Here is a 125,901-nt window from a genome sequence, read left to right on the forward strand (position 1 = left end):
CCCTTGCCCATGTCCTCTGAGCCTTCTTCCATTGTAGGGGTTTATTGGTCAGGCAGAGCTTTCCACAGGCTGCAGCTTCCTTCAGGGTATCCGCTCCAAAGTGCTCCTCTCCATGGACTGCAGGCACTACCTGCTTCAGTGTGGTCCTCTCCATGGGCTGCAGTGGATCACCTTCTCTCCCTCCATCTTCTCTGACCTTGATGTCTGCAGGATTGTTTCTCATACATTTTTTTCTCACTCCTCCCTGTTGCAACCCGAGTCCTAAAGCCCTGGGTTAAAGGACAAGTTGTGTTTAGGTTTTGTGATCCCCTGCAGACAAATAAAGGCGAGACTCACACCAAACAACCAGGAAATTCAACACAAAATCCTTTACTGGTTTCAGGTAGAAGTTATAAAATATCCCTAACTACCTGTATAGTTATATAATACTCAAACGAGAGGTAAAAGGAAAAAGAAGGAAGAGTAAGAATAGACAAGAGAAAATGAGAAATAGAAAAGAAAGGTATCACCACCCTAGGTTCCAGAAATGTCTTATCCTGTGTAGTGTCTAGTTCGTGGTTCCTGGACGGTGGGGCACCATCGCCCAGTCTGTCCTGGCATCTTTTATAGCCTCTTTCTTCCCGGATCCTCCCTTCAGGTGGAGTCTTGACAAGCAGGCACACTATTTACTTGGAGTACTTGGAACATTCTCAAAATTAGTACCTTTTGAGTACTTGGAATGTTCTCAAAATTAGTCTGGGGGTGCGGGGGGTCCTGGTGGTTAATATACGCCTCCTCCAGTTGTGACTGCGATGTGACCTTTTCCTTGCACATGCATCTCAAGTCAAAATGGGAGAGTTAAGGTAGGAGATGACATTGCCCTGCCTCTGCAAAGCTCACCGCTTCCCTTTTTCCCAGTGACTTGCAGAAATGGCTTGTTTAAGGCATATCTAATAGGCCACACATCCTGTTTGTTACAGCCACATACCCTGTTTGTTACACTCCCTTTCACAGCTGTTTACTTTTTCTTAAATATGTTTTCACAGAGGCACCACCAGCTTTGCTAATGGGCTCAGCAGTTGGTCCATTTTCGAGCTGGCTGGAACTGGCTGTGTCTGACATGGGGGCAGCTCCTGGTTTCTTCTCATAGAGGCCACCCCTGTGGCCCTCCCACTACCAAAATCTTGACATACAAACACAGTACAGAGATGAAAGGTAAGTAGTAGCATTGGACTGATAGAGACATGAAAAATAAGTGTTTCCAGGCTTAAAGGTTGGAAAACTCAAGCTCAAACATCAGTTGAGTGAGTTGTGCAAGCCTGCAAGTTCAAAAGACTTCGGCAGGTTCTTAGTAAGCAACCTAGTTGGGAAGGCAATCCAGGCCTCAGGAGCTATAGCCCTGAACTCTTTTTACAGTACAATGTAAGGGCGAGGCATCTTGCTAAGAACAACCAAACAGGAGTACATGCTAATGTTTTGAAACAGTATGTTTCCTCTTTTCAGTGCAGGGCGGCTCCGATTAGGCCAAGCTCTGGTCCTGACCCCATGTGTTAAACATAAGAGCGGCAATGTATTTCTCCAGCAAGACCTTATGTACTTGTAAATGATTTACTGTATTATGGAGGCAAAAAGAAAGAAATCTAAAGTGTCTTCTTTACTTGGAGAAAACAAATGTACAAATAAACCCCATTTTGCCTATGGAAGATGGGGACACACAGAATAGTCCCCTAACATGTTTGAAGAGTATCTTCTTCCAAAAAAATAAACCAGAAGAAAGCCCTCAAAATCAGGAAGTCACAGAATCACAGAATCACTAAGATTGGAAAAGACCTGTAAGATCATCAACTCCAACCCTCAACCAACAAACACCACCATGCCCATTAAACCATGTCACACAATGCCTCGTCCACATGTTCCTTGAACACCTCCAGGGATGGTGACTCCACCACTTCCCTGGGCAGCTTATTCCAGTGTCTCACCACTCTCTCAGGAAAGACATTTTTTTCTAATATCCAGCCTAAACTTCCCCTGGCGCAACTTGAGCCCATTTCCTCTTGTTCTGTCACTAGTCACTTGGGAGAAGAGGCCAACACCCACCTCTCTGCAACCTCCTTTCAGGTAATTGTAGAGAGCAATGAGGTCTCCCCTCATCCTCCTCTTCTCCAGGCTGAACAACCCCAGTTCCCTCAGCCGCTCCTCATCAGACTTGTGCTCCAGACCCCTCACCAGCTTCGTCGCCCTTCTCTGGACACGTTCCAGCACCTCAATGTCCTTCTTGTAGTGAGGGGCCCAAAATGGAACACAGTATTCGAGGTGCGGCTTCACCAGCGCGGAGTACAGGGGCAGCACCGAGTACAGGGGCAGTCCATATTGATCAGCTGGCTGATCTGGAACCAAATCTGTTCTTTCCATGTTCTGGTTTATGATGTTCAGCATAGTATTAACTCATGCTTTAATGACTCATAACTGATTTCTGCTGCTTCTGTTTTCCAAGGCTAGCTCAGAGGAAACTGCTGCAATTGCAGTTGGTGATCTGCACTGGCAGGGGGTTGGGGTGAGGGTGAGGTGAGAAAGAGAAACAGTGAGATCCTCACCACTCATTCTGGATCTCAATAAGAAAGGCTTGACAACAAATGTCTTCATAAAATATTTCTTCTAATAAGACAGAATAAGAAGAATAATATAGATAATGAGTAAATTTTACATCCCGTCAGATGCTGTAAACGCTGAGTTCATGCAGCATTGGATGGTCCCCAGGTGGATTTTCCCTCCATGGGCAGAATCTACACAGAGTGCTGTGGGAACATGCTAGCTTGCTGTACATACAGGTCCTTTCAGCATTGTCATGATGCACTGACAGTGGTGCATGGTGATTGTTGTAAGACTTTGCACCAAGTAACATTGAGCTACTGGTGGCCTATGGTGCATGCTGATGTCATGAGCTATGTTCGGTCTTGCTATGTCCATGCCCAGGTCAAGAGAGAGACGCTGAGGCTACAGGACACTTACCAGCTCCTGAGTGGTCATGCAAAATTATTGCAGTGTATTTTATTGTGGACTTGCTTGCATCTCAGAGGTGTACAGTGGTGCTCATGGTGGTGGACCTGTTTACCAAGGTGGCTATTCTTATTCCACTGAAGAACCTGCCCACAGCCCCTCAGATGGCACGTTTGTTGCTGCAGCATGTATTTCATTACCATGGCCTCCAGGACAGTGTGGTGACAGATCTGGGGTCCAGTTTTCTGCCCAGCTCTGGAGGGACAACTCTTTGTTTCCACCCTGTATCAACCACAGTCTGATGGTCAGAGGGAGCAGGTAAAACACATCCTGGAACAGTGTATCTATTGTATTAGTTACCATCAGGATGACTGGGTCTCTGTTCCTTTTGACAGAATTTGCCTGCAACAGTAGTGTCCACTCTTCCATGCAGCAGACCTTTTTGAATGTGCAGTGTGGTTTTCATCCCTGTGACCACCCAGATACTCCAGCGTTTGTCCAGGGTCTTTCCCCTGCAGACTCCCTTGAGTGGTTGTTGCATGTACATTTGTTTCTTCAAAAGTAGATGGGAAAAGCAAGGGTTGCTTACTAAGATGATGCTGACAGATGTTGTCACCTGGCACCAAACTTTGCAGCTGGAGACTATGGTTGTGCAGTCAACATGTTCATTCAGTGTGTCCATCTTCTAAGTTGGGCCACCATTACCTGGGCCCACATAAAATCATAGCCCCAGTGAGTCAGGTCGTGTCTCATCTGCAGCTTCCGCACGCTCTCAAGATTCACCCAGTTCTTTACTTCTCCCTGTTAAAATTTATTCAGACACCTTACAGTGAGTCCAGGGCCAGAGGTATATTGTGTCCAGCTATCTTGAATTGCCAGATATCCCACGGTACCCTGCATTATTTGACTGATTGGGCAGGGTAAAACCTGGAGGACTTCTGGGGGGCGGTGTTGGAGGTTCATGACCTGGCTAAGGTTTGGGCTTCATGCCTCTCATCCTGGTAAACTGGTTGCAATGCAGAGTGGAGGGGGGCAAACCCAGGGTGGATGGTGTCAGGGTTACATTGCTATTTCCTCAAAGGAGACAGTGTTTTGTAATTATTGTGCATTGGGCTGCCCTTGTGTTATCATGAAAGCTAATAAAACTGGCTAGCAGGCAGACCTCTGCCTCTTGTCTGCTAAAGACTTTGAAATTTATGCCTTTGTCTCTCATTTTCTCCCATTACCCTGACAGATAATGGGGAAATGCATGGATCCTGGGGTTCCATGTCTTGGGGGGAGTGGCAGGAATTGTGGGTGTATTGTGAAAGTGCTTACAACTGGGTGTCCTAGCCAGGATGAATTCAAGAGTATTAATGTGATGAAAGGGTTACAATAACAGTATTTATATTTGATGAAGTTATTCACTTTATGGTCAGAGAGCACTAGAGTGAGCTTGGAAGACATGGCTAATTAAGCACTCCACGTTCTCTGTGCAGTGGTGCATTCTGCAGTAGATTAAACCACCAATTGATAGGCGGTAAGCAAGACCAGGAGTAAGAAAAGTCCATTTCCAGCAGAATGCTTCCTTGTGAACTCTTAATGCTCATTTGTGACTTGCAATACCTTCCTGTGTCCAGGATGAAAATCAGCTTTTCAGCAAGTGGATTGGAAATGGTGCAAAATAAAGTCTTTTGACAATATGGTTTACTTTTCAAGCAGTTTTAAAGGTGTGTTAGTAGGAAACTAAAGAACAATATTTTTGTGTGTGTGTGAATTAAAATTAGATCAAAACATCACTTGTTATTATCAAAGGCTTTTTAGCCTTTTCTCCTTTTCCATTTATAATGCTTTTTCTCCTGCTTTTCCAGTGTGCTGGAAAAATTTTCCAGATTATTTGGAGGACCTGACTTGTAAGAGACTGTATATACAGACATTACACATGACTCTTTAGGACTGAACCATCATGTGCTACGTCACCCCTATATCTGTAAACTGCAGTTGCATCTCGGGAGTCATGTGCCCTTGTATTTTTCCTCCTAAATATTCTTTCTATGATCTGTGTTTTTCTCTTTTAAGGTAAAGTACATAGATTTTAATAATGCTATTACTCTGCTGATGAATACATTACTAACAGTGTAATAAATGCCTGGCAAAATGGTCACAAAAGTTCCAAAACCAAGCAAGTAGAAAATTACTTTCTTGCATCTCTCTATCTTATGTTAGTAAGAAATGAAAAAGCGAACATTTAACATCATCTGCTCAGCTAGGGAAGGAAATTACTGTCCTTCTCTTAGAGGATAAACAGAACTTTGCCAGAGTGTTTATGGTATGATAAGCTGATATTTTGGTTAATATTTAATATCAGCATGTCCTTAGGGATAGTCTTATTTTGTCGCAACTGCTGTTTGTCAGCTGTAATAATGTCATGCAAGGCCAATTTTGATGTAATACTGCTCTCTGATTCACAGTGCTTAACATTTGCCTTTCTTACTCCCTGATTCTGCCAGTTGGTGCATTTAAATAGTACAGTATAGCAGTTCTGCTCCTTGTTGAGTGACAAAAGCTCCTCAGATGTTTACTTCTGTTCTCCACTCTGTTTACGAACCAGAATACTGTTCCTTGCCTCTGTGATCTAATGTACTCAGAAGCTTTAGCCTGAGTTTTAATATAAGCTACCCCAGCTCAGCAGTGAGTGCCATAGTTGGCTAACAATTGGCTTGCCCAGGAAAGATAGATTGCCAAAAAGGCAGAGTAATAAGTAGCTGATGAAATAATCTCTGACTTGAATATTGCACAGGTTTCCATCTGCATGTATCCACATGCATACTGCATGTGGATTCAGCCGATAACTTGAACTGAAATCTTTAGCTTCTAAAATGAAAAGTAGACTTCTGTATTGGTTGAATGTAAATTCACAGGAGGATTAAAATTGAGTGAAAATATGATCTGGCTAGATAGATGTGAAATATTTACATTGCAGATTTAAAATTATGAATATTTTCTTAACTTTTTATAAAACCCGTATTATTTTCATGGAAAAATTCCACAAAATCATAGAAAGTCAACTCATTCCATGCTATTTTCAGAATGCAAACATGAAGTTTTGTGATACTTTACCTCAAGTCAATATGAGAGAGAGAAGTATCAAGTACATTAAAATGCATTAAGCAAAATTGGAGGAAATATTATATAAAAGTTAAGCATTGATCTTGTGATTGTCATGGATACACTTGACCCCTAGCCATACTTTGGTTCAGGCTGAGTAAGGAGCAACAGGCCTTATGGCCTGTGGTGAAACTGTGAGCTGGAAAGCTCCTTGCTCACATACAAGGGAGTGAAGGTGACTAGGAAAAATATTTCAAAAGGTGGTTTCAAAACCCAAAAATGCACGGTAACTAAAGTACAGAACGAGATACCATAGCTAATATGAAGACATCTGTCTTGTCTGTACTATTGACTAGCAGCCAACAATGTCACTCTATGAATATTACAACCAGATTGAGCCCAATGTGAGCTCTTCCTGAACTACAGCTGGACTGCACTCCAGGTCACTCTCCTCTTCAGCAGGGACACTTCTCAAGGTTTGAGATTTCTTACCTGAGACTAAGAGATCCTTCCCTACACACGGCAGAGAGATCCCTTACCCATGACAGATCCTTGGTAAAAGTGACTGATAACATGCTGAATTATACTAATGAAACATTACTAATCCATGTAGCTTTTCAATATTATTATAAACATCACGTAGATAATTCCATTAGGCATAAACCATTGTCCAAGTTTGAGACGAAGATTGGACCTAGCCACACCTAGGCTCCATAAGGAGTTCAGAAAGCAAGGGGGTCCACTCTGAACCTCATGACTCATCAGGAGGATCTTCCTTGCTCTTTGTGTCTCTGTGTGAATCATTCTAACTCAGTTTGGTTTTATTTTAGTAAAAACATTTTTTGCTTCCTGACAGATGTTCTCCTGTAGTACTGTATGCTTCTTGTTCCTTCAGCCCATGAGAGTTAAAAATGCTGGAGATGACTAGTACCAGCAAGCAGCCTCTGCCTTGAACTGCTCAGTAAATTGTCTTCAGTGGCATGTATTCTCATCTGATTTAAGTGATTTGCAGTTCTTACAGTATGCCATGAACTTTCAAAGGAAAAATAAAAACACTTGCAAAGATAAGATTGTAAAGTGATGTCAGATCTCTAAAATCCTACCGACATGTAAATGGCCTGATTACAACAGAGGGTATTTATCTCTCCCACTAAACTCTGAGGAAGCTGTAAGCGCTACAGCTAGCTGTAGGTAATTGAGTAACATTTCCTTTTTTAGATAAACATTGTAAGCTCTGGGGAACCATGGATCATGACTGGAAACCAATGGGATTGTGTTGGATAACATCACTGGGAGCATCAGATGGCTGGAGAAGAATCTCAACAGAATCTCCTCAGAAACTGGCTGCTGAATCCAGGCTGACGAGAGCGGTATGATGTCCGATAGATATCATCTAAATGAAAAAGGATGCAACTAAATGTTTCTTTTATCTGCTGGTGGTGGTGATTTGGGTATAGTGTTCATTCAGAAAGAAAAACTCAGGACAAACAGCCAAATCTGGTGAAGTTGGCAAGAGCAAATGTACATGTGCAAACCTGAAGGAAACTTGAGAAGTTCTCCCTGGTTCAAAACTGGCAGGTATGTTTGGAAAGAGGATCTGGGCAAAAAAAGGGCCATGAACACATTAAAGTTTTGTCACAATACAATGCTGTAAATATTGGCCTGGGGATATACTTTGTTTACAGCCTAGCTATAGGAAATTGATTACATATTTTTTCCTATTTCCTTTTGTTCTATTGTTCAAATTAATTATTATTTTTGGTTTTTATGATTTTGGTAACACAAGAAAATGAATGTGATATTGCTAAAAGTTTTTGGGTGCAGGCTGAATTGCCTCAACTGGAAGGATGAAGAGCACAGAAAATAGATTAAAAAGAGCTGCTTCCATAGACAAGTGAATTGCTACAGAGAAGCAGTCCAATAGAAAACACATGACCATGGGTCAACAAATTTTAGTTCTGCTTTTGGTTCTGTCATTGACCTACTACACAACTTTAGGTCAACCAATTTCTTTGTTTGTCTGTTCCCAAGCCCTCCCATCTCCTTCTGTTGAGAAGATTTTACAATCTGTTTAAACTTTCTCTTGAAAGCTTTCTCTGCAATAATGGTCTAAAATGGACTCTCCTCTCAGCAGTAGCCTGAAAAATTCACTAGAATTAATAATGTCAGAAACATGGCACAAGAGTATACTGTTTTTAACACTTTTCCTACATGGCATGTTCTTAATTCAGCTTCTCTCCTAGCTGAAAGTACAGTATGTTTCCTCACTTTGTTAATTTAGAATTTTCAAAATAGTTAAAGCACTAATAGGTGAGATAAACAGTGTAAAATATCACAGCCAGTTTCCCCCCACTCCCATGTCTCCTAGGTCAGTGAGCAATATGTAAAAGCACAAAAAGACAACTGGCTCATTCAAGAACCCATAGCACAGCATTCCAGAGGGCTTTCACTGATATGTTGCCTTAAAAGCACTTAGCCAATAAAATACCCTTTGTAATCCATTCAAGTTAGTCAGGAGTTACAATGCTTTGACTCTTATTTTTAAGATTCCTAGAAATTAATATACTGGGGCTTTTAACAGAAAGTTTATTTACTCCTGTGAAAGCACACTCTCATGAAGCATACAGCTGCCTCACTCAGTGCAATGCTAAGACTCTGCAGCTAGGTTTTCAAAAAAGTCTAAGGATTTTACATGCTTCAGTCTGGATGCCCAACTTTAAACAACCTTTTGCCCAAGTCATGAGCACTACAGCTCACTCTGGGGTTTCTGGGAGCTGTGAGATGTTGTATCTGTTACCTGATCACACTGTTATCTCTAGCTGGTTTTTACATCATTATGTATGGTTCATCTTCCACATAAGCTTTGGCTGAATGCTTTCCTTCTTTAAGATCTTTTTTTTGCCACATCCAACAGAGAAACAGTGTTCTTTAGATGTTTTTGCAAGTTCATCTGCTTTTAGCTTATCTATCATTTCCAGCATTGGCTGTAAAGAGGTGAGAATCAGCTATTGTTCAGTGGCTGCATGTGATCACAGTCACTCTCCTCTGCTGGAGAAGTGCTCTGCCACTAGCAAGTAAAGGTAGGCAGCTAGTGTAGAAACTTACAGCCAGTCATTATAGCCAGTTCTCATTTGTATGCCCTGGAGAAAGTAAATTGCTAACAAATACGGAGAAGTGGGGAGCTGCTTCCTGACAGTATCTGATACCTTGCACTTCCTATGAAGTTCAGAGTCCCAGAGTTTAAGAAATACTACTGTATACAGCAATATTTTTCTTTACATTTAACATGATGAAAATTTTACAATCAATTAAACCTCCTAATAGCCCTAATAGTCCTCTCTGGGAGGACTAGAAAATATATTACTCAATGTCTGTACAAATATGCCTATTGACAGCTGTTCTTTCCTCTTGGCCAATGCCAATTTGGTCTGCCAATTATGAATGAATACTATTGTTCAAGTTCTTAATGCAGCTCAGGTGCCACATTACTGCCATAGAACTGACTGTCTTGAGGAGGCAGTATGCTCCCACTGCTTCCCAGCCCCAGCCTGACTTGTTTATGATAAGCTCAGATTTCTCTGCACGTAAATGCTTTGCTCTTTGTGGGTGTGCCCAGAAGCCTTTGCCATAGAAAGAGCCTGTGTGAGAAAATGCTGTTATTAAATACCAGTGTCCTTTGGGCACACACTCATCTCACACAATTCTTTGTTAAAATATGGAAGCGAGACCTTGTCTGCTGCCTATGGAGATGTTTTTTCTTTTAGTAGCCTTCTCATATTCATGTGACTGTTTTTGTTTGTAGTTTGTCTTCTCATTTGGCAGTCTTAAAGCATTAGCTATGCTTGAAACATACTGCTGTGTATCAGTACTAAGTGATCCGAGGCAGTTGTTGAATGTGCAGTTGACTACCCCGACATTGTTATGTGGTGATTATATTAAATATTCCTAGTATTATATCACCTTACAGCACACTGATATTTCAAAATACATATTCTGCATTCCAGCCAGACACCCTAATAAGCATTGCTCTGTTCCAATACTGTGTGCATCTGGTGGTATTCATTAAGTGTTTTGTAAGATTCCCTCCAGACATGAAGAGTACCTCGAAAGTTTCAGCTACAGCGTAGTCTTATCAGCCTTCTTTTAACCTATACTTTGTTCTTTTCCTTCGAGACCATACCATTTTTTAATGCCCAGACAAGGTGGCACTGGTGAGTGCTAAAATTATCATAACAGTGAGTACAAACAGGCTGCTGCACAAACAACCAAAGCCATGTGAATTCACCAGAAATAGGATGATAAGACTCTTAGATGTTATTCACAACCTTACATGTTATTTTCAATAGATATGCACTTCCTAAGACTGTTGAAGTGACTATAACGTTCCTGGCATCATGCTATTCGGTCATTGTTGTTGCTGATGTGTCACTGAAGAGGACTAGAGGTTAGTGTGGGAAGTTCAAAGCTGTATGCTTCAGGTGAGCTGTTTTCCATTCCCCATTCGCAGGAGCTTGGTCCAAGGTAAATAAGTGCCGGACATGTTGTGGGTGTTGTGGGAAGCCAGCTAGGTTGTTGCAACAGCAGGCTAGTAATTGCATATGCATATTTGCAGTTGGTTGTTCCAGAGAATGATATATTTTTTTCCTTTTGTTTTGCTTTCTGGAAACTGACTTGGAAATGTACTGTTTCAGTGGGGTATCTAGTTCACCAGATCATGACAATTAAAATTACTGTGAAACACAGAGGTCTGTTTCTCCTCTACCTAGCTGACATCTGTTATATGTGCTGGAGAGATTTTATTGCATTGTAATGGTGATGATTCTACACTTGGATAGAAAACACCAGTGTGAAAATGGAACGTATTCTTGCAATCAGTGTGCAGGTATGTGTGTACTTTTCCATGGTTTCATTTCCAGGGAAGACAGCAATTTTTTTGTTTCTCCATACCAGTCTATGGGAAAACTAGTCTTTGGTCTAGAAACTACGGAGTTAAATCTTTAGCTTTTGTAATTCATTATAAAACTACTAAAGTCCTATAGAGATATGTCAGTCTACCCATTCATATCAGCAGTGTGGCCCATTAACACAGTATACAGTATACAGAGAGTCTTGAAAATTGGGAGCTATCTGTAAAATTTTCAAAAATTGGTGCATTTAAAACATTGCAATAAAGTAATAAGAATAGACAGGACTGGTTAACTCTGAGCATTTGGGGCCAACATATTATATTATTTGATTCTCAAATAAGTTATACTTTATTTCTTTCTCTTTGAGTCCTGTGACAATATCTTGTTTCACTGTATGACCCAGTCTTGAATGAACTACTACAGTGAAAGGTGCCAAGACAAAAAAGGGAGCACCAGCCATTTCATAGGAGCATGAGATCTTGGGATAAATCCCCTCAGGAAAGTTGAACGACAAAATGACTTGTTTTTTACTGGAAGGGCTAGTCAATGCTTGAAAGCTGTTGCAGATTAAATTTCGTTATTCTGTGCTATGTCTTATTATGTCCACAAACATTTTTTGTGCACTATTGGTGCTTTAATAACTAGTAATTATTCCCTGCCTTTGGAGCCAGTGGTGTGGGGATGATGAATTTCTAATCCATACCAACTTTTGCTATCTGACAGTGGTAACTCTTTGGTAAGCCATGCTGCTTTTTAGCTATTTGGATTGTTTGTCTGTTCACATCTATACCACCTACTGGTCCAAAGTTATCCTGATCAAGTGGCATGCTCATTTTTAAATCAATGTTTTTGTACACCACCCAGAACTATCTTTTCCAGCTGCCACCAGCTGCAAAGTTTACATACTTGTGTGTGTGAACACGTATCTTATCCATGACTGTTTACTGCACTATATTGTGACTTAAACTGAATTTACTTTCTCTGCAGAGATCTTGTAATGAATACTGCTACTTTAATAACAAGAATCACATGAAATCAGTGTTTCTTATGAATGTGGTTGTGGGACAAATGTATGGACAAAGACTTTCCAATGGACAGCATGTAGACTATAATTTTAATACCAGTAACAATTCTATAACTAGTTTCTTACAATACAAGCATAACTAGCATCAAGCAGCAGCACACAAGCCCCATTAAGTCCAATCTATTGCTTAGAATGAATAACAGGAATAAAAAGGGGCTAAAAGTATTAAGTATTACTTAAAATAGAGAAACTAAGAGGGGTTATATTAACCTCTGAAATTGCTTTCACTTTTTATTTGAAAATAGCAGAGTAATTGTAGTGTTTGATTAGAAACAATTATATGTCTCTTCAACATACTGTTATCAGGTTGTTACCTGCCTCTATGATTTGTTTTTAGAGGAACACTGCGAACATGTGATGGATGGACTTTCAGTGAAATAAAACACCAGAAAATTCACCACAGACAAGTGGAAAGAACTCTGACTGCTCAACATATACTTAAATCAGAGCTCAAAAACATTGAGAAGACTTTATGCTATCTTGATGCCTTGAGATGCTGTAAGTTAAATTATCGTGGTTTAAAAGCTGCCAGTGACATATGCATCTTGTTTACCATATGCTGTGATTGCTATCCTGTTACATAGGTTATCTAACCAAAGGCTACATTTTCATAGCAAGTGCAAACTCCACAGCCTTCTACATAATTCAAGACTATGACAGAGCATCACCAAAGAACATTATTTTGCTACAGAATTATTACTCCCACTGTTTTCTTACAATTTTCTTTTATAATGCTCTTCAGATGATCGCAAGGGTTTTTGCACTCATGAAAGCCTTGTGCAACTGGAATCACATTAGGGATGTCAACACTGAACATTTCAGAGAAGTATGTGCAATAATATGCATGTGTTCTGTAGCAGCACCCTGACCATTCTACTATGCCTTGTGCTTGTTCCCGCTGTATGGATGATGAAGAACACACCAATCAGTATAGTGCCCTATGGTATTCTGTGGTCTGTGAACATGCCTATTAGAAGCCAAGTTACCTACTTTGGATCATTCAGAAGTCTCATACTTCCTAATTCAATACTTCCATGATTCACATCACTTAACTTTGTGATACTAGCACAAAAATAAATAAACACATGACATTAAGAGCCCTGGTGCTAGCTTTGCACTGCTTCTGATAAGTGGATGATAATTTCAGTTCATAGTTCTTTTGCAGTTTTCCAGTTTGCAAAAGGAGAAAATAATACTAATCAGTTGCCTAGTGGGGTACCTCAGACATGAGCTGTGAGCATGGATGACTTCTTAAATTCCGCAGTGTTATTATGGCTATAAAAAATAGGATACTTATGCATCTTTTTTATAACTTATTCATTAAGCACAGTAGTTGAAGTTCTCAAAATTCATGACCTTTGCTGTGGCTTTACTGCTGTTGATGTCATTTAATGTCGACTTCAATAAGAAAGAAGTCCTGCCAAAACTGGGTGCTTTTAAAATGCTCAGTGTGGATTTATTGTGACCAGATTTCCTACTTCATAAAACTTCTGCTTTAGTGAATCAGTTTACTACCATTTTTCCCAATACAAGAATAACAATAGTTATTTTCAATCCTATAGTTTCAATTAGCGGTAGATAAGAGGAACTGGCTACTTCCTGAACTGAGGAGAGAATCACTGGAAAGAGAGGATGAAATCCATATACATAGAAAGCTGAAGAACTGAACCCTGAAGGGGAGATTGCTGTAGACAGCTCACCACTGGAAACAGAGGAGAATCTTACTTCTTTTCTTTGCCTCTCACTCTGAGCTGAGATTGCTTAGCTGCATGTTCATGAATCCTCCTGTTACTGATGTTATCCAGATCCTTTGCAGATTCTGATAAAACTTGGTAACCCAGAATTAAATTATCTACTATTTTGCTGAATTAGTTTTCTGCCGCATTAGGCAGTTGAAGAGTTGAATCAGCCTGCAGAGGAATATAACAAGCATCAGAGTTGGTGCAAGGTAAGTAGTGAGAGCGTGAGACAAATGTAGACAGACTAGAAGAGCTGAGCAGGGAAAAGGACATTGCCATTTTGGCAAGTGGCAAGCTGTTAGATCTGCCTAAATCATCATGCTTAACTGTATTCTAATTTCACCTAAGGAAAAATCAAGTTTTGAATTATGCCCTGTAGCATTCTGACTACAGAAGCTGGCAAGTTACTTCTGTGCTTCCTGCGGGATACATTAATTGTACATGATAATTTCTAGATAGTACATGTTTTTTTTTTAAAAAAAAAAAAGAAAGAAAAATTAGATGTGAGTCTTTACAGTCTAGAGGTGAGATACAAACATACTAGAAATATTCCAAGGAAAAGAGAAAAATATATTGATTTAATTTCAGGACTTGAAAGTTTTTACAGTAGTTAATTTATTTTTATGACTTACACAAAAACAGCAAAGCAGGAAGAGCATTTATAGGCAAAGTGTCTATACTACAATAACATGTTCTGATGTTCTAACTCTGTCATGACTTTTCCTCCTTAGAATACATCTGAGCTTGGTGTTTTTACTTGTAATATAGCACTGTAATCCATCTAGAGGCTGATGTGCCACTGTTGTTTATGTCTATGTGGCTATTGAGAATCGGAGTGCAATTGGCATCCTGCCAAATCCTTGTTCTAGGCCATAGAAAATCAAAAATTTGCTGGACTGTAATAAAATACACAGTTAAACAACAAAAGTAAATAATTTTGAGAGCAATGGAGCTAAATGAGACATGGTTGTCTTTGCATATCTTAACTCACTGCAAATTCTTAATAGAAACTTTTCTTGCATTAGCATCCTTAATTGCTCCCTCTTTTATGTACCTCTACATGCAGAATTATAAGTGTTCCTATGCAAGGATTATCTGGTGTATAGTTCACATTGGAAAACTTTTTCATATTGAGGCACTTATGGTACCCATCCTTTCAGATCTATTTTCATCTAACTCATAGAAATTTTATTGCCCTTGAGATGTTTTCCCTAAGATAAATGTAAGTGGTCTTGAAGTCTTCTGAAAGAAACACAGAGAGAGGCAAGGTAACAGTGTAAACTTAACTACAATCTATTCAAAAAGGAATGTAGATCTAGGAAGTATTGCTGAAAGATATGTTGTGTGACAACATAAAATACATAGCAATGACTCTTCTGAGGAAGCAGCTGCTTCTCCTAGGTGTGGATACACCTATAGAAAGATAGATAGATAGACAGACAGACAGATAGATAGATAGATAGATATTTTGTAAACACAGTTCTGTGGATTCCTTGGGATAATACTCTGAACAGACAGTGTTTGCCAACAGCTGTAGTTCCTGCTGGCAGGGGATGAGTGTGTCAGATTTATGCAGAGTAGTGTGCACAGCAATGAAACAATTTTAGCTTTAAATACAAAACCTTACATTAAGGAGGAAACTAACTCATTAATCAGTAGTATTAAGTACTTCAGTCAAGAAATAAAGAGAACCTCCCCAATCCTTATCTCTGCTCAAGCTTTAAGCACAAGTATTTGTTGGGGCAATTTTTTAATCTCCTTTTAAGGCCATCGGCCAAATGGTTCGCCAGTCCCACACCTGATTCTGAGCTACCTCTGACAGGTTTTATCAAAACTGGTGAAGTAAATCCCTTGTCTTTAAACCCCTGGATTCCTGGCAACTTCTCAACTACAAAGCTGTACATCTTATTACAGTGTAGCTTCTTCTCATGTGCAGATCTGGCTGAAAACAATTGGAGATTTTCCACTGTGTCAAAGGCACCCGAGTGTCTACCTGACACTTGTAATGTTCATGTGGTCAAATCTCTGTTCCTCTCACCAGAAAAATGAAGCAGAACAAAGAAGGTCTGAGTCATGTTTCCTCCTGTTTAAAAGCTGAAATATCTCAAGCATTCTTTAGGGAAAGCAGGTCTTCAAAGACAAGAAAGGGGTAGGCTTGATAGCAATCATATTTTACCCCATGGAAAAGACTCAGTTAAGACATTGCTGAATGGAGGCTACCAAACAAAGGTGAAGTATAAGTCATTGCAGGTGCTTTAAGGATATATTTAGGACTTTGAGCAATTAAAGAAATGTTTTATTCTGCATCTTAAAAAAAAAAAAAAAAGACGACATTGTGGTAATAATTGACTTAAGGACTGAAAAAAGAACCAATTTAACATTCTTCACTTTTATGAATCACTCATACCACTAAACTATAACAAAAAACTGTATTTTACAGTTAAAAGGATCTGTAACTTTTGAACACAGATTTTTTTTATCGTATTATAGAAATTCTAGCTTTTTGACAACTCCAGCAATGCTGGGCCTTCAATTCTGTTCAATTCTATTCTAGATGATGTTATACAAAATTACACCGAAACCCTTATTCTTCTAATACTGGCCAGATGCAAATAGGTACTACTGTGAAATGACCCATGTACCTAACTTCATCTATATGAATAGTTTCCATTGTATTCTCTTAAAACTTGATTTTAATAGGAAAATCCAGACAAGGAAATTTCTGCACATGTAGTGGAGCGTGATCTTATTTTAGCTTTTCTGCTACACAGAGATGTAACATGCTAATTAAGGATTTTGGATTGGTGAAAACGAAGATTGGTGAAAGCAAGTGACGAGGAGCTCAAAAGAAGTTATTCAGGTCTCTCTGCACTCTCTGCATGATACTGCGTAGGATCCCAGCACTGCAGAGTCAGCTGAATGGTTATTAACATTTCTTTAATATATTTAAATATAGTCCATGCATGGTCAGTGCTTAGGAAAGAAAGCTCTCAGGACGCCTCGTGCAATTAAAAGGAATGCTTTGTTGATTTAGTAATTTAATAAGTTTTTTCTTTTGAGAACGGGCTGTTGTCATATGTTAAGGATTGTCTGAGAACATATTGGTGAGCAAATGGTCATCAAAACTCATATAGCTCTGTGCCCAACATTAAGGCTAGTATTAAACTCCAAGGACTTAGTGTGAGACATAACTGCGACCTAGTTTATGCTAGAGGGTTGTCAATGTTTCACACACTTAGTTACATTTCACACAGTAAGGTGTGAAAAAATGCATTTCTGTGTTTATGAAACAGTGAGAACAGGTACAGGTCTGGGAATAGGGCCTCAGCTCTTGTGGACCTCTGGCCCTCCTCCCCTCCCTCCCCCCCAAAATAGTTAAACTTAGATTTCTTTTTTTTGGCAAAACAAATATAGGGCCTGTAGATTTTGAGTTCTTGGGGATTAATCAACTCCCATTTTCTTCTTTTCCAACAATCAGCAGTTAAAAATTTCCCATATTAAAGAAAAACCCCTATATTTAGCCAGTCACCTGATAGCAGAAGGGTAGTGGTCAGGGAGGAGGGGGCAGGTAAGGCAGTATTAAGGCTAAAAATAAAAACTACGGGTAAATCGTGACGAACGGCGCACGGCGGTGAGATGCAGGCAAAGCTGGCCTGGCCCGACCCAGCGGTGTTGCCACGGCCGCCAAGGGCCTGCGGGGCCTCTGTGCAGCGGACCGGGGCGCCCCAGAGTCACACGGAGGCCCGCGGAGCAGCGCCGGCATCCCGCTGCGGCCGCCTCATTCCGCCTCTGCAGCGGCAGGGCGGTGGCCGGCATTCGGCTGAGACGCCCGAAGTCGCCCAGACGAGCAGAGGGCAAGGGCACCCACAACCCGACACTCGTTCCCCCGCGGTTCGGAGAGCCACGCAGGACGGTGCGGCTGGTCGAGCGCCGGCCGCGGCCTCCCCGGGCGTGAGGCGGACGGGGAGGCGGGTCTGTGTGAGGAGTGGGCGGTGCAGCGTGGCCCAGCCCCGAGGTGAGGGGGAAGGAGGCGCTGAGGCCCGCGCAGTAGATATTTGGTGCGGGCTCGCTCCCATGAAAAAGCTGCTGACCGGCGGATTGAGCCTGTTGTGCTCTCGGCCGCTGGAGGGACGGTATAGGGTCGGTGGGGAGTGACTGCGGCGTGAGGGGCCGCAGCAGCCCGGCGGAGCCCGAGGCAGCGCCCGTCCTGGGAGCATGCGGCTGCAGGAGGAGGAGTGAAGAGTCGTGGCTGCGCCTCCGCGTCGTCTTCTGCCCCTCTCGCCAGGGCTTCACTCTCGCGGGCTGAGGGCGGACTCCGGGAAGAAAATGGAGCCGTTTCCCAGCGGTGAGTACCGCGGCAGCGCCGCGCTGCCAGCGGGCGCACCCCGAGCCGGCGGCGGAGCCTGGGACGGGGCCGCGCGGCCTCCCCGCGGCAGGCCTGCCTTCCCTCCTGGCAGAGGCGCTCCCGGGCGGGCCCCCGGGGCCCGGGCGCAGCTGGGGCTCCCGGCGGGAGCTGCTTGCCCAGAGGAATAGGGAAGCTTCACAGTCGTGCAGCCCCCATGGTCCACGGCTTGGAAATTACCTCATATCTTGTTTTATTTGGGTTAATTAGGCACACACGTCTTTAATTAGGAAGGTGAGAGAAGGCTCCCTCTCTTTTTTGATACTGTTGCGCTTTTTATTGCCCGGCCATAGTCTCACGGTGGCAGCTAACGGACACTACGAAGCCCGCGCAACTTCTACACCAAGGTGTGCTCTCGCTATGTATTGCTCAGAGGAAAGAGCCTTATATGCATCCGGAGTGCCAAAGCCAGCATGACTCTCTGATGGGTAGGAGGAACCAGAACCCCTATTTATGCCGTTTTCCTGATCGAGGCATTCGAAACAGTGTCTCCTCGCAGCGAGGGCAAGGAGAAATAAAATATAGGAGGATCTAGGGGGTTTGAAACAATGTTTCAGGGTGTTCCTGGGAGCCAGAAAGCTTTCAGAATTATCGCTGCATTGACAGAAGTGCTTGAAATAACGATGTGGTTGCAGCTTTGAGATAAGCATACAGGAGCGCTTGTTGACATCGTGATACAACAATGCGTGTGCATCCTGTGCTTCTGACGGAAATGAAGCCATGTGAAGTCCACGTTCCTACTGCCTCTGTATTAGTAACACATTCTACCCATCCAGGACAGAGGAGGAAATGAAGCTCTCAGATCAAACTGAAACTGAAGCATGTTTGGTTAGACACAAACCATAGCCAAATATGGAAGTAGGACAAGACACTGGATAAAACAGCCTTCCTGTTGAAAATGCAGGGCTTTTATTACAGGTGGGATTTGGTCTGTTAAATGACAAGCATGCTGGGTAGCCATAGCTAAGGCATGAGGTAGAGTTTGCTCAGTGACATGCCAATTCAGACTAAAAAGTTTCTGCCAAATTCAGAAAAACCCCATGCCGTAAATGTTCTGTTTCACTTGAGAAATATTTTGTCATTGCCTTGTGCTTCCCTTTTCTCAAATACACTAAAAATTTCCTATCCTTCTTATGCTGCTGTTTTAAGAATCCAAAAGTTATGAGCTCTGGACGTATTTTGTTGGTTTAACTAGCAAGATGGACCTTTTCCTCCTTTTTTTTTTTTTTTTTTAATTTTTTTAAATTACACTTCTACGGAGGGGGTCTTTTGTCATGTTAAGAATACCGTTTGTACAAGTAGTTGATGTTTTGGTTTTGTACTTAATCCTGGCCTTAGAGGAAGGTCTTTCAACTACAGCTCATTACAATCACAGGGTTATAATATGCATTCCTGTGTGCATGGTAAAAAGACCTTGTCTTGTAATGCAGTTAAGGGGAGAATTTTTTTGAAGTCATCTTGCTAAGTCCATTCCCCTTGAGAGAGACAGCCATCATGTTGCTATCACTTTAAAAGTCTGTTTGACATAATGCTATTACTGCATTGTGGAACAAAACATAAAAAAAATTCTGCTCTTTATCCGTGCAACTGGAAGAAATGGTGGCGTGGGCCTGAGCATTCAGCTCAAAGGTGCTTCGTGCTACTACTGAGAAGCAATGTTCGTGCACAGAGCTTCTTGATTTTGCTCCCTGAAGTGAAAAGCTTGGAGATGATGGTGAAACCGTTTGGAAGCAAATTGTAGCTGAAGCTGATCAATAAATTTCTTCCAGAAACCTGGCTGTTCTGGAAAGGACACTAAAGAGAATGTGCAAATATTATAGCAGAGATGTTGCTCATTATTTTGATCTTGAGGCATGTTTGGTGCTCAGTAGCAGCTGCTAAAATCTGAAGTGAAGAGGATGCTTATACTATTGGCTTTTTCAATAGACTTTTCATTTCCATGGCTGGTGATCTGGAAGCTTTTGTGGGCATCAAATCTTTCAAATAAATTGTGCTTCATGGTAACTGAAAGGTTTTTTTGTTTTGTCTTACACAGTAGTAATAAGTCTTATTTGTGAGTCTGTTTGTTGATTTCCTGTGCAAAGTGCTGTGTAAATTCAGAGAAAAAATGACTATCACAGGAAGCTTACGATATTGTATTTGTAGCTCTCTGAGTTCCTTGGGGCTTTTGCCCTTGTAAAACAGAGGGAACAGACTGAATCTTAAGATTTTCCAAAAGCATTTCAGTTGGATTCAGAACTCTGATGCCCGTTTGTCAAACTGACAAGAAGACAATTTCTTGTTTTACTTTACTGATGTAGAGCTGTGTCAGAACGGGTATGTGTCTTAAAATAGTCTTTAAGGCAGCAAATGCACTAAAGTGGATATGGAAGATCACTGTTTTTCTAATTGAATATTTGGTGTTTTTTTCTTTTCTTTAAATAAAATCAAAAACACAGCCATAACTCATTTCAAAAGTCAAAGAAACCCTTATCCTTTCCTTGAAATGCTAATGGGTATGCTGAACTCTTTATTGTTTGAATACTTTCTCCAGTGGAAATACTCAGATAACCTCAATAAAAATACTTAAGATTTCTTTTTTGACTTCACCCTCCCTACCCCCCACCACTGTATTGAAAACTTAGGTCCAGTCCTCTTTGGAGACATCTCTACTATACCTTCCCTCCTGCCCAGGAGTTTAGTTGGAGATAATGTGTGAGGTCTGTAGCTCTGGAAGAACAGTTAATTGCAGATCTATTTTTAGGGTCTGGAATAGCTGAGTTAATCATAGAGTCATAGATTATCTTGAGTTGGAAGGGACCCATAAGGATCATCAAGTCCAACTCCCTGTTCCTCTCAGGACTACCTAAAACTAAACCTGACACTGGGGAGCCTGTTCCAGTGACTGACCACACTCTCAATGAAGAACCTTTTCTTTGTGTCCAGCCTGAACTTCCCCTGAAATGTTATAAATGTTATAAATTAATAAATGTTTTAGAAATGGTTACTGGTAAGATTTCATTTTTTCATTCTATTTTACATGATTGTTCTTAATTTGAGACCTTTACACAAGTATGAATAATCAAAGTGTAATTAAAAGTGCATGGAAGACTTCCTTGTTGTTGCACATAATTTTTTGTTATAAGTTGTATGATCTCAAATTCCTCTGAATTGGGAACTGCAAATGAATGAGCAGAATTTATTAATTCTGACTAGTCATTTGCTACCTAAGCAGTTTCACTAAAAAAACGCAAAAAAAGTGAGATACTGACTAAAGGGGATATGTCATGTAATTTGGGGCATCTCTCTTTTGGACAATATTACAAAGTATTTTGCAAGCCTTTTCCTTTTATTTTTAGATTGCATATCTTTCTGAAAGAGCATTTCACCATTTCCTGCGTAATACATTAAACATGGAACTTCTCCATTTGAGATGAAAGGAAAAGGTAGAAGTGAGCTATTACAGTGTTTCTCACTTAAGACAGGTGGGATGCATAAACAAGTAACTGCAGAAGGGATAACTTGTGATGATCTGCTGAAATGCAAATAACACTCACTTTCAGTGACATTCTTGAATGATTTTTATCCTTCTTTTACACAGCAAATAGAAACTTTGAGATTAATTACATAACTAATGATGAACAAAATTGAAAGGCTCTCATGGGAAGAAGTAGGGTTTTTTGTAGAAGGTAGAAATAAACCAGATTAGGTAATGTCATATACAAAATGAAAAATGTCATTTGCAAAATCTAGTTATTTCAGCTAGTTCCTGTCAATTCCGAAATATTTTCTTTTTTTGTGTTAGTTTTGTTCGGTATATAAATGTATTGGAGATTGCAGGAGCATGTTCTGTATTTGTAGCCTAAGTCTATTGGGGGCAACAGGCATACCCTTAACTGTCAATATCGTACACTATTGTGTCATGGAACAGCAGGGTTCCTGTTTGTTTTAAACTGTATTATTCAGTCCTAAACAACAGACCGAGTAATCTGTTTTGGTAAGATGGTAGATAAAAAAAAAAAATCTAAGAGGTCTGTTCTCAGTGTCTTTTTTTTTCCCCCATGTTTTGCATATCCCAGCATTTTACTTTAGTCAAATATTACTGACTTTGAGATATATTTGCTTTTACTGCATTTCTGTGAACTCCCTGTCTAGCAATGGATGCTCAGAAATTAATTCAGTAATTTAGATGCAGTCTGTGTAGCTGTGAGAGCAATCATCCCTCTCTGGGCTCCATTCATGTATATACACAGACTAAGACTTACACACTTCCCTTTGCTGGCGCTTTACAGTACAAGCTGAGATCTGGGTGTATTAGCAACACATCTGGAACAGAGTACTCCAGCACCTGTTATAAAGTGAAAAGCAATGTGATCATCAGAATAATGAGGGAAGTAGATGAACATATGAAGAGAGAAGAAAGAACGAACTTAATCTGCTTGAAATGTTTTCTTTTGGCAAGACTAAACAGTGTGGGTTGTAAAAAGACTGAAAATCTCTTTCCCTGTTAAAACAATGTCTGAAGATCAGAGATCACCATGGATTGTTTGTTAGTATTTTTCCACTAAGGAGATGGTATTCCACTTGTAGAATGAATGAAGCCACTGAGTGTCTGCATGATATCTCATGAGTCAAAAATGTTGAAAGATTATGTTGACCTCAGTATCCACTTGTAAAAGTATTCCAGGACTGTCTTGTCATATTTTGGGAAGATGATGCAGAGTCCAGCAATCGTGTTTGACATTTGTGAGGCTATGTGCACATGTGCTAGGTAAAAGCCCCATAATGACTGCCATAGAAAATGTTGCAAACTAATAAAAGCTAGAATAAAATAACTTCTGTTTGTTTAACTAATCAGAATATTTTTTTCATATTTGATGGGCATTGGTATAATAATTACCAATGAAGAAGCTGAATTTACCTTTATTTAATGCATGTCTCTGCTTTCAGTAGTGATGAATTCAGCTGCATTCAGAGGATTCAAGTTTTCCTTTTCCTCCTTCACTCAGTGATTTGAGTGAAGGAAATTCAGTGACTTTCCAGCTCTGTTGGACAATATTTCTTTTCATTAAGTACAAAAGCAAAGATTGCGTAGAAGAGCAAAAAAATTAAGATTTCTTTATGAGTGAGAGCAATATTATTCCTTTGTCTATCAGATAAATTTGTATGCATGGCAATTACTGTTTAGACTTCTGTCTAACAGTACCTTAAAATAACATCAAATTAACTTTTAAAATACTCCAGCATTTTTTGTGACCTGCGTTTTAAGTGCCTGTAAATGTTTTAAAGGTACATATGTACCTTCTAATAGCTGTGTTTTCACTATTATTGATACTGCCTTAAATAATGGATGTATATTGACCTTAAATTGTAAGAATCACAAAAAGATTTTGTACCTTGTAACCAGGAGGAAAGAGAGAGAACAGATGGAGAATCGTGAAGGAAATGGGGAGGACGGAGGGGAGGGAACAGCTCTGGAAAACTCATCCAGTTGATCAAAAGGCAGGAATTTCAGGGTAATACGGTGTGTTGGGTTCTGCTCAGTTTGCCTCCTTGGGGCACAGATGATGTTTTATTCCATCATGAGGGTTGTCTCACAAAAGATGTTCAAAGAAGATCTCAGTGCCCAGTTCTTCTATTGGATTATTCAAGGTGTGTAGTAATGTACTGCAGCAGTGGTCTTTACTACAGCTAGTGAAGAGTGAGAGAGACGAGTCCTGATTCCACTGACCACTGAAATGTGAGACACTTTTGGTGTTTTGTTTGTTCATTGGAGATAAGGTGGTTTTTGATTTTTGGGATGTTTTTTTCCCACCAAAGCTCCCAGCAAGCTGTTTGGAGGAGTCTGCTTCACTGTGCTTTAGTAAGCGTAACTGAGTGCAGAGAGCTTTTCTTGGGTTGTAATCACTCTTTGACATTGAAGGAATCAATTCTGCAAACACTGGAATTCTTATGTAACAATACTTCCATCACAGTGCCATTGACTTTTATGGGGAACTGGCTGTGTTTAAAACTATGCTTCAGGGCCTAACACTGCTTTTTATTTCAGCCTTTCTTTTGTATGAAATCTGACAATTTCTTCTGCAGTAATCTGACAATTTCTTCTGCAGCATAATGAAGATCCATAGAATCACTTGTAACTGTTTTTTGTAAACCAGTCTTTCTGGAAGCAGCCAGGACTGTATTTGTGGGAGTCCAAAAAGCTTTAGAATACTTCAGAAGCCTCATTACTTCTGAGCTATAAACCATTATAAGAGAAAGACAAAGAGCAGGTGTTCAGAATATGGAACTGTGAATAAAGCATGTATAAACTGTCAGTTTTGTTATCCAAATTAGTGCTTTTTATCATTGATGGAAATATTAATGAGGCCTCAGTGTCTTTTTTGGCACAACTGAGCATTCATAAATGTGAATACTTGTATGTAAAGTACTATTCTACAAACAACTGGAAGATAATTAAGGGAGCCATTACAAAATATGCACTTTAGCAATTAAAAATACAAATGAGAAGAAAATAAGAACTAATAAAGTTTAAAAGCATGCAACCTGCTAAACTTTGAACAAAAGAAAAACAAAACCCAAGGCAATAAATTAAATCTTCCTTCATATCTATCTTCTGTGATTATAATGCTGTGATGCTACTATGACGGTGGTCTGCATTGCAGTGGTAGGAATACTGTGTTTGTCCTGCATTATGTACACTGATGAGGCTAGCAAGCTCCATCACAGCAACTGACTTGTTGGCAACTCTGTTGATTGATTTGGCAAAAGTTCAGGCTAGTACTGGGCCTGGAATAGAAGAGGCTACACTAAATTCTAAAGTGCAGGAGGGTCAATATCCTTTATACTTAAAAGTTCTTTGTGATTGTTTCACCCCCCACAATGTATACATAAAGCAGTGAAAGCCATTCGTGTGGAGTATCAAAAAGAACTATGTAGATTCTAAATCTTGCCTTTGCCAAACTTGGGTGCTTATCACAGAAAGACTAAGCCATATTGTGGTAACTTTTCATCTGTAAAAATTATGGTTGTGGGATTAAGATCAATGAAGGCAAAAAAACCTCGTGTGGAACAGAACGGAACTGTTACTACGAGGGATTTTATCATTGGCAGGGCTATGACCTACAGAAATTCTTCTCTTCTAAATAAAAATTGGTGATTAAAAATATGCGTTGTCTAGAGAGGAACCAAGGGTTGTCTTTTTTATTTCTGTTTTATCTTTTCCTCTCATTGTGCTATTTTCTTTCTTTTCCTGGTAGCAGCATATGTGTTCTGAAATGTATATACATTGTAATAACAATGATGTGGCCAAGGATATGTACATTGCTGGGCAAAGCAACCCAAAGTACCCCCAAGATCAAAATAGCTGCCTGTGTGCACAGCTTGTTGATTGGAGCTCTCTCAGGGTTGGCTCTAGAGTGACTCTGCTGGTATTTCTGCAGAAACTTTTCACAAACCCTGCGGGGCATGTCCATCTGCTGTATAGATCCGTGTGGCACTCTCTGCAGTCTGCAGCTCTCCCACCTGCTTTCTCCATGGTGAGAATGACTGAAAGAGATACTTTCTGAAAAGTGGTACCTGAGCTGCCCCTGTCCCCACGGTGGTGGTTGTAATGAAGCTGATGTCAAAGCTGACATATGATATCTGGGTAGGTTTTTGGAGCAATTTAGATCTCGGTATTTCTTGAGCTGCCATGCAGGCACGCTGCCACTTTTTTCTCTATCAAAGTGCTTTGTCTTGTTATTTATTGAGACTGACAAAAATTTAGGGAGATTTATTGTTGCCCTGTTAAGACCATATAAAATTTACTGTGTTGCAAGTCATAGGCAATAACCTTTAGATATTGCTTCTGTGAGCTGAAATACTGCTTATGAAGTAGTGACCACACAATACTTGCTTGTGACCTGCAAATGGTTTTATATAGTATTATGACTGGGGTTGTTAAGTGTGTATTAAGTATCAACAGTAATCCGAAAGGCAGATTGTGTTGTTTTTTTAGAAACTGTTCAAGATGAGAGGGTATGATAGTTTGAACTTATTGCTTTAAAAAAAAGAAAGAAGACTAAACAAGCAGGTTGTATGCAGTTTGTCAGATTGTATGCCTGACTGTCTGTTAGATGCTTTTCAAAGTTCTTTAAAAATTTTTCCTCAGACTGATACTGGCAGAGTATCTTGTAACTTCAGCTGTGATGAGCCTCATATTTATCAGCCATGAAATTGATGGACGGATATAGCGGAGAAAATACTCAGCAGTCCTGAATATGGGAGTTCAGTAGCGTGAGAAATTTGAGACACAACTTCCTGCATGTCTCCAAGACTCAGGCCCTTTTCATTAGACCCCTGTGGTTAAACATCTTCTATCATTTTAATTGCAAAATATACCCTTGATTGGATTGGAAAGAGGAGTCTAAAACCCCATTCTAAAAATAAAGTTCAGAGCCCTCTTACCCATCCTGTGTTTTGTTCAACCAGTGGCTGAGGATGGAACACGGGCTTAATGTTGTTGGGACTTGTAGAAGGTTTTCCCTCTCAGTAGCACCCAAAGAGCAAAGAATCATTTAAAACAACCTCTTCCTCTGCCCTTCCCTCCATTTCCCCCCCTTTTCACTGTGGAAACCTAACTTGTACCAGATTGAAATTTGTAAATATTTGGTAAGATGTGAACGGACATGATATTGGACTTGTGTTGGCTATCAAAATCCAGACTAAGCTTGTATTGGTTAGCCTTAAATTCTACAGCTATCTCCATTGACCTCCAGAGAAATAGTTATGAAAAAAGTAACTTACATTTTTTGCCAGTTGAATAGGTAGAGTGTTCAGTAAATTAATCACACTCTTTTTTCCCTTTCCATGATGTTTTCTTTTTGTTGGTGACACGAAAGTAAAGATTTGAAAAGATGTATCAGGAATAGTCTGGCTATCTACTTAGGAATTTAATTGGTAGATGTTGAAATGTAATTGTAATTGGTTCTCCAGCCTGAGGTCCTGCCAAAGAAAATTAAATTGTGCTTTCCTTAAAAATCAGGAAGAGACTTTCAGAAAACCTAATAAACAGTGACTTACATAAGATTACACTCTTAGCTCCTGTTTCTTATGGCAATTTAAGATAAGAGAGGGTCTTAAAACACATACTTGTGTATTGTTTTAATTTCCATGATACAGTCCAATTGGCAGAATTTTGCTCCAGTGTATGTGCAGAAGCTCACTATTGCTATATTTGATCTCACATTCATTAAAAAGAAACCCCAACAACCAAACAAACAGCAAAAGTAGAACTTCCAGTACAGGCTGAAGGAAAGGAAGTAGAGAGTGACTTTGTATGGCTTGGAACTTATGTGCCCTTGCTTATTTTGGATTGGAAAGCAGCATTTGTCCTGCTTTGCAATACAGGAAAAACTATTCATTTTCAAGTTAGGATGGTACAAAAATTGTGAAAAAAGGTTTTTTGTCCAAACCAGCATTGTTCTGTGCACTTTTTGTCCGTCCGTTGTGACTTAGTTGTGGAAGCCATGGTATGTGCTTAACTAGACAGATTCTTGTAAACCACTCCAGTTAGATTACACTTAGTTTTATGGCCTTATTTTTGTTTGTCTCCTGAAATCAAACACTTGCAAAGTGGCATTTGTCCCTAGGATGTACTTCAAATCATGGAAAGACTTCATGTAGTGCCTGCGTTTTGATAAGACCTTACAGTAAAATTGTACAGAGGGTTATCATATATATTTGCGTGTCAGTAATGACACTGCAAAAAGCAACAGAGGCTGTTTCAGTTTTTACTACCACATTGAATGGAAGTACCGTTGTCTGTATCAGTGAAGAACGTTGATGTCTTAGCTGGAACAGGAAAAACTCCCACTTTAGTTCAGTGAGGTGGTTGTTTTGTGTAAGGCTTTTTGGGGTTTGTTCTGTCTGAATCAATGTGTGCCATTACCTGTTTTTTTTGTACTTAAGTAAAATTAAAACGACTAGAAAATGCTGGTTTAGGGTCTTCATCAACACAAAGCACAAGTGGCTTTAATGTTTCTGTTTCTTTTTTAAGTGATTGCATTCAGCATATAAAAGTATATATGCATATATGTCTGTGTTTTTCATCTATTAAAAATGTGCATAGGTAATCTTGCAGCACCATGGGAATTAAGGACATGCTGTTAGCCTACCTATTGCTTCTTTTCTGTCTCTAAAAAGCAGGTAAAGCACATGGATGATACACAGATTTTTATAGCAATACTTCATATTTCCTAATATTTCTTGGTTGTGCTTTTTTCTAACGGATTGTTCCCTTCTGTCTTCTGAATTCATTAATTTAAGAGAGGAAGTGGTGACATCAGTCCTGTAGCAGCCTAACTTGGTTTTGTGCACCCCCAGCCTGCTCACTGGCAGGACAGTGTGAGAAGCAGAAAAGGCCTTGACACTGTGTAAGCGCTGCTCAGCAATAGCTAAAAAATGGGTGTGTTATCAACATTGTTTTGTTTACAAATCCAAAACATAGCACTATAGGAGCTACTAGGAAGAAAATTAACTCTCTCCCAGCCAAAACCAGTACAGTGCTGAAGGGTGAAACTTATTTCAAAACAGAGCATCAGGAAACAGTGGACTGTAAAAAGAGACAGTTACAATTTTGCAGTGAACAGCAATTGCCTTTTTGGTGTAAAAAGGACTAATTATTTTATAGAGATATATATGCTTTGTACACCTTAGCAGTGATCAATGTACTCCCTATTGACATGGGGCTCTGAATTCATGGACTCTATGTAGGTGCATACTAACGTAAGCAAAAGCTACTTAAGGTGGAAAAATATGTTCTGGATGTTGATTAAAACCTCCCTCTGTGGACCTCAAATTCAGATTTGATCTGATTGGAACAGTAAGGCCATCACTTTTAAGTCTGTCTTTTGGTGTTCCCTCTTTTTTTTTCCTAATAATTAAGATATTTGTGGTATTTATATGATGCTCAGAGTTAACACTGAAGTGTTTTATACATGTATTGCTGTTGTATATGCTTCCATCATCCCTTCATTTTTGTATAGTTTTGTATTGCACGATACTGTGTTATGATGAAAAACCAGTCACAAGCATATATAAAAAATGCAGCACTAGCTTTTCTGTAAGAGCTGTCTCACTTAGTTTGGTTTAATGCAATTGAAATGTTGTCCGTAGGACTGTACTAGCCTGCCCTTTTGCAAAATTCTTAAAATGGCAAAGGGAGCATATATTCATAACGATGGAGAGTGCATTAGGTCTGAAGCTATGTAATGCCAGTAAGGAGGGGCAGGGGGAGGGAGGAAGTGTGTGCTTCTCAGCTTTCTCATCTCTCCTGGTTACTTTCTTGAGGGGAAAAAAAAAATTTTGCTGTTCCCAACTTCTAGTTATAGTGTTCATGACTTTTTTGTTGTTTTCCTTGGTGCTAAAAGAATTATGAAGGAAATCTGAGTTTCCCACATACTGTTGCAAGGGTGTTGCTGTTAGGTCACTAGGAAGCATACTCAGGTATAATCTTCAGACAGGTGGGAATTTAGCTGCACAGCTCTCATTGGTCACCAGGAGAAGTGAACCAAAATCTGTGCACTGCTTTGGCAAGGTCTAAAACTGCAATTATTTCTTTCAAATTAAAACACTTCAAATCTCAAATGGTGAAACCAGAAAAACATCAGTTGCAATTTTGGAAGACGGAAACTGAAGTATATTGTATTTAATTTGATTTTTTTTTTCTTTTAAACTTTCAGGGCTCTTTTGCAAAATATCTTGGCATAACTACTGGATACTCACGGTCATTATTCCCAACACGAGAGACACTCATTCTAAATTGGCTTTCAGGGGACTTCATTAGATATTCACAAATCAAGGGGGACATATGCAAACTGAGTCTGCTCTTCTGATACTGGATTTCTGTGGGTCTGTCCTTTGTTACTGTTTTCAGGAGGTACTTGCATATCTGCTTTGTTATTTGAATGTTAACTTTGCACCATAATTGATCTAGTAATTTTTTTGGTTTTTTATGAGTTGCTCTATCAACAGCCCTTGATTGTAGGTATTAATTCCTGCGGAGCCACCTAAAATACTTGTAAGAGAGTATGGAATACATGTAAACCACTACTGTGAGTGAGTAAAATCTCTAAACTTTTTTGAAATCATTCAAGCCTCACTCTCTAATGTCCAATTCTGAATTATTCTTGTGTCTGCTGCTTCTCTGCACAGTGATTGAAAACCACATACAGCTTGAAAATTCAGAATAGTGCACGTAATGTTTCCATAGATGTTTCCATCCAAAATAAATATTTACAGCCATGCTTTGGTCCTATTTATAATGAAAAAGTTAGCATGTACTTTCAATAAGCCCATGCAACCTCATGTGCAGCTATAATTTTGATCATATTTCTGTCTGGGTAAAACCCATAATTCTTAGAAGATTCTGTTGGTTCATAATTTTTCTTCCACAAGTGACGCTGCATTCAGGTGAAGCAGTAATAGAACAGCCACAGAGCTGGGAAATCTGTCAGGCTTTTAATAGCCCTTTTTAAAGGAAATGTGTGTTTGTTTGTATCTGCTTGTCGGGAGAGGGGTGCTTCAGCTACAGCCACTGAAAATGTCGTAGGCACTGGGGACTTCAACCACCTTGTTGCATGTGAGTGCATTTGGAACATCTGACTGCATCTTTTTCCATGTACATCTAATAGTGCTGGGAACTGCAATTTGTTGGCAGATTGGATTTTCTAAGACGACATGTAACTTTTGGAGTGGTGGATTCCAAGTTTTTTCTCAGGTGGTCTATGCTTCACTTGATTTTTGTTATGGAGACTTTAATTCCCTCTGCCATCCCTGTGCCCGAGCTCCAAGGTGATAGGTAAATTCATGGTGAAATGAAGGCAAAATGCTTTCAAGTAGGACTTCTGATTTCCCTTGAATTCTACTGGCTAGTTGTCTCCTTGTTTCTAAGCTGAGCGAAGGTTATAAATGTATGTTTTCTTAGTGTGGATAGATGGTGATTTTAAATTACATGAATGACATTGTGTACTCTCCTTCTTTAGTAAGAGCAAATAATTTTTCTGTATAGAATTGAATTATTTTCTTGCTCAGAAGGAATTTGAAAATTAGGGAGACATAGTAGAAAAAAGAGAAACCTTTAGTCAGAACCTTAGCATAACATGGTTGCTGATAGAGGCTTTGTTTGCTGAACAAGCTTGTTAGAAAAGGTAAGATGAACTTTTTTCTTCCCCTCCCCCCCCCTTCTCCCCCTCCCCCTTCTCCCCCTCCCTTCTCCAAACACGTAATACAATTTTTTATGGATGAGTTGGAGACAGCCCAAAGCATAACAGTGCAGGCAGTATTTTGTATTATAGAATGAAGAACTAAATTGATATAAGAAAAAATGATCATAAACCAAGAAGTACCTGGTTTAGAGCAAGCTGAAAAGATTATAAAATGTAAAGCCTGCCATTTTAAAAATCACTGCGTTGTTGAATTCTGTAAATTTTTAATGTATGATGTACCTGTTGATACTTATCCACAAGAAGAAATAGTGTAATGCAATATTGTGATGATAAAGAGTGACCTTAATTACTGCTCCAGCAACATGCGATTTTGCAGCAAGAATTTTGAAAATACGGAGATTTATTTTTTACTTACACAGTGTTCCTCTAACAAAGTGTAGTATCTTTCAAATATCAGATTTCATAAGTAAATTTTTAGTTTCTTTATTTTTTCCTGTAAATGTGTGTACTCAGATTTGAGTACATCTTGAATTTAAGAAGTTACGCTTGTCTTCTACAGGAGCCATGCAGGGTATCACTGCATGGAGTTTTTCTGTAAGCTTCAGGGCTAGAAATCTCTTAAGATCAGTAATTCGCTTTCATGCAAACTCTGAATAAATATAACTTTGTTTGACGTTCCCCCTCCCATTCCTTTTCCTCTGGGGGAGAGGAACCAGAAACATTACTGCTTGCCTGAGCCACCGAAGCATGAGGTTTTGGTTAGGATTTTGCATAGGTTTCCCAATATATTCAGGGGTTTTGCACGGGATCATCAAGAGTCTGTGCCAATGCCCTTCTACTCTTTCTGAAAGTGACTTTCTGTGTCCCAGACAGCTATGTCTATGTACTGCTCATGAAAATAGCAACAGGGATTATTTACCGACTATGTTGTAAATCAATTTTCCGTGGGCAAAATTTAAGAAATCCTATGTAATTTCTGTTGGATGATATTTTAGAAGAACAACAAAGCAATTTTTAAAATTAATGTTTGTTATTTAAGTACTTTTTTTCCACTTTAAAGGTTTTTATTGCTTCCTCCAAAGTTTTGAGGCATTTATTTCCAAACTATGACAAGACAAGACATACTGTGACGGAGAGGGAGAGCTGGCAGTTAGAGAGGGAGGAATTAGAATTTTAGTGAATCCTATGTCTTTGCTTGGAAACTAAAGTAACACAAGAGCTAGTTAAGAGATTGTGACCATCCCAGACTCCAAAGTAAGGAACCACAAGTTAATTCCTGTGTTAACTGCTCTTGGATATAGGTGTACAGTCCTTGCAGTAAATCTGTGGACATAGTGCTTGGAGAAGAAGTAGGAAGAGCCTGCTGACATTCTTAATCATTTCATCCAGCAGCAGCTGCTACTCTGAAAGGAGCAGAGGAACAAAGAGGAGGATGGAAAACATAATGGTCTCTGCATTATCTTGGACACAGGTGTCTGGGAAAGGATAGTGGGATGTGATGAGAGGTGAAAGTGGTGGGTTAGGAGAGGGAATAGGCACAGTGATGTTCACTATGTGCTATTCTACCAGTTTTAATCCACCATCAGTGAATAAATTGAGAAAGTCTGTGCAAATTGAACAATTTACTTGATTAGGTCAGATTTATAAGACATAACGAATGTTAAAAATCCCTGTGGTAAGCAATTAATTTATAGAATTGTTTAGGTTGGAAAAGACCCTTAAGATCATCAGGTCCAACCATTAACCTAACACTACCAAGTCCACCACTAAACCATGTCCCTAAATGCCACGTCTACATGTGTTTTAAATAACTCCAGGGATGGTGACTCAACCACTTCCCTGGGCAGCCTGTTCCAATGCTTGATAACCCTTTCGGTAAAGAAATTTTTCTTAATATCCAATCTAAATCACCCCTGGCACAACTTGAGGCTATTTCACCTCATCCTCTCACTTTTTACTTGGGAAAAGAGACTGAAACCCACCTCATTATAATGTCCTTTCAGGTAGTTGTGGAGGGCGATAAGGTCTCCCCTCAGCCTCCTCTTCTCCAGGCTAAACAACCCCAGTTCCCTCAGCCCCTCCTCGTAGGGGTTCTTTAGGTTCTTTAGACCCTTTACCAGCTTTGTTGCTCTCCTTTGGACACGCTCCAGCACCTCAGTGTCCTTCTTGTAGTGAGGGACACAAAACTGAACACAGGATTCGAGGTGTGGCTTCACCAGGGGGACGATCACTTCCCTAGTCCTGCTAGTCACACTGTTTCTGATACAAGCCAGGTTGCTATTTGCCTTCTTGGCCATTCGGGCACACTGCTGGCTCATATTCAGCTGGCTGTTGACCAACGCCCCCAGGTCCTTTTCCACAGGGCAGCTTTCCAGCCACTCTTCCCCCAGCCTGTAGCGCTGCATGGGGTTGTTACGACCCAAGTGCAGGTCCTGGCACTTGGCCTTGTTGAACCTCATACAGTTGGCCTCGGCCCATCAATCCAGCCTGTCCAGATCCCTCTGTAGAGACTTTCTACCCTCAAGCAGATCAACACTTGGTGTCATCTGCAAGCTTATTAAGGGTGCATTTGATCCCCTCACCCAGATCATTGATGAAGGTATTAAACACGACCAGCCCCAGTACCGAGCCCTGGTGAACACCACTTGTGACTGACCGCCAACTGGATTTAACTTCATTCCTCACAACCCTTTGGGCCTGGCCATCCGGCCAGTTTTTTACCTAGCAAACAGTACACCTGTCCAAGCCACGAGCAGCCAGTTTCTCCAGGAGAATGCTGTGGGAAGCGCTCTCAAAGGCTTTACTAAAGTCCAGGTAAATATCCATAGCCTTTCCCTCATCCACTAAGCAGGTCATCTTGTCATAGAAGGAGATCAGGTTAGTCAGGCAGGACCTGCCTTTCATAAACCCATGCTGACTGGGCCTGATCACCTGGCTGTCCTTTATGTGCCATGTGATGGCACTCAGGTTGATCTGGTCCCTAACCGTCCTCAGCACCGAGGTCAGGCTGACAGGCCTGTAGTTCCCTGGATCCTTCTTCCAGCCCTTCCTGTAGGTGAGTGTCACATATGCTAACCTCCAGTCCACTGGGAACCTCCCCGGCTAACCAGGGCTGCTGGTAGATGATGGAAAGTGGCTTAGTGAGATCTTCTGCCAGGTCCCTCAGTAGCCTTGGGTGGATCCCATCTGGCCCCATAGACTTGTGTGTGTTTAAGTGGTGTAGCTGATTGCTAACCCTTTCCCCTTTGATTATGAAGCCAGCAGGAGTTATGAAGCTCAGCTGAAGCCAGACCATTACTTCTCCACAAGACCATTACTGCCCATCAGCTGTGCCAGGACACTGCCCTTGTCAAGGGAGGAGGCTTTATTACACTGTATCCTCTGAAGACACAGTGCCATGCAGTTTGCAGCTCTACATCATGGAAATAATTTAAAAGAATCAACCTGCTTGTCATCTTTGTCACCACTACCAGATCCTCGTAGCTAGCAGGACATGTTTCCAGTATCTTATATTTTCATAGTTTTCATTATCTAACAAACCAGAAGAGGGAAAATTGAAATATAATTCTGTACTTAAACTGAGATTTTGTTTTAAAACTTTCTAGCTTTTGTGACTTACTCTAGCATGAGAGCAAATTGTAATTAATTTCATTTAGTGTTATATTTATATAATTATACTTACATAATATCGAAAGATCTTTTATTTATAGAAAATCTATTTAATAATCATATCATTAGAAAATTATTAAACACAGTCTTTTGTTCAGAAGACATTGTATTGATCTCTGTCCCTCACTGAAAAAAAGTAGACTTCATTATTTCCAGGTGTCATCACCTCCAACTTCACTGTATCTCCCAGTCTTCAGTAACTAAGTAACTTGGAAAATTTCTTTCTTAATTAACTGTTGGTTTGGTTTTGTGTTTGCTTTTTTTTTCCTCCAGAATGTGTAATTAAATTTTATATAAAACTGGAAATTCTTTATCATGAATCTGAACTGTCATACAATTAAATAACTTAATTACTTAATAACTGAGTTAAATAACTCAGCATTTTGGCTCTAAATTTGTCCACATTACTTCAACTCCCTTAGATTTAGGCTAATTTACCTGTTGATAGCTCAGAAGGAAAAGAAATACCCCAAGCCAGATTTAACAAAATAAAAATTTAATTTCTGGAAAGTACAACTGGAAAGAAAACATTGAATCTATATATTTGAACTGACTTGAGTTCCTTCATCTTGAACATACAATAGTGATTTTGTGAGTTGATGAGGTAGTACTCTAACCAAAGTAACTCTTTGTTGTAATTCCTATGAAGAGAAAATGCTTACTGATAATCAAAGTTGTTCCAGAAAAATTTTTGTGACAATAACTGAACATGGAAGTTACACTTGTTTGGATGTTTTGACCCTCAGCCCGTACAGTAACTCAGACTTTCTGAGAGCTAGGTATTGGCATGCAAATGACAAAGTTACCTGTCAAGCCTCCAAATTGTGCCTTTTGTTTTTCAGGTAATTTCAGACTTCTGTTTGCTTGTTTGTTTGTGTTTTTTTTAAATAACCCACTCTTTTTCCCATATTTGATGTATTTGACCTGATAAATGCAGAAGTCTTTATGAACAAGCCCTGGGTATTTTCATGCAAGTTTTAAATTGAACAGCTACAAAAGCTGAAAAATGGAAAAGTCAGTAACAAATCGTCAAAAAAAAATGGCACTGTGGGACAGAGAAAAAGGATCAATGAACACAAGACACTGCATTACTGTTTCAGAAGAAATTTTGAGGGCATTAAAAATAATCTGCTGCATAGAGGAATGTGTGTAAATGAGATGCTGTTTTTACTTGGGCTGCTGAGATTTAAAATAATTAATCTCAGAAAAGATCATTGCTGAACTATCAAGTAACACCCTTATCTCTTTTTAAATTTTTTGTTTTACAGAAGAGGAGAGAGGCCTGTATCTTTAACAGAGCTGGTAACATAAGACAGATGTTGCTAATCACAGCCTTTGATTTTATTTTTGTGTTGTCTGCACCAGCAATTTCAGAAATCAGACTGTAGACACTTGAGTAGAGACAATTTTATAATACTTACTCTACAATTTCAAGAGCTGTTTAGCCACTAGAAACCTTTTGTGTTCGGTTAACTTTTGCTCAAACCTTAAAATGCTGCTTCTGACTCTACAGCTGTCACTGAAGGGATCTACTCTCACTGCAGCCTAACCTACAGGCCATACTAGACCTTTAGGCCAGTGGTTCCCTAGGAGTAATTTATATTTCTAAATGTAGTTAAAATAAGAGCAAGAGCAAAGGAATGATCTCATTCCTAAATAGAATAGAGAGTGTGTAAACTACATGAAATAACTTTTTTTTTTTTTAAACTGGTCAGAATTTTTTTCCAAAATTTTATGCTCTTGGACACAGATTTACAGAATGCTGCTTACCCAGCACTGCCAGGAAAAACAATGAATGAAGAAATTAAAATAATTTTCTTTCAAATATAACTACCTCTGAGATGGAATCATACAGCACTTCTCTTAACTGTTTATAAGCACAGGTCTGATCAACTGCTCTTATTACCATATTCTGCTAAATATATAAAATGGCTGTCTTTTTTTTTTTTTTTCCCAATTTCTACTTTTTTTGGTTATTTATAAAGACTCTGCAGCAACCACCCTGTACTGATTTTGACTATCCTAATGTACAGAATTCATCAAGAAAAGATAAGGCACTAGACCACAGCAATCAACAGTTTGATACGAATGGCAAATGTAATCCTTGAAGGATGGTTACTAGGTAGTGGCAGGAAACCTTCAGTTCTGGGAGTAATTCCATGGACTATTGCTAGCAAATCAACTACAGAAACTTTCCAAGAGTGTATTTTGTATTATTGATTTTAATTTCCACTGCACCAAATTTTTTTTTTTATGCTGAAGACTTTTTCATAGAGGTAGTGAGTAATCAGTGAAATAGATGGTAGTGCTAAGGTAAGGTAAAGAAGTTGTAGGACTTGGCTTCAGGTTCATATTTCTGCAGATTTTTTTTTTAGGGTGAATTGCATGTAAAGTCTGTCTGGATTGACCATCAGTTGTTTTGATTGTGACAGCAAGAACTGGACTGCTTAGCTCCACTGGCTCCAGTCAGTAGTGTATTCCTACTGTTTAGTTCTCTGATTCAGCAGAGATGGAAGGGAATTCTGCTTCACAGGTAACTTTGGAGGTGGTCTACTTCTGAGTGTGTCAAAAGGTGATGAAGCTACTATGTTATCAATGTTCAACTGGGTTGAGAAGCTCCATCCCATTCTTCTGGACTGGTCATAAACATTAGGATGACGAGCAGTTCTGCAGATGAGTGGGTCCATTTATTTGTTTGCTCTAGCTAACTGTTTAAAAGCTAGCCTCTACTTCATGTGTATGCTTCATGCTCAGAAGGCATGGCTTTCCTTTCATAGTTGCTGATGCTGCATCAACAGGGAATTACAGTTTAAATCAAAGTAAAGGTTAACCACCATTACAGTTACTTTTAGCCAGTTGATTTATGTGTCTCTTGTATAATCCTTTTTTCAGATCATGAAGTGAAAATGATTTGCCTAAGCAAGAAACCAGTTGTAAGGCTGGAGATATGTGGAGACTTAATAGAACTAATGCTGGTTTATCTAATACATTTTTTGCTACAGGCTACTATATGGTTGAGCATTTGAGGGCACTTTTTGTGCACATATTTGCTGAGATCAATAATTTTGTCTAAGGGATTTTGTTCTGTGTTTCTTATGGAACTGAGTTTGATGACTGATTGTTTTAAGTTATGTTGACATCATTTACCTTAAGACAAAATGTATCTATATAAGACACTCCAGGCAGGATTTTAGGAAGGATGAAGGGTAAAACAATTGATGTACATCCTTGAGAACTGGTGTTATTTACATACCAGATAACAAAGTCAACAGATGTCCCTAAATTGGTGCCCTGAGGATGAGCTGTCTCATTGTAATGTGAGAACCACAGCTCCTAGCTGGAAAAAGGCCCCAAACCCAAATAAGCCCCCTACTCTCTGAGCATGCATAATGAATTAAAATGTGAACAGTAGGCCTAACTAACACGGTTAACTGTTTAAATACATGCCGTGATTTCAAGCATGTGTGCTGGCTTTGTGGAGGTATCATCTAGCACCCATCTCAGTGCAGACATGAAATAAGATACCTCTGCTCTGTGTGTGTAAATTGGCGTATCGCACACCGGGTAAACGACCCCACTTGTGGGACAACAAGGTTATTTCTGATTTAACCAGCAGGTTTTCAAATTGCAGTAACACAGAAAGCAACTCTGAAGCTACATCCAAACATTCAGAAAGAGCCTAAAGAAGACTTTAGATAGGAGGAGCTTTGTTACTTCTAAGCACTTGTAGACCGAGCAGTTACTGGCATATGCAGCCAGGAATTAATCTATGGTAATTATTTGTCTTCTTTTATAACTTTGTGTGGAAAAAATTAGATATCACTTAGTGGTGAGATAATGTCATCTATGTGTTCAAATCCTGTACTAAAGATCTTAAGATACAGTGTATAAATAGAACATAATACATAGATATGGATTTGAATGATGCCTAAATAAAAAGGGAAGGGGGAATATGAAAAACAAAACCGCCGTTGCCTCCATGTCTTTCAAGGATTTTATTCTTAAAATCTTTATTTATTTATCTTTCATTAAACTATTGTTATAATATATTGTAGACTTTATAAATTGCCCTTCTGTTCCTTGACCATTTTTGTCTTATTTAATTTGCTGAAGTGGTTAAGTGGGGTGGAGTGTAATAGCATTTGAGTCACTCCCTTCTCTGCTGGATTTTTGAAACTCCTTTCTGATTTACTAGATTATGCACTTCATAAATAACAATAACTAAGGTTTCTGGCCTTATTTTATCTTTAAATTTACAAAAATATCAAGTTTCTTTCTAAAAAAATGTTAACAATTAAAGCTTTAAGTGTGTGTTTTCAAAGGCTACCAATTCAGATGTTTAGTTGTCAGTTAAACTTCTACTTCTTTGCAAGCCAAGGCCATTTTATTCCTCATCTGCTGAAAAAAATATTGGATAATAGCTTGTACTTATCTATACCAGGTACTCTTATTTCTGTTGACTTAAACTCTAATCCTTATTTGCAGTGATAAAAATTCTAACTAGTGGTGTTTGGAACTAGTGATTTTTAATTGACTGTCTCCACCAAGGAAGTGATTGCACTTCCCGAAATACTTCTCACCTTTTGGATTCCCAGTGTATTATTTAGAATCTCAGTTTTCTTCCACAAGCCTCTGTATGTCAGTTTCAGCAACTGTGAAAATGAATCTGAGTTTTGGAACTCTCCTTTGGGCTGCTTGTCTCCATGCTTTCCCCTCAGCCAAGGCAGAAACAACAACTGCAACAATAGTTTTGACTGAGAATAAGATCAAGATCTGGAGCAAGACTCAAGCAATGAGTCCAACCTGTGGTCCACAAACAAGAGGGAATGTTCCCCTCTTTCTTCTATGAAAACATCAATGTTTTGCAGTTTGAAAATGTGGAGATTGATTTGTTCCCTGTTAAGCAGAATTGGTAAACTAACGTTAGTAGGAGCAGAGCCTGGGTACATAGTTTTAATTTTTACAATTCTGTTAAAATTATGTTTTTGCTAAGTAACTCAGCATAAACTGATATATTTATGGCTTTGATTAGGTAAATGTGGAAGATGGGTCTATGCCACATTGAATTAACAAAAAAACTTAGAAAAGGGTGGTTGAAAACCGTATAATATGTTGCTTTTCCATAGTAACACTTCTGAAATTTTAGTCAGGACAATTCAGAGAGATTTGGAGTATTAAGAGAACATTTCTCTCTCCCTACCCTCCTTTTGTTTGAGGCTGAAAGCACAGATTTGGGGACAGAGAGTTCAGGAGAAAAAGTGTAACACTTTAATAGTCTTTCCAAATCCTCAGTGTCTCAAATGTCCTTATACACATTTTAGATAACTAACTAATTACATTTTTGTTTCTACAGTCAAGTCTAGCCTTTCTCTCCTGCCATGGATTAAGAATAATTTCTTCCTAATAACAGGCTTAGTGTTTTCTACATTTAAAATGTAGATTAATTTTAAATTCAAACTAAAAACTAGTATTTGTTTATATGTTGGTTTAGTTTGTTTTCCTCCTTCTTGCATTCAAACTGTACAACACAAGTTCCTCTGTTTTTTATTGGCTTTCACATTTAATGTTGTTCTTGTCTCTAGCATGGAAGGACTGATGACATGACATATGTGTGAGAAATTTCACTATGTAAACCTGAAGTAGGTATATTTTTGTTTTCCTTTCTCATAAATACCAGTGAATACTGTACTGTGAGTAACATGTTCATTCTTTTCTTAAAAGAACAGATTCTACAGCAAGTACACCTATAACTCAAAAAATTTCTAGTGCCATGTCTGCATAGGCAACTGCACAGATCATATTACCTCTTAAAGACACTGCAAGGGTAGCAGAAAAATTTTATACATTATCTTGGCTATAATAGGTTCTTTTTAAATTCTGGAGTGCTTCAATCTTTTTTTTTTTTTTCCCCCCAGATATGAGGAGAAACTCTTATTTCACTAAGCAAAATATGAATTTTAAGTTTTAATGCAAACATTTTTCTGAAATCTAATTTTCAAACTTTTTTTCTGTCTTTTCCTGGGAACATGGTTGTACTGATTATACTGCTTTTGATATAAGACAGTGCAGTGACTTCACATGTGTTGTTACTTCTGCAAAGTTTCTTCATTGGCTCTTCCATGTGACAAAATGTTACTGACAAGGATTAAATAACAAAGAGCAGTAGAATTTGTAGAGTCTTTGTATCCATGGCTATGTATCAGTGATCTGCTTTAGCCTTCACTATCACTTTCCTTTCCTTTGTTACTAGTTTCAAAGTCCAAATAGAGGAGAGAAGATCAGGTTCCGTGTGCTATAACCAGTCTTACTATTTTTATGATAGTACATCTGTCCACTTGAAGTGTGCATACCTGCCATACACAGTGTATTTGCAAGTGCTTGTAAGTGCTTCAAATCTTTTCTTGGTGTCCTGTAAACAAATAGCTTTATGCTGTTTGCTAAAACGTAAGGGTGTAAAACTAATTTTACAATGCTTAAGGAATAGTGGAGCCTTTGCTCTTTTGCCATTAGACTGTGTGGCACAGTATTTGTTCCTGCTGGCATCTTTTTCTCAAACTCACTTCACTGTTGTGGTAGCAGGTTCATTCATGTATTAGGAACCACATATTCTGAGTTTACGACCTGTGTCGAAGTCTTGCAAGTGTTTCACCACTAGTTCTAGAAAAGGTGGCATTTCAACAGATACATGAACATAAAATGGATCTTTAAAAGGAAAAAAACCACCTCAGAGTTGCTTTTCTCCCCGTTGGATGGTCTTAGCAAATGCAACAAGTCTTTAGCAGGAACAAAATCCATGTGGTTTGTCTATGGAATTTGCTGTTTGGTCATCAGCTGCTTCTGCTAAGAAAAGGCCAACACTTTCGAAGTTGGGCATAAAAGGTATGTAAAACAGTATTATGGCCCTGAATAATTAAGCCCATTGTTAAACACCTGTTGTTGTTCCTGAAATCATTGGACAGAATTATTTTTTGACATAATACCAGTGAGTTGCTTGGTAGCAAGTCAGGTAGCAAAACAAGGTTCTTTGTTCATAGTTGTTCTGTGTTCTTTCCTGATGGACCAGGCACAGAACACATCAACACATTAGTAGATGTCTATTTTTGGGCAGCAGTAACTCCACACCCTCTTTCCCATTACTTAAATGCAGCTGAAGTAGTTTACATTCTGTGGGAATCAGTTTTTACTCCAGCTAGTAGGCACACTTTATACAGGGCCATTTGGTCTGGCCTTGGGTTTTGCTACGTCTGCCGGTCTGTGACAACATGCTACCGAATAGCTGATTGGCTTCTAGGTTATTCAAGGGTAACAGAAATTTTCCTATGCTTATCTCTGCAGTAGGGGTTTGGTTGCTACAAAATGCTGGGTGTTACTGTAATTCTTTTAACATTTCTTTCATTAAAAATACTGTCTGATACCTGCTCATTATTTAAAGATGATAATGTGCTGGTCTCAGAAAGTGACAACAGTCTGTCTGACTCTACCAATAGGATTTGCTAGGTTTAAATTGTGCAGTTTTTTAATTTTAACCTCTTAATTATAATATGGAAAGTTGAAAAAAGGACAATTGCCTTTGAGCATATTCTGCATACATTTTAAAAAGGAAAGAACTTGAGGAATGGGTCACTTGGATTCATATAAGAATTTTGAATGTTGAGATTTCATTTCTGAGGTAGAATACCCAGACATGAATCCTGATAGCCAAGAGTTTACTGATTTTGTTTTGCAAGGGAAAAGTACATACTTCTAGCTTTATAAAGAGATATCGATAACATTATAGGAAAATACTGACTCTGAAAAATAAAAGAATAATGACTTTTTGTATTCTATGGAATATTTGTAATGGATTCCGAAACCAAAACATTGTAAGATATTTCATTGTTGCATGTACTGAGATTCATTACATGGTGTTGCAGTGAGGCTTTTACACTTCAGGGGAAAGCTTACGTTCTCCTTGTTAATGGGAATGGAGCTCTTCAGACAAAACAAATATTTGGAGCAAATGCTAGACAATTTTACTGCAGCCCTTGATTGTCCCTGCATGATCATGTTTTATACTGGAGTATTGTAGTAAAGTTGCTTTGTAAGTTAAAAGACTAATTTGTGAAAGGGTATAAGAGTGAAAGATGTATGTCTTGTAGGAACGAGATAGGGGACCTCCTTTGTTTAGCTTGGTCTAATTAATTACTCACTGTTGTGTCCTGAAGTCATGCCACGACTATGCTGTTCACATTATTAAAGGGTGCAGTACATACAGCAAGCTTATTGCCCTGTTGTAAACTGCATTTGAATTTCATGTCTAAGCATTCTGTCCTCTTTACAGAAAACAACAGACGGGGCTTTGTTATGATCCCTTGAATATTGTAATGAGGAGATATGTTGCAACAGGTTTTTGGGCATCTGCGTTGCAGGAGGCAGCTCTAAAGAAACATTTTCAAAACCATCGATTTTGAGAAAATATCTGCCTTCCTTCAGCTTTGCAGTATTAGGAGGACTGGCTTTCTGGATTAGTCTATCACATTTAGTTTGTACCTCACATCTCTTCTCAGGATTGTTTCTAAACTGTGAGTATTCACATCGTTCTCTGCTAGATGTGATAATAGATCACATATTGAGGAAGATGTTGAAAATGGCTAATTTTCAGATTACAAATTTGTGGAAGAATTGTGTAAAATCACTTTTATGGGTGTGTTTAAGCTTTTAGCCTCCTTAGCTTAAACTTCAAGCTTTTAGTGTCCTTTTATTAATTAATTAGGGAGCAACAAGACTGAGGCCCGTAACTTTTTTTTACCTCCTTGTTCACTTGCTCACGCGCACACGAAGCTTATGTTTAGTAAAGATTTGGATTTAAATTGCCATGCCTGATGACAGATAATTTTTGTAGTGCATTTTAGCAACTCAGATCAGTACTTCCTTAATTGTGGACTAGAGTCACCACAAATGCTTCTAGTACACGTGCAGCCTCTGGCATGGCAGTAGTAGTTCACTGGAACCATGCAGCAGCTTCTTTACAGGTTAAAGTTCCTTAGTCTTGCAGTTATACTAATTTTTCCTGTATCATATTTGGAATCTGAATTAAACTGCTTGAATATCTGAATTAATGTGCTTTTAGTTTGTTTTACAGTAGGAATGTTTGCCTCTTGGTCATACTTGGTGTGAAAGATGACAGTGAAATGTGATGGTTGCAGTCATGTTCCTCAGGCTGCTGCTTATTCCTTATGGCTTGTTTCAGTTTAAGAACACTTTTTTTTGTCCTTCCTATGGGCTTTTTAACTCATATTGTAGCAGCTCATGGCTTAAAACTGAAAGGTTATAAGAGTTCAATCCATATGATTGGTGACTCACGCTATTATGTTATAAATTCCAGTGAACCATCAGGAAGCAAACAGTCCAGAGTTTGTCTGAGTGTAAAAGCTTTAAACATGTTTGTTGTGGTTCCTCTCCAAAAAGTAGCCTGACTTCTATGCTTCTGTGAACGCATAAATAACTCCAGTAACCTTTTGATACTTCATCTATGTGCTTTCCTTGATTTTCAGTGAAGTTCTGATCTTACAGATTTTCAACACTACAGAACAACCAAGACTTTGATTGCTTCCAATTTTTGCAAATACTTCTGTAGAAATTGGTTTTATCTGTTGTTTTCCTAGAAATGAGTGTGGTTTAGGTGTTAAAACTGTGAATTACCTTGAAACTAACTTTTGTTTTAGCTTTTCTATCTTAGTTTCAGTTTAAGATTTTTTTTGTACAATTCTTTTTGGCCAAGAGAGTTATTAATGCCTGCGTGCAACTTTGAAAATATTAAGATAGTTGGCTTTAGAAGAAACTTGTTAGAGAAGAAACGCACTAGCTCTTCAAAAACCAAACTGTTCTATGAGCAGCAGAGCTTATAAAGCCTACTTTCTGTCAGATTTATGCTTTTTATCTTTCTCCTCCTTCCCTCTGCAGTGCCTTCTCTGTCTTCTACCTCTTTTTCTGGCCATGCAGCAGCACATGCCATGGCTGGGGTTGGAGCTGTGTACTGATTGGCTGCTACCTTTTGGAGTGGTTAAGATGTGAGTCTTAATACCTGCCTTTCCTACATAGCAGATATTGATTTGGGTGTCTTCTACAAGGAGCTGGTCGTTTTGGGGTGGGATTGCATTGAGACTTGAAGAAAATTTGGTCTTGAGACTGTTTTCAAATTTGATTGAAGCTAGCCAACAGATTTGAAAAGCAACCAGCTGAGGGAGTAATCAACAAGAATCTCTGCTACAAGTAGTTCAGTGGATTCTTGATAAACTATTCTTGGGTAGAAGAATTGTAAAAGAGCTTCCGTTGCACAATACTTTGTCTTTCCACTTTTTTTTCTCCACTAGTTTGTCTACATGTTTTCACTTGTAGCTTAGCTTTCTATCCTCTTTCTTTACTCTGTGAGGACTCCAGTCTGATGTATGAGTGCACATGCTCCAATGTAGAGACTATAGTGCTGGACCTCTGAACTGCAACCACAGCCTGAAGTCTGGAACATGAGCACTGTACTGGGAAATACCATAAGGACAGAAACTTTTAGAAGCTGCTTTTGCCTGGAGGTTGGAGTAGATGACCAGCTGAAGTCACTTCCAACCTCAAGTACACTGTATCCTGTGACCCTGTGATCCTATTTCTAGTCAGAGCAGCATGTTTACAATGGGACAAAGGGTGAGCAGGTAAATCTAAATTGCAGCAACCTCCCTGCTTTCATCCATCTCCATATTGCTTGTTCAGATTGACCGGTGCACCTTCCTCTTACTGACTTTTGTGGGGTAGGATTTTTTTTTTCTTTTTTCTTATTTTAAGGCTTGCAGAGAAATGTTGAGATTGATCTTTTTTAATGTAACACAGTAGTTTTTTGTTTGAGATGCAAGGTGCTGATTCATGAAGATATTATTTGTTTTGAAAGTATCTGAATAGTCTGTTAGTCTAACTCTGAAATAAGTGGCAGGCAAGTATCATTAGAGGCTTAATACACAGATACCACACAAAGAGAAAAGCACAGTAGAACGTGGGCTAGAATAAGAATTCTTGCTCCATCCTTTTCAGTGTTATGGCTACTGACACTATAGTTTTCTGAGTTTGTGGCCTTGAAACAGGAAGTGTTGGTACATTTTGGAGTAAATGTTGAGGAGTTTGGTATATCTGGTTTGAAAAGATTCTTACCATCTTTTCTTTAAGATGTTTTATTTTCACCTTTGAGAATTTCAGCCACATGGAAACCTGACTTTAAAAACAAAAAAAGGAGAAAAAAAAATAGGCTACTACCAAACCATAAATCTTCACCCTCCCAATATCTTCCATTAGTCTGTTTCAACATTTTAAGTCCTATCAAGCAGCTATATATAGTTATATTCATGAAATTATTCAAGTAATTTATTTCTGTATAATATTATCCTGAATTATTGGAGGGGAGCTTAGGAATATAAATAAAATCAGTAATGTATTATAGGAACAGTCGCATTCTATTCTCTATATAGATTGGCAAAATGTACATTCTTGTCAGAAATTAATAAAAGTCAACCTACTTTTCAGTATGTTTAGATCCAAAGAAAAAATTATCTTTCTCATTCTGAAAACATAGAATGTGGAGGATAGAGGCATGATGTGGTTATTGTTCAGTTACCAGTAAACCTTCATGTCTGAAAGAGATTAGTTTCATTTCTGAAGCCTTGCAGTTGGACAGAAGTTTTTTCTAGTCCCTTAGACAGAAGCTGTGATGGGGGACTAATTCAAATTCACTGCAATTTCAAGGCTCTAAAAAGTTGGTAATGGGATTTCTTGGGCTTTTTGGGGGAGAGAGCCATCCATATAGATGGCTTTGCCATTTGGGCTGTTTTGTTTTCTAGACAACTCTGTGGTGTCCTAGCAAAAGTTTTTTATAGTGCTTTGGATTAAATACAGTGTGGAAAAAACCCAAACCAAACCAAAACAAAAAAAACCCCAACTAACAAAAACAAACAAACAAAACAACAAAAAAAACCCCCAAAACCCCAACTTGCTAACTTGCTCCTAAGTTAGCTATTTTTGTGTATCCATGTCCTCCCATTCCCTGTATAAACTTCTTTCCCACAGTGTTTTTCAGTTTTTCCACTTTCTACTGAGCAGGTTAGCTGAAAGTTATAGACTGTTTATATATGTTATGACCAGAAGTTTGATTAAAATACAACTGCATGTAGAATATGAGAATATGCTTTTAAAATTTGGTATGAATTTGAATTCTTCTTTTATGTTCAGTGATTTGTTATCTATTAAGGACAAATTTTATGGAGACAAACAATCTGATTGGCACTGATTTAACCTCTTAACCTGTATGGATTTTTTCAAGAGTTGTATGATGAGCTAGGTCTTAAATGAAGATGTCAACTGGAACTGTAATTTTTATACTGCCATTTTTCTATGAGAAGTATTTTTTATCATTTTGGGGGTGTGTATGAAAAATGAAGTTTAAAAATGTCAAATGGATATTTTATTTGTGTAGCTGCCAGCACACTGACAGATTTTCTCCCCTATTAGAGAACTTGGTAACTAGCATATTCAGAAACACCTCTAGAACTGTATTGGCTGCCCGTGCTTTACCCTGCAACATAAAGTTTACTGGGGTAGAGGAAATGTAGCCAAGACACTGACATCAATGAACTGGGAGTGCTATGCAGTGATATATTGGATCCCCAGTTATGGTGCAAGTCATGTGATTGAGTATGCGCAACGGAAGCATCCTTTTGAAGATACTGAATGAAAAACTACAGTAGGCAGAAAAGCACAGAAATTTTTTCTGGAAACAAACCTGAGAGAGAAAATAGAAGAGCTCTTGATCGTATGTGCTGTAAAAGTGTTTCCCATTCTGTAGTTCAGTAAACTATCTTTGAGGTCTGTGTTATAATCACGCCTTTTGTTTATCGTGTAACATAGGGTCTTTTCTTTTTCAGATCAAATTCTGTTACCCAGGAATATGATTGAAAACAGTATGTTTGAAGAAGAACCCGATGTGGTTGACTTGGCAAAAGAGCCTTGTTTACAACCCCTGGAGCCTGATGAATTGGAATATGAACCAAGGAGCTCCCGGCTCTTGGTGCGTGGCCTTGGAGAGCATGAAATGGACGATGATGAAGAGGATTATGAGTCATCAGCAAAATTGCTGGGGATGTCCTTCATGAACAGAAGCTCGGGTCTCCGGAATAACATGTCTGTCTATAGACAAAATCCAAATGGATCATGTTCAGTGCCCTCTACAAAGACCATGGTGGTTTGCACAGTTGTTCTTGTGATTGCAGTTTCATTAATAATGGCAGTTTATCTTCTTCCTAAATGTAACTTTACCAAAGAAGGCTGCCATAAAAAAAATCATACAATGGAACTAATATACCCTTTGGCAACCAACGGAAAACTATTTCCATGGGCAAAAATTAGACTTCCTCCTGATGTTGTACCACTGCATTATGATCTTGTGTTGCAGCCAAACTTAACTACTCTGAAATTTGCAGGCTCTGTAAAGATAGTGGTTAACATCGTCCAGGTAACTTGGAAGATAGTACTTCACAGCTCAGGACTTAATATCACCAAGGCAACCATTACTTCTTCAGGAGGGCGTCAAGCAAAGCCAGTTGAATTCCTGGAATATCCATTGCATGACCAGATTGCAGTCATGGCTCCTGAGGCTCTCCTTGAAGGACAGAATTATACTGTCAACATAGAATATTCAGCTAATTTATCAGATACCTATTACGGCTTTTACAAAATTTCTTACAAGGATGAGAATTCTAAGCAAAGGTACGCGCACAAATGCAGCTTCTCTCTTGTGTAACTTCTAGATTGTGCTTTGATAATAGAAATAACAAAGGTTGCTTTTTCTATTGGCTGTTTCAAACAACTGATTCCTATTGAGGAAAATCAATCTTTAATCTCCTGATTAATCTACCTGAAAAATGTCTTTCATGGATGAGTTCCTTAAGTTAGGGCAGCCTCTCCATCAATTAAATGTAGTGCAGTGTAGTGGTGGTAGGTAGCTATAGTGTGGCTTTTTGTTAGTTTAATTCTTACTTTGTCTTTGGAGATTCTTCCCACATCTCTTGAGTCCCTGAGTCTCAAGGCAGGGACTGGGGGAACAAAGTCCCACCACTGTAGGAGATGATCAGATTCGAGACCATCTGAGGAACCTGAACATACACAAGACTATGGGACCCAATGAGATGCATCCTATAGTCTTAAGGGAACTGGCAGATGTAGTTGCCAAGCTGCTGTCCATCATATTTGAAAAGTCATGGCAGTCAGGTGAAGTCCCCAGTGACTGGAGAAAAAGTCACACTCATTTTTGAAAAGGGTAAATCAGTGCTTTTTACCAAGCAGATTAATGAAATCAGCACACACCACCCACTTCAAAATGGGCCTTACACTGGTCATGTACTTAAGAGTGTTCATGCCTTTGTTGGCACGTAATTTTCCATGCAGGTTTTCTAGAAACAGAGCAGAGCAATAAACAAAAGATGGAAAGAGCAGTATGGGTCAGTCCAGGAACAGCTGACAGGAAAGTAGTTTTAAAGAGCCCATAAAACAACTGCTGAATAAAGACATAAAACGCTTACCAGCTTGTGCTAAGAAATGCTAAGAGCTAAAGCTTAAAAAAAAAATAAATAAATGGAATGTAAAGGAAAAAGCAAGAAGAAACAATGTTATCAGTGTTACAAATCTTTGCAACAACGGAGAATTTGTATGGAAATTCCCAAAATATTGATAAGTCGATTTTGTTTCCTGAAAGGGGAAGGTAGAACTTACAATTAACACCACCAACCCAACCTTTTACAAATTGACAATATAGACTTGAAATTATTCTCTGGGAAGAAGATCAGGCTGAGATTTTATTTATTTTCAGTTACTTAAAAAAAGACCCTTCATTGGGCTGTTGCAAACTTTTTCAATTATACTCCTTAGAGAATAAAACAGAAGCGTGGCAAACTTGGCCATAATTTTTCTTTCTTCAGTGACATATGATAACTCCGCTGATAATCTTTAATTACTTAAGTCCCTCAATGATAACTCATTTTTAAAAAAATAAACAAAACAAGATACTCAATGTAAAGATTATGTCATAGACTGTTAGGAAGCTGCATAACATAAGAAAGATGTATTTCTATTCTATAAACAAAAACCCAGGATATTTTATTTCAGATTCAGCAGGCCTCTCTAAGCATTAACAACAGATACTTAAACCAAAGCTCATTTACTTTTGTAAAGTTTAGTCACAGTTTGCCTTTAAAATTCCCTTTATCTAGATCCTAGTGAGTCTATGACATAAAGCTGAATTGTACAAGAAAATAAATTAGCTGCAACAGTTGTTTTCAAATATGTGCAAAACCTGGTGCATTCAGATGTACTATGGAACATTAAGTGGGTTCTTGAACTGGTCAGCAACCGAGATAAGGCAGGAACTTTCTTCTCTTTATTCCCGTGTGTTCCTGTTGGTCCTCACATGATGTAGTCTAAGGGGCTTTCTTTATGAGATCAAGAATTTTAAGAAATAAATTTGGTTTAAAGGTTTGCTTATCTGTTTCAGTTTCCCTGCATCTCCAGTGGAGGTGGGTGTGTTTTACTGTGGTGCAAATGTAGATGACTGTTCAGGTCCCCCAGGTAATGTGCTGTTGATAAGCCTCTTCTGAAAGGGCGGTTCCTGAGCATATGCTAAAACGTTACAGTGTGTACGTGATCATTAGAGAGAGTCTGTTGCCACTTGGGAAATTGCTGATAGGCTTCAGAATTCCGTCATTATAACAAAAATGCCACAAGTTGTCTCTCTGTTGTGGAATGTGTTGGATAATAAAGAATCACAAAGAGTGTAGATTGCATCAGAAGAACATAACTAGAAGATGAAATTAAATAGAGCTAAGTAGCTTATCACAAACATTAAAGATGTGCCTTACCACGAAGTAAGTGGCAGTAAGAATACAATAAGTTTAGAAGGCAAAAATCACTTAAATGATTAGCCTCTTTATGAATGTCCATGTTTTTTCCTATTCTGATGTAGCTCAAGTTTTGTTTTCTTTCTACTGTAGTAGAAAGACAAAGTTTAAGTGTTCACAGAGGAAATATATGATCTGTCAGCATTGCAATCTGATTGCATTTTTGTCCCCCTTCAGTCCAGTGCTACCTGCTTTGTTCATGAACAGAATGTAGCACATGCTTTAACTTGCATGCTTTTCAGTAAATCCTTTTCAGATAACTCTTTGCTGATATCATAATTTCCTTTGCCTTGCCTACCCCTTCTATTTCCAGGGGCTTTGTCTCTGTATGCTTAATGTCAGTGGTTTTACAAATGCAGGCTACTTTGACAACCTCTGTTACTGCATTTTCTATATAAAATTCAAGCTATCAAGCTGCATTTGCAAGAAAATTTCTTTTCTTCTAGTTTAGTTTTATTGTCTTTTGAATATTTTTTACATTGCCATGAAAACATTAAAATTATTGAATGACAAAATAACTCACTGTTGCCAGACACAAATTTAAAAAAGAAAAAAGTTTGGGCCTTATTTATATTTTCATGCAGAATGGTTCTTTATTGTTTGTTATTCTTCTGTAAAATCTTGGGGTGAAGGAAAAATGAAAGAAACTTACTGCACCAACTTCAAGATTGTCAGTGAGGGGGAAGAGAAGAATAAGAATTTGAAAGCAGGCATAGAGATTAATCTTATGAATTGTCAGCAGTGTGCCTCCTCAGAAAGTTTGTAGGTCCAAAAATTTTGAAGTCATAGTGCAGAAGAAAACAAAAATCCCAAAAACTTGTGGGTAGCTTGGTAGTAGATTAAAAAAAAAAAACCCAACAAACAACAAGAGCAAAAAGCAATGTGAAGTGCTGTTCTCTCCACTGTTTAGCTCTACTAAATACAAGACTTAGATTTGCAAACTTCTTGCTGAGCTCCCAGGGTTGTCTTGCAGGAGCAGAATACAGGTCAGAGATGCTCTCTAGGAAAAGCTGTATTTTCTGCATCTAGTTAGTATCAAAATGCTGGAGAAGGAACATATCACAAGAGAACTTCTCAGAAGACTATGACTAGCTGTTGGATTAGAGACAAGACAGTGCATGAACTTACACAGAATCCATCTACTAGCCAGCAAAGAGAGCAGGCATACAGTTAGATGAACTGTCGGAGCATCTGCTGGAGAAGGCATGACAATTAGATGAAGAAGCTTCCTTGTAGTCCCATCTGCTGCTTAGGTTTCAAAACTTTCATTTAGTGGACATGCTCAGTAATTTAATTTTTCAATCTCCTTTTTGTTCCCTCTTACTGGAAACTGTCTAGCTTATATTTTGGTGATTGTTCTGTAATTGTGTTATTCCAGGTGTATTATTCTTTGTTAAGAAAGCAAAAAACAGCCAAGCAGATTAGTCCTCAAATAAATACATTTTTTGGGTTTTAAAAAACCCTTTTGTTAATGAAACATTTATTCTGACTGGACCAACCCTGTCACCTACTATTCAGAAAGCTTCTCCCATAACAAGCTGTTACAAGGTTTGGAGGGAAAATGACTGTTCTATCATAAACTGACATTTATCCTTTTCATAATTCTTAATTTGTTCTTCTCTACTCTTCCCGTCAGATGGTTTGCAGCAACTCAGTTTGAACCTCTGGCAGCAAGGTCTGCTTTTCCGTGCTTTGATGAACCAGCTTTTAAAGCCACATTTTTAATCAAGATCAAAAGAGATGAGAAACTTTCCACTCTGTCAAATATGCCAAAGGTACATGTTTTTGTAGAGGAATTTTAGTTTTGCTGCTGCCTAGGTAATCTGTTTAAGTGCTTTGCAATGTGTTTTTGTTGCATTAATGTCCAGGGGATTGACTTGAGTGGGTAAGCCATAAACTGTATGACTTTATAATAAAATAACTGTCTCTTCCTCAAAGACTTGAACTAAGTAACTTCATAGAGAAAACAACTGCTCAATGCACTGCACAGTGTAGGATGTTATTGTAGGGACAGTTGAATGGCTATGGGAGAGATTCCTGTTGAATTTAAATGAATCATTATTTTGCAGGAGTTCTGTCGTTGGCTACATCAGTCTCAACAGCCCTTAAGATTGTCTTTTCAGTTTTCTATGTTTGCTGATACTGCATATGTGCAGAATACTGGAACATCTTTATCAATAGTTCCTGTAACTAGCAACAATCTCTGTGAAAGATATGCTTGATCTTGAAGGATATGTTTTTGAGCCTAAACAAGGGGATGTAGGGTGTGAATAGAAAAGTCAACCCCGGAATATGAATGAGGGATCTGAAATTCCTTCAGCTAGATGTTTTCAGGCAAAAATCTTATAAGAGCATATCTGAATTTTATGGTGATGCTTTATGCCATTAAGACTTTGGAGAAACCTTTATAGAAGCCTAATTCATTTAGACAGACCAGCAAGACTAACTTACTACCCAGTCCGTGTCTGAACTAGGACCTCTCTCATCAAAACGTTACCACCATTTATCACCCAGCAGAAACTCATTGATATTGACATTGATCTAACCAGTAATGAAGAAAATTACACCCTTGGTGTTAGTGGGACACACGTGTACACTGTGCAGTTTGGGTTCCAGAAGGCTGTCAAAAGCTCAGGTGCTGATGTAGCTACCCTTTTTTTGAAAACCAAGCTAATAACTGCAACCTTGTGAAATAACATCTTTTTCACAGTGCATGAAGCTTTATGTTCCTGTGGTCATTCTCAACCATTACTTTAACAGGATTGCAGAACTTTGGTTTACATCCAAGCCTAAAAGCACTTTATTTGCTGCTTTTTTATTCACGGAAAGAAGAAACCAATTCTGCTGGACAACTCTCCTGTTTTATGTAAACAAGAATGGCTGCTCACTCACTTTCCTCTGCTAGGACTTGGAGAAGTGGCTAAGGCAACTTTCAACAGCTTCCATAGTTCTTCACCTACAAAAAGTAAACTGTGGTTTACCATTGCTGCATGTGTGCCTTCCACAGATGATGGGTACTCTGAAAGACACTGATTGGGTTCTCTGAAAGACCAAGAGTACTTTTGTTTTCAGCTCTTCTACTGCACCACACTTCCATAGAAAGTTTACTGCTACCCTAATCCTGGTATATTCCGTATATTCTCTTGCTCATCTTTGATGACATCATTATAAAGAATTTTCATCCCTATTAGTTGAGACAGAATTATCTGGTATACCTCTGGCATCTAGTGCCTTGGTTGCCAGCTTGACTGATAATGATTGGCAGATGGAGTGGAGGCAAAATAACTATCAACTCTTCTTCACTGTCATTTGTGGCTGGCTATTGAAGGAAAATGGTTGGGGACAATTCAAGAGCAAAGAGGGTGTTTCCTGGGGTTGCTAGGTGCCTCTATTTTGGTAGCAATTACCTGCCTGCTGTCCTTTAGTATGTCTGCTAATGCCCATTGTGGTAATAGACTTCTCCAGAAGAATAACCAAGGGCCCTCACAGCAGCAGCCAGCATATCTACTTCCTTTGGTTTTTCCCACCATATGTGGTTGTGCAGCACCTCCAAGCTGCCTTCTTCAGTAAATGCTTTTTTGAGTCATTTAATCTAACCCATCCACCACCTTCCTTACTTTCTCCTGTGATTTCACTCATATTTCATGTCTTTTGTGCAAGGTGTTTATGCAACTTTGCATGGACAGGAAGAAGTCATCTGGGAAACTGCGTGTGTTTGTGGCATTGGGCAACAGTGAGATTTCAGATTGTGTCTTCCTGCAAACTATGCAAGTAGGTCACCTGATGCAGTGAAGACTAAGTGTCAGTAGATATGAGCAGGCTTTTCAGAGAGAATCTGCAGAGAAGCTACTTGGAGGTCAAGCTCTGTGTTGCCAAGAATTCTGACTTGAGTTACTGGTCCAACCAACATGCCTGAAAGGGCAAATCTGTATTTCTTGTGAGTTATTATTTGTTGCCAGAGAATCTTCCTCTAATTAGTCTGGAAATAGTTGACTCTTACACCTCAGGATGTGTGAATTAGGTCTGGAAAAGACAGATTGCTATTTGCCTTAGTCTTGTGTCCTCCCATAACTTCCACCTTGCATTGGCAGTCCTGCAAAATGTGTGCCTGTGGGGTTCTGTGCTCGGGAAGGAGCTTCTCCCCATCCCATCTGTCCCTGCTCAACTCCAAGTGCTGTTACAAAGCATCCAGTAGCTCTTTTGGTGTTGTCTATGGATACTAATATTGTGTACTTCCTGTGTGTGCATGATGAGGAATCATCCACAAGGAGAAAACATACTGATGAGCTGCCTCTACTATAAGGCCATTAATGCAACTCTTTTTTCCTCCTTATTTCAAGGATCCATTTACATTTAAGATTCTAGCCTTTCTTGCTGCAAAGTAACATTCGTCGCATTGCTTATTTTTCAAGGAGATAGGAAACCATTTGAAAAATGAACATTTGGGTGATGTGACTTTGTACCCATTCTACTTGCAGTAAAAAATGTGTTGGTATTTATTGCACATTTGTATCATCTTAAACATCGGTGTTATGAATTTTCCCTGTCGGTCACATTAGATATATACTGTTTGGCTGTTCCTGTACTGCATAGAAAAAACATCTTTTTCCTACCCATCTTTCTCTGCAGAGAATTGTTCTTCCAATGACTAGTGCCACTCTTGCATCATGAATTCTCTTTTAAATTATGTGATGCCTCTTTTGCATCTCTTTTTGATGTTTTGATTCCCACTGCTGTTTGTCATACCACTGGAATTACCTTCTGTGGTGGGTTGACCCTGGCTGGATGCCAGGTGCCCACCAAAGCCACTCTATCACTCCCCTTCCTCAGCTGGGTGGGGGAGAGAAAATATAACGAAAGCCTCATGGGTAGAGATAAAGACAGGGAGATCACTCACCATTATCATCATGGGCAAAACAGACTTGACTTGGGGAAATTAGTTTAATTTATTACCAATCAAAATCAGAGTAGGATAATGAGAAATAAACCCAAATCTGAAAAAACACCTTCCCCTCACACCTCCCTTCTTCCCAGACTCAACTTCACTCCCAGTTTTCTCTACCTCCTCCTAAGCAGTGCAGGGGGACGGGGAGTGGGGATGGCGATCAGTTCATCACACGTTGTCTCTGCCACTCCTTCCTCCTCACAATCTTTCCCTACTCCAGCATGGGTTCCCTCCCACGAGAGACAGTTCTCCCCAAACTTCTCCAATGTGGGTCCCTCCTATGGGCTGCAGTTCTTCACGAACTGCTTCAGCATGGGTCTTTTCCATGGGGTGCAGTCCTTCAGGAACAGACTACTCCAGTGTGGGTCCCCCACAGGGTCACAAGTCCTGCCAGCAAACCTGCTCCAGCATGGGCTCCTCTCCACGGGTTCACAGGTCCTGCCAGGAGCCTACTCCAGTGTGGGCTTCCCACAGGGTCGCAGCCTCCTTCAGGCATTCACCTGCTCCAGCGTGGGGTCCTCCATGGGCTGCAGGGGAATATCTGCTCCACCGCGGACCTCCATGGGCTGCATGGGCACAGCCTGCCTCACCATGGTCTGCACCACGGGCTGCAGGGGAATCTCTGCTCCAGCGCCTGGAGCACCTCCTCCCCCTCCTTTTTCACTGACCTTGGTGTCTGCAGAGTTGTTTCTCTCGCATATTCTCACTCCTCTCCTCTCTGGCTGCCCTTGTGCAGTTGTTTTTCCCCTTTCTTAACTATGTTATCACTGAGGCGCTACCACCGTCACTGATTGGCTCGGCCTTGGCCAGCAGTGGGTCCGTCTTGGAGCTGGCTGGCAGTGGATCTATGTGACATAAGGGAAGCTTCTACCATCTTCTCACAGAAGCCACCCCGTAGCCCCCCCACTACCAAAACTTTTCCACGCAAACCCAATACACTTTCAGATCTGTTTCTTCCTCTTCTTCCTTGCACATTACATGTCTTCTGCTCAGCTACTTATAGATGCCATAGGCAGAAGGTCCTGTGCTTCCTTCAAGCTGAGAATTCTCCTTCCTTCCCATCTTGTCAGGCGTTTTCATTATCTTGTTCTCTACTTTTTAACCCACCTTCTCTGTCTTCCTGCATTTGTTCTTTGTGTCAGACCCTTTTCACTGAACTTCCTGTTTGTCCACTCTTTATCTCTTTGTAACACTTACTGAGCTCGTTATAGTGAGAATGTGTTTAAGAGCATATTAAAAATTTAATCTGCATTTTCTTCTGTTGTTTCTATCTCTGTTTTAAAACTTGGCTGTTACATCATCTGTATGATTGATAAAGATTTGAGAAAGCTTCCAGATGTGTAACAAAGTTAATAGAAAAAAAAGACATTAAGGGCAGTGAAGTTGTATGTTTTTTTGTGCTGGGGATCAAATGCGAGTTCTTGTGTCACAAGAATAGGCCAGGTTTAATTAGAGTTTATCAAGAAGGTATAAGAACATACAGAGCAAGTGAATTGATAGTTTTGTTAATTGGCAGTATCTCCAAGATAATTACTCGTTTGTGTTTATACTGCAAACAATATTATTTTCTTTTGTTTTGACTCCCAACTTTATGCCCTGATAATTTGATACTGTGTAATTCCTCTTTAGTTGTTGTATGAGATCCAAACATACAGTTTGTTAATGGGTTCAGAAGTGGTTCCTTTGCGTTTTTTAATTTGTCAAGATAACAATAAAATCCTTATTTTTGTGACTATACAAATAAAGAAAATTAGACACAAGAGTTTCTGTGAAATAGTACATTACCTCAACAGCATTTCTTGTATCAGTGAGTTCTTTTCTAGTGGTACCCATTTTTATATACAAGCTTCTTTTAATTGTCATGTTTTTATGATTTATTCCATGGGTTTTGTCCCTGATATCACAAGTGCTCTAGCACCTGCTGAATTCTTACATTTTAGACAGCCTGGATTAAGTATTCTGTTAGGTAGTGTTGGCTCCTAATGCAGTAAGTACAGGCTAGTGAGTTGATTCTTGTACGCATAAAGAAAGAAATGTGAGAAGCGAATAGGATCATTTTGTATAGAAGTATATTGTGTTGGTGAGATCATTAATAGATAGGCTCACTTCTGAAAATAAACACTTAAACAAACCCTTGTTAGGAAAAAGTGATACAGATTCGTCTGTAATAACTGCAGGTCTTGGTAACAGTCTGTGCTGGATGGAGAGACTTTTTAGTTTATCCATGAGAAGGTTAAATGTGAACTTCATCATTTTCTATAAATACCTACATAAGCAAGAGATCTCAGAAGCAGGTCTTCTCAACTAACATGTATATCACTTGTATGGCAATATATAGTGGCTAACACACGTTAAGGCTAGAAATGAACTTTGTGTTTTTTCTTTTGTGCTTTGTTTGTTTGTTTTTTAAATGAGGACAACTGATTTTTGAACCATTTTATCTGCAGCCACAGTAGATTTTCTTAAATAGGGTGTCACCTCTTTATGAAGATGAAGCTGTAGTAAAGGCAGAAATTAATGAATTCACTGAAGGAATTCAATGGTGGCATTCTGTTCATATGCAGCGGTCAGACTAGATGATTATATTGATTATATCTTCAGGCTTAAAAATCTATTCCTCTTTAAGGCTGACAGTTAAATTTTCAGTGGCAGTTAAATGTTAAATCATTGTTTGGTTTGACATGACCTTGTCTAAAACTAAGGTTATTGTTGTTGCTTTTTAAATGGTTGTGGTTTCTGGAAAGAAACTTATTTATGAAGTTGCACATGTCACATGAGCTGCCATCCTTGTCTCCAGACCTTTACTATTCTGGGCTACAGTGGTTTTAAACATCTTACTTTATGTAATTTACATTTGTGAATGACTATACAGAAAAGTACTTCTAGGCATATAGCATGCCTTTCCAGGACTAATATTAAAGAAAAAGTTCTGCACTAAAAGTAATTTAAGATACACCATGGTATCTTACTTCAGAAGACTGAGCAGACAATTACTTTTGGAAGTGTGTGGTTAAGGTGGGCACGTTTTTGCTTTGAACTAACTGAAACCTTAGGTTTTCCTCACTTTTTTAGATGCAATCCCTTTTGATTTGTAGGGGTATGTGTGAGAGTTTTTTTGTTCTGTTGTTTTAAAATAATGAGTATGTCTGGTTTTGAAGAGGTTTCTGGGAAGAAACAAGTGTTTAACTCATGCCAATACCAGTATTTTTAGTAGGCTGTGCTGAACTGTGTCTCTGATCTAACCTAAAGCTCTCTTGAATTAATGCTAATCTTTATGTTGGCTTTGGATTATACTGGGGGTTTAAGTGTGAACTAAATTAGATTGATGGTTTCTCCAACAATGCAGTTGTCTGGTAATACTGCATAATAAAAGCTTGACAAATAATTTTTGGATATATAGGCTTAAATGTTCCATGTCTCCTTACGTTTTGTTACATCATAAGTAGGTTGTATCATCTATCCCATTGAAACATAACCAAAATATACAGATGTTTTGCAAGTTTGCTTATAAACTGTTCCTAGTGTGAAATAATTCTTTGATTTAACATTGATTCCTTGCATGTCTTGGTGTTCACCTTCATTAATAAGAATGTTTTCCTTTCACCTGCAGAAAGCCACTACTCCTGTGACAAATGGAATCGTTCAAGATGAGTTTTTTGTGAGCTTGAAGATGAGCACCTACCTAGTAGCCTTTGTTGTTGCAGACTTGAAAAACATCAGTAGGGAAACCAATGGGAGTCTGGTACGTTTGTTCCACTTTACGTTCTCTCTCACCCCTCCCAAGCCAATAAGCCAACCAAAACAAAACAAAAAAATCCCCAAACCAGAAAGCAAACTCTGTCTCTTTTATATTTATGTATTTTCTTGGTTTTATTATACTCATCATAGGTAGTGGACAAAAGCCATGTGCTACAGGTGGGACTGACTTCAGAGCTTATACCAGATTGAGAAGACTTTTACAGCAAGGGACTCAGCATCAGTTCTTGTTAACAGTGGAAATTTACAAAATGTAAAATTCCTAAGACCCTTCAGAGGAGGAAGTGTTAAACTTTTAGTTTTAATGCTTCATCTGTAAGGGAGTAATGCCATACAAACCAAGAGTTGTTCAGATGATGTACAGAAAGAGTTCCCAGGGAAGCCTACATACTATTTCAAGCAGTGCTGCAAATGTTCTGTATCTGCAAAGGTAACCTACCTAAAAAAACCCATGCCCTGCAGTAAAGCAAATTTAGACTAACTTTAAGTCTGCATTTAGTCACTTGAATACAATTATTTCATTGTGGGGTTTTTGTTTTTCCAAAGATTCCAAAAATCAAATGGTTGGTCCTGTTTTATCTTTGTCCTTCATGGGGATATGGCCTGCCGGGTCAGTGAGCAGTTCCTACCATATGTGCAATTAAAGTAACTAAAGAAAAAACATGGTAATATTAGGAGATGCTCCTTAATATTCTTTTAGGAGGTGCAGAAGTTTCATATGAGCAATGATTTTCATGACTCTCTAGCAGGAGCTGCCCCTTTGTGGTGAAATGTCAGAAGTGCCAGTACCTACCTAGATTGAGACAGAGGGAATAGCGCTAGTAGCACTGCAGAAGAAGAAGCAGCAGCCCTCTTTTTAATTCAATATACAGAAGTAAAGGTACTGGTCAATAGGCTTTGATTCTGACTTGGACAAGTATTTCTAATTACAGCTGAACAGGACAGACTGTTTGGTCTAGCCTGAAAAGTTAGACCACTACTTTCTTTTTGTTTTTCCCCTTTTGTGGCTACTCTTCAGGTCTGTATTTGAGCTGTATTCTGGTAAAACCATATAGCCAGTTCTTTATCAGGCAGAAAATTGATCAGTATACTAAATTTTTCATGTTTGCAGAGAGCCTGAAACAACTATCTGTGTGGTGTGCTTTGCTTTGTTCATAATAGTGAAACTAACTTGCATGGATTATCAGTACTTCAGAATATTTCATGGCAGAGGCATGTAGGAGAGGAGAAAAATATAGTGATGTATTCTAAATTAGTAAAAGTGGTTCTTAACTGTGCTTCTTCATTCTGACCACCAAGTGACATTTGGCCAAGCTAGGGAAGTCCAGCAGACCTTTAGAAGGCACCAAACACAAGGGACCTAGCAATGTATAAGCGTACTTCCCAGCTCAAAGGGGGAAAGCATGATAATGGTCATACCAAGTAAGGCTGGAGTCTAGCTAGTGGATCTATTGCCAACAGTGTCTTGTAGGCCAAGGGAGACTGTAAGAAGGAAGCATATAATGACGTTTTCCACAAAATATGTTCTCACAATTCTTCCAGCAATTTGTGGCTGGGAGATTCAAAGAATTTGAGCTAACCGGTTCACACAGAAAAAGTTTATTTTCATGAATGTTATAAGATAGCTTAGAGTTGAAGTAAAGTTCCTTTATGTTCATAATGCAATGAGATTTTTCTCAACTCCAAAAGATCCTGGGGGGCTTTTATGTTTTGTTTTTGAGCTTAAAATTTGCAGCTAATAATACTTTCATACTTCCAGGAACACTAGATTAGATCCTTACTGGTATGTGCTTGCTTCAAACTCAAAAATTAAAAAGTCACCCTATCCCTCTGTTTGAAACGTCATTTGTTTACTGATTTGTAGCATAGTAAGAGGGAGTTGTTTTTTGGGGTTTTTTTAAATAGAACAGGAAAATTAGTCTCAACATATTTTGTCTTTGTGTATGAAAGGGCGTACCAAACCTGGATCAACCTGTAACCTAATCAAAGTTATTTTCTTGATATAGCCACTTCAACATGAACAGAGGGAGACTGTAACCTCTCAATTTTTATGAAAGCTTCTTACATCATGTCTAATGTGGCTCTACCTCAGATATGGGAATGGATGATCTTTGTGCCAATTATTATTTCTTGAGAGAATTTCTTGCAGATGATACTAGTGTTACCATACTGATAGCCTAAACTTAGAGATTAACTGCGGTATGCAGGGAGTGTCACCTAATAACTCATAAGAGAGTAAAAAAGGAAATGGATCAATTTCTGTTCATGTAGACCCTTCTCGAACACCTTCCTTAAATGTGTCAGCCTTGAAATGCTCTTGCATACATATTGGTCAGTTGGGTAGTCTGTCTGTATTTTGACTAGTGAATAAACTCCAGTAAAAAAATTAACTCTTTATTGACAGCTTCATAACTTGTGTTTGTATCCTATGTATGTACTCCCAAAACTGTGTCCTATTTGTTTGAGGAACTTCTGCCAGCTCCTCTTTTACTTCTAAAGCTTTTGTGGCTATACATTTCAAAATCTTTCCTCTGTTTGGACTAGGTATCTGTCTATGCCATACCGCAGCATCTAAACCAAGTTGGGTATGCCCTAAACACCGCAGTGAAACTTCTGGAATTTTATCAAAAATACTTTTTAATAAACTACCCTCTTGAAAAATTAGGTAAGTTATTTTGAACTTTTTTAAACAGAACAAGAAGGCCTAATCAATTCTGAGAAATGCAGAGGAACTTTCATTCTGAAAAGGTGTGCTTAAAAAAATGAGATCGCATCTGTGAAATAAGTTCCCCCCAAAATTATTTAAAAAATTCATTAAATGTTTGACTGAGTGTGAGTATTAAGTGATTTCCAAGCTGGAAAATTTTTCTGAGCTTTTGACACTGGATTGCTTATACTTGTATATAACAGCAAAGAAATAATTTGGTGTAAATTTAACGTGATGTGCCTTGATAGGGATATTCAGAATTCTTAGTCTGTGAACAATGTTCATCAGTGCAAAATCTGCAGCCTGACTTCTCTGCATGTTACTTTGACTGCAAAGATAATGAAATGCAGTCTTCTAAGACATTATTTTCAGTAGGAGCAGCCCCGTTTCCTCGTCACATGTATGCATGCAAGATCTATAGGCAGTGTCTGTGTAGTGCTTTAAGTTGTTTGTGTAAGAGTACTGCTAGAGAAACATGGCTATAAATCTATGGGGCATCTGTGCTTGAGATGTGAGCACATGCCCACACCACAGGATTTAAATAATGAGGTTTTTAGGGATTATTAGAATAGGTAGACTTGAAATACAGACTTGCTTTAACTAGTAGTTTTCAAAAGCTTCTTTCAAATCTTTTTCCAGATCTGGTAGCAATTCCTGATTTTCAGTCCGGTGCAATGGAAAACTGGGGCTTGATCACTTTCCGAGAAACAGCACTCTTGTTTGACAGTAATACTTCTTCAGCAAGGGATAAAAAGTTAATAACTGCAGTGATAGCCCATGAGCTTGCCCATCAGGTACTAGATTGCGGAGGTCATTGTTTAAATGTGGTGGGATTTTTTTTTTTTTTAAAATGCAAATCTGTCCTTAAATTCTCCCCTGCCCTCACTGTGACTGGCTTGTGCATTGTATCTGTTCAGAATACCTGCAGGTGTATTTTCTCCTGTACAACAGGCGGAGTGCAACTCTGTTGTGATTTACTTAGGGAGTTGTTCATGCATAAGCTTTACCGTGGTTTTGACTGAGCTTGATTTTGCCACAAGATAAAGCTGAGGATGGATGGAGTGTTACCGTACTAATTTGATTTTATTTCTGAAAAAGAATGATGTTTTTCGTCTTTCATAGTGGTTTGGCAATCTAGTAACTATGGAGTGGTGGAATGATCTCTGGCTGAATGAGGGATTTGCCACTTTCATGGAGTACTTTGCCATGGAGGAGATTTTTCCAGAATTACATTCAGTGAGTACTTTCTGAAGCTACAATTACTGTACCTTTACTAAAAATCTATTTTTTAATGCCGTCCATAAAGGACTGATACTTGCAAACTTATATTGAAAGTCACTTTGGGCACCATTGAGATTATACTATATCTCCTCTGCTTTGGCACTTTCATTATATTGAAAGTGGTTTTGGGTGGGGGCTTTGGGGAGGGTATGTTGTTTTTGTGTTTCTGGGGTTTTTTTCATTTGATTTTGGTAGTAGTCTACATGCAGTCTTTGTGTTTTGTGTAGGTTAAAGCATTCTGTGCAAAATAGCAGGTGTTAAAAGGTGTAAGTGTCTATAGATCAAATTATAACTTAAAATCTTTATACAGAAAGTCCAGGTGTGTTGTTGACCAAGTTTGTCTGTCTCTATTTTTCTTAATAGACTGAAGAAGCACCAGAGCTTTAGGTTACTAAATATGCCTGAAGTAACACCTGCCATTCCATCATTGTGGTACTTCCTTGTGTCCGAATCAGTTTATGATTCACAAACCAGGGGACCTGGTATAAAATTATCATATTGTCCCACCCAATGGATTCTGATAGCATTGAGTTACACTAGTAGTACAAGGCACTGCTCTTGGAGACACTTCTGTTTACACATATGGCTGAAGGATAGAATCTTTATGATATAATAACCTAGAGATTATTTAAAACCTCACTCCGGCAGTAAGCGACTGAGCTTCTCAGACTCTAGAAAACATGAAGGATTCAAACTTGATCTTTCCTCTCCAAGGAATGGATACCAGCTACTGCTGTAAGGCACCCCTGTCACTGAATGCAGGCAGAGAAACAAAGATTAGTGGAACTAAATGGAGGGGGCAATGCAGAGAATAATTTTGCATCTTGGGTAAAGGTGTCTTCCAGGAGAGGAGATACCTGGGGTCTGGAACCAGCTTCCAGGAGTATTTATGTGATTTGCATTAGTCATGGAGTTAAAAACCTGATGCGTACTGACTGTTTCCTGCTTTCTGGATTGTGTTCTTCTCAGCATTCTGACTGAGTGTGAGTTTTGAGTTCTTAATTCACCCTTGTTACTGCAGTAAGAAACTTGGGTTGCTAACTTAGTTCAGTAGAATTCTTTCTTGGAGCTGGGTGTTTAAAAAGTTTTTCATTTGTCCTAGCTTCGTTGCTGAGTTTGATGGACACTGAAAGTATGTTTGTATAGCCATTCTGCTTGTTGGGTGCATACGTGGTGAGGGGAGGACACAGAACTAGTCTAATGTTTTAAGAAGAACACATCTAACACTTGTATACTTTATTCTGAAAGGTGCCTGACAAAGTGCCTTCACCAACATCTCATTTCACTACTTTGTGGTGCCGAAATGTGTTTTGGTAAAAATAAAAAAAAAACATTCAAAACTTCTGCATTCAGGAAGAATAGCTTTAAAATTTTAAACTTTAAAGGGTATCTTTATTGTATTGTACACAGGTCTTACCTTTTTATTTTTTTTGTAACCCTCTACTGTATAGAGGAAACTGTATAGAGAATTGTTTGCTCAAGTCTTGATGAGATGAAATGGACAAATACCAGTCCAATCCACTTCTTTTCAGCATTTGGGGTTGTCTTGTTCTGGTAATAATGTATTAAATTAAAATATCTTAATTCTAGAAGAAGGGAAGGAAGAGACTTTGGTACTAGGATTATTAGATGAGGTCGTGTTTACATTGACACAAACATCACTGTAGTGAGTAATTTTCCTAGATTTCATGCTTTAATATTAAAGCACACTAAAGAAGTCATGCTTTTGTATTCCCTGCTTCCTGTAAATGAACTGAAAACCTTGGTAAGCCCAATCTGAAATTGGGCATATACTTACTTAGTAGATACATTTATTTTCTCTAGTGCCAATGATGCCTTTAACTGAGACAGGAGCTTAAGGGTCTGGATAATGATGTAAACTTAAGAGTGAGATTCCACTGCTAAAATGTAGCAGGGAAAGAGTAGATTTTACAAATGCTACCCTGACAATTCTTTTGCTGCCTCCATAGCAATGGCATGTTGAACCGATGGAAGAGCAAAGCAGAGACAACTTTTACTGTTCTGCTTACCGTGTATGTTCTAGCTTCTCAGACACTTATAAATGTTTCTCTTCTAGGATGAAGATTTCCTTAATTTAATTTTCAAGGCTATGATGAAGGATTCCTTGAATTCTTCACATCCAGTCTCTTCTGCTGTTCAGTCTTCAGAGCAAATTGAAGAAATGTTTGATGCACTTTCTTATATCAAGGTAACTTTAAAAATATTTGGAAGTATTTGGAAAGTGATATATTAGCTATTGAAAACATGAGTAAGTAGGCATGTACTGACAACTGTTTGGGGGTAATTTACACCTAGCACAAACAGTAGTGTTTCTGAGCGTCTACATCGCTTTTAATTAGGAAAAGATTATGTATGTGTATTTGTGTCCTTATTTAACATCCTTCTGCTCGGTGCATGCTTCAGCACAAAGTAAAATACTCATGAAGATGTAAGAGGGGACACAGTAGGTGAAAAAAAAATACCCAGTTAGTCATATATTCTTTTTCTGATAGCAGACTGTAACAACTGCTTAAGAAAAGAGTAACAGCAAGGCACTTAGTGAAGCAATCACTCCTTTTTATACTCTCTCTGCTTCTAAAAAGCAGTATTTTAGAGTCTTCCTGAGCTGGAGACTTGCATCTGGAATGTAAAATTATTTCACCATATATCCTGGTTGTCTGCAACTTGATTATTTCTAATGGCTAGTGAGGGTTGTGTGTTAGGTTTATCTTTGTGAAGCCTCAATGCCTCACTTGAAAATCCATGAGAGAGCAAATTTCTGTATTTGCCAAATTTTTACTCACATTGTCTCATGTTTTAGATACTGTGTCCCATGATTTTGGTAGTATTGGAAGAAAGCCTTTTATGTCTTTTGTATTAGCTGTCATTTTTTACCCAATATCTGTGTATGCTTGTACTTACATCTGGTAAGAAACCATGGGGACAGCTAGTGCTTACTAGTCAAATACTACATCTTCCTCTGCTCAGTGGAATGCAGTTTCCACAGCTGTCTTGATTTGTATCATCTGATTTCTTTTTGCAAGTCTCAACTAGTCAAGACATGTTGTCTGGCATCCTTGAGTAGTCTGAAATGCCAAATGGACCTACAACAGTGATGTGCTTCTGTTTATTTTGGTCTCTGTTTTCTGAACTACAAGAACAGAAATGCGTGATTTTCAGCTTCCCTTGGCTGTGAAATGGATTTGGTTTCTCTCCCTAAGCTGTATATCAAAAGGCGTGGCTCTTGTTTCATGCTTCAGAGTTACTGTCTCGAGTAATTCCCTTTTTGGTGAGCTTCTGGAAGCTGTGCATCTTGCATGATCATGTCTGTAGCCAACTGACTTCAGAGATAACAATTCTGTCACTCTATATACACAAAACTCTATATAATTTTAATGGAAGTATTCCATAAGTGATTGGGCTGGAGTTTCAGTCAATTAGTAAAGCGTTATATTTGGAGAATTACTTTATTACTACTAAAAAGTATGTGCACATTCTGAATAGAAATGTAGCAACCTACACCATTGAGTTTAGGAGCTAACCAAAACAAGTTTTGCCCTTGCATTGTCAGGAGCAGGTTTTTCATGGCTGCTTTCTGTGTTTCAGAGGCTTTCATTTCATAGCTCTTCATTCATGCATGCAGCCTTTGTATTCCACTACTCTTGGCCCTATATGTTAGCTAACGCTCTTGGCAATTTGAGTGGGAAGACACTTGCAGCATGGTCCCTAATGAGCTAAGGGAGGTCTGTTATTGAATTGTACAACTTTCTTTGTTTTACTATACCACCAACTTACACAGATTAGTAGGTGGCCTCTACATTTTACTGTCTGGAATAGGAATTATTGTAGAAAATTATTTTTAGCCTGGTTGTTTTGCAGACTATCAGTAAACCTAACATTCAAAAGTGGGACAACAATCCAACTGCAACAACAGAGTGTTTGGGGAGGATATGACAGTAAGAAGAGCAAAGTAGTAGAGATATACATTAAGTATGGATGCATGCAAGAGAGGAAATTATGACCGTATTATCAAAAACTATAGTAAGGTGTATTCCTGCAATTTCATGAATAATTAGATTAACCAGGCAGTCTACAGTTTTGGGCAAGACATTACTTAAATTCCAAAACTTGAATTTGGAATGTGTAAGAACCATACATGCTCTTATTAAAATCTTCCTTTTAATTTTTTGTTGATCCTTTCTCAGAAATAGCACCAAAAATATAAAATGCAAATTTAAACTTTTCATGATCTACGGCTGCTCATCTGCATTCAGTTGTACAGTATGCAAGTGCTCAGGCAATTTATTTATTAGTGGCTGTGACATAGAAGCATTTCTATGGAAAGAAAATGGCTTTTGGCTATGTTGAAAAGAAGCAAAAAGCAACACCTTTCTGTCTACACATTTATGGCCACTTTGGTACTAGAACTACTCAGTTACTGCTTTTTTTAACAAAACATGGCTGTATTTAAACACTGTCAAAATGCACTTGCCCTTCTACAGTCAATTCCAGCCTACTAAGTGTATCCCATCTTTTTCCTGTAATTTTAGTTTTTGATGTAACTGCAAAACATATAACTGCAAATCATATGACTGTTAAACACTGTCTTACAAATGCAGTTCTGTACCATACAGAAGTGTATTGCTAATGAAATATGGCAGCCAGCAGAGACTTATCAGTAAGAAGGCAATGTTTTTGAGATGATGTTAATTGGAAAAAATTTCAGGCTCTACTAGTCTGTTTTGTAACTGTATATGAGCCTTTGAAAGATTAAAAAATATTTTTTCTAAAGCAACTGGAACAAAATTTCAAGCTGTATTAGCCTTTTTTGTAACAGTATTTGGAGTTTATGAAATATTAAAAATATATCTTTCCAAGGCAACTGAGTGTTAAGGTAATTATTCAAATGATATCATTTGGGATAAAATCTGCCAGCTTCTGAGTTATTCTTGTACTGTGAAAAAGCTATAATACTGATATGCTTCAACAAGTTCTATAACTTTATCAACTCTTTCCCTTTTTTTCCTCCCTAAAGGGGGCTTCACTTCTTTTGATGCTGAAGCACTATCTCACTAAGGATGTTTTCCAAGCTGGCATTGAGATGTACTTGCACAATCACAACTATGGATCTGCCCAGAGTGATGATTTGTGGGACAGCATGAATGAGGTACACATCTTTGATATGCTGTTCTTGTTTTTTCATTTCTCTAAGTGTGTTATAAATTTTTATTTATTTCCTTGTTTATGAAAGAAATAAGATAATACACTGCAGGTAAATACTCTGAAGTTCTTGCTAATCGTAGTCCAAAGTTCTGTCATATAGATACAGAGATTTCTGTAGCTCCTAGGACTCCATTGAGTATCATCCCAAAAAAGCCCTGAAAGTAGATATGCACTACCATGCATTTCCACATGTGTAGACAGATCAGTATGTACATATCCTCTCTAGAGTCATCTTAAATGTAGGACAAAACTTTACTTTCAAGGAAGAGCTGAATCCAACTACTGTAGAGGTCTTGGGGTACTCTCTACTAATATAACTTCGTTTCAGTGATACCTTCTGTTTCAACAAGCAGTCCTGGAATTGTAGGAAAACAGATTGTAGGGGACAGTTTAGTTCTGCAGCTCTCAAATGGAAAGGCAAGCATAAGGCTGCATCTGATTAAAGTGGGTGTGGGGGGAGGGAGCGAGGGTGCAACAAAGCAAGGGCACAGGCAGGAGAGAGCAAGGGCTAGAGACGGCAAGCCTGTGGGATCTGGGGAGGGCAAGGGCGAGAGAGTGCATGTGAAGGAGGGGAGAGACGGCAGGAGGGGGAGCAGGAGGGAGACAGGGTGAAGAAAGGAGAGAAAGCAAGGAAGGGGAGTGGGTGTGGAAATGCAAGGAAGAGAGTGTACGAGAGGGAGAGAGTGTGTGTGAGAGTGAGAGTGCGAGAGAGTGATCCCAACAAGAAGGAGCTGCTGAGTATCCCCAGGGAGTGTTAAGGTAGTTGTATAAAGGAAGGGAACAGATTTCCCTGTGAGTGTGTGTACTGCATAGTATGTATTAAAGTCTCTGAAATATATGTGAGGTTCCCTCATGAAGCTGAGTGCTAGGCAGGATACTAACTTCATGTTTAGTTTTGGTTCTTGGCATCTACTGTATGATATTTGAACTTCTGCATAACTGAAGCCACCGTTAGTTATTGTCAGCTGTTACCGGTGAGTGTAAATTTCACACAGAATCACAAAGGTTGGAAAAGACCTGTAAGATCATGAAGTCCAACCATCAACCCAACACCACCATGCCCACTAAACCATGTCCTGTGATGCCACATCCACACATTCCTTGAATACCTCCAGAGATGGTGACTCCACCACTTCCCTGGGCAGCTTATTCCAGTGCTTCACCACTCTCTCAGTAAAGACATTTTTCCTAATATCCAGCCTAAACCTCCCCTGACACAACTTGAGGCCATTACCTCCTGTCCTGTTGCTAGTCACTTGGGAGAAGATACCAACACCCATCTCTCTGCAACCCCCTTTCACGTAATTGTAGAGAACGATAAGGTCCCCTCAGCCTCCTCTTCTCCAGGCTAAACAACCCCAGTTCCCTCAGCCGCTCCTCATAAGACTTGTGCTCCAGACCCCTCACCAGCTTCGTCGCCCTTCTCTGGACACACTCCAGCACCTCAATATCCTTCTTGTAGTGAGGGGCCCAAAACTGAACACAGGATTCGAGGTGTGGCCTCACCAGTGCCAAGTACAGGGGCACGAATACCTCCCTACTCCTGCTGGCCGCACTATTTCTGATACGTTTGTGTTTAGTCATACACAGTCACTAGTTTGCCAGCTAGTGATGGATTATTACTGATAACAGACTGTGACTTTCTTATGACTGAGATCTCTTCTGGTTTGTATAGTGAATTTTATAATGCAAAATAGATTTTCCTCTCCTCAACCTCTGCAAAATGGAGCCTCCTGACCAACCATCTTTGGTCATGCACATGTAAAGAACATACCACAGGGAGATGGTAGTATCCACATAGAGTGGCTATGAAGACCACACAGATGCGTCACATTTAATTAATGTGAGAGCTTACCTGATACTAGATGCAGGGTTTAACTGTTACTAGAGCAAGGGAAAAACGTCTGTTTTCAAGACTTTAGATTACTTGCTTAGTGTGTCTCCCTGGCTCAGAAAAGAACTGGTTTTTTATTATAACCCTATTGTTTGTCGATGGGGCAAGTTCAGCTTTTCTGGAAACTCAGCAGGCCTCTTTCTCCAGTCTTTTGGAACGTCAGTCATCATCTTTTAAAAGTCAAAAGTAATTGTTAGCAGCTCTAGGATTGCTTCACCCACCTGTATTAGTATTGTTAAGTGAGTCGCATCCAACCGACTTAGTAACACCTAACATCAGAACTCAGTGTGTATTTTCTATTTTAATGAGAAACAATGCTTTGTATTTGATGCTATTTTAATAGTTAACAAATTCCTGCTGACACCAGGTATTTAACAGTGTTAAATACCAGAAGTACCAACGTTAAATGCCAGAAGTTGCCCTTCCATGTGGAGGAACCCACCAACTGGTTCTGTTTTCTGATGCTGCTTACAATGTTTGCCTTTTCCTCTGTGTCCATTTCTGGCTGCATCTCATTTTGTACCTGAGTCTTTGATTTGGTTTGTGTGTTTTCTGCATGTAAATGTTAATGCTGTTAATTTTGTGTTTTCACACAGCCTGCACTTTTGTACACTTTCTTATTCCCTTTTTCCAAAGACTTATGGTTTAGCTGGACTGGTTTGGTATTGCAATGAATTACTTTACATTTGGGCTTTTATTATTTTGCTTCCCTGAGAAGGTACCAAATTTACTGCAGTACTTTCTTTCCACTGATTTTCACCTATTGCCTCTCTGAATTTACTGAAATGTACTGTCCCTGTGTCCATTTTGCTTTGTTTTGGTATTCTTTCTGTCTTAATATTTTTCTTTTTGTATCTCAAATTCTTACTTTCTCTTGCTTTCTGATGGTCTTTCACCTTCAGATTCTCAGCCACACTCTGTTGGTTAACAGTCAAATCTAGACAGGCTGCATCTCTGCCCTTGGTATCAAAAGTTCATCCTTTGTACGAACTTGATGGAAAGTCTTTGGTCAATAATATTTTCCCCCAATAGGTGTCGGAATAATTAAAACTATATACACTAGATGATTCTGAGTAGCTCACACAAAATACTGTGTACCTCTCTCATCTTTGAGTTGATTGATACCATTATTAGTGCTCTTGGACTCTAGCCAGTGCCCATATCTGCTAAAAGTTTCTTTCAAAGTTTTATCTTCATAATACAAGAGGCCATATCTCTGTCTGCACTTCTTGCTTCTTCTCCATTTTAGATGTGAACTATTTCACTGAGTCTCCCTTATGACTATTAAATCATTAGTATTATAATGTATTGAGATCTTTGGTGTCCCTTTTGTCTGTTTCCCGTATTTACGGTAATAGTAAAAACAAATCTATGATATTCAGCAAATTGACTGGCTCTTTTTCCTGTTGCTCCTGTTAATTACGCCTAGGCTGAATGTGTTTGAAAATTCCAACAGCAAAAGTGGCCTTTTCTTTGATCATAGGTTTTTGCTGTCCACACAGCAAAATGCACAATCATTTCTTAAATCTTAACCTTCCCTGTGGAAATCATCGATCATAGTTGGAGCAAAGATGAGAAAACTGCATGTGAATTAAATGAGAAATCTGTAACACAGGAAGCAAACTTTTTGTATACCTTGTCTAGAGGGAAGAAGGATGAAGTAATTTTCATGCATTGCTTTCGTTGGAGTTAGGAGCTGCTGTTGAAAGAAGACATGTCAATAAAATCATTTAATGTCAATAAAATTTTTGCTATGATAAGCCTATGAACCTATAACTTCTAATAAATTTGTTTAATTTCAGGTGATTGGAGAGAGGTCTATTTTGGAATAGAATTATTTCAGTGCAGCAAATTTCAAATTTACTCATTTCTCTGTACAGATTAGACACAAATCTTTCTGCCAGTCTTTAGGTGGCTTACAATGTTAGCACAGAAAGACTGAGGTGCAAAACAGGCCAGTTGTCAAGGTGAAAATATTACAGTTAATTAGTTTCCTGGTCTCTTCACATTCCTCTTATCTTGGGTTTGAGGTTTTTTGGTTTGGTTTTTTTGGCTGACTGGCATTGACCTTATAGACTTCTTGGTGGTTTCAAAGTGTAACAGGAAGGAAAAGAAAAGACAGTGGCAAGAGAAAGTGCGAACATGCATTCAGCACATCTTGGGCAATTTATGAAGGGATTGCGTAATGTAACATTGTAGTAACAATGATAGTTTGTGATAACAAGACGGAGGAAGAGGATTTAGCGAAGAGTGGTTTTGGGGAGTATGTAAAAAGTAAAAACACATGTAGACTTCAAATTCTATAAATTTTAAACTTTTGATAGAGAATTGCTTCCCTGGAATTGAAACCCCTATTTAAAGTTTATGGTCATTCTCTACATAAATAATATAGTATTTTCCCATGAGGGTAAACTGTGCATGTTATTGTTGGCTTGAACAGAGAAGAGTGGGCAGTAAGTTGCTGATGAGGTAACCTAGAGAAAGACACAATATAGGTTGGTAAATGTTAAATGTAACGTGAATAATGATACATTAATTTCCTTATGTTCCTGATGGCTCAACCTAAAATATATTTTCATACGTTAGGGGACATATTGTCTCTTTTACGTTGGATGATCATCTCTGCTAATAAAGAGGCAGTGATATGTAGACATTATAAAGTACTTGTCCCTCAGAGGGGATGTTGTAGTACAAACAGTTCCTGAAAGATTAGAAGAGGTTGGAGGTTAAGCTATGCAAAGGCTGGTAAGTGGGAGGCGGGGGGGTGGGGTGGGGGGGGGGGGGAAGAGTGATTACTATAAAGGATATGTTGTTTTTGTTGAACAAACACTGTTACTTAAATTTTTAATATTCCTTTCAGAATTAAAAGAAGGTCTGTAACCTGAAACACTGACATAAGATCAGAATACCAATAACGAAAGAGAAAGTGTATGGTGGAGCTTGGGAGCTTACCATAACTTTCTTTTTTGTAACATTCTCTTCTCCATTTTCATGACATACCAGTTCAACCTACCTGATATTTCCAATTTGTCTTTCCACTGCTTGGCTGGGATTCCCTCAACTTAAGAAAATAAAAACCACTTGCTCCTCTAAATTGTTGCTTTACAAGCTCAGTGTCAAAGTGATTGTTTACAGATGCAGTATCATGCTACTACTTATTTTGGAAGGTAAGGAGGAAGGTTTGAAAATGTTCTTCATTTGCCACTTTCTTGTTTTGTTATGATTGGTTTTTACAGATTACCAATGGAACACTAGATGTAAAAAAGTTGATGAAAACTTGGATTCTGCATAAAGGATTTCCTTTAGTCACTGTTGCCCGAAAAGGAAAGATTATTTCTGTACAACAAGAGAAATTTTTGTATTGTGTGGAACCAGAAAATTGGACATCAGATGCAAGGTTACTATCTTCTTAATACTTTTTATCCATTAAAATCTACCTGCAGATATCTTTCTTGTATCTTGTACATCTTTCTCACTTGTATTCAGGGGTTCTAGTATTTTCTTTGAAGGCAGGTAGTAAGAGAGAATTTGGCACAGCAATTCACACATCTACTATGTACCCGAAGATCCATGCTTATTTCCATCCAAGCAACTGCTATAAATCTGTGGTGCCCTTTGTAAGTTGAGTTTCTTATTTGCATCCTTTCCTGAAGTTTCTAAGCTTGAGATTATGAGTTGTGGTAAGTAGTAGAATGAATTCTTCAGTATTTTTAATACCAAAAGGCAGACCTCATAGGTAAAGTTTTCTTTTAATTTCAGAAAGTTTTGTGTGGTTAATGAGAAGTTGTAGAAAGGCAGGTTGCAGAAGTTACAGATGCATTTGTCTTACTTTAGAGCCTCTGATCCTTCTTGCAAAACTTCAGTGTACATCTTGGACTTTGTTAGAGGAAAGTAGAGAAGCTAGAATCAAAGCTTTCTTGGCTTAAAAATTTTAAGATAGCACTAATGCATGACAGCAAAAGGCTGAATATATGTTGCAAACCACAATATGTAAGTTTGAATCCTTTTGAGACTTTGGTGGTTTTATTCAGTTGTTTGAAGTCTTTAACAGGAACTGAGTCCTTTGCATCATCTTGCAGAACCAGGCCTGTGAAAGGAATTTTACTTTTGAAATGTTGGAAGTTACTGGGCTTTGGTTTATTTTTGTTATGTGGAGGAAGGAAAGTGTGTGGTTGAAAGGTAAGGAAAGCATTGTTAGGTTTAATTATTCTTCTGTTTCTAGTTAATGTCGATGTGGGGAGTGCATGAAAAGCTTCTGAAGAAGAGAGCTCTGTGTAAGTCATACACAGAAGGGGTCCCTGTCAAAATTGGAATGCAGATGTGCAAATTGTCACATCTCACTCAAAGTTGTGTTTTCTTTAAATTGTCAAGTCCTTATCATCATTACGAGCCACCTTAGTATTTATTCTTCCAGCTTGCAGTTCACCTGCTATGCAATCAATTATTGTTTCTATTACCATGATTTGGAATTTGAGTCTTGTACTTCAATCAACATAAATTGGTTTTAAAAAAAATAATAGAACTTGTAAAATTTCAGGAAGACAGAACATTGGACTGAGGTAAAAGTAATACTGGCTGAATTTCTGATACAGCCAGAGGTTTCCTGTCCACATGACTTTGGACAAGCTACTTAGCATGCTGGAACTGAGGAAGAAGTACTAAATGTGGTGTTCCTCAGGGGTCCATAGCGGGGCAAGTACTGCTTAATGTCTTCATCAATGACATAAACAGTGGGATCGAGTGCACTCTCAGCATATTTGCAGATGACACCAAGCTGAGTGGTGCGGTTGACATGCCTGAGGGATGGGATGCCATTCAAAGGGACCTGGACAAGCTTGGGAAGTGGGCCCAGGTGAACTTCGTGAGGTTCAACAAGGCCATGTGCAAGGTCCTGCACCTGGGTGTGGGCAACCCGCAGTATCAATACAGGCTGGGGGATGAAGAGATTGAGAGCAGCCCTGCAGAGAAGGACTTGGGGTATTGGTGGATGAAAAGGCGGACATGAACTGGAAATACGTGCTCGCAGCCCAGAAAGCCAGCCCTATCCTGGGCTGCATAAAAAGAAGTATGGCCAGCAGGTTGAGGGGGATGGTTCTGCCCCTCTACTCAGTGCTGGTGAGACTCCACCTGGAATACTGCATCCAGCTCAGGAGTCCTCAGCACAGGAAAGACATGGACCTGTTGGAGCAGGTCCAGAGGAGAGCCACAAAATATCAGAGGGCTGCAACACCTCTTGTATGAGGACAGGCTGAGACAGTTGGGGTTGTTCAACCTGGAGAAGAGAATGCTCCAGGGAGACCTTATTGTGGCCTTTCAATACTTAAAGGGGGCTTATAGGAAAGATGGGGACGGACTTTTTAGTAGGGCCTGTTGCAGTAGGACAAGGGGTAATGGTTTTAAACTAAAAGAGGATAGATTCAGGCTAGATATAAGGAAGAAATTTTTTATGATGAGGGTGGTGAAACACTGGAACAGGTTGCCCAGAGAGGTTGTGGATGCTCATCCCTGGAAACATTCAAGGTCAGGTTGGACGGGGCTCTGAGCAACCTGACCTAGTTGAAGATGTCCCTGCTCATTGCAGGGGAGGTTGGACTAGATGACCTTTAAAGGTTCTTTCTAACCCAAACCATTCTATGATTCTATGAAATTTTCCCACTTTTCAACATGGTGGGAATAAAATAATAGTTGTTGCACATGCTGTACATGTATTCTTTTATCATATTCTGATTATATGAATGAGACTTATACTTTATTATTTTACACAGCATGCAGTGGTTCTAATACTACTAATATATTACAATGCTTAAATTAAAAAAAACCAAAACAAACCCTTCAAGACAAGTAATAAGTGTATAATATCTCAGTAAACCTTTGCTTTCCTTTGCAGTTATCTGTGGCATATTCCTCTCACCTACATAACTAGTAGCTGCAACTTTACCCATTGTACTAATGCATATTTACTGGACCAAAAGTCAGGTATGTCACTCAAAACTTCGGTAGCAAGTTGGTTAAGTGTTACAGATTACTGGTCTTTCTGAGCACACACTTGCATAAGATATGAAGAGAAAGGCATGCTTAGTACAAAATAATTAGAGACATCTGGTGCCAGGCACTGATGGTGGTGTCATCATTAGAGAGTTGGTTCCCTATAGCATTATATGTACAAGTAAATGGCAGGAACTGGGGCAGAAGCGCAAGTTTGGAATTTGTAAAAACCTGTACTCTTTTCATCCCAGTGCATGCACATATCTCTCAAACTGCATGTCCTTTAGAGAGTGAGCAATAAGAGAGTTACTGTGCCAGTGTGCTGAAATGTGAGGAAGTAATTTTCCACTGAAATATTATTTATTTTCTTTAACGTTGTAAGAAAATATTGCATCTGGAACAGATTAATTTTTTGAGAATGCTGTTGTAGAACTTGAAACCCTTAGATCTTTTCACATAAACTCTCTGTTTTTGCTACAGTGGCTAGTTTGAATCCTAAGTTGTTAGTCTATGGTTTTTGGTTTTTTTCAGCCCTGTTTTTTTCCTTACCAAGTCAATAGTTACTATACACTTTTGTGTAGCATTATGCTAAAATCAGTTTGGCTGTCTCTCTCCACTGACATGAACAGGTTTTTACATTTTATTGAAGCAGGTCTGACTGATCGTCTTATGTCTGCTGATGTATTTTCTTCTCCCTGTTAAAGTTACTATTCAGTACATTTAACTGGCAATTATTTTTAATTCATAAACCTGTCTCACACCTCTACTTTTTGAAATAAAACTATACAAATTTAAAATCAAATTCTTAGAGCTAATCTTGACATTTTTACTGTTTACTGATTTTTACTAACTGTCAGCCCTCTAAAATTACTTTAGAAGTACTATAATTGAAGTAAATAATTTTCGTTTATGTCATTCTGACATTAGTTTTATAAAGCCAAAGTTATTCCTGGACTTTCTTATTTGTAATGGAGTTTTAGAAAAAAATATTCTGAATTATCAGAATGGAAAAACAAAGCTGTTTAATTGAATGTGTTCTTGATCTTACTAGAACTAATAGGTAAGTAGCCTGATTTCATCATTTTTGTTTCACTTTAAATGGCCCTGTTGGTGGTCTCATGTTCATTATACTAATTCCTCAGTCACTGTAGAAACTTGGATGTGGAGGATGTGAGAGTAGCAGAGATATAAAAAGTGTTTGGGGTAGAATATTTACTAAATTTCAAAGGCATTGCAGGTGCTACGCAAATTGATATTTTTGGCAGTAGTTATATAATCAACTGAAATGAAGAACTTCTTCCCAAAACCTCTCTTCTTATATCTAGTTGACTTTGAAACTGCAATGTGACCTTTCATCTACTTAATGCTGTCTCCGTTTCTCTATTTCTTTATATGATGTGTGTAACTGCTCCTTATATATAAATGAAAGTGGGCAAAGAGGAGGTGGGATCATTTGAAAGGAGGACTGGACAGAAGGAGAAAAATTACTGCACTAAGTTAACTGCATAGATAGAACTCGGGGCAGATTGTGATACTGTTCATTCAATCAGATGTAAGAAGAAGGAGGAAGAAGTACAACCTCGAATTTTGGAGCCTTCTTGTAGAACCTTTGTACTGGCTATTCCTTCTTCATAGTAGGAACTAGTGGAACTAGTGGGTGGAAAAGCATTTATTGTCTTTCTGTAACCAGTCTACTTCATAGATTTGGATTTGAATGAACAGTTGCTAAATGTTTGTCTCTGCTGCTAACTGATTGTCTGTCCATTAGCTGTCATTGAACTTCCAGAAGAGGTGGAATGGATAAAATTCAATGTGGACATGAATGGCTATTACATAGTACACTATGCTGAAGACTGGAAAACGCTGATTGATCTGTTGAAAAAAAACCACACTGCTTTGAGTCCTAAAGACAGAGCCAATTTGATCAACAATATCTTCAACCTTGCAGGGTAAGACTTTTATATTGGAAAACATAGTTAATATGGGTTTAAAGTTTTTTCCAAGTCAAAGAAGATAAGACTTAGATTCTAGAGAAGACTGCTTCAGAGAAGTTTTAATTCAGTCTTCATTAGCCTATTGAAACTGTTCACTATTCACTAATATTTTTTTTACGTTATTTCATTGATGCTTCAGTATTGGTGTTAGATGTTATCTCCGTATTCTTTATAGCAGCATCTATTTATTTGCTTCACAAAGAGGCACATGATAGCTTCCATTTCTGGAAGACACTGTTTCCTTTATTGTCTGATAATCTGCCTAGCAGACTGTTTTCCTGTACTCTGTCATGAGTGCTCCACTTCAGAGAAGTAAGCTATTTACCTCTCAAATTTTTACTGGTTCCCTCTCTTGTCTTTCACCACTGCCATCAGAGCAGGTGAGGCTGAGCATTCTGGATGGCCTCTTTGACAACTGCTTCCTGTATCTGAGTACCCTCATTTATTATAAATATTTTCAGACATCATTGTCACACTTCCTTACTGATTTTCATCTTTGTTAATTTAAGGCATATTAGTGGCTATTGTTTTGTTGCTATCTTACTAATGTTATAATATAAAAATCTCTACATCTAAAATGTTTCTTATGTAACTCCCTCTATTCACCTCTCCCTCTGTTAATGTAACGGAGAGCATTACTTCTGATCTTGTCCATGGAGTGCTTTTGTTCTGGAAGCCATTTTAATGTTTGTGTTCATTGACCTATAGTCTAGGCAAAGAGTCTCTGGAAAAGGCCTTTGAGCTGATTGATTACCTTAACAAAGAGAGCAGCACTGCACCACTCACTCAAGCTTTGTTTCAGCTGAGTCTTATATTCAGCCTTTTAGAGAAAAAGGGTGAACAACAACTGGCAGCACGAGTCATGGTATGTTAGTTTTCTGTAAATTATAATTTGAAATAATTAGCTCTAATGTGCTTTATAGTTACATTATCTTTTTAAGTGTTGGCTGTTGAACATATTCAGTAGTCTCACTTAAGTTGCTTGGGGATTCTGGATAGTTGCCAGTCTTGCCTGCTTTTGTTAAGTAGTAACGATCTCTTACTGTAATGCTAAATTTTTCGATTGATTTCCCCTGCTGCCCCCTGCCCCGCCAATGTTTTATAGGGAGTGTAATGCAGTGGGAACACAGTGGTGTCTGGCTTGCAATGCAGCAGCTATGAGATTATATTTCAGGTCAAGTGTTTCAGCTGAGATGTGGTAGCTGGTCAGGCACCTAGCTGTGGTTTTGGGAAGGTACAAAACTACAAATGTGAAGCATGGTCACCCTATAGATAAAGGTTGGGTTTTTTGTTTGTGCTAAACTAAGGTATATGACCTGTCGCTTGATGGAGTTAAAAACAGTTTAACATACAGGAGTTGTAGTTAGTTGAGACAGTAAGCTGATTACATAGAAGTCTGAACTGTAGCTCGAAGAGTAGTCTTCAGTTTCCATGTGTAATTTAAGATGTAGACCTCACCCATCTTTCAGATCTATGTGGTGTCTGATATTTATTCATACAGATAAGGTAAGGTATATGTAAATTGGAATAGGTAGGTGAAAAACTACTATGTTTAACTTCCACAGTTCTAAAACTTAGCTGTTTTTTCTTTTTTTAAAACTGCTTTTGTATATAGAAAATCCTCTTGGGAATAATTAGCTGTTGCTAATAATTTTTCCTCCTTTAGCATAGAATAGAGCACCTGCTTGGAGATAAAATTGATCAACAGCGCTGGACAGATGATGGGACCCTGTCTGAACGAGAGCTCCGGTCAACACTGCTGGCTTTTGCCTGTACCCATGGTATGAGAAACTGTAGGTCAACTGCCACTGGGATGTTTGAGAAGTGGATGAAGTCTAATGGAACAATGAGGTACCACAGAAACTGGGCTTCCACTTCTTTTATCTACATGTTTTTCTGTTACCTTGCCACCATTGTTTAGGGGGGGGGAAAAACCAACAAAGAAAACAACCAACCAAAAAAAAAACCACACCACCACCACCAACTAAATATTGATAAAGCACTTCATTCTGTGTTTTGCTGTTCCTCATCTAGAAGTGATTGCTATTTTAAGATGAGAGGGAGAACTGTGCTAGAATTTAAGACTTCATTTGCAGTCTCATTAAGTGTGACTGCAAAACCAGCCACAAATTGCTTCCATCTGCATTTCCTAAGCTGCATGCTCAAGGAAGATTACTTAGTAGCAATGTCAAAGCATATCTTTTTATCCTGCAGAATTCATTCTCCTCAGGATTCATGTGCATTTTGAGTCACAGAAAATTACTCAGATTTTTGTACAGTTTACTGTGCTTTCATGTGACTAATATGATTTGCTTTTTCCCAGTGACTTAAAGTATTAGAGTAGCACGAATTCAGTCCAGCAAACTTACAATTGCGACAGAATTGAATTGCTCAAAAGAGAGGCATCTCTTTCAGGCTAATATTTTCATTTTGTGACTTTTCTTCCTTCTTTTCTCAGAGGAACATTTTTATGTCCCCCTTTTTTGTTTGTTTGTTTTTTGTTGTTGTTGTTGTTTTGTTTTGTTCTGGGTTTTGTTTTTCCCTGTAGTCTGCCTAGTGATGTTATGAAAGCCATATTTACAGCTGGAGCCAAATCTAGTGATGGCTGGGAATTCCTCCTAAAGATGTACTTCTCTTCAGTTTCTGAAGCAGAGAAAAGCAAAATGATTGAAGCCTTGGCCAGCACAGAAGATGTCAGAAAGCTGATCTGGTATGAAGGAGCCAAAAAGTTGTATGCTGTGTAAATTAAAAGTGTTAAAATCTTCTTTGAAAAAATGTATTGCCTTTTTTGTATTGTAGAAAAAATTTTTGATTGCTAAAGAAAATCTATGTACATGTTTTGTACAGGCTTCCATTAACATGAAGAACCTGATATTTTTCACTTAAAAATAATTTATGTAACAGAGTAGCTCAAAAGGCCAAATTCCGAATGCGCATAAAGATAAAACAATTGAACTTTGCACTACTGGTAACACAAAATTGCAGATTTTGTGGTAAAGGTAACAAAATTGAAGATTGTTCTATGGAGTCTTAAAAGATTGGTATGTCTTTATAACCAAGGTAATAACTAGTTGGGGTTATTTTAGTTTTGGGGTTATTTTCTTTTTTTTTTTTTTCTTTCTTTGTTTCTTTGGGTGAAATTTTGACCTTACGTTATGCTCCAACACCCATTTATACACCAAATCTCAGTACTGCATGGAGGACACCAAGGTTGTCCTGCTAGGTTATTCTTGTTACAGATTTCCTCTCTTAACTTTTCAATGTGTTATGTTTTCTTCTCCAAGTTGTTAGAATTTACTTCACCTTTTCCAACAACAATGAAAATTCAGATACTTGGTTTAGAGCTAAGGTCACTCTGATACTTGGAAACTAAAGATAAATAAGTCCAGTGGTTATAAAATGGAGCATTGGTGTTCCAGATGCCAGAAGTTGCTTATTGTTTGGTGTATTATTTAATATTTTCCATCTAATTCAGGAGTGTCAGGGGAATCATGTGAAGATATGAATAGATGTTTTTTTCTGTCCCTTTTCATATGCTTTGTCTTTTAGGTTAATGCAGAACAGCCTTGAAGGAGAAGTCATCAGGACACAGGAGCTTTCACATATCATAGCAACTGTTAGTCAGAGTTTGCCTGGACATTTGCTGGCCTGGGACTTTGTCAAAGAGAACTGGGAAAAGCTTACACGAAAGTAAGGCTTTTGATGTAGCTGAAATGTCACACTCACAGTGGCAAAAACACCTGTTTATTTCATTCAAACACAAGATAATAAATAGTTGGATTCATGTAAGAAGATTTGTATTTAAATTGTAAAGCCTGTTTTAAAATCTGATTTTACAAAAACAACTTGGAACATAAACTTTGAAGTCTCACCAATAGTTGATGGGACTTTGGAGCCTCCTAGAGCCTCATAGTAGTTCTAAAAAAAATTGATTTGAATTTCTACTAAAAGTATGCTCTCTCTAAGGTGATTGCTGCAGATGCAGGATATTTGTGTGCATCAAATGCACTCAAAAGCAGACCCAGGGAATTCATTCAGCATTTATTTTTTCTGTCTTTTTACAGCAATCCCAAAACCAAATAACCAAAAAATCCCACTTGCTTTAGAAATACATGTTCTCCTTAAGTGGCCTTGAAGGGTACCCAGCAGGAGAGCTGGCCTGCAAGTCTTCAAAAAACTAACAGTATGTGGAAAACGGTATTTCTAAAACCTAGTTTTGATTTGGAACAGTTTCACATTGCTAAAAAAGCTTCTCCTGGAGCAAAATTTCTGCTCTAGCAAGCTCTTAATAACCAATATTACAAAATTACTTTGCTTGAAATGAAGTCTGGTTGCAAATTCAACTACTGTAGAGTTTTGGAATACATAGCTCAAATACAGGTCTTAGTATTCAGTGTCTAGTGTCCTCAGTTCTTTACTATTTGAGCTGTGATAGAAGTTTGAAAATTTTCCGTGTCTTTTGCTCTGAAATTCAATTTTTAGAGGGATTAGGGAACTAGGGGCTTGGACTTCTAATACCTTGTATCTCTTTTGAAAAATGAGATATGTAAACTTAAATTTAAGTCCTTTTAATTATTTCCAACTACTAAAACAAAAAAGTAGAAATAAGAACGTGTACATATGCTGAGCCTGCATCTTAAAGTGGCTTCTAGTTAAAAATAACTTCTTTGTTTGTATTTCAGGTTTCACCTAGGCTCATATACTATTCAGAATATCATTAGTTGCTCAACTTCTCAGTTTGCAACAAAGGCGCATCTACTTGAGGTTGGTGGCTTAATCTATCAGAAAGCGGTATTTTCTAGCGCCAATGCTGTTTTCATTTAATTGAGGGATGAGGAAAACACATGATATTTCTGTCCTTGAGGCCCTTTTGCAAGGATATACAGCTATTGCTTTCCCTATGTCACACACATATATATACATAAACACGCTGAAAAACACATACTGAGTCTGTGGCAGAGTTGCGTATAGAGTTGAACCCCATTATCTGTTTCTCCTGTTTTGTTTTCCTGTTCACTGGAACTCACTGTCTCCCAAAATAGTGACTTGGTTTAGATAGAATTTTGGTCTAGATTTTGTAAACAAGCTATGCTTTCTGCACCTCTGGAATGTGATGGAGCACCATAAAAATTGCTTTAAGTTGGTTTTGCTGTCAACAATCTCAAGGAACTATTGTGGAGGTTGAGTATCAGTTATGATCTGGTTAATAGCCATTAGAAATCTCTGTTGTCATCCCTAACAAGGCCTTGAAGTTAATGTGTCAAGAATGGTTTATAGTTTAGTCTAATGTTTTCATTCAGATAATTTGGTATAGATAGTTGTTTATGGTTTGATCTATAGTATTTAAAGTGTCAGCACTGACAATTGTAATGATGAGTGTGTGTGGGAGTCATCAGAGCGCTGAAGAGGGTTGCTTGCAACAATCAGTTCTTTGTCACAGAATGAGACTGCTTTTCCAGAACTTTGAGTGCTCTGTTACTGCTCTGTGAGGAATATGGTAAGTGATTGTCTGTTTATTGGTGAAATAATTTATTGAAACCAAATGAATTTTTGCTGCAGATCCCATGAAAGATGCTTTCCTTGCATTTTGGGAACTTCTTTGAGAGGTTTGTTACTGAATAGATAGAAAAGATTCTTGGGAATGGATTTCCTGCAACATGTGTGTAGCCTTTCCTTCTGAACCTATTTGTGTGGCCAGCGTTGATTTTAATTAAAATTTTCTTTTTCTTTCTTTTCTCTTGCTGTGCAGGTGAAGTCATTTTTTGAGTCAAAATCAGAGGAAAGTTCTCAACTGCGTTGTGTAAAAGAGGCAATTGACACAATTCAGCTCAATATCCAGTGGATGGAGAGGAACTTAGCAAAGCTACAGGAACTGCTGTAGTGCACGTAATGCTGTGGTGTGTCAGCCATTTAGGAGCTCTGTGGGCAGTTGCTGTGTTTCTTTTGCAAAAGCCAGGCATCACTGCAACACTGTTTGCACTATTAAGAGTCTAGATAGCTCAGGGCATGTCTAAGATAATTTTTTATTTTTCTTGGAGCATTTATGAGCAAGATGTAAGTATTTATTCTGAAACTGTTTTTGTCTATAGACCAAACATCTGCGCAAATGATTAAATTTAATTCTATATTTGAAACATATGCCCTTTCATTTGGAGTTGTGTTGTAGTTTGTTAGCATGGGTTAATATTTACAGTTAGGGTCAGAAAGAAAGAAAGAGTTACCATGAACTGTTACTTCTCTGCAGACTGCTTCTTGAGCAGTAGATTTTTTTAATGCAAAAGCATAGCTGATTTCCACATCTGTAGATATAGAAGCTGTTGTGAAACAAAATCATATTTCAGATACATAAGTAGTAGCAGATCTTATAAAATACACCAGTTTGAGGCAAAATAAATAAGGTTCCAATTTGATTTAAGTTTGGGTTTTGTTATTTTTACAGTATTCTTTAGGAATTACACAAAAAAAAATAAGAATAATGTCTCATGCTCATAGCATACACTTTGGTGTATAAAGTGGCTGGGTAGTAGTATGGAAAAGAAAAACCAGGTAGCAAACCCAAGTATTTTAGAGATGGCATTTCCAGAAACAGTGATGTAACCTTGGAACTTTTACTCTGAATTTATTAGACATTTTTGAGAATCTCATCATTAATCATTGGACTTTAACTGATTTTGCTGTATTGATCTCTGAGCAACTGCACAAATTGCATTTTTACAGGTTGGTTTGTCTGTTAGACTCACTACTGATTTGTGCCCTTTTGACTACTGATTCTTAATTTCACCACTTGTTGCAGAGGGTCTGCATTTAATAGATAAGTCAGCCACTTCATTTAGGCAAACTTTTGTTTTTTCCTTGCCTGATAACTTGCATATCACAGTATAATTTGTGAACATTGCTCACTCTTTATAACATTAGCTTTAGGAAAGCCTTCTCACTTAGATTTTAATGATTTATTCTTCTACTGTTGTGAAAAAACCTTGTGAGACAAATCTTAGTCTTTTAAAGAAAAGGATCTAAAACCCTAATGTGTCACATGAGAAAGGTGAAATACCTACTGTACAATCTCTATCTCTTTCAAAACAGCGAAAAAGGCCAGTTTTGAGGTATAGCGTATCTATACAACACATGCAAGAGTAAACATACATTTTTATCTGGAGATCTGCTCTGCTCATTTCATTATTGATGCATGTCTTGTGGATTCATGCAAGCAGATTCAGACCTGTTGTTGTCTTATCATTGTCCAATTATGTGATCAGTTATAAAATACGATGAAAGCACTAGCAATTAAAAGTTGTATTATTTTAATTAAAATAATTTAATTTCAGCTGCATTAAAATGTGAATAAGATAATAGTTTGAATTAGCGTTAAATTAATGGACCTAAAAATTTGTCACAGGGTATTTCAAATTGAATGCTTTTATTTATGAAACTGCAGCATTGGCCATTTATTTGATTAGCAAAAATTGCAAGCTCTGATTGCTTAAGCCATACCATAGTTTTCCCATCTTTTTAGAATATCTGTCAAAACTCCTGGAAAATAAATTCCTCATTTTCCAGCTCACATTAGAATTGCAGATGTAATTTTTAACCTTGAAATTATCAGAAAGAATGTTTGACCTTAAGAGTGTGCAAACACTAGTTTGAAGGCCCAGAAATTAATACTTTTTTACATGCACTGAAGAAGAAACTGGCAGTATGAGCACTGAAAATAAATCATACTTCCTTACAAGTTATGGAATTTGAATTGTAATTAAGTGTGTTGTTGGAATTTTTGTACTGCCTTGTGTTATGGCTTCATTTCCTCCTTCGTTTTAAACTTTGTTATCTCTACAGAAATATTAGTTCCATCTTTACATATTTGTGTGTGTATATATATATATGTCATGTCTTTTTTTTTTCTAGTCACTTCTTCATATTAAATGAGAAGCCAGTAGTAAACTTTCACTTTTCTATCCCTTCTGTGCCCTCACATGTGTTTTACCTCATCCCTGACTGCAGTATTGAGGCATATAAAATTTAAAACGGAAACTGTGGAAGAAGATCCCATCTTCCTCCTTATTTCTGCTGTGGAATTTTAAAAAAATTACTATTTTATTTAAATGCTTTAATGATGATTATGAGGAAACAGCATGGAACTGAGTTTTAGACAGCAAACTATAACAAGCAAATCTGGAAAGCTGGGGAGGTTGTGGAGGGATTATTGAATAATTTTTCATTTTACTATTTGTTGCATATGCACACTTTTGGTATGTCAGTTGTAGAGATTTTAAAATTATTTTTCTGTCATGGAGTCTCCAACCCTATTAAAAAATGTGCTGGGGTCCTTCTTCCATGAGAAATGCTTAAGTATACTCCTCCCTTTTTTAGTATATCGGGAATTGATGAAGATTGGAATGGCTAAGACCTGGTGCAGGACAGAGAGCCATTGCTGACCAGGCTCCATTTTGGACATGGGCTTAGGGTAGGGTAAGGGTCAGGAAAAGGGTCAGGGTTTGGTGCAAGACAAAGCATATAGCTCTCATGCTAGGGGAGCCATGAAAAGGCTGGCAAGGGAAGGTGAGGGCTGCCAAAAGCTTTCAGTCCTGGGCACTTTTTCTTGGAAGCCATAGCTGGCGGTGTCCCTGGTGGACCTGGAGGCTGGCTAGGGTTAGGGTGAGACTTAGACATAGGCGCAGGAGAAAGAACAGTGCCCCATTGTTTGTGGGGCTGCAAAGGGGCTGCCAAAGGAAGGGGTGGGCTGCCAAAGCTTTCAGTCCTGGCCATGTTTTCCTGGGAGCCATTGCTGGCAAGGCTCTGTTTTGGACATGAGCTTAGGGTAGGGTGAGGCCAGAAAAAGGGTTAAGGTTAGGAGCAAGACAAAGAGCAGATCCCCAGTGTTACAGTGGGTGCGAAAAAGCTGCCAAGGTAAGGTGAGGACTGCCAAAAGCTTTCAATCACGGCCACTTTTGCCTAACAGCCATAGAGCAAGGGGTGTCCCATTATACCTGGGTTCTGGTTCGGGTTAGCGTGAGGGTAAAGCTTAGCCATAGGTGCAGGACAAAGAGCAGAGCCCCAGCATTTGTGGGCCTGTGAAGGTACAGCCAAGGGAGCACGAGGGCAGTCAAAAGCTTTCAGTCTAAGGTATTTTTTCATGGGAGCCACAGCTGGCAACATCCCTGCTGGAGCTGGGGTCTATTATGGGTTAGGGCAAGGGTGAGAATTAGCCATAGGTGAAAAAAGAGAAAGCAGAGCTCCGGTATTTGTGGGGCTGTGAAGGAGCTGGCTGTGAAGGAGCTGCCAAACGAAGGTGAGGGTTGCCAAAGCCTTCAGACCTGGGCACTTCTAGAGAGCCATTGCTGGTGGAATTTGTGATGGACCTGTACTCTGCCTCGGGTTGTGATCATGGTGTAGGTCATGGTTATGTGCAAGAGAAAATGCAGAGCCCCAGTGTTTGTTTGACTGTGAAGGGGCTGCCAACACCTTTCAGTCCTGGCTACTTCTGTTCAGAGCCCTAAGTGGTGGGTGTCTGTTTTGGAGCTGGGCTCCGGTCAAGGCTGAGGGGGTAGGTGAGGGTTAGATGGTAGAGCAACTGCAGAGCTCCAGGGTTAGTGGTGCAGTGAAGGGACTGCCAAGGGAAGGTGAGGGCTGCCAAAAGCTTTCAGTTCTGGCCATTTCTGTGTGGGATCCCTAGCTGGCGGGTGTCCATTTTGAAGCTGAGCTCTGGCTAGGTTTATGGTTGTGGTGTGGGATAGGATTAAGTGCTAGAGCAAGCACAGAGCCACAGTGTTGGTGAGGCTCTGAATGGGCTGCCAAGGGTAGCTAAAAGCTGCCAAAAGATTTTATTCTTGGCCACTGCTGTAGTTTACTCTACCCAACTCTACACTAAGCCCATGTCCAAAATGGAGCCTTGCTGGCAATGACTCCCAAGAAAAAGTCCCAAGGAATGAAAGCATTTAGCAACCCTCGCTATCCATTGGCAGCCCTTCAAATAATCTCAAACATTGGGGCTCTATTATTTGTCCTCCACTTAACCCTAACATTAATTCTCCTCCTGATCTTCGCCCTTGCCAGAGCACAGGTCAAACACTCAGTTCTGACAGCTATGGCTCCCAGGCAAAACTGAGGCTTTTTGAATCCATCACCTTCCCATGGCTTCCTCACGCAGCCCCAAAACACTTGGGCTCTGTGCTGTCTCAAGCACCAGAACCATCACCTACCCCTCACCCTAGGCAAAGCTCAGGTCCAAAATAGACACCTGGCAGCTAGGGCTCCCACACAGAAGTGGCCAGGGCTGAAAGCCTTTGGCAGCCCACACCTTACCTTAGCAGCCTTTTTGCATTCCCCGCTAACACTCGGGTTCTTGCATTTAACCCTAACCCTTTTCCTCACCCTCTTTAAGCTCAAGTCCAAAACAGAGCCTTGCCAGCAATGGTTCCCAAGGACAGAAAACTGTTGCAGCCCTCACCTTCGCTTAGAAGCCCTTTCGCAGCCTCATGAGCAATGGGTCTTTACATGTCCTTTGCAGCCAAACCCTCACCTAAACTCTCACGATAGCCAGAGGACAAATTCAAAACAGACACATGCCAGCTATGACTCTCACACAGAAGTGGCCAGAACTGAAAGCTTTTGACAGCCCTCACCTTCCCTTGGCAGCCCATTCAAAGCCTCAGAAACATGGGCTCTGTGCTTGCTCTACCACCTGAATCTCACCCACACCTTCTACTCAGTCCTCAGACCAGGTCCCAAACACACACCCAGCAGCCATGTCTCCCAGACAGATGTGGCCCAGACATAAAGCTGTTTGCAGCCCTCACCTTCATGTGACAGCCCCTTCGCATCCCACAAACACTGCAGCTCTGAACACGCTCTACCACCTTACCCTCACCCTCACCTACACCCTCATGCTAGCAAGAACTGAGGAAAACTGACAGCCACCAGCAACATCTCCCATACAGAAAGGCCAGACTGAAAGCTTTTGGCAGCTCTCACCTTCCCCTAGCAGACCCATCCCAGCCCCACAACCAGAGCCCAGGTTCAAAACACGCACTCACCAGGTATGGATCTGATACAGAAGTGGCCAAGACTGAAAGCTGTTAGCAGCCCTTGCCTTCCTTTGGCAGCCCCTTCACAGCCCCACAAACACTGGAGATCTGTGCTTGCTCTACCACCTAACCCTCACCTACGCCCCCAGCCTCACCAGGGCCCAGCTCCAAAACAGACATCCGCCACCTAAGGCTCCCACAGAGGTGTGGCCAGGTGTTGTGGTTTAACCCCTGCCAGCAACTAAGCACTACATGCCTGCTCACTCACTCCCCCCTGATGGGATGGAAGGAGAATAGGAAGGGTAAAGGTGGGAAGGAAACTCATGGGTTGCGATAAAAATTTTAATACCTAAAAAGAAATAATATTTTTAAAAAAGGAATTCTAAGGAGAAGGGATAAAAAAATAACAAAGAGAGAGAGGAAAATTGAAACCCAAGAAAGACAAGTCATGCAAATGACAATTGCTTACCACCAACGGACTGATGCCCAGCCAGTCTCCAAACAGTGCCCCCCCGCCAACCTCCCCAGCCAGTTTTGTTGCTGAGCATGATGCTATTATGGTATGGAATATTACTTTGGCCAGTTCCGGTCAGCTGGTCCCACAGTGTCCCCTCCCAATTTTTTGTGCACTTCCAACCTGCCCGATGGCGAGGCAGTGCGAGGAGTAGAAGTAGTGCCTTGACACTGTGTAAGCACTGCTTAGCAATAATTAAATCATCAAAGTGTTAATACTATTTGCAGCACAAATTGAAAACATAGCCCCATGCAAGCTGCTATGAACAAATTTAACTTTATACCAGCCAAAGCCAGTTCATTCTCACCACTTATTCCATACTATTTACGTCATGTTCAGGTCCCATACTATAGCAATACATCCTCATTAACCACCCCATAAAACGCTGGTAAAATGTCCATACATATCCATAAAATGTTCATTGGGTTAATTTGATCTATGACTTTGGGCTTCATCTGTTGTGGTATTCACTCGGGCAGGGGAGGTGCTGCGTTGTGTGGAGTTACTGGGCACCAAAACCAGCTCAGGTCTGGTCACTGCTGCACTTGCACTGCTTCTTGTGATGTTCCTTCTTCATTAGTTCAGGTGGTTTCTGCCATAGTACTTCCTATAACATGCAACTCAAATCATGAGTTACAACAATTTACAGGTATATCCATTACAGTCCCCAGCCCTGGTTCCTTAGGACTAGGCCATAAGGTTTAACGTGGCAATGAATTCCTCCTCTTGCCTCTAGCCTGGCTAGCAGTGAGAGGTTCCTGCTGTAATACCTTTGACATATGGCAGCCACAGCAGTCGTGACATACAACATCATGTAACACTGCCATCATACAACTTAAATCATGGATTATTTTCACCCAGGATGGAATCACCTTGAGGTACACATTGGACTTCCCCCTCCTTCAGCATTACCCACCAAGTGCACCCAGGTCCTTGAGCAAAAACAACATCGTGAATAGGTTTGCCCTTCCCTGAGGAAGGAATAACCCAGACTATTTTTCCCAGCCAGTTCCTTACATGTACTGTGTTTCCTTCCACAGTGCCCAGAGGTTTTGGTTGGGCAGGGCCAGGTCGACTGGCAGAGCCTCTAGTGTTAACTAGCCAAGTGGCTTCTGCTAAATGTGTATCCCAATGCTTGAATGTCCCAGCACCCATTGCTTTCAGTGTAGTTTTTAACAGTGCGTTGTATCGTTCAATTTTCCCGAAGACTGGTGCATGGTAGGGGGTGTGATACACCCAGTCAATGTCAAGCTCCTTGGCCGAGGTATTTAAGAGATTGTTTTGGCAATGAGTCCCATTGCCTCGTTCAATTCTTTCAGGGGCGCCATGTTGGCATAAGACTTTTTCAAGGCCCAGGATAGTATTTTGGGTGGTGGCATGGGACACGGGGTATGTTTCCAACCATGCAGTAGTTGCTTCCACCATTGTGAGCACATGCTGCTTACCGTAGCAGGTTCATGGTAGTGTGATATAATCAATTTGATTGATTAATATTATTGATATTTCAGCCATCGTCCTCTACACCAAAAAGGCTTTAGCTGCTTGGCTTGTTTGATAATGGTGCACATTTTATATTCATGGATAACCTGTGCAATGGCATCAATGGTCAAGTTCACCCCTCGATCACGAGCCCATTTGTGTGTTGCATCCCTTCCTAAATGTCCTGATGTGTCATGGGCCCATCGAGCTATAAATAGGTCACCCTTATGTTCCCAATCCAAATCCACCTGAGCCACTTCAATTCTAGCAACCTGGTCCACCTGCTTGTTGTTTTAATGATGTTCTTCAGTGTCACGACTCTTGGGTATGTATGTGAGCTGGCTGAACAGAGAGCTTTGGATGGAACTCAGGAAAAAAAAGAGAGTTGATGACCTTTGGAAGAAGGGGCAGGCAACTCAGGAGGACTACAAGGATGTTGTGAGGTTTTGCAGGGACAAAATTAGAAGGGCCAAGGCCCAACTAGAACTTAACCTGGCAACTTCTGTAAAAGATAATAAAAAATGTTTTTATAAATACATAAGCAACAAAAGGAGGGCTAAGGAGACTCTCCATCCTTTACTGGCCCTGGGGGGAAACATAGTGACAAAGGATGAGGAAAAGGCTGAGGTACTTAATTCATTCTTTGCCTCGGTCTTTAATAGTAAGACCAGTTGTTCTCTGGCTACCCAGCCCCCTGAGCTGGAAGATAGGGACGGGGAGCAGAATGAAGCCCTCATAATCCAAAGGGAAATGGTTAGCGACCTGCTACACCACTTAGACACCCACAAGTCTATGGGACTGGATGGGATCCACGCAAGGATACTGAGGGAGCTGGCAGAAGTGCTCACCAAGCCACTTTCCATCATCTACCAGCAGTCCTGGCTAACCAGGGAGGTCCCAGCGGACCAGAGGTTAGCAAATGTGATGCAAATCTTCAAGAAGGGCCGGCTGGACGATCCATGGAACTACAGGCCTGTCAGCATGACCTTGGTGCCGGGCAAAATTATGGAGCAGATCATCTTTAGTGCCATCACACGGCACATACAGGATAACCAGGCAATCAGGCCCAGTCAGCATGGGTTTATGAAAGGCAGGTCTTGCCTGACTAAACTGATCTCCTTCTGTGACAAAGTGACCTACTTAGTGAACAAGGGAAAGGCTGTGGATGTTGTCTATCTAGACTTTAGTAAAGCCTTTGACACCGTTTCCCACAGAATTCTTCTGGAGAAACTGGCTGCTCATGGCTCGGACAGGTGCACTCTTCACTGGGTAAAAAATTGGCTGAATGGCTGGGCCCAAATGGTTGTGGGGAATGGAGTTAAATCCAGTTGGCAGCCGGTCACAAGTGGTGTTCCCCAGGGCTTGGTACCGGGGCCAGTCTTGTTTAATATCTTTAACAATGACCTGGACGAGAGGATCGAGTACACACCCAGTAAGTTTGCAGATGACACCAAGTTGGATGGGAAGGCTCTGCAGAGGGGTCTGGACAGGCTGGATCGATGGGCCGAGGCCAACTGTATGAGGTTCAGCAAGGCCAAGTGCCAAGTCCTACACTTGGTTCACAACAACCCCATGCAACGCTACAGTCTTGGGGAAGAGTGGCTGGAAAGCTGCCCGGCGGAAGAGGACCTGGGAGTGCTGATCGACAGCCGTCTGAATATGAGCCAGCAGTGTGCCCAGGTGGCCAAGAAGGCCAACGGCATCCTGGCTTGTATCAGAAACAGTGTGACCAGCAGGAGTAGGGAAGTGATTGTACCTTTGTAGTCGGCACTGGTGAGGCCGCACTGTGAATGCTGTGTTCACTTTTGGCCACCTCACTACAAGAAAAGACATTGAGGTGCTGGAGCACGGACAGAAAAGGGCAACAAAGCTGGTGAGGGGTCTGGAGCACAAGTCTTATGAGGAGGGGTTGAGAGAGCTGGGGTTGTTTAGGCTGGAGAAGAGGAGGCTGAGGGGAGACCTTATCACTCTCTACAACTACCTGAAAAGGGGTTGCCGAGGGGTGGGTGTTGGTCTCTTTTCCGAAGTGCCAAGTGATAGGACAAGAGGAAATGGCCTCAAGTTGCACCAGGGGAGGTTTAGATTGGATATTAGGAAAAAATACTTCACTGAAAGTGTTTTCAGACATTGGAACAGGCTGCCCAGCGAGGTGGTGGAGTCACCATCCCTGGAGGTATTCAAAAGATGTGTGGATGAGGCACTTAGGGACATGGTTTAGTGGTGAACTTAGCAGTGTTACATTTACAGTTGGACTTAATGATCTTAAAGGTCTTTTCCAACCTAAACCATTCTATGATTCTGTGATTCTATGATCTCCATGACATACTTCTACAACCATGTTCTCCACCTGGGCAGCAGTATCTTGCCATAATTCAGCAGCCCATATGGGTTTACCTCTGCACTGCCAGTTGGTCCAATTCCATTGCTGCAGCCACCCCTACAGAGCATTTGCCACCATCCATGAATCAGTATAGAGATGAAGTACTGGCCATTTTTCTCATTCAGCAATACCTAAAGCCAGCTGGATGGCTTTCATCTCTGCAAAGTGACTCAATTCACCTTGTCCTTCAGCAGTTTCTGCAACTTGTCTTGTAGGACTCCACACAGCAGCTTTCCACCTTCGATGTTTTCCCACAATACAACAGGATCAATCTGTAAATAGGGAATATTGCTTTTCATTTTCTGGTAATTTACTGGGGCCTCTTCAGCATGAGTCATCTCCTCTGGTGACACGTCAAAGATTTGGCCCCCTGGCCAGTCTATGATAATTTCCAGGTTTTCTGAGCAGTCAGGATTTCTCATTCAAGCCCATTGCATTGTCAGTAGGACTCACTTCACTCAATATAGCCTCAGTGGCGTGATTTGTAGAGGTGACCCTCCCTTTGAAAATCCAGCCCAGCACAGGCAATCGAGGGGCCAAAAGGAGCTGTGCTTCAGTACCAATTACTTCTGAAGCAGCTCAAATTTCTTCATATGCTGCTAATATTTCTTTTTCAGTTGGAGTGTAACTGGCTTCAGATCCCCTGTATCCCCAGATGCAAAACCCTAGAGGTCAGCCTCAAGTCTCTGCAGGTGCTTTCTGCCAGAGTATCCAGGTGGGGCTGTGGTCCCTAGATTCGGTGTAAGGCACATTTTTCACATCTTGTCCTGTCCAGACTGGCCCAAGTGCTATTGCATAAACTATTTCCCGTTTAATTTGTTCAAAGACTTGTTGCTGCTCAGGGCCTCATTCAAAGTCATTCTTCTCAGTCACTCGATATAGAGGGCTTATGATCAGACTATAACCTGGAATATGCATTCTCCAAAAACCCACAACACCTAAGAAAGTCTGTGCTTATTTTGTTAGTTGGTGGAGACATAGCTGTTATTTTATTGATCACATCCATTGTGATATGGATGACACTCATCTTGCCATTTTATTCCTAAAAACTGGATCTCCTGTGCAGGTCCTTTCACCTTACTTTTTTTATGGCAAAACCAGCTTTCAAAAGAATTTGGATTATTCTTCTCCCTTTCTCAAATGATTCCTTCATTGTGTTGCCCCACACAATGGTGTCATCAATATACTGCAGATGTTCGGGAGCTTCACCTTGTTCCAGTGCAGTCTGTATCAATCCATGACAAATGGCAGGACTGTGTTTCCACCCCTGGGGCAGTCGATTGCAGGTGTGCTGGATACCCCTCCATGTGAAATCAAATTGTGGCCTGCACTCTGCTGCCAGAGGGATCGAGAAAAAGACGTTGGCGATATCTCTTGTTGCATACCATTTGGCAGCCTTTGAGTCCAGTTCATACTGGAGTTCTAGCATGTCTGGTATGGCAGCACTCAGTGGTGGCATGACCGTTCAGGCCTTGATAGTCCACTGTTAGCCTCCACTCTCTGTTAGATTTTTGCACAGGCCATATGGGACTATTAATGAGTGAATGAGTCTTACTGATCACTCCTTGGCTCTCCAATTGCCGAATCAGCTTATGGATGGGAACCAGGGAGTCTCAATTGGTGGGATATTGTCGCCAGTGCACTGTCATGGTAGCAATTGGCACCTGCTGTTCTTCAACACACAGCAGTCCTACACAGAAGGATCCTCTGAGAGACCAGGCAAGATAGACTGCTGTTTAATCTTCTCTGTACTCAAGACAGCTGTACCAAAAGCTCACTGGAACCCTTTTGGGTCCTTGAAGTACCCTCTCCTGAGGTAGTCTGCTAAGGATACATGAAGCCTCTGTACCGGTCACAATAGGGTGCTTTTGCCACTCATTCACAATTAGGCTTATCTCAGCCTCCAACACAGACAGTTCTTGGGATCCTCCTGTCACTACATAAATACACACAGATTCTACCCCCTTGTAATCTGATGGAATTAGAGTACACTGTGCACCGGTGTCCACTAGAGCTTTATACTCCCGTGAGCCTGATGTGCCAGGTCATTGAATCCACACAGTCCAGTAAAACCTGTTGTCATTTTTCTGTGCCTGGACAAAGGCAGGACCCCTCTATTCCTGGTCAGAGTATTCATTACTTGATTTTTTGTAACTGCAAACCGGAAGTCCCTTCATCAGGGTCAAAAGTATGATCTGCCCTTCTACTCTGCCCAACAGACACTGGAGCAGTAATTTTTCCTTTTGGCTGTTGTTTTTCCTTGCAGTTCCTGTACCTGAGCTTCTAGTTTCCAGGTAGGTTGACCATCCCACTTCCTCATGGCCTCCCCCTGGTCACGCAGGAAGAACCACAGGGTTGCACGTGGTGTGCGCCACCAGTACCCTCTCCCTTGAACAGAAAAAGGCTGACTTTTAATAGCTGAGACATTGGTCAGTGTCGGTGAAGAAGACCTATCCTTCTGGGATTGCTGGGACAATTTTTGGGTCAGTTTCTCCACAGGCGAGATGCAGGCCCATAGCGAGGAAGCAAGATTATCTTCTTATTCTCAGAGTTGTCTGGCCAATCCATCCATAGGTGGTGCCTCTGTGTCTGTCCAGCTCATTATCACCAGGGTGTTCGCATATGACATCGGTGCACTTCATGTAAACTTTCACCACATGGACTGTGGTCACTGGATTTCATCCTGGTCTTTGGACACCTGGTCATCATCCGTGTTGTTATAGATCACCTCCGCCATGACTAATTCCCTCAGATACTGGATACCTCCCTCAACGGTGGTCCAATTACTTTGGGAATTTGGAAGATCATCCTTGAAGGGTTAGCTGTCCTTCACATTCAACAGGAGTCACCACTAAAGACTGAGGACTCCTGCCCCTTTTCCAATACCTTTGCTAATGGCCTTATCCCTAGCAAGGGTTCCCAACTGCTGGGCTTCCTTACTGTCTAATTCCTGACTATTGGCCCCAATATCCCAGCATTGGAGCAGCCAGCTGAGAATTTGCTCTCCTGGTTGACGGCTGAAATCTTTTCACTTACCTCACAGCTGACATAAGGATAGGGATAGGGTAGTTTTTGTCTCATTTATGATTTCAGTCCCTTCTTCCTCCTGTTCTTGTGATTGCTCTGCTGCAGAACAGGCTGCCTCTTCTGACTCCTGCTCTCTCTTAAGAGAAGCTTCTTCATCCCTTACTAAATGAGTTGACTTCCACTTGCATTGTTTTAATTATAGGGGTGACTGATACAGTTGAGGGCTGGGTCTCTGGTTTAACCATAGTGTCTGTTACTATGTTTTCAGATCCAGAGAACCTCTCTTGTCCTTGAAGGTGCTAAATAGTATCGAGCAGTGTTTGGTAGGTGCAGGCCAGGGCCCAGCACAGTCCAATAAGTTGTGCCACTTTGAAATAGCCAGGTCATCTTTTTTCAAACATTCTAGCACTTCATCAGAATCCTGCACTAGTTCAGGATTGAAATTCCAGACCATCAGAGGTGAGAAGCTTTCTAGATACCTGCCCATATTCTCCCACATGCCATGCCACCCCTAACCACACTGCCGCGGGGCCTGAATCATATTTCTAAATGGCTTTTTAACCTTAGAAAAAAACAAAACAATATTCCTAAGAAATACCAATAGAAGTATTTTGATTACCCAAGGATGTTCAAGATACTGAGGAGGGAGAAAACACCACAGAAGAAGATGGTGAATGTGCCATTCTGTATTTCCTCCACAAAAAAACTCTCAGAGGAAGTATAGTCATTAATTGACTCCATGAGCTGGTACCCTGTCGTGGTTTAGTCCCAGCCAGCAACTAAGCACCACACAGCTGCTCGCTCACTCACCCCAAGTGGGATGGGGGAAAGAATTGGAAGAGTAAAAATTAGAAAACTCATGGGTTGAGATAAAGACAGTTCAATAGGTAAAGCAAAAGCTGCACAGGCAAGCAAAGCAAAACAAGGAATTAATTCACTACTTCCCATCGGCAGGCAGGTCTTCAGCCATCTCCAGGAAAGCAGGGCTCCATCACATGTAACGGTTACTTGGGAAGACAAACGCCATAACTCTGAAGGTCTTCCCCCTTCCTTCTTCTTCCCCCTAGTTTATATACTGAGCGTGACATCATATGGTATGGAATATCCCTTTGGTCAGTTGGGGTCAGCTGTCCCAGCTGTGTCCCCTCCCAACTTCTTGTGCACCCCCAGCCTACTCACTGCTGGGGTGGTGTGAGAAGCAGAAAAGACCTTGACTCTGTGTAAGCCCTGCTCAGCAGGAACTAAAACATCCCTGTGTATCAACATTGTTTCCAGGACAAATCGAAAACACAGTCCCATACTAGCTACCAAGAAGAAAATTAACTCTACCCCAGCCAAAACCAGCGCATACCCGAAGTACAGTAATGGCTTCAGTAGACAACCCAAATACCAGATTAAGCTCAAGGTCAGTGTTTTATTAATAAATCTCCCAGGTAAACCATCACTAAGTGCCACAGAGCACTGTAAACTGCAAAAGCCCAAACCAGTTTTTAACATGTAGAGCAAAAATAAGGAGCATGGCACAGATCAGATAAACTGATGTTGAGAACAGAAGAACCAATACCGTGACCAGCAACTGTTGACAGATATAAATCCCTTCTAATATGCTCTGGTCAAATCTGTTATCATCTCAAACCCTTCAGGAGCCAAGTTGAGCACCAAAAAGGACTGTTGTTGTTTAACCCTGGCCAGCAACTAAGCACCACACAGCTTCTCGCTCACTCCCTTCCTGGTGGGATGGAGGGAGAATAGGAAGTGTGGAAGTGAGAAAGAAACTCGTGGGTTAAGATAAATACAGTTTAATAACTAGAAAGAAGTAATATCTTTTTAAAAAATTGTAAGGAGAAGGGAAAAAAAAAACAAAGAGAGAGAGGAAAATAAACCCCAAGAAAGACAAGTGTTTCAAATGAAAACAATTGCTCACCACCAACCAACCAATGCCCAGCCAGTCCCTGAGCAATGCCCCCACTTCGCCAACCTCCCCTGCCCAGTTTTATTGCTGAGCATGACGCCATATGATATGGAATATCCCTTTGGCCAGTTGGGATCAGCTATCCCAACAGTGTCCTCTCCCAGCTTTTTTTGCACCTCCAACCTACTCGTTTGCAGGGCAGTGTGAGTAGAAAAGGCCTTGGTGCTGCATAAGCACAGCAGTAACTAAAACATCAGAGTATCAACACTGTTTTCAGCACAAATTCAAAATATAGCCCCATACAAGCTACTATGAAGAAATTTAACTCTACCCCAGCCAAAACCAGTACATCAGGAATGAAAGCTGTTGGTGGTCCACATCTTCCTTTGTCAGTCTCTTCACAGCCCCACCAACAATGGCATGCTGTGCTTGCTCTGCCACCTCACCCTCACCTACAAGCTCAATCTCACAGGAACCCAGCTACAAAACGGACACCCAACACCTAGGGTTCCCACACAGAAGTGGCCAGATCTGAAAGCTGTTGGCAGCCTTCATGTTCCCTTGGTAGCCCCTTCACCACCCCACCCCACGCTGGAATTCTGTGCTTCCTCTACCAGCTAACATTGCCCTACCCCCTCAGCCTAGGCACCCTAGCTCCACTCAAACTCCAAAACAAACACCACCTAGGGCTACCACATAGAAGTGTCTAGGACTGAAAATTGTCGGTGGCCCTCACCTTCCTTTGGCAGCCCCTTCACAGCCCCAGTCCTGGCCACTTCTCTGTTGGAGAACTAGCATGTGGCTGTCTGTACTGGAGCAACCCTCTGGTTAAGGATGAGCAGATAGTTGACTGTCATGGTTAGGTCATAGAGTAAGTGAAGAACCTTGGTTGGTGGGGCCCTTAAGGGACTGCCAAGGAAAGGTAACAGCCAGCAACAACTTTTACTCCTAGTACTTTCTGTGTGGGAGTCTTCGCTGGAGGGTTTCTCTTTTGGACCTGGTCTGTGCATAGGTGAGATGGTAGAGTAAGCCCCTAAACCTATCATTAACCCTAAACCTTGCCTTTAACCCCAACTGTAATGCTGGAACCTTATTTTAAACCTAACCCTTACCCTAAATTTAACCCCCAAATTTAAACCCCAATCTATAAACCTAAACCTACCCCAACCCCTAACCCAACCCTTAACACTTATCCTAAATGTAACCCTAACCATACCCCTACCCCTAACCACAATAACGCCCTAACACTAACTGTAGCCTCTAACTGTAACCCTAACTTTAACTATCAAAACCCTAACAATTATCCTCCAACCCCTAACCCTAATACCATCCTAACCCCTAACTCTAAGCCTAACACCTAACCCTAACACTAACTTTAACCACAAAAATAACCCTAACTTCCTTGGTAAGGGAAGGTGAATGCTACCAACAGCTTTCAGTCCTGGCCAATTCTTTGTGGGACACCTAGCTGGCAGGTGAATGTTTTGGACCTGAGCTCTAGCTAGGGTGAGGATGTAGATGAGAGTGAGACATAGGTGGCAAGAGCAAGCACCAAGCCCCAGTGATGTTTGGGCTGCAGAGGTGTTGACAAGGGAAGGTGAGGGCTTTGAAAAACTTTTGGTACTGGCCACTTTTGTGTGGGACCCATAGCCAGTGGGTGTCCATTTTGGACCTGGCCTCTAACTAGTGTAGAAGGTTTTATTGGGTCTGGCTGGGATGGAGCTAACTTTCCCAATATCAGCCCTCCTATTGCTATGCTTTGTGTTTGTAGCTAGAAGGGTGTTGATAAGACTCTAATATTTTGGTGACTGCTGAGCAGTGCTCACACAGCATCAAGGCTGTCTCCCCCTGCCCCCACAAAGGCCATTTGGCAGGGGGTGGGCAAGAGGTTGGGATTGGACATAGACAGAACAGCTGACCGAAACTGACCAAACAGATATTCCATACCATATGACATCGTGCTTAGCAATAAAAGCTAAGAGAATGGAGGAGATGGGGGGCATTCATTATTAAGGCATTGTCTTCCAAAACAACCACTATGTGTACTTCCCAGGAAGTGGTGGATAGTGCCTGCTGATGGGAAGTAGAGAATAATTTGCTTGTTTGCTTTACTTCCACTGTGGCCTTTGCTTTTCTTTATTAAAATGCCTTTATCTCCAACTACAAGTTTTCATCTTGTTTTCTCTCCCTGTCCTGCTGAGGAGGCAGAGTGGTAGAGCAGCTTGGTAGGCACCTGGCGGTCAGCCCTTTGCAGCCCCAACAACACTGGGACTCCGCACTTTCTTTACCAGCTAACCCTCACCCACACCCTCAGCCCAGCCAGAGCCCAGGTCGAGAACAGACACCCACCAGCTCGGGCTCCCATACAGAAATGGACAGGATTGAAAGCCTTTGGCAGCCTTCACCTTCCCTTGGCAGCCCATTTGCAGCCCCACCAATACTGGGGCTATGGGCTTGCTCTCCCACCTAACTCTTACCATCACCAACACTTTCGTAGTAGTTTGACCTTGGCATGCTCCTCTGCTTTTAAAAGGTGATTCTTAAAAACTAATCAGCACTCATGAATACCTAAGCCTTCACAGATTCCCAGGGGAGTCTTCCCTGAGTAGCTTAAAGTTTGGTCTCTTTGTATCCAGGGTAGCAACTCTGCTGACCTTCCTTCTCATTACCCTGAAAATTTTAAACTCAACCATTTCATGATCACTGTGGCCAAGACAGCTACCACATCTCCCATGGGTCTTTCTCTAGTCACAAACAACAAGTCTAGGAGGGCTTCTTTCCTAGTTGGCTCACTGAGTACTGGTGACAAGAAATTAGCTTCAACAAACTTCAGGAATTTCCCAGACTTGGCTTGTCACTGCAGTATGGTATTCTCAGTTGATGTCTGGGAAGCTGAAATCTCCCATAAGGACAAGGGCTACTGATACGGAGATTTCTCCTAGTTGTCTATAGAATAACTCATTACTGGCATCAGGCTGGCTGTGTGATTGATAGTAGACACCCACAGCAAATGAAGGTTGCAAGGGATTGTGAGGTAACTCTGTCAGGCTTCCAGTATATTACAGGACTGCAAATTTTAGCCATTACCTTGTAATGATTGTAATAATTCATGTTTTGATTGGAAGACATTTTTTCTCTTTCCAGAAAGTCGTCCAGCCACCCTTTGCAGCCAGCTAAAGAGTTTTGCCTCTTCCTCAAAATTTTGTTCCAGTGGTGAGTCTGCTGTTAGATTAGCAGCTAAATAACACGTTTTCTGCTTCAATATTTTCTGGCTACAGCTTCCAGGCTTAGTCTGAATTTCCTTCATTCCAACTTTGTAATTATCTCTACAATCTAAACTGCACTTCTCCAGGTCCTCTCCACCAGAACTGTACAGATAAATTCCATATAAATCTCACCAGTGTCCAATTAAAAGCTAAAAGCCATTATCTGACTCCTTTCTTTGCTCAGAAGAAAGGTGGTAATGATAAAAGACTGTAATAGGATCTTGAAGTGCTTGAGTTCCCCAGGGCTCAGTTTTGGGAACGGTCTTGTTTAATGTCTTTATTGATGATCTGGATGAGGGGATAGAGTGCACCCTCAGCAAGTTTGCAGATGACACCAAGTTGGGAGGGAGTGTTGATCTGCTTGAGGGTAGGAAGGCTCTGCAGAGGGATCTGGACAGGCTGGATCGATGGGCTGAGGCCAATTGTATGAGGTTCAATAAGGCCAAGTGCCGGGTTCTACACTTCGGCCACAACAACCCCAGGCAGCGCTACAGGCTTGGGGACGAGTGGCTGGAAAGTTCCCCCGCAGAAAAGGACCTGGGGGTGTTGATCGACACCCGGCTGAATATGAGCCAGCAGTGTGCCCAGGTGGCCAAGAAGGCCAACAGCATCCTGGCTTGTATCAGAAATAGTGTGGCCAGCAGGAGTAAGGAGTTGATCGTGCCCCTGCACTCGGCTCTGGTAAGGCCGCACCTCGAATACTGTGTTCAGTTTTGGGCCCCTCACTACAAGAAAGACATTGAGGTGCTGGAGCGTGTCCAGAGAAGGACGATGAAGCTGGTGAGGGGTCTGGAACACAAGTCTTATGAGGAGCGGCTGAGGGAGCTGGGGTTGTTCAGTCTGGAGAAGAGGAGGCTGAGGGGAGACCTCATCGCTCTCTACAACTACCTGAAAGGGGGTTGCAGAGAGGTGGGTGTTGGTCTCTTCTCCCAAGTGACGAGTGACAGGACTAGAGGAAATGGCCTCAAGTTGCGACAGGGGAGGTTCAGGCTAGATATTAGGAAAAAGTTCTTTCCTGAGAGAGTAGTGAAACATTGGAATAGGCTGCCCAGGGAGGTGGTAGAGTCACCCTCCCTGGAGATATTCAAGGAGCGCGTGGATGTGGCATTGTGGGATGTAGCTTGATGGACATGGTGCTGTGTGGTGTTGGGTGGGTTGTGGCTTGTTGTTGTTGTATGGTGGGTTTTTTTTTTGTTGTTGTTGTTGTTGGTGTTTTTTTTTTTTTTCCAGGTTGGACTTGATGATCTTACAGGTCTTTTCCAACCGTAGTGATTCTGTGATTCTGTGATTCTGTGATTCTGTGATTCTGTGAACAACAGAATAGTTCAACAGTTCACTGATTCCCAGTATACAGCTCTTACTTTTTGATCTCATGGTAGTTCTCCGCATGTGTGTTTAAAATACACGGTTGTGTGAGATAACCAGCTGACTGTACCATTTAGAGTTTTCTTCGCTTATGCAGGTGAAAAATCAGAACTGCAGAGGTTTCTGGAAAACTATTTGACTTGGTTGTTTGAGTCACTGGTTCTTAGTTAAGCTGTAGCAGAAACCATAGGCATTATATATAATAAATATTATAGACATGATATTATATATAATATATACTATATAAAAGATATTATATTTATATTAAAATACATTTTATGTATTCTAATATCTCCCATATATACATAGATGCATTTATATATATATATATGGGAGAGATGAGAAGCCTTGTTTAAGCAAAGGTAGAATAAACTGAATGATAGGAGAGCAGCAGTAATAAATTTTAAAAATACTGACATTACCAAAAAGAAGTAGGAGGCCAGGAGGAGCAGCTGGGACCTGGGAGAAGTAAATGTACTGTTAAATTTTTCCAGGAGGCAGCAGTAAAAACCAGAGAAAGCTCTTTGTCAGGAATAGAACAGAGGAAAATTCATGCAATTTGATCTGCTTAAGAGGATGTAAACAATTTCATGGCCCTGTGATCAGAAAAAAAAGGAGTAGTGAGCTGGGAAAAGCCTGGGAGAGATTAGGAATTGAGTCCTGTGACAGGCAGATATAAATTAAGGTTTGAGAAACATGGTCTTTTTGGAAGGATGGCATAATCTATTTGTATCAATATATTCATTTTTGATATTGGCTAGGAGAGTATATTTTTGTACTTCCATTCTACATAGCCTGAGAAAGTAGGTAAAAGTACATAGAAAAAGGAAGCTGTTGTAAGTGTTTGGATTTGGACATGAATAGTAGTGTTTTTGAAGCATTATATACCCTGGTTGAAGCCTTCCTTGCACTGAAATTCATAGGAAGGGTCAGGATTTCATCCCCTCCTTGTGCTGCAGTAGACTGTACTTGGAGTTGGAAAATTTTAATTCTTTTCTTAGGGTTGGGAGAGGTTGAGACACTGACCTAAGCGGAATCTGAGACTTTCTCCTCCTGATTCTGTATAGCACAAACTGGCTTTCCAGTTATATTTTGGCTCACTATAGAAAGTCTTAAAGAGTGAGTGTTAACACTGTACATTAACTTTCTAGTTTTCATATTCAAAACCCAACATTCATATGAAAAAGGAGCTCTATTTAAAAGAAGGATTTCTGACCTAGAAAACTGTAGGTTTTCGAGTCCCTTTGGTAAATCAGGAGTGAGTTTGTACCCTAGCAAAAGTAAGAGAGACATTTACATCCTGGCTACGGAGATCTGTACTCTGATGTTCTTTAAATCATCTGTTTGTAATAACCTAGGCTTGTGGCAATTTGTTGTCTTGCTGCATGCATTATACAGCACTTAAAGTATCTAAAAATAGAACACAAAAAATCCATAGAATACTTAAATGTCATCCTCATTTGGGCAGGGCTTGTAGCACAGTAATGGGCAATGCAAGTTCATCTCTGCTGGTGGGAAGAGAGAGAAAATGCATTATCATGAGTTTTGCCTTGTGTTATTCCTTGACCCATATTAAGGGAAACTCAAGCAGATCCAAGAGTCGTTCCACCCTTACTAATGAAAATCGCTTCTCTAGTGTAGCAAGACTTTTAAGCAGCTTCTAAGAGGCAGAAGTTGTATCCAGACACATCTTGGCTAAGTGCACTTCCTGTCTTGTATGTCAGATTAACCTGTTTCTGAGTGATTTACAGTGAGTTTTAGCAGTGATCTTTCTGTAGCTGTTGGAATGGATTTTCTGCCTCACCCTGTAGGTGCCTGTCAGTCCTTTATACCTCTTGTTACATTGTATCTGTGTATTGTATAAATATGCCTCCCAGTGCCTAGCCGGGATTTGTCTTTCTGAACTGATGCCATCAAGTTAGATTGTCTTATTGAAAAAACAACTCTTGCTTCATTTCAGTGGAAAACCTTGTGTGGAGAATTTGCTTTCTGTATGGTTTGGCATCTGATGTTTCTGGCTACAAGAATATTAAGGAGAGCAAGAGGGATATATGGCTTAAATCTCTGGCCAGAACTACAGTTCAGAAAACTGGTTGACATGAAACAGCCAAAGATAGCTGATAATACATGAACTGCAAAAATAAGAATTAGATTTGTAGGCATAGATTCCATATTCTTTACATTCAGAACTCTTCTGACATGTCTTCTGTGGCTAACTGCTGCATGTCAAAAGTAAATTGAGAGGAAAGCAGTCAGAGTAAAGCTCCGTGTCTTAAAATATAACAGGACCTTCCATCTTTTTAATACTATACTAGCATAAATTGACAAAAGTATCTCCATGGGGCCAGTATTTTACATTGTAGTGAAAAATCTCAAAGTGCCGCTCACCAGGGAGATGAGAACACCTGAGGTTCTGCTACAGGCCCAGATATATCTCAGCACAATTGAAATAAATAAACTGGGAGCTTACAAGGGCCCGATAGTCATCCCTGCACCAGAGAAAAAAAATCTTCCTGATCTAGAGGCACACTGGAATGTCTGCCTTGGCTTAAATTGTCATAAAGGCATATGTGTTCTTGAGAGGTCAGAGAGAAATCAGTGGCAGGTGGTTTCATTTCCAGGCTTTATGACAAAAGTTTGAGAGCAAATGCTTTCAGTTATAATAAGGTGCAGTATCTTTAATGCTCAAAAGTGGATGTTGTCTTGTTTGGGAGTTTACAAAACCCTTTTGATTTTCCTAGCCAATACAAGAAAAACAGTTTTTATGCATGTTCAAATATTTCTGCTTGTGGCTTCACCCCACTTATTACTAACCAGAATGCCAGTTAATGCTTAAGTCTAGTGTAAAAAAAAATCTCTTCAGCTTTTGTCCTGGCTTTCAAAGAGATTTGTAACACTTTTACATTCATCATGAAGACATCTGAGGCCTCCTGCTTACCAAAATACAGAATAAGACAAGTGGCGGCAAAACTTGGGGGAGAGGAGTGTTTCAGTTTGTCTCAGGGTAAGAGGTTCAGGGAATGAAGAGGAGGGAGTTCCATTAGTTAATACGATTAAACATCTTGCTCTGCTTCTGTATGCTTTTGTAAAAATCCACTGGTTAGCTGTTGAGTTATGATGTTCTTACAGAAAAATAGATGCGTAAATAAAGTTTAGTTCTTGTTCTGCTGTCCAGCTGGCATCCTTCATTTGATTATTCCCCTTCTCTATGTGTCCTCAGTAAAACAGGAAAGAGATTTCATTTTGATGTGCACTGAGGTCTTCTGACTAGAAGTTGCCTCTTGTTATCATTGTGTCTCTATTATACATAAACATAGGTTTAGTAAAGTTCCATGAACCTCTTGAGTCGCATCTGCTTTCACTTCTGTCACCTGGGGAGCTGAGATACATGAAGTTATTGGAAAGGTCTTTATTTATTTACCTGAGGACTTACTCCCTTTCTTAATACTAAGAGGTCTGTGGTGTAACACGGAGTTTTGGTGTCTGCGTATCTGATTAGCTAGCCACAGGTAACACTTTAATGTTAATTCCCTCCTTGAACTGTAATTAATATGTTTTGCTCTTCTTAGCTTTAAATTCTACTTATTACTCTCCTCCAGCTGATATGGGTTTAAAAAGAAGCCATGTAGGGGCTTCTGCTGACTTCCGTGTACACAGAAAGGTGGAAAGTATGGCTGCCTATAATGCAGCCTGAAAGAAAACCATTGCAGAGCTTCCCAAAAACAGAAGGCACATTAAACTCTGAAGCATTGTAGCCCTTTTATGTAGTTAAAATGGCTAGAGACAAAGATTGTTCAAAGCAATAGATTTCAGAGAAGGTCAAGGCTGGACTGAGTAGTTTTTCAGGATAAAAAATTCAGGGGCTATGTATTGCAGATTGTGTCAAGACAGGAAGTGGGAATGAAATGATGATCCTTGACTGTAGAGCTCACTGGAGTGTCAGCAAGGGTGGTTGTATGGAACTGGGTTGGGAGAGACCAGGGCACATTCTCTTAGAAGATGCTGAAGACTGTGCATGATATATTTGTTTATTTTGTGAACAAACATGTTTACGTTATGTTGAACATAACTGACTCATATTGCTGATTTGTCACTTGTGTTTCAGTCCATTCTGCACCACCATGGATTCTGGTGTGTGCACTAAACAGAAGGGTCACTGTTTAACAAACACTGTGGTCCTTCACTTAGACCTGAACCTTCCCTCCTCGGGATTAATACCACAAACCATAGATAAAACTGAAGTTTGGTTTTTTGGCATGTATTTCAAGCTCCAGTTTGGTTCTAATGGATTTATTTCTCTGACTCCTGTCATCTCACAACACTCGCAACCTGCTTTGTGTTTGTGAATAGCTAGTAGGGATGGTGCTGGTGAATATTGCTCAGGGCTGTTTGGCATCATTCCTAAGTTAGTAGGACCAATTCCATCTGTTGTACACATCAAAAAGCTTCTTTTTTTCTGTTATTATAGATAAACATTATATATATTCGTTAATAATATTAATTAATTAATTAATTAATTAATAATACTAATAATATTAATATATAATAAAATATAAAACCTAATAAATATATAATTATATAATGAATATATAATTAATAATATTACTAAATATATAATTATATAAATAATATATAAAGGAATGTAATAAAATACCGTTTATTAGTAATAGTTAACTAGTAATTAATTTTTCCCATTTATTAATGATGATTAATAATAATTAAAATAAGTAATTATTAATATCTATTCTTTCTCCTGCTTAAGATGTTTTCTTGAAAGTTGCAGTGTTGTGAGAAGTAGTGTTTTAGTAATAGGATATACCGAGGCTTTCAATGCAAAGCCAGTTGTCAAATAACTTGAAGCTGTAAATGAAAATTGTTATCCAATGACTCATGGCTCAGTGTAAAATGGGCTACTCTGTTGTATCTAGTTTTGCTAGCTACCAGGCTTCCACCTTGTAACAGCACTGTCGCAACAACTGGTGCTGTTGTTCGTAGCATCAGAAGGCAAATCAGAGACTAGTGAGGAAATCTGGACGTCCCTATTTCCTCTAACTGTCCTTGCAGTTTGGTCTGCAAGGCTCAAAGCATACTGGCAGGTTTGTGGATGCAGGTGAGCATGGCTGTGTCAGATGTTAATTGTTTAAATGTAAGATGCAATTCAGCATGATTCGAAAGCACTGTTTAATCTTTCAAAACAAGTAAGATGGACTTAAGCTGTCAGGTCTTGTCCATGAGGGAGGCAGAGTGAGAATGGTCTACTGAAAAAGAAAGGTATAAACATAAGTTATTGTTCATCCCTTGATAAAGATATAACCTTGTTCAAATGAGATGAAGGGCCAGGCAATTACTACCCAGCCATAAAACAGTCTTGTTTTAAACAACTGCAAAATTTACTGTGAAGTATTGCTGCTGAACTGTAATCTAAAATTTAAGCTTTCTTTTAAAAATAGATGCTGGAGGGATTTTGTTTTTTCCTTATGGCACTAACATAAGACAAACTTGAAATGACACAGCATTGTCTTCAATTCATAGGCGGCCTGACACAATAGCTCTGTTGTACTTGGGAGTGCTTCATTTTGTCATGTTGTACTTGCTTTTCAACCAAATAATTCCATTGAAATAATTTAAGCTTCTAACTACCCAACTAGCCTCCTGTTAATCTTTACAGGGTGTTCACATTTTGAAATTTGCTACATGCTCTGATGTGTTGGACTAGGATTACATTCAGTTAACTAAAATAAGGGATGTGGGGGGGTAGAAAGGCAGTAAAGAAAGAGCAGATGTTGAACCAGACTCTTGTTGGTCACGTATAATGAGGATTGAGCCCACTGCTGCTCGGTTTGGCATGACCTTTGTGGTAGCACCATCTGCCATTTTGATCACAACTACATCTGCTCCAGGGAAATGCATTCCTTGTAACTGTGTTGTAAATCTATGTATAGAATAACATCTTTTAAAAGGCAGCCTAGGAATCAGTTCCTCCAAGCTTATTAGGACCTTAAAGGTGTTGGCTGTGGCTGTGTATAAAGGTGCATACATTAATCCAATCTCTATGATTGTGTAAGGGCTGACCTTTAATATATGTTTTATGCAAAAGGTAAGATTCAGCATCTGAGGAAGGACTGTACAGACTTTAAATATTGTCCCGCCAGAGGGTGGGAAAAAAAAACCAAAAAGAGTTAAATCATGCAACAGCTTAACAGCTTCTTCATAGACTAAATATGGGCAGGAAAACAGTCCAACGAGAAGATCAGAACTACCTCCCAGTTAAAAAAACATCAAATCTATGAAAGATCTCAAAAGTTGCACAACTCATTCTTCATCCACATTAATGCAGAACCACCACTAATGAAGAAAGCAATGTTTTCTTTTGAAAAAGAAGATAATGCTGATGATAATGCTGAGCATGCAGTGCTAATGAGAGATGTGAACTGTGCAAGGCTGTGTGCCTAGCAGTGTGCCAGGCTCCATGATCATACTGGCACTCTTGCTACCTATTTTTCTGTGTATTTTGTGCATGAGACAGCTCCATGTTTAGATTGGACCTTCTTTTCACCAACCTAACAATCTGCTAATACCATAAAAAAACCTGCAGTATGTCTACCTGTGTCTACTGTCTATGACTGCTAAGTAAAAGAGCCTTCTATATAGTGCTTGTGAGACAAAGAGGAAGGCATGGAGGAAAGGAATATAAAATTGACAGGAGGAAAGGAATATAAAATTGACAGGACAGTGCAGTGTGTTACGCAGATGAGGCAGTGGCAGGATTTCTTTCCCATAATGTATTATGTTCCTGAGGAAGAATTTTTATTTTTTAGAGGGTCCCCTTGAAATTCCACATGCTGTGTTGCTCATTCAGCAGTGCTTTCACCAGTGAAAGTTATCTAACATTTAGTTAGTTTTTCTGGAAAAAATCAAGTAGAAGTCTTTTCTTTGCATGGTAAATCTCTGCAGGCAAGTGTTGGGTAAACAGTTTTTGTTCAACTAGAGCTATGAGAGTGCTCAAAGACTAACTTTAAAGGCAAGAAAATATTTTTTACTTCTCTTCTAGCCTTTGATTTCTACTGTTAGAAATGAGGATTGAGGAGAATCTGAAAACAGTTGGCAATTCCAACAGCATTCCTGACTAGCAGATAGGGACAGGCCTTTCTCATGGGTAAGCACTGAAAATCAGCCCAAACAGGAGGACAGAGGGCATGAAGTGCAATGCATTTTTGCCATGCTGACATCTATGAAAGATGGGCATGGAGGCAAGTGTATCAAGCACCTTGTGCATGTAGATGTTTCAGCTGAGATCACTGGGAAACCTGGGGCCATATGCTAAGACAGTGACTGATCACAAGCATATAAGAGAAAATATTTAAAATGAGTCCCAAGTCATGAAAGGAGAGTGAGCGAGCACTGGGAAGTCCTCATGAGGCACAGATGCACTGATTTTGTTGTCTGGCACAGAGTTTAAAAGCAGTAAGTGAACCCGTGCTGGAGTTTTGGGTCTTGTTTTTTATCTGGAATGAAGATAATGGCTTCCAAGAGCTGTTCAGAGGCTGGTGTGTCAGCCAAACCAGCTGCCAGTGATGCCAGCAGGGAACTGGATTGGTGTGAACAGCTCACCCAACCAATTAACAGCTGTTTCTGATTACATGATATTTCATTTCTCTAGGAAGGAGACAGCCTATTGAAGTTTTTCCTTTTTTCTTCTCTCCTCCCTCTCTGTTAATCTGACTTCTTGTGAGAAATGTTTTCTGTAGTCAATGACACAGTAATCTGCAGAAAGGGATTTTTGCCTACTTGTTGCTAGGCTTTTGTTAATGAAATGTCACACGACACTTTCTTGTGAAGCTGTAGTGACAGGGTACAACAGAAGAACAAATACTGAAGTTCTAGTGTCGGCTGGTTTTTATTTTCATTTTTTTCTCTCACTAATGCTCCTTAATTAAAAATGTAGAAAATAGCACGATAAGTTGGTGAAGGACTACCCATGTTGCAAAGCAGAGTTGAATCTTTTTTTTTTTAAGTCTCACGCTGGGAGTTTACTTAGCTTTTTAAATTCTTTATTAAGGGGGAAAATAAAGAATTAGTATGAGACTACTGTTACTGCCCTCTCCTGTGTCTGATGGTTAGACTTCCGCTCACTTGTTTGGGATAGCAGCTCCTATGTGGACTTTGTAAATGTTTTTAACCTCCCAAACCCCGTTCATTTTAAAAAAAGCACTGCATTAGCTGTGCAGAGGTGTTGCAATGCAGTATGTAACCCCAGACTGAAGGTAGACGGCACTTCATGTCACAGATGAGGCAGCACTGCTTTCTCCTTCACTTTCTCCTGCTTCAGTGTGCCATTTTACTCCTTTCTACTGGTACAAACAGCCATGACTGCTGTGGATGTGCCTCTTTTCACCTAACAGTTCCCATTGCCTGGCTAATGTGTGCTGTCTGTCACTCTGTTCTCCATTCCCTTCTTTTCTTGGTCATTCCCACTGTACTGACTCTAAATTCTACCATCACATATTACTTGTGTATATCCTTCAAGTTTATGATATCTCTAGTTTTCTTGTATTTTCTTGCCTCATCTGTCTGCCTATTATTCACCCTTTCATACGCTACACCCTCTTTCACCACTTAAATCCTAGATAATGGAGTCTCCCCCCATGGGAGACTTTAACTACCATGATATCTGCTGGAAGGATGACACAGCAGAGCTCAAGCAATCTAGGAGATTTTTTGAGTGTGTTGGTGAAAATTTCCTGGCACAGGTGACTGAGGAATCAACAAGGAAAAGTGCTTTGCTGGACCTGATACTTACGAACAAGGAAGAACTCATCAAGGACATGAAAGTTGGAGACAGCCTTGGCTGCAGCAACCATGAGGTTGGGGGAGTACAAGATCCTAAGAAGAGGAAGCAGGACCACAGTTCTGGATTTCAGGAGACCAGACCAAACTCTTCAGAGATCTGCTTGGAAGAATCCCATGGGATATTGCCTTAGAGAGAAGATTAGTCCAGGAGAGTTGGCTGATATTCAAGGATCAGCTCCTCCAAGCTCTGCAAAGATCCATCCTGAGAAGCTGGAAATGAAGCAAAGGCAGGAAGTCTGCACAGGTTGAACAAGGAGCTCCTAAGTGAACTCACACTAAAAAAGGATGTATATAAGAGGTAGAATCAGGGTCATGTGACCAAGGAGGAATGCAAAGTTACTGTCTGAACTTTCAAAGATAGGGTTAGGAAAGCCAAGGCTGACCTGAAATTGAATCTGAAAAGTGATCTGAAGGTCAGTAAGAAAGGATTCTGCAAGTACATAAGCACCAAAAGGAAGACTAGCTCCCTTGCCCGCCCCAGCAGTGGGCCCGCTGCTTGAAGGGGGTAGGAGAACTGGCAACAAATGACATGAAGAAGGCCGACGTCCTCAATGCCTTCCTTGCCTCAATGTTTATCAGTAAAATCAGGTCCCCCAGGAACCTGGTCCCTTCAGGAACCCCAGGTCCTTGAGACTGGAAGGAAAGCCTGGAACAAGGAAGGTTTACCCTCAGTGGAGCAGGACCAGGTTAGGGAGCACTTAAGCTTATTGGATGTAAATAAGTCACAGAATCACAGAATCACAGAATCACTAAGGTTGGAAAAGACCTGTAAGATCATCAAGTCCAACCATCAACTAACACCACCATGCCCATTAAACCATGTCCCACAATGCGACGTCCACAAGTTTCTTGAACCCATGGGGCTTGATGGGTTGCACCCATGAGTGTTGAGGGAGCAGGCTGATGTCATTGTGAGGCCACTCTCAATTATCTTTGAAAGGTCATGGCAACTGGGAGAGGTTCCTGAAGACGGGAAGAAAGCAAATATCACTCCTATCTTGAAGGAGGGCAAGAGGGAAGATCCAGGGAACTACAGGCCTGTCAGCCTCACCTCAGTCCCTAGAAACATAATGGAGAAAATCCTTACAGAAAGCATTTCCAAACACATGAAGAACAAAAAGTTGATCAGGACTGAGTATGGACTTATGAAGGGTAACTCAGTTTTATCCAACGTGATAACCCCCTACAATGAAGTGACTAGCCTGGTGGATGAGAGGAGAGCAGTGGATATTGTTTACCTTGACTTTAGTAAAGTCTTTGTCTCACACAACATCCTAATAGACAAGCTGACAAAGTATTAGTTAGGTAAGCGGACATTGAGGAGGATTAGAAAATGGCTGGACATGCAGACTCAGAGGGTTGTGTTCAGCTGCACAAAGTCAGCTGGTGGCAGGCCACTAGTGATATACCTCAGGGCTTAATACCCTGACAATAGGAACACTAATGGCTTGATACGCTAACAATAGGACCAACAGTGTTCAAAATCTTCACTGATGACCTGGATGCTGGGGCAGAGTGCATCCTCAGCAAGTTCACAGGTGATAAAAAGCTGAGGAGTGTGGCTGACAAACCAGAGGGTTGTGCTGCCACTCAGAGGGACCTCAACCGGTGGGTGAACTGGGCAGTGAGGAATCTCATTAAGTTCAACAGGGGGAAATGCAGACTCCTGCATCTGGGGATAAATAACTGTGAACACCAGTACATGCTGGGGACCAAGTGGCCAGAAAGCAGCTTTGCCAAGAAGGACCTTAGGGTCCTGGTGGACAGCAAGCTGATCATGAGCCAGCAATGCATCTTCATGGCAAAAGAGGCCAACAATATGCTCGGTTGCATTAGGAAGAGCCTTCCCAGCAGGTCTAGGAAAGTGATCCTTCCCCTCTAGTCAGTACTGGTGAGATCACATCCGGAGTACCATGTCCAGTTCCGGGCTCCTTGAGTATGAGAGAGATATGGACTTACTGGAATGAGTCCAGTGCAGTCCCACAGAAATGATTAAGGAACTGGACCATCTTTCACACGAGGCGAGATCGAGACAGGAAACGCTCATTCTCCCTTCCCCACCAGCTCCATGCAAGGCAGAGCCCAGCACCACCCACCCCACAAAGCAATGCCGGTGAGATGAGTGTACAGCTGCCTCCAGCACCCTCAGTGCCTCTCCCTTTTTGGTTACAGGGTGTGGGAAATCCACTGTTCAGCTTGCAGAAGAGGAAGCTCAGGGGGAATCTCTTCAATGTGTATAAATACCTGATGGGAAAGAGTTAAGATGGAGTCCTGTTCTTCTCAGCAGTGCCCAGTGACAGGACAAGAGGCAACAGGCACAAACTGAAACAAATGAAATTCCACATGAACATCAAGAAACACTTCTTTATTGTGAAGGTGACTGAGCGCTGGCACAATTTGCCCAGTGAGGTTGTGTAGTTTCCCTCCTTGGAGATATCCAAAAGCTGTCTGGACACAGCCCTGAGCACCTGCTGTAGCTGACCATCCTTGAGCGGGGTGCGTGGACTAGGTGTTCTCAAAAGGTCACTTCCAACATAAACAATTTTGAAATTCTGTGAAAACAGGGCTGTAAGAGATTGTCTAGGTAATTTAGTCAATCTTGCTGGATCAGGGAAAAATTTACCATAGCCAGTGGTATCTGTGAAACATTTTGGGACTCACGTAACCCCTGCCCTCTCAGTTTCCTCTGTGACATATCTTTCTTCCACCTACTTTTCTCTGTAGGCTCTTCCTAACTACGATTGCTACTGGTAGCTTCCAGAAGCTACTATGAGCAGCTTTCAGCTGCCCCTTTTCCTGAGAGGTGCATGGTGGGAGTTACAGGAGCCAGAAGAAAACTATCTTCAAGGACTCTATTTGGGTTCCTTTGCTATAGCTCTGACTATTGCTGTCAGGAGTTTAGATATAGTCAGTTTGTACACTCTAATTTAAATTCCCAAAAGACTAATAGTTTCCTGCCCCCTTCTTTCTCTCCTGTAGCTATCAGTTCCAGAATTTAATGTTAGAAATTTTTGTCTTAACATTAGACAGTTTTTCCTACTCCGTAACTTAGACATCTCTAATGTGGTAATCAGCTTCTTTTTAAGTCGAAGTGTAAATTGGTAAATTCTTCACCATTCATGATAGGTGATAAGATGAAAAAAAGATATTACCTCTGTGTTTCTGTGGAGAATCTGGGGAGTAGGGATCATAAAAAGTGTACCAGGCCATGCTAAGATTTCACCTAACACACTATCCTGTCTCCAACAGTGGCCATAAGAATATATCAAAAGAAGAATAAAAACAGGGGAAGTATGTTATGATACTCTTCCCTGTAAATGCTATTCCACCCTCTGTTTTCAGCACAGGTGATAGCCTCACCTTGGAGCAGATTGCTTATTTAGTGATCTCCTCTGGATCTCCCTTTTAGTACTTATTATCTGCCTTAAGTGGATGCAAGCCCTTGGAGCTCACAGCATTTTTTGGCAAGGGGCTGGGGAAACACTGCTGTGAAGGATGTTGTTTGCATTGCAAACAGAGTTGGGGTTTGTTTAGACGGCAGTCTCTCTGGGTCTGAAAGGAGGATCAGAAATGTTACAAAAGGTAGCAAGGGAACACTGGGAATATCCAGAGATGTACATTTAAATACATGTTCCAGAAGGAAAGCTAAGGAAGGAAAGCATTTTGAATGGAGAGTTGAATAGAAGGAAGTGTAAGAACCAAAAAAAATTCTTGGTTTCTCTTGGTGTGTTGGATTCTTACTGGATTTGGGATTTTGGAGGTTCTTTGTGAAGATCCAAAATGGCACTGAAGACAAGCTGACTCCTATATAGACTGCTTCTCCTAATGAGAACAACATGCAAGACACCTAATTTTCGGTTCTTTACCAGCCAAATTGTCAGTATAGTTCCTAGACTATTACTCACCTCTCTGCAGGATTTTTAAAACCTCCAGGCCAACATAGAGTAATCATCTACTCCAATCTATTGTCAGCCTGGATACTGCAATGTACCAGAAGTATTTTCATTCTCTGAATGTAATTAGGGAACAAAGAAATATGTGCTGTGATGTGGCAATTTAGGCTTTCTCTTTGACCCAGGTAAAAAGAATAATTTGTGAAAGGTTTTCTCAAGAAACGCTCTCCATACAATAAGCTTATTCATAAAGAAGTGGGAAAGAAACTGGGGGTTCAGTGCAATTCATGTTTTATAATAGGTAGATAATTTTAGTGGATAAGTTCATTATGTGAATAATGTCTTTTTGTATTTTTAAATAAATATTCTTATAAATATGTCAGTAGTTCATGTTAATTGGCTAGAGCTGTATGACCAAGCAACTTAAAATAACTTTAAGAAAGGGCCTGCATTTGTGAAATACATGTTGAATTAATGACCTTAAAACCATTCTTGATAAGATTTATTATCTTGTTCTATGATGTTCTCTGAAGAGGAGTTTATTTTCTGATTTTTTTTTTATTACTATTTTTTTAAAGGATGTGGTGTCTCAAATCTTAAACTGTTAAAAGTGTGGAACAGATTTTTATCAAAAGTTACAGCTCTAAGATATCATTACTGAACAAAGTATGTTGCAAAATTTCACTGTGGAATATATGGTAGCGAAGAGAAATATTTCAGGACCATGAAGACTGAAGACTTTTGGCTTTTGTGTTTTCAGCAAATGTTGCACTGTTTTTTGGTCTCAGTCTTCTTTTTTTTTGTAAGTTCAGTCTATATTTATTTTTAATTCAATACAGAAATTTACTTTGCATCTAAAAGCGTGTCCTGTCACTGAAAAACAGCTTATACATAGATAAATAATATTAGTACTTGCATGTTTGACAGTGTAAATGGGAAAAGTAATGTATTTGCCAGTGGATAAGACAGTAAGACTGAGGATATTTTATTTTTTAACTATATGTAATGTCTGTGTTGTGTATAACGCCTACTCTTATTTGTGAAAGGTCGCCTCAGCTAAATCATAGCACTCATGTCTAGGAAAGCCCTGTTCATCTTTATAAAGACAGAAGTATAAAATAATCAAAGGGATCAATTCCTTATCATGGGCAAACATGGTGTAAAAATGTTGCTGCTTTGGCATGCAATACACTTTTCTGAGAGTAACAATATGGATTTTTTTGTCAGCTCCTTTAGAAAATAAAAACAAACTTCCCTTTTCAGCAGGAGATGGTGTGTGATTTAATCAAAATTACATTTTTCATTTGTTTGTCTTTCTTATTTTTGGCTGTTTCGGGAGATAATATGATGCAGTGCTGTGGACCAACTGACATTCCATCATGGAAGTCCCTTTTCTGACCTCTGCTTTATTTAGAGTGATTTGTAATAAGTTATTGTTCAGCTCCACATGACACATAGTTAACAGTCTAATGTTGCATTCTGAATAAAAGAGACAAATGGACTTATCACAGGTATTGCTTTACAATGATTTGACACATTTGCGAAGTGTTAATAACTTGCAAGTTATTTGGAAGTTCTCTCAGGGTGAGGTCACCAATTATGTCTATATGAAGACATTAATAATAATAAAACTATTCACACTACAAAATATACTCTATGTTATCCTGTTGTTCAAGTTTTTGCTGTAGGCGATGCCCAGGAAATTGCAGTTTTGTACCAAATTTGCAGACACCAATCTATTAAAAAAACCCCCCAGGTTGTTGCTGTGCCCTTCATGAAGAAAACTCTCTTGTAATTTTTACACTTTGTTACCTTTCTACCTGTCTTGAGCAGTTATTTCTGAGGACTTTTAGAATAATTTTTTATGAAATAGGTCTTATTCTACATGAAACAAGCTATTAAGAAGAAAGGCCACAAGAAAGTCTTGCATTAGCAATTCAGCTACTCAGAGAACTTTGTATTATTATGCTTAATTTATGGATTTGACTTGGTAATTTTCTCCTTTGTAGTGTACACAGAACCTCAGAAATTTGGGCTCCTGAGAGTCCTCAGTTCATCATCTAATATGTTTTCAACATCTATATTATCTATGTGGAATACATTTCCCTAACAGCTAGGTTATAAAATGATGACAGCAGACATATCAGCATTTTTTGAACATTCCTCAAAATTGCCCAAGGCAATTTGGAAAAGTCCATGGGAGATAACATTGTGCGAACAAGCTTCTCACTTCATAACGAGCCTTAGCCATAGGAAAGCTGAAAAGTCAGTGAGCGTGGGAGGAGAGGAAGGTCTAAATGAAATACTCATCTTTTTTTGAATGTTTTTACTGCTTCTGGTTCTGAGCAAAAACTTTAATGTGGAGATGTGCTGGTTTTGGCTGGGGTAGAGGTAACTTTCTTCATAGCAGCTAGTATGGGGCTGTGTTTTGGATTTGTGCTGGAAACAGTGTTGATAAAGCAGGGATGTTTTAGTTACTGCTGAGCCGTGCTTACACAGAGTCAAGGCCTTTTCTGCTTCTCATCACCAGCGAGTAGGCTGGGGGTGCACAAGAAGTTGGGAGGGGACACAGCCGGGACAGCTGACCCCAACTGACCAAAGGGATATTCCATACCATATGACGTCATGCTCAGCATATAAAGCTGGGGGAAGAAGAAGGAAGGGGGGGACATTTGGAGTAATGGCATTTGTCTTCCCAAGTAACCGTTACGCGTGATGGAGCCCTGCTTTCCTGGAGATGGCTGAACACCTGCCTGCCGATGGGAAGTGGTGAATTAATTCCTTGTTTTGCTTTGCTTGCCTGCGCAGCTTTTGCTCTACCTATTAAACTGCCTTTATCTCAACCCATGAGTTTTCTCACTTTTACTCTTCTGATTCTCTCCCCCACCCCACCTGGGGGGAGTGAGCGAGCGGCTGTGTGGTGCTTAGTTGCCAGCTGGGCTTAAACCACGACAGGAGAGCACTTGGTGTAGAGAACAGAACTCATTTAGCTGAACGTAAATGAAGTCTTGTCCTTGGTGGAGGGGGCACTTACTATGGGAAATGTATTTTAAAACTCAGTCTACATTTTCTTAGAAAACAGATTAGGATTCAAGTACATGGGCAGGACGTGAGGTTATACTGATACCTGTATCAATTCTGGCAGCCAGACAATTAGAGCTATTGCCCAATAGAAGTAACCAAAACAGAGAAAGAAATCTTTTGTAATTTAGAAACAGTTGGAATAGTTGTAAGATAGGGAGCTGCGGGGTGATCTCACTCTAGACAGCCTTGGCCTTGGAGGAGCAGATGCACGGAACCATGAAGATAAGAAAGTTGCAAGATACCTACAAAACTAACCTTGAAGGACATGATTTACACGATCCCAGGACTGAGCTTGCACAGAAACAAAGGTCTATCAGTGACCACAGTGAAGAAGAGTATGAGCCTTCATCTGAAGACTCCCCGACGACAACCCGGGGACACTGACAAGCATGCGCACAGGACATTAGCATATGTTAATAAGTTCTCAGAAATAAGGTGAATATGTATAACAATTCTGGGAAGCCAAATGCATATGTATGTAATATAAGCTACAAACTAACACTGTTTAGGTATGCACGCTAGGTGGAATTATCCCCCCCGTGCATGCGGCACCACAATAAAGAATGCCTGCTTTCTAACATACAGACAAGCGTTAGAGAGTTCTTTTATGACCGACTTTTCCGGTAAGAATAGTTGCAGTATTTTTTCTCAGCTTCATCTTAAATGAAACATCTTTCTCGCTGCAGTTATGAAATATAATATTGCTTTTTTCCAGAATGTCTGCAATGAAGCATTTTGATGGTTATGGTATAAGCAAACAGATATGTCTTACAGTTCCATTAGTAAATTAACCAGAAACTAGAAGAATGAAAAATTAAAATTTGCATCATTTTTGGTGTTTCACTGACATTCTCATGTTTGCTCAATCTTCTCATAGTTATCATGCTTATTATTTTAAGGACAAACTATGGTTAAGAATTAGCTTACATGCAAAGAATTCTCTGTTTAAGTGCTTGGGCCTTTAAGAAAATACTGAAATGGAAAAGACTTGATTGTGATCAAGAGAAAAATTTGCCTACAAACTATTAGTGTTTGTGCCAACATAAAGGTTTCATTTTCCATAAATAGTCATTGTAAAGTGAATATGATGGTTCTGTGGTAAAGGCTGGTCCTTTTTGATGCACTGTTTTTCATCCAAAAATTGGCTTCAAGTAGTCTGCCAGTAGTCTGATTCATTATCTCTGCATCTCATAAGCTAAATGCCTGTTTATTTGCATTATAAACTTGCCATAGTTTAATCAGCCAGTAATATTCAGAAGAAGATCTCAGTTCTACCTCTAGTGATAATCCTGCAAACTGTTAAAACTTTCATTCCACAAGGCAACACTTGCTATGTCAGTTCTTATTTTCCTGCCACTTTTCCCACCTATTTGTAGAAGGACAGATTACAGCTTCAGATGCCAGAGGTCATCATCAGTTATGAAGGACTGTTCTCAAAGTGCTTTGAGAAGAAGTTCAGTACAGATTTTGCAACCTTTTTTTTACTGTACAGTTAGAGTCTATTATTCCCTAGCCCGATTCTTTTAGATATTCTGCACAAGGAAGGCTTGTGGTTTCATACCAAATTTATTTATTTGAATATATTCGACCTTATATGGGAATTTGATTTTGCGAATGAAATGACAATATAAACACAATATAGCAATTGCAATCTACTGTTGGATCACAGTACAAACATGATTCCAATTGCTGGTACTACACGCTCACCATCATGACACTAATCCCCAGTCACCAGGAAGAAATATGTGGGTTGAAGCCAGCTCAAGCCAATTGTGTTTATTGCTCGGTTTTTATACTCCGTGTTGGACTTAAGCAATGTGTACGTTTCCCCCAGACTGATCTGGCTGGCTTACAAAGACATGCACGCTTTTTTTGATTAACTGAGGGAAAGCCATTTATACAACCAGTTGATCCACACAAGTGCTATAGATGTTTATGTAAGACAAAGGCCACCCTCTGCCCCCTTTTGTGTGAAGTTCAACTTCCTTTACAACAGCAGTGGTCACTCCCTATATTCTTCCCTGAGGTTCATGAGGACATCGCCTGTGCCTGTTGCCCCCCAAGTGGGGTCTGGTACCCAGTGTGCAATAGGCCAATCTTACACACAGAGCCGAGATATTTATTTACTTCACGTTTGTACAAAGATGGGTGCTAGGGGCTAATTCCACAAAGCTCCACACCACACGAAGGAATTACAACGTATTTATCCTGTTACATGATTAGCAGAAACAATGGAAAACCTGCCCAAATTTACTTTCATTGGTTGGTGATCATCATATCGCTTGCTATTGGTTTGTTATATTTAAATTCGCTTCGCTTGCCATGTAAATCAGCACGCATGTTCTTGACAAGCATGGGGGGGCAATTTGCATATACCCTCAACTGAGTCAGTGGTTGTGATCTCCCCCTGCCGCCTTTACCTTTACCCCAGTTACTGTGGATTTTGCTGACTTCATGCCAGTGGCATCCTTGTTATCTTCCTTGTAACAAGATGTCTCCTTGAAGTCCCTCTTATCAATCCCTCCTCTGGAGGTTGGTGATTAGTAAGGCATACGACGTAATCAGACCTAAATTGAACAGTGTCACCACTACCTAGACATTAACCCAATCATATGATTGTACTCAGTCTACAAGACTGCCTCCCCTGTGCCATCTTCCATTGTAGGGGTTTGTTGACTGGTCACATGTACCCATGACCATTTATAAAGTGGAACAACATCTATATTGATCTGCATATTTTTTTAGAGAGTCACATTTTTCAGTATATGCTATGGATTAACCCCGGTAGGCAACTAAGCACCACATAGCTGCTCACTCACTGTCTCATCCCACTGCACAGCAGAACAGGGGAAGGGGAAAGAAAAAGAAAACAAGAAAAGTAATGGGTCAAGACAAAAATAGTTTAATAAGTGAAGAAGTGGGGGAAAAAAAAGAGAAAGTAAACAAAACTAAACGAGCGATGCAAAGACAGTCACTTACCACCTCCACAGGTAGACCGATGCCCAGCCAGTTCCTGAACAAAAGATAGCTAAGCCACCTAAATACCCTTCCTCTCTATTTTACTGCTGAGCATGATTTTATATAATGTGGAATCTCTCTTTAGTTTGATTGGGCCAACTTCCTGGTTGTTTTCCCTCCCTCTTTTGCACCTGCAATATATTCACTGTCTGGGCAGAGCAAGGAGGCAGAGAAACAGAAGAGGCCTTGACGCTGTGCAAAACCTGTTCAGCAATACCTAAAATATTAGTGTGTTGTCAGCATTTTTTTAGTCACGAATCTAAAACACAGCACCATACAAACTGCTTTGAAGAAAATTAACTCCATCCCAGCCAGACCTGGTACAGTATATCATGACAGGCAATATTCCTCTGCTTCTTAATTATGCCACAGCATTCCAGTAGAAGCTTCCCCCATGTTGCTTGCTGGCTGTTTCCAGGCAGAAAACATCTCCATTTTTGCTTTGGACAGTTGTCTCTCTATAGATGTCACAACACTGTCTGTCTTTTGCAGGTGCTTCTCAGTCCTATGTACCTATATATCAGAAAACTGATATACATGCTAACATGAACACAACTTCAAAGAGTGGAGTTGATTAATATTCAAGCATGACTTTTTTGTACAGGGAAGAGCAAGAAGTGTGGAGGGAATGTCTGCAGTAGTTACACTGAACGAGCACAAATGTGTAATATTAACTACTTCAGCAACAGAATTAAAAAGACAGAAAATTGTAACAGGAAACTGTAATAAAACTTTTCTGTGAACAAACATATTTGATAAAATTAAGGTACAGGATTGTTATTTGCATATTGCTATAAATGTTGCTGCTGGTGACTAATCGTCATATGAAATAATTTATGAACAAATAATAACTCTTCATTATTTATTTTCAAGCATATTAAGATCAAGTATCTAATTTCTGCAGAGCTCAGATAAAATAGAATAGAATATTTCAGTTGGAAGGGGCCTACAATGATCATCTGGTCCAACTGCCTGGCCACTTCAGGGCTGACCAAAAGTTAAAGCATATTTATTATTCAGGGCATTGTCCAAATGCCTCTTAAACACTGACAGACATGGGGCATCGACCACCTCTCTAGGAAGCCTGTTCCAGTGTTTGACCACCCTCTCGGTAAAGAAATGCTTCCTAATGTCCAGTTTAAACTTCCCCTCACGGATGCAGCTTTGAGCTATTCCAAGGCATTCTGTCACTGGATACCAGGGAGAAGAGATCAGCACCTCCCTCTCCACTTCCCTCCTCAGGAAGCTGTAGAGAGCAAAGAGGTTGCCCCTCAGCCTCCCTTTCTCCAACCTAGACAAACCCAAAGTCCTTAGCTGCTCCTCACAGCACATGCCTTCTAGCCCTTCCATCAGCTTTGTTGCCCTCCTCTGGACTTGTTCAAGGACCTTTTAACAACTGTCTTAAATTGTGAGGCCCAGAACAGCACTCCAGGTGAGGCCACACCACCACTAAATACAGCGAGATAATAATCTCTTTTGACCTGCTGGTTGTAAAGTGTTTGATGCACCCCAGGATGCGGTTTGCCCTTTTGGCTGCCAGGGCACACCGCTGGCTCATATTGTCTGCTGGACTAATAGATGTCCACTAGATCTTCTGCAGGTAATATAATGGAATATAAAACACTGAAGAATTGCACAGCTTTGCTGAAGAATTTTGTCCATCCCAGATGTTGTGGGCATTTACTGTACTGAAGACATCAGCAATAGTTAGTGTCGGTAAAGAATGCTTTCCGCTATGAATAGCTCACTAAGGTATTATTTCTACACCCTCGGCAAAGCTGCTTTTTCTTCACTTGTGCTGTTGCAAAAGGCTGCAGCTGGGCCATACGTGTATCATAGGTATGATTATATCCCTAGCAGCCTTGGGGCACTGTGGGAGTGAGAGTACACACTGAATTTCTTTCTTTCAAAGACTGAGCATTCTTTTAATAATATAAAAAAATAGTGTTAAAGCCAAATATAAGAGTTTCTTGCCTCTTAAAATTAAGTTAGTATAGCATAGATGTCTGATAACATCAGCATATAATTTACAGATCTTTATTATGCAAAGCCACATTTGCCCAGTTGCTTGTCATCACTTCTGAATTAACTATGCACAATCCATTCTGTTCAGGGCATTAAATCTTGTGATACAACTTTACCTCTCTCTGATGGAAAAATCTGAAAGATAAGTTTACCATTCTCTCCTCATGTAGCTAAAGAGTTTAGGCAAAAGACCAAAAGGGCAACATTTCCGAGACTGTGGTTGCACAGCAAGATGACTATACATCTTCCCAACATCTGGCAAATAGCTGTATTGTGTTATATAAATGTGGGGAAGATGTCTGGTAGGTAGATTCTTTCTCCACACAGTTACTTCCAGAAATTATAGGCATCCATGTATCTCCTGAGTGTAACATCAAAGTAATGTATGAAGTACAATGAGGAGATAAATGACGTAATGAGACACTACCTGCGCTGTGGATAGGCAGTAATGGATTTCAACTTGTAACAATAGACTGTTTATGTTCTGGCACCCCATGTAGGCTGTTAAGACTACAATACAAAATTCCCATCAGAAAGGGATTAGGTATTCAGCTGGAATGGCAGCCCTGGAAAAGTCACCTGTAATAACGGGAGGAACAGCGTGGTGAGAGGCATCTTTTACTAGGTACCCGAGTATAGTCAGTGCTGACCATGAACAAGTTATAAGGAAAAAAATGTGGTGGGGAGAGACAGGAGTTGGATGAGAAGAGGATGTAAAGAAGAAAGTGGATAGAACTTGTTAACACCAGGTGAATTGTGTCCAGTCAAAGGTAGCCTCCCTTTTGTATCTTCCCATTATCTCAAAAAGAGGACAGAAACCTGGGAATTAGCTTCTGTTTATCTTTATTTGTCTATACTTTTGTGTGTTGATTTCTGTATAAATACTTGGAGATTAAGTAATTTATAGAAAAAGTAAAGTTTGAATGCTGAAATAAGTATCAGACAGTCCATTGTAGTGTGATTGTTTATTTCCTCATCTGATCAACAAACAAACAAAAATCAAAGCAATCCAGGTTTTTCCAGTACTTTATCTATAATCCGCTGTTTTAAATATTTTAGATATGACATTGGATGGGAGTCAAACCCCTACCTAAATTACTCAACCTAAATGCGCAAGGCAGTATGTACAATTTATTGATGTAGTATAAAAATTATTTTCACTTTATTGTTATGTATTTGAAATGTCCTGAATGAAAAGTAGTTTTATAGTTGTCCAGGCAAAATACTAAAAATTAAGAAAAAATTACTCTTCCAGTTAATAAAACATGTTTT

The 125,901-nt window shown here is 39.9% G+C and overlaps 1 protein-coding gene across 3 annotated transcripts; it reads left to right on the forward strand.

Moving 5' to 3' along the window:
* The first annotated feature begins 18,041 nt into the window (after positions 1 to 18,041).
* LNPEP (leucyl and cystinyl aminopeptidase) lies at positions 18,042 to 86,817 on the forward strand. 3 transcript variants are annotated; one of them, XM_059833381.1, is made up of 18 exons: positions 18,042 to 18,138; positions 47,987 to 48,827; positions 52,647 to 52,785; positions 59,566 to 59,697; positions 62,256 to 62,376; positions 63,058 to 63,212; positions 63,541 to 63,654; positions 65,777 to 65,908; positions 68,735 to 68,866; positions 74,053 to 74,213; positions 76,704 to 76,792; positions 78,570 to 78,750; positions 79,504 to 79,660; positions 80,462 to 80,646; positions 81,344 to 81,505; positions 82,345 to 82,485; positions 83,478 to 83,559; positions 84,545 to 86,817. In XM_059833381.1, the coding sequence occupies exons 1-18, from the start codon at positions 18,120 to 18,122 to the stop codon at positions 84,674 to 84,676; spliced, it is 3,075 nt and encodes a 1,024-aa protein (XP_059689364.1). In that variant the 5' UTR covers positions 18,042 to 18,119; the 3' UTR covers positions 84,677 to 86,817. The 3 variants fall into 3 exon arrangements, with proteins under 3 accessions (XP_059689364.1, XP_059689365.1, XP_059689366.1); XM_059833382.1 differs by having other exon boundaries at positions 79,615 to 79,660; XM_059833383.1 differs by lacking the exon at positions 18,042 to 18,138 and adding an exon at positions 45,040 to 45,100.
* Positions 86,818 to 125,901: the final 39,084 nt, after the last annotated feature.

Source organism: Gavia stellata, chromosome Z (assembly GCF_030936135.1).
Source record: "Gavia stellata isolate bGavSte3 chromosome Z, bGavSte3.hap2, whole genome shotgun sequence".
NCBI classification, from domain to species: Eukaryota; Metazoa; Chordata; class Aves; order Gaviiformes; family Gaviidae; genus Gavia; species Gavia stellata.

What these genes read in the sequence shown, in the direction of transcription:
- LNPEP (XM_059833381.1), top strand. An exon ending in GGGAAACCAATGGGAGTCTG is followed by an intron (nt 59,698 to 62,255) that starts GTACGTTTGTTC and finishes TGTTTGGACTAG; the next exon opens with GTATCTGTCTATGCCATACC. An exon ending in CTACCCTCTTGAAAAATTAG is followed by an intron (nt 62,377 to 63,057) that starts GTAAGTTATTTT and finishes ATCTTTTTCCAG; the next exon opens with ATCTGGTAGCAATTCCTGAT.